The sequence below is a fragment of the Larus michahellis genome, chromosome 9 (genome assembly GCF_964199755.1).
Source record: "Larus michahellis chromosome 9, bLarMic1.1, whole genome shotgun sequence".
In the NCBI taxonomy this organism is placed as follows: Eukaryota; Metazoa; Chordata; class Aves; order Charadriiformes; family Laridae; genus Larus; species Larus michahellis.
Window position 1 is genome coordinate 34,885,922 of NC_133904.1, and position 144,179 is coordinate 35,030,100.

Here is a 144,179-nt window from a genome sequence, read left to right on the forward strand (position 1 = left end):
AGCACTGACTACCCAAATAGTGTGGCTGATGATTTTTATCATTGCTTTTCTTCAGTAGAATTTTCCATGCAAAACAGAACTGGTGTGTTATGTTAGAATATTAAATAAGTTCAAATCCTAATGACGAGCAAAGTAGGCTGGAGCAGAAGTATTGGACTACAGGTATGTTATTAGTATACGTATATATCATCCAAATTGCTTTCACCTTAGGATGAGCAAAAAGGAACTTCTGCATTTATTTTTCAAGGTATCACCTCATGGGGAGGCGAGGTGGCTGCACGATGACCTTGGTAGGAACTGCCAGGCATGTATTATTATCTGTTTTCCTTGTGTCTTGCATGTCTATTGACGTATGTTCTCCAGATCTGTGTCTGTATCAGTTCTGTTTCCAGCCTACCAAGCTGTGGGCTTTGAATATGCAAACTATATGCAACCTTAATATCAATTTTAGAGTTATTTTTCTGTTTCTTCTTTCACTTCTAATTAAAACTTGAAACTTTCATTTATAATAAAAAAGTGAAATGCATGCTATTTTAGTAGTAACTAAAATACTGATTAAGGCTGTATTACTGCCAGCAAATCCAACTTGTTTGTTTAGGTTGCATACCTGAAAAAATTAAAACTAAAGTAGATTCTTCATGCTTGTATGAGGTGATACAGGACTCCAGGTGTTTCCAGACCATTTATTTTAAACACAAAGAACAAACTGTTTGGGAGCAGCCACCTGTTATCAGGATGATCAGTACAGGAAGAGTTAACTAAGCACATTCCCTTAAATGGCATGTGCTAATTCAGAAGCTTGATCCATTTGACTTTGGCAAGCCCCATATCTTCCTAGTATTTCCTTTGTCTCCATGAATACTTAATCCTTACAGCATTTTCTCTACTGGTGATGTTTTCATGGTAATATTTGGCACTACACAGGTGTCTAAAAATATGAAATATTACATTATTATTTTTTTCGGTAAGGCTGGCGGTAGTGTGTTGGCTTCTTCCCACATAGCACGCTTGATTATGAGGAAAAAGTATTGTCTTTGAATGTTTAAACATGGCTATTTAATATTAAGTGGCAGCTGTCATAGCTAATGCTGCAGATCCTGCATGTAGCAATTAATAGTGTGCTCTTTGGTCTTTATATTGTTTTAGTCTCTGTATTCTTTGTTAGTGGAGGGTATCCTCAACCTCTTATGCGCTTTTTTAAAGTGGATAAAGATTCAAAAAAACTACACTAAAATTCTAGATCGATTCTTTCCTATTTTTCTTAATTTAGTTTTATTCCATTTTCTGATTAGTAACATACGTGGCTTTCACATAACTCAGTAATAAAATCTTAAAATCTCATGAGGTCATGACTAAACAGATTATCTAATTAGAAACAATATCCAAAAAAATTTAAACAATATTATCTAATATCTATGTGACTGAAGCAGTGACTGGACAGCCTGGCTTACAAAAGGAGACAGGGAATGCTTTCATAAACAGACAGAGCATCCAATTCAAATACACTCTACAATAGTGTCCACAGGCAAACATGTTTGTGACAGCCTGATGCAGCTAAGAGCTTTTCCACGCACTTTTGCAGCACGGTATCGCCAAGGGCCAGGTGGGAGGAACGGCAAAAGGACTTTTACAAGTTTCCCAGTGACAACACAAAACAATGACCGAAGAGCATGGTATAGGTAAATGTAAAAGGATGAAAATACTTATGAACTTCTTAGTGTAGAGAGCAATCCTAGGGTTATGATAATAAGAACATAAGCTCAAACCTGAACAGCAGTCAGAAAAGCAAACTACGAAAAGACATCCAACAGAAACTGAGAGTGTAACCAAAGATGTTGTATCCCTACAGGAATTCTGGTTTGCTGATATCCTTAAGAGTACCTAAAGTTCTAGTACCACCTGTGTCTCGAGGTGGTAGAACTGGAAGAAAATGCTCGCAGAGCAGGGCAACAGGAATACTCAGAGGTCTGGAGTATTGTCTCTGGAGTGTTGTCTTGAGTAATCTGTTTAGAGAAGCACAAATCTGAAGTTCATCTGGTATTTGGCGTCTCTTGCTTAAAATACTGTATTTTCTCTTTATAAAATCAGCTGTGGAGATGTGTACTCAAAAGGGTGGTAGAGTAGAATCTTTGTCCCAATATTTTATTTTACTGTTGTTCATTTTAAGCTAATCCCAGAAGCTTTTATTTGAAAGAAAGAAATTAATGTAAAAATGGCACTTAAAAAAACACCCCACAAAACCAACAAAAAAACCAGCCCCACAACCCTGTGTTCCAGTGTTTACTTAATTATTATGATTAGTGAGCTACTTGGTGGTTCTCCCCTTTATAACTGTAACTGCAACTTCTGGTAAGTATAATAAATGATTTCCAATTAAGGATTAGCAGAACTCATGACAAGAGAAATCTCTATCAATTTATTAAAACAAAGTCTCTCTACACTGGAATAAACAATGTAGAACATTAAAATATTGTGTCAGGAGTATATGCTTAATTAAACTTACATTAGCTAGATAATTCTTTATAATTTAATAGGTATGATTTTTCTCTTGTTAATAGTTTGTGATTCTGTATTTGTAGAAAGGACAGACTTTCAGCAAATTCCAGTATTCCAAATCTGGTTCATTTTAAGAGTTAAATGAGTTGGAATTTTTATTATTTCATTCATTATTATTAGTGTGTAAGGAGGAAATTGATCTAAACCAAATCTTGGTTGTTTGTTTTAATATGTAATAGGCAACAAAACGATTACATAGAACTGGAATGACTGGGATTTTACATGTACTATAGTCTTTGTGGTTTATTAGTAACGCTAAACATCTGGATTCAAAAATCCAGTTCGTTCGTTTTATTTGTAGGAAAGCAGTAATAAATCTTGTACGGATCATCATCATCATCTGGAGTACTTTGCAGAATAACGCATTGTTACAAGACTGTCCTCTGAGAAGTAATAAGTTCAGTCTAAACCAAAAAGAAATAGAAAAATTGCTGTGTTGAGTCATGATGCTTTAAAAGACAGCATTTTCATTAGATTAAAAGTAACTGAATTTAAATTCAGGTCTCTGGCTTACTGCTCATGTTGGGAAGGTTATTGTTAATAAAAATAGACTACAGTGATAACAAGCACTGATTATGATTTACCTCTTCACCTAATCAAATTCTGAAAGAAGGCTGGTGTAATTTCTGTGGTATAATCTAGGAAGCTTATTCTTAGAGGTCCGTCTTTTCCTGATAAAATGATGTTAAATATTGTATCTGATAGTATGAATTGTTTTATGTACAGTCTTTCCTTCAGAAGAAGATTTAATCAAAAAAAACCTGATAATGATATAATTTGCTTAATGTATACATATCCATTTTTAAAGGATTGTTTTCTGAAATGATATTTCTTTTGGAAAAGGCATCACATTGATTTTTCTTGTCTATAATGACTGTTTTAGTGATTGTGAATGTTATAGTACATCTGACAGGTTGAAGACATGGGTATTTTTTTTCTTTCTTTACTTGAACTACAAATTCAAGTAGAGCTGCAGATACCTTCTGTGTCTTTCTATACACCCAGGGAAAAGTAAGAAGAGCACCATTTATACTGCTTGAGCTTTTCTTTAGGCATCTAATGGAAGTTCAGTGATGAGACCAAAAACCTGATAGTTCATATGTGGCAAAGAAACAAAGTATTTGATGTGAATGAAATATAGGTAAATATGAAAGTTATTACGTGTAAAACAGCTTCGGTAACACTTGGTAATCCACACTGAAGCAATTGTGGGGAAACATATGAGCTGAAACCTCAATGTAAATTTATGCAAATTTAGAAATGTCACATATGGAGCCCTTACGATAGGGATGCAGGCTGTGATAATCACTGCTGTAATATCAAAGAAAAACTTTGAAATTTGTCATGCGCTGAAGTACTTCTATAAAACAGGGGCCATACTCCTTTCTTTAGTACCATGTGCAATCTTGCCATCATTTTTGGAAGTGGAATTCCTCTCAGTCTCCGTTTTCTCCTCCATTGTGATAGTTCCTGATCTTTAAATTATTCTTCCAAACTATTAAAAGTGGTTGTTATGACACAGCTCTTTCCTTTTCCTTTTGCATACGGTTTCTACTTTTTCTTTTGAAAAATGTGAGAAGAGAGTCATAGTGCTATACAGCATACATTTGTGATATCCTGAAGGTACAAGCTGTTGTTTTGTGTTCTTCATCATTGGTAATAGTCCTAGAGTCAGTAGCATGGCACATTTGAAGCGTTAGGAAAATCAGTCATTGAAGTTTAATATTTTTCCCAGTATGTTAATTTTGTTATTTTTGCAGAAGCAGCCTAAAGTTTGCGTTTCCAGTTTCAGGAGTAACAGCCTCTATTGGTTGTGTAAGTTCCTCTTGACTCTCTAGTCTTAAATTCCAGCTAGCTGAAAACAAGTTCAAATACACAGTTGCTGACAAAATATTAGCAATCTGAATTAATACAAGTACCTATGATCAACTTTTTCAGTGTAGCATGCCTGCTCTTTTGTTTTTAATATTGTGGATATATGTTTGAGAAGCAATGACTGGATTAATATCTAGTGAAATGCTCTGTAGAGAATAATTCTGAACATAGGAAAAAACAAGCATTGAATGATAAGGGAAGGAGAGAGATCAAACACAATGGAGAGTAAAGGAACCAAATGAAATGAAGGAAAAATACCCAGTCATCAATCATGTTAGCTCTAAATTGCTAGACAAGAACATGGGCAATCACAGAAATTATAGCAACAGGACCTTTCTGACTCAAAATTCAAGTGGAAATAGTCTGCCTCTAGCTTTTAGTGCACTATTAGAATGGCTTCATCCTCAACTTTCTGATTTTGCTTCTTCATGGTCTTCTGTGTCAGACTCCCCACTTAAAAGCAATGTGACTTCTAAATTTCAGCTTCTTTATTACATGTTTTAAAGCCTGCAGGCCTGAACTTATTGTTACAGCAAAATACAAATGAAATAGCAAGGAACTGTACCTGTGTGCTTGGACAGCAGTTTTACCAGCTCTACATTTTTCTGGGAAGTAAATTATCACTCCTAGTTCTTGTAACTATCACTGACCTGAACTGAGGCAACAAGCTTCTGGTTGTTTGGTGTTCCTTTTTCCTCTGAGCCATGTGTGCCTAATTGCATATGGGGTATATTTATTCTCCCATCACTATGAAAGGATGTTTCTTACTAATGTTAGTGAGGCACATGCACTTATCTAGAGAAAAGACCTCTAATTATTTTCATAATCGTTCCTTTAATGTACAGAACAGTACTTCCCCTTAGAAATAGGTGAGGACATTTGGATTTTTGCAAGCTATCTAGTAGTTTCTAAATTAATCAGTAATGACTAAATTCTTACTAATAAACAAGTAATTGATTTAAATTTACTGAATTTCTTTTGGGTACTTGTATTAAGATGTGTCTATGCATAAAAGAGGAAAGAGCTTTTCTCAATGGCAAGAGAACTCAAAGTCATAAAATCTCTTCCTTGCTCTCATGTTTGAGTCTTCCAAACTCCAGGTTCCTCCTCCCTTTTCCCCAGCACTTTATAGAAATACTGCCCGAATTTGCACTACTCCTGGGATTTATCTCCACTACAGTTTTTTACAGTTCAGGCAGGAACGAGGACAAATTACTTCCCTTTCTGAAATTTTCATAAAGTATACTATTTCATTAAGCATTACGTGCACATTTGTTGCTTTCCTGTTTTGAGCACTTTAAATCCAATGTTTTTAAATGTTTTGCCTTTCCCATGAGTGAGATTTTCCATGAGTGGATACAGAAGAGAGCCCCTTAGGAGACCTGTACCAGTCTCATCTCGTTGTTCAGCAGGAACTGGCTTCCTATGAAAGTGCAAATAGGATTAAAGCAGAATGCTCCAAGAAAAATGTCAGCCTCTTCGCTGAATTTGAATTATTTTGTCCCAATTCTAAGATGAATATGTACAGCTGTAGGAACAAGTGCTCCACCATGTCTAGAAATACATTTGGTGAAAAATCATGGTTCCTAAAGCACAATACAAACTGCTAGACATATGGAACAAAAAGCAAAAAGTGAAAAAGCTGTTCTGACAAAAACCCAAAATAATTCCCTCCAAATATCTATCATAATACAATGAAGATAATTAGTAGAAATGGAAGAAAGAGATTTATGAAGCATGATGTTAGCCTAAGAACAACTGTCCGTAAACTGGCTATTAATAAATTTAGTTTGGCTGACTGACAGAATGGTCTTTTAGTAGAAATGGGGGGGGGGTGGTGGGGAGGGAAGCTACCTTGAGTTATAGCTGACTTTTCTGAAAGGGATTCTACAGCATCTTTGCCTCAGATATTACCAGAATGAACTTTTATGTCTACATTAGCAAGTAGCACTTTCTAAGAGGAGCAGATCTATAGAGAAAAGCAGGTAGTGCAATTGTCCTTATATACGTTTCAGGGGACTTTACTTTGGTCTGTCTCTAGTCCAGTCTGAATAATGTAGTCACTGGTAGAAGTGCATCTTTTAGTTAGTGCATCTTCCAGAAGAGTCTATGGCATGGGAAGCATGTAAACACACCCATTTTTTTTGACCAGGGATGTACTTTTAAGGATGAACTTGGTGAAGGGTAATTTTCTTACCTGTAGAATTTCATAGAGATTTCCAGTATCACAGATGTAGGAAGAACATCCTTAGCATAGAAAGGGTAAAAATATTTTAATATTTTAGTCCATTAGATGACTTTTATTGTAGAGAAGATAAAGAAGAAATGAAAAATTATGAAGGTTACAAATCCAATCACATAATGACTCTCTTATATTGATGTTTCTGCCTGTGATTAATTGTTGATCGAGATACTGTCTTGTTTTAATTAGAAGATAAGTTGGTAATATGTCAGTGTAAGGATTGATTAAATACAAGAACTACTATCTTAAACTCCGTCTTTAAAAATATTTCACTTTTTCTAATTTGAAGATTACAATTGTAGTGTGATAGCTTCAAAATAACTCAGGGAAAAAAAAGTTATTCAAGATAATATAGTACAATCTTTCTCTCCCTTTCATTTGTATACAACTAAACAAAGATCACAGAAACCTTAGACAGTTACATGCTGTATTGTCAGCTTTTATTTTTTTTGACGCGTTAAGGGGTTTCTCTGGTGCCTTCATTAAGCGGCTATCTGATCATCGGTGTCTTCCATTGATTTCAGTTTTAATTATGTCTTTTGATATAAATATATATTATAAATAGATAAGATTCAGAGAGTGGCCATGAAAATGGAAAGAAGGTTCTTCTATGGGGAGAAATCAAGGAAGTTCTATAAAGAGACAAGCAAAAGAAAATGAAAACATTTTGTGTTCTGTTGTACTTTCTAAATATGAGGATAAGGACTATTAAAGTAACCTAAGAATAAAAATTTTAAACCTATATGAGTGGAACAAAAGTCATGGGAAGGTAGCTTTAGAACTCTTGAAAGGGGGCTAAATAAGGATAGCTAAATTGGATAATCCTTATGCTGGTAATAGTTTACTATTACAGAGAATCTCCCTGGAGTGAAGTACTGGTTCTCTGCATGTATCTTCTAATACATTCTAAGGTTGGGTTTTTTCCTAAAGACGTGTTTCTTTATCAGCAATAGTTACACTGTCCTAATTTAGAAAGCGGCTTCCTTCTCCAAAACTGACTCAGTGCAGTATCTCATGTAAGATGGAATTGGGAGCAGAATAAAGGTCTCTGCTGTGGGGATCCAAATCTTGTTTTTAAAGCTGCAATCGCTGCCACTTGGAAAGGAATGTGAAAACTAAATAAATAGAATCTCCGAGTCTGCTCTGTACCGTTATTCTGCTACTAGTCTGTAATTTCAACGAAGCTTTTTTGCTAGCCAGAAAACTGTAAACAAAAGTGCTTGCACTCATGTTCATAGCATTATTCCTACTCTTCTTTCAAACTGTAGTAGTGCACGAGGGAGGACTGATGTCTGGGAATGCTTGGTACCTGTATATTTTAGTAGATTTTCCTTAATTTTCTTTCTTTTCCCCTTTCCTGTTGAGAAAGCTCTTGCATGGGAGTAAGGACTGTGCTTTGCCTGCAAGTTTTATGTTATACTTTTGAAATGTAACATATGAAAGACTGCTGTAATTCCATACTGTAAAACCAAAAAATGCCATTGCTGCTTTAGGTGTATCAGATCATATTTTCACATCCCTTTTCACATACAGTACCATACTATATTTTTTATAGTAACATTATTAACACAACCGTCATCTGTTCAGTTAGTGAATTCATTGGGTTAGAGCACACGTGTGTGTGGTGAACCTCCATTTCCTAGTTCATTTTTCTTGTTAGAGGGTAATTCTCCCTATTCAAACAGAGTTAATGGAAAAATAAGAGAGAATGACTGCTTAGTATGTGCCAATTTACACATAATCTTTTCTTGATGTTTATTCTGTCTACAGAGTAAACATCTGTCATGTTATGGGCTATGTAAAATATATTCTGATTTTTCTCTATCTTTTATTGATATTTTATCTCTGAAATTTCAGAAATTATGCACTGTAATATTCTGTAAAGGTATTTATGGAAGAATGTGACAGTCTGTGATCAACTGTAACAAAATAATGTCAAGGGGGGGCAAACTTCCATGGCTGTACTGTAACAAACTTGTAATTAATACCAACATTTAGTAGTCATTCTTAGGACATATTTCTGACTGGGCTATTCTTCACAAAAGCCTTATTTTTCAAGGCAGTAGCATCTCATAGTTGTATACTGACATCTTTCACAGAAACAGTGTATTTAGCTATTCTTGGGTTGTTTTGTTTTGTTTTGTTTTCCTAGGTGATACCATAGCTTTAAGAATTTAGAGGCTCTGCACAGTTTTTGGAATTCAGAAGAAATGGCACATGTACTTAACAGCAGCAGAGCACCTGCAAAGTTACATTCCTTCAATATCTAATGACTTTATCTCTACATGGCTTTGAAGTAGAAAACTCTATTTGAAGTGATTTCATTACTTTTAAGTAATCTTTCATGCCTGAAAATATTCCAGCATTGAACATAGGACTTTTGAGAGTTAAAATCAACAGCCGTGGATAGTTATTATCTCCTAGGTACCACAGGATTTTCAACTTATATATTTGTTCTAAGGCGGTTTGGTTTTCTCCCATGCATCTGGCTACTGTAATTTTCACAGAGGAGAAAACCTTTATTTCAGTCAGGAAAAAAATAAACTTCATTTCTAGTCATGTTTCTTGGACTGCTAGAAGATGCTGTGAAGAAAATAAATCAGGGTACAGAGCTAAAGGTGGGTGGTCAGAAGGAATAGTCTTGCAGCTCATCACATGTCTTTTATAACACGGATATCTTTACTTAGGTATGGGAAAAAAAAAGTGATTGTAAACTATTATGGATGATACTGTCACATATAGCATTGCCTGAAGGTCATATTCTGAACATGATTGTTACATGTCATTCCAACTGTTAAGGAAGAACACTACATAGGACAGTAGTGTTTAGTATAATTGCACAGAGAAAATGCTACAAAGTTCTCTCTGTAACATCATGCCAAGCTGTAGGACCGGTGAGGTAATACAGGTACTATACCAAGTGACAATATTGCAATTACTGGTACTTAACAGAAAAATTTAAGATCTGACCCTTGCTATGATGTCATCTGAACCAGCAAACATTTACTGTGGTTTGGACAGGCAGCAAGCAGAAACACATTGCAAATTTTAATATGCTAAGGATCATTAAGTTGATTGTGTCAATTTGTTAAAGTGCCAAGTAATGATTTTACAGGTAATTAGACTTTAACGGGCAGAAACAAATTTATGTCCTTCTTGTTTTTATGATGCATGTAATGATAGATGTACTATCATACAAGCTGTTGTTTTTAGGTACACAACATTTCTTAATGTCCTAAAGCAAATGAAATATTACACGTCAGGAACTGATCAGTGACTGTATAAAACACATTAGTAGCTTTTCTTCTTTTAGCTACTTTTAATCGAAGCTCATTCGTCATGTCATAGAAAGATGGAATGTCTCAGGTTATTCTTGCTGCATGGAGAAATGGCAGTGAACCTTTAAGGTCAAGAGGAGAAGACAATAGTTACAGGTTATTACAATTGTTTTTCTATAGCTGATCCTCACACTGCCATAGTAGACTTTGTTTGGTTAACTTCCCAGTGTGCGAATACATAGTGAATAGGGAAAACCACAGCCCAGAACTCAGTTTGAAAAGGAGTTTGTGTTTTAATTTAACTGTGATTCCATAACAATTTGTGTATTTGCTTGTGTACTAGAACCACAACAACAGGTGTTTTTTTAAAGAATAGCATTTATGGTGGTAGTAACAATTAATGTCTGTTTCTGCTACTGTTCTCACAGTTGCACATCCTAGGTGATCATTAAAGCTAGCTTCTCAACTCTAGAAATCAAACAAATAGTAATTATTAGCCAGTATGAACCAAGTAAGAAATTCTGTATGCGGAGATTCCTTTGCAGTTTCTCCTGGATCCAGGAATAATAGCTCACAAAAAATGGAGTATAGCAATTGGCCAATGCTTACTGTCTTGTGCAACAGTTCAGACTTGGAGGTTAATTAAAGAAGGTGCAATAAGCCTGCTTCAGCTCTCAGCTGTGTTACTATATTTTCCTGCAGGAGGACAACACGAAGAGAGGGTGTAGATGGTCCATACATTTTTCATTGCTTAGACAAAATCTGGTTTTTGTTGTGTTTGGCTTTTAATAGCGTAGAGCTTCCCGTCAATCAGCTCTATTGTTAGTTGAATTGATTACTACTAAAATGTTGAGCTGTAGTCTGTATGACACTGCCTGTTGTCTGACACTTCAGAAATTAGATATTTACTTCAGTGAATTCTTATATGTAATTACAGTGTTGCTATTTGTGACGATGTAGTTAAAAATGTGTCACACCATTGGATGAGCTATTTTAAGTTGTGAATAACTGAATGATGGCCAAAACTAAGTAAAAATATCATCTTGCTGCCCTCCCTGGGACAGCTACCAGAAAACAAATACTCCTTTTCCTTTGTGAAATTTAGAAGACACAGCGTCTGTTTACATGACCCTGTAAACAATACAGTCCAACATTGTACCTACAAAAGGGAAAAAAACACAACCATAGTATTTGTGTGTCAGCCCTGAATGTGTCTTATTCTTTGCTGGAATACTTTAGCTGTCACCTTTTTACAGAGGCCCAATTTATTTGTGCTCTACCATTAAACTGGAATAAATTGGTAAGCAGTCCTTGCACTTTTTTGGTATAGTCAGTTTTTGAAAAATCTCTATTAATGACCAATATAAACATAGCCCATCTCATTTTAGAGTAAAATTGTTTTTAACACTTTTTAATTAAAAACAAGTGAAAAATAAAATGCCAGTTAGGTTAATTTCAGCTTCAGCTTGTGTGTATCCAGCTACAAACCAATGTGACCTGAGCTGTGGCTATGGGGGGACTATTTGTTTGTTTTTTAATGAAAAATCTGGGAATAGCACCTATTCTATATTAGATACTAAGTAAACATGTACAAAATATGGGTTTCATTACCTGCTTTGCAAAATTGGAGATTTCAGCAACTTCTACTTTTAGATAAACAAATTTCTCTTTGAAGCTACCCTATCTTATGGCTTTTTCAGCAAATAAGAACTGAATTCAGAACTTCAATTCACTTTAACAAGGAGATCTGTTGAAAATTATAGAAATAACTGAGGTTTTGTTTAAACTTTTATTACAACAAATGATGGCATCATTATTATTATTCATAATTCTGAAATAGAATCAAATGTATGATAAGTTGGTTGAGAATAGTAGTTGAGAAACTGTTTGTCTTTATTACCCTAAATCTGGACACTACTTTTGGTCCACAAGAAAGGACTTACATTCCAAATGAGGAGACAAATGTACAACTTTTGCCACGTCTGCTTAAATGTAGAGTCACTTGCAGTGCATTTTAAATTTGAAAATTAACAAAAAGAACAGAACCACACAGAATTTTTATAAGGGTTCCATTATGAGTAATTATCTCTGAAAGCATAGCCTACAGCTAAATTCTGCAACCAAATATTAGTCAAGTCTTCTTAAACATGTTATTTTTACTGTTCTGAGGCTACTCAGGTGAGTCTGTCTCCCAGTTAAACTAATGTGACCTTGCTTTTGATCATGCCTTATCTGGATGTCACCCGATTATATTATGAAACCAAAATGAATGACATTATTAGCTGTGATCACAGCAGAAGATTAGAAGTTTGTATGTAGTTTGTTGAAGACTTTGTAAATATGGTAGTTTGATCCCCGTATAGGTTCACAAATAACCTGTGGGATTGCCTATAACCATGCTCTTCATTTAGCTGTCAAGCAATATTACTTGAAGTTTACAAATATCAATTGTTTGCCGCTAGATAAAATACTTTCACTATGTGAATTACATCCTGTTGTAAGTAGTGCTGTGTCGTTCACAAAGTAAAATGTAGTATCTGGAGCAATTACTGAAATACCCAGCCTTGAAGGTTTGGAATCTACATCCTTGGAGATATTCAAACTCAGCTGAATGTGACCCTGAAAAACATAGTCTAGTTTTGGATCTAACTGCTTTGGGTAGAGGACCCCTTCTAACCTAAAGTATTCTCCATTTTTAAGTAAATAAAACCAAAAGAATTCCCATTAGGTTGGTGGACAGGTGTTAATATCCACCAAAAAAGTTGTTTATGTAAATGCCAAGTTATTTTTAACTAGTATTCTACACTGCCCAGCCACTAAATATCACTTGTGACCTAGATTATTTCTGGAGTTATTTGAAAGGTCTTTTAGGTCTCTAGATTTTAAAAATGGTTGACACTTGCTGTTGTCTTAAACATTTACTTTATTTAGTGTAAAATTAAAAAAAATTCTTCCATATGAATCCATCTCAATATACTTGATTTGACTCCAACATCATTTACAACCTTAAAAGGATCCCTAAAAAGATCTGCTGTCACCAAATGAAACTGAAATACACTATTATAGTTATATTTTCTTTGGTCTATACTGTTAGTCTGTAGCAACTTGACAATTTCAAATGGCAGTTCCGAAAAGCTGCTGGTTTTTAATCACTCATGATTTGAGTGAGGAGGCTGCATCAAGATGATTTAGTTTAAAACAAAACAAAATTTAAAAAAACAAAACCAAAACAAAACCCAAACCGTCTGCAGCTACTTCCTGATTATTGCTGTGCCTATAATTATTCCTGTCTGGTTTATCATGTACAAATTACATTTTCTTATGATGATTAATTTAATTTTGAAAATAAGTAGTTTCAATATACTAGCCTATTTATATTATTAATGCCCTTAACAACATTAAAATGCTTAATGTTTGGATTACTATGTAGGAAAGATCTTAACTACCTCATGTAAGTCATGATTTATTTTGCCTCACAAACATTGAAAAGCAAGCTTTGTTAGGTTGTCATCTGATTTCATTTTCTTTTTCTATCTTTTTTGCCAGTCACAATAGAATAATTCATTTCACCCTATTCAACTATGTGAACTGTACGTCTACTTAAGATTACAAAAGAGAAATTTCTTTGCGTAGTTACATTGAGTTAATTTATCCTTTTCTAGTAATAAATTGTTGTTATATTTAAGTGAGTAGATGCTTGGCCAATTACTTTTATAGCTTAGAATCTCCTATGTCCAGAGCCAATAGATTGTTGTGTGTCTCAATTCATTTATAAACATTACAAGATCTGTAAGGTAGGATACGTGTATGTATTCAACAGAGGGCCAACTGCTGTTTTCTGCTTATAGTAGTCATAAGGCTCTCATCAACCAGCTGGGTCTACATCAGAATGACAAAATATAATGTTTCAATAACGTTGCCAAGTCAAGTGCCAGGATCTTGCTTACCGTTTTATTTAATGGCATGACTACAAGAACCTCAGTATAAACTAGTATTGACTATTAGGTTCTTATCAAGCTGATTGCTTCTGCAAATTGTAATTTGAGGATAAAGCCCTTAACCTTTCATAATTCAGAAATAATTTTAAAATCTTGAGGAAAAAATGATAAAGTAATTTTATATTCTTGGTGCTGGGAAGCAGGGAGGATCTTCAAATTACTATCATTTCATAGAAAAGTCAAGATGCAGCAGGAATTGGTATTTGGATACCAGATGCCTCCATGAGCTACAGGCTGGTTTTCATACTCAATTTAGCTTAAAAAAAAAAAAAAAAAAAAAAAAAAAAAGGAAAGAAAGAACTGCTGCTGCTTTTGGTCACAGTGCAGTCAGGCAACAAAATGTAAGGAGATTGTGATATCTTGCTTTAATTTATGGCTTTTAAGTTTAATGGTTTTGTGAAAGCGTATTTAACATTTTGCTAGAATACAGTGTTCCAATATCTTTTCTTGTATATTTGACCTTTGCGCTAACAATGAACCATTGCTGAATCATGAACTCGCTGACTTTATCTGACAGGTCTGACTTATTTTCTCCTTCAATATTCTTTTCTTCTAGTTGTTACAAATTGTTGCATGTCATGGGAATGTCTGGATTCCTGGCGTTTAGATTTTAATCAGTCCCCTCTCCCTTTTTATGACAGCACCATTAAGGGAAGACATTCTTCTACCTCTGTGTTAATGCTGCCCTTTTTAAGTGTTCTTTGTTTACTGAATGGAGGGAAAAAAAAAAAAAATCTGTATTTTTATTTGAGCTGACATTTTAGTACGTGTTACTGCTCATATACCATTAGATCTGCATTGTCACCAATAGGCTGTGGCATGAAGTTTAATTTGTAAATTGGTACACACAAGGATTTGCAATTTCCTCCTGTTTTGGGAAGGTCATAGAACACACAGATACATTTTTGTGATTTATAATAGAATTTTTGATGTTTTATTTCTTGAAGTATTTTAAGAGATTTTGCTCACTAACAATCTTATTCTTTATCATATCCATGGAACAACGCCCTTCTTTAAGCACAATGCAATCAAAACACTCTGTACTGAAGAGTTTATGATGCGAGTCATACAAAACTTTATGATTTATTAAGGATATTAGCTATTTATTTGAACTTTTAAGAAATCTAAAGTTCATAGAAATCCAAATTTGTAAAAGAATAATTTTTAGAAAAATCCTCTGATTTACCCATATTCGTATTTTATTCTGCTCAAGTTCAGCCTTTGCTTGCTATTTTTGATAGTAAAAATATTTGGTGAAATAGATAGTATGCAAGTATATTTCCTCCAATTCTGATTCTATAATAATTAAGACAGTTGAGGAAGGAGAAGGAAACAGACTTCATTACAGAAGCCTTTCTTCACAGCACATTTCTTGATAGGGAATGTTTTAATGCACTGAGGGGTATACAATTGTAACAACTGCTATTATTTGAGTTGCTTTTATACATGCATAACGTACTCATGTTCTATTTTATGTGATATAAAACTCAAATGTTAACTGGAGACTGTAGAGTGTGGGGAAGGCTCGTGTCAATTATACCATAATCAGCAAGCATTGTAGTACACTCCAGCACGCACAGAGCACAGCCTAATGTATTCTGCTGCGTGAATAGACTCCAAGTAGCTGTGATTATTTGCGGAGTGCTATAGCTGCATCAACTTTCACTCCACAATTAGGGTTTTATTTTTCTAATTGCATCACATAATTGACAGTAAAAGGTACTAGGAATTAGTAATGTATTATAGGAAATGAAGAGAAAGAAGCACAAGCCAGTATTTCTATAGTAATTTTAAAAGGTCAGAAGAACCTTTAATAGTGGATTCTACTCATAGGCAGAAGCCCTGTGCATATAAATGCAAATGTTATAAAATGTGGAGGAAAAGCATGTTTTAGTCAGGAAGTAAATTACTTGATAATTGGAAGATTTACTGACTAAACATCAGGGAAAATACATTCTGGGAAAAAAAAATACCACAAAAACGTGCCTATTTATAGTCATTTTTCGAACACATCACACAAAAGTTAGCTATAAGTACAAGAAACTTCCATATACACCAGAAACGGCTGTTACTACCTCTAGCAAAACTGTGGTTCAGAATGAGCTTTTATGTCTACTTTAGAAAGATTTTATTTTTTTTTTTCCCTAAGCTTATGGTTTCTGAGAGGCATTGATGCTGTGGGGTTACACAGACAACATTGAAAACATGATCAGAGAATTGTCTATGATCCAGTGCTTTGCTGTCTGAGATTCCTGACTTTCCCCATTCACTTCACTTAGGGCTTCCAGAGTCCTGGACTTCAGCTTAAACTTACAGTTGAGGCTGAGTTGTTTTTTTTTCCCTCCAACCTCCCTGGGACAATCTGCAGCTGTCTCTCTTTGCTAAACCTCCCAGAAAGGGTTCTTGAAAGGATTATGGTGCATAGTCCCTGTGCTGTTCTTCAAGGATTTATCACTGGTTCCCAATAAAGAGAAAAGAAGGATAGGCAAGGGAATCATCTGAAAAGGGATTGCTGTTGTGTAGTTTAGTGCTGGGAGGGTGGGAAGAAGAGGTACTGCTAGAACCAAAGAATAATGTCCAGAATTCCCAAAGATTATTTTTATGTTTTGATTTTAATTTGTGAATCATTTCTGATTTTGTAGTTGTTACGCAATTACCAGAAGCACTTTAAAAGTTCAGCAATCTTAAATTGTCTTCAGTTTTCACTGTCTATAGAGAGAATCACTATGTATTCACAGAGAAACCATAATAGCTCAGAAAGCAGTATAATTTCTTCATACTAATTCCTGAAGATAACTAGTTTCAGAATTAAGCAAATTAGAAATTATCTTCTGGGTTGCCTACTGAATGTGAAATAGGCTGATCTTAATCATTCTGTGTCACTAAAATCACCATGATTACAGGTCATGTTTGGTTAAGTTAGTTATTTGTTAAATTTGACTGGAATTAACATCAAACTCTGACACATTCAGTGTAAGAGGAAAGCTGACTGCAAGGAAGATGCCCACATGCCAGCTGTGTCTCATATGCAATTTCTGCATATAAAGTTTAAGGTTTAGCCATTGTTCAATGCAGCTCCAGCAATTTATGATCACCGTGGAGCTGATCCGAATCTACTAGAGGTAAATGTGAATGATGAGGTTGTCTACTTACTGAGCACATGATCATCTCAATTCACTGAACTATCATTCTTGTAGGCAGATCCCAAAGAGCTTCTACTGCTTGTCATGGTGCCAACAGCATTGATCCTACAGCAATTTTTATACAATTGTGGAAAACGGGTCTTAAGATATTTTAAAGAACTTTTACCTGGGCTTTTTGTCTCAGAGTGCTGAAAGAGAAAGGAGGGAAATCCTGTCCTCTATGCAATATTGCAAGATAATTAGATATGATAAAGGAAAATGGGAAACATTCATGTACAAGAAGATATTCGGGGGAAGCAACTCCTTAAGTGAAGAGCCATGAGGAACGGAACAGGAGCAGTGCGTGTAGGCATTTGAGATTGTGACTATTCAAGTTTGTTGAAAATTATAGTATCGATTTCCTGCTATTAAAGGTAGCTGGGATTGTTGCCATACAGCATTCTAGGAGAAATTGTCTGGAATAAGCCATTCTCTGCTTATCACTTGCTAATAAAATGTACATTTAAAAAATTAGAGAACACCCTGTCTCAAGGAAAAATCTAAACAGACATCAGATATCAGTTAAATTTGTTGAGGGAATGGCAAGCACTTATACATTCAGAGAACATAGTAAATATTTCATTTTGTAGCTATTCCTATTGCTAGAGAAAACTTACAGCCTTGTTGTCAGAAAAAGATGTAATGAACTGAAGAGTCTGTATACATGGTAAATGTGTACATCAGAGAACTTACTACACTGAAATAGAGCTTGGTTCCAGTGTTTGATTGTCACTTGAAACCATGTGGAAATCTGCATATGGGAGCAAGATATGTACTGACCAGGAAACAAAAAGTATCCTTTTTTAAATATGGTTGTTATCTCCAAGTGAGAGTGAGTTATGCTATAACCAGGGGATTTCAACTGAAGGCATGAAGTCACTGTATAAGCTAAAGCACATTAAAGTTCTTCACGGAGTAAGGGCAGGCACTAATCCCCATAAGAGCACTTCCAAAGAGCTGCAACATCCATTACTTTATAGCAGTCTCGCTTCCATAAAAACATATTCACAAAGTGAAATGTCATTTCCTTATGTAATTCTTTTTTAATGTATTTTAATACAGTCATCTCCTAACAAGTCACACTTTCGGCATAATTAACAAGTAACCTTATTTAGCATGTAACTATTGTGGACCTGCTGCATTAAATCCAGTTTATGATATATGCTGTTCTGAAAACGGAAGGGGAAATGTACGATTTGTATAACCATAGAAATGTAGGGCTTAGAGAAATCTCAGGAAGCGTTTATGCCTAAACTCTTAGAATATCATATAGACCTCAATATTTGCCCAGCCTCTTTTTAAGGGCTCTTGCAGATTATGCTGCAGCTGACCTGTATGTTGATCCTTTAGAAAAGAGAGAGCTGTATCTAAAAAGCATCTCCAAATGGGTGGGTACATTTCTGGAGGGAGTCTTTGTTATAATGTTTAAAAACAATTGCTCTTTTTCATCTGAGTCATATATTAACCAAAGCATGTTAAAACTATTAAATCAGGCATTTACTAAAAAGCCCCCAGAATTAGTTTAAAAATTGAGTAATTAGACCCATGCTGCGATGACATTACTTTTTCTGATATTACTTCCAAGTGAAGCCCAGTCTCGCTGCGGTACTTTCATTAGTTGCTCTATGTAAATTAACTGGGAAAGAATGCCGTATGTTTTCAATTATATTTTAATGGAAAAGAACAAGTTATTTTCTTTTAGACTGTAAGAGTTAGTGGCAGAATACATAGTATGCATAAAATTCGCTTTGCAATCATTTTCATTTGCAGAAGATTGGTTTGCAATAATTTATCTTTGTGAAGGGCTTATAATCAACTAGAACTTAGATTTACATAAGATTAGAGTTATTTTTAAAAATACCTATAATACAAAGTGCAGCGTAGTACCTTTTGATGAGCGCTATTAGCTAGATTCTGTGACTTGAATAGGAGTTGGAAAAAGGTTCTAATGAGAAAGGTACTATAAAAACAAATTAACTAATGCCAATGACTGAGAGCAGCTGAAAGAGCTTCCATCTTAAACATGTCTACTTTGATACCACATGAAGTACTGAAAGATGTAACAGTTAAGTTGTGTTGATTGTCAAATTAAAAAAATCTCAACTCCTGAAGTATGCTAATGAAAAACAACTAAATACCGGAAATACTTATGACTATTTAGCTGTACAAGAAGGTTTAAATAAGAAAAGGAAATTATAATGCAGATCAGAAATAGTGATCAGTTTCTCTGAATTTTGTTTTATTTATTTATAAGCATTAAACATCTGCTTTTTTGTATTTTCTTGATTAGGTTGTGGAGTTTTTCATTTTTGATGTGATTTACTCTGTGTGAATATCTAAAATTCCAAATAATTCATTCTGGAGTTTTTCGTGCAATACATAGAAATTTATATATATTCTCTGTGAAAACTGCAACTGTGACTAGCTCGTGCAGACCTCCATGATACATCCTGTATTTCTCAGATGCAAGAAATTATCACTAAGACATCTCATTATGAAATAAAATATTTTCATTTAGTTGAGATTTCAGCTACCCTCAGGTTCAAACTTAAGGGTAGGTCAATATACATCGCCATTTAACTCATTCTCTCTTTGTATGCTAATTGTGTCACATGAAAGAAACAAATGTAAGAACAAGGAAAAACAAGACTGAATTTAGAATAATGTACTTCAATTATAAAAATGAGAAAATATTGGAAATCCTAAACAACTCTGTCCTCTGGCTCCTTGCAGGCTTGTACTGGGCTCAAGTACAGTGGCTGCTGACTTGATGTGGTGTAATCATTTCTCTGTTCCTTTTCTCTATCCATAGTATGTCTGCGATGCAGGAGCTAGATGGGATGTGGAGTTAGACAACCACTGACAAACAATTCATACACAGCCTATATCTACGTTAATTTTGATAGGTCTCTAACATTTCATAACGATTTAATGAAATTTACTGCCAGCACTGGAATGTACAAGATTCTTACAAGTAGGAGGCTGGCTGGAGGGTCTGTAAAATTTGACAGCATTGCATGCAGATGCTTGTTTCCATCCTGCAGCTGCACGTTGTGTTAGCACAGACATGTCCTTACCTGCTGACACAATAAACACACAGATCAGTGAAGCAGACCGAGTCGTACCATGTAGGGATGACGTGCTGTCTGCTTGCCCTAGCTCCCTCCTGCTCAAGAAAAGGATACTCTGCTCTTAGCTTGTTTTCCTGTTCATGTTCTATCACGGAGTCCCATGTGACCATGTGCATTGTGGTAGTCATGCCGGACCTGCATTTTTATTCTGGTTACTACTCCAGATTAGCATCCTGCAGCTGCACAAATGGTACCCTGAGCAAGGGCTCCAAAGTTCAAGGCCAGCACCTGAACTCATGCTGGTTGTTTAAGCTTGTAAAAAGCATGCTACTGTGGGATAAAATGTGTCTCAGAAACAAAGTACCTCCTTTCAAAAAAAGAAACACACACTATTTAGTAAGCAGGTTTAAATTATTTTGTAGCTTTCATACTATCCTGAATTGCATTTTCATTCTGATCAAGACTATTGTAATACAAGCAGAAACAGATGGGAGTCTTGGTGGTGATCCAGACTGCAGATGTAGTCAAAGGCCATCTCTGACTCGCATCGTAGAGGTATTTAGCCTAACCAGATTGTGTGGTGAGTTATTTTACCCAAAATGCAGCGGCTTGATTCTCAGATGGTAATGATCCCCCTTCTGTCCCAAGAATTGTCTGTCTAGTCCCAAGGATTATTCATCTCTGCACCCTCACAGTCTCTTCTGATGAGTCAAAAATCCACAAAGGTTTGTGCCGCTGCCTCCTCCTCCTTTCTGATAGCATATACCAATTACCTCCTGAGTCTTAATTGAAAAAAATTCTTGCTTCCTTTGCAGGCTTTGGTGTTGAGGATTCGGTAAAATGTATAATTATGCCCTAAATAAACATTTAACAAACATAAAGCATATTCAACATTGAAATGGAAACTCAAGTGAAAACTCAAATAGCATTTTAATAATCAATTTTATTCTGATTAAGAGAAGGGATGGCAGACTATTCCATTTTGAATAACCAGTTCTCCTAGTTGCCTTTTTTCTCATCTGCAGTTCTTTTTTGCTTTAGTAGTTTCGAATTCATATGTTGCTTCTAACACAGCACTCTCTATATATTCACTATATCTTATGTATTTTATATACGGTATAAAATTCAGTTGTGTATTAAAGAGTTCGCTGGATGATTGAGGGGCGCTAGCTTCATGCTACTTCATTTCCAATAGTCATCACCTCTTGTTTCTCTATTCCTCTACATTAGCAATTTTTGTCATCCTTTCTGGTAGGTAGCTTTAAAAGATTAGAAATGTTTTTTTCACTCTAAAGTAGTCAAATGGAAATATTGCCATTTAAAATGAATTGTGTGTTCTCTGTTCAGAAACTGTGTTGTACCACTTGAATTAATGGTGAAAAGTGGTTGCTGTGATCATCCTATGCCTAACAAAAGAAAAAAAGAGGGAAAGAAAATTGCAGCAGTTCCTCACTCAGGAGGAAAGGTTCATTGGAATATACAGGGAAATGTAGCCACCTTTTACTTTACTGTAGCCCTTGTGTCAAAACATTAGGGCATAATAAACTAGCAGTATTTAAGGAAATTTGACAGATTATGCACTTCTGTTGGCACTCATACAGATGCTGCAGAGCACGCAGATTGACTGGGATAAAGAGCGTCATCGTGTGTGTGTGGAAAGAGTATCCTGGACAAAATTAAATGGGAATGGCAGGGTTTAATAGCTGCAGCATCAGAAAAGACAAAGATGATATTTTTTGAACTTGAAGAAATATTAGATGTCAAAATAGAAGTATGAGATCGGTCATTTACTGAACATAGGAATCTAGTTGTTTTAAGAGTAAAATAGCAAGGCTTACTTGCTCAAAATATAACTAGGCAAAAGCTTCTGATTTCAGGACAAGAAGAAATAAATCCACATACTATAGAGCTTTAAAACTGATAAATAACTGACTGACAAATAAAGAGACTGACAAATAACATTGCATTTTTGAAATCTTTTTGATAACTTCAGTGGTTTGGGACTTACCTGGGAAGGTCTTCTAGCTAACAAATATTCACACTGTTTCATTTTGGGAGACAGGTTTCAGTAATGCAGAACTATCCCAGATGAATTTAAAAAAAAATAAAATAAGGCAAGCTGTTTTTTCCAATGGCAACATAACAAAATGAAATGTAGACGTTCGTTTGTGTGTGTGTGCATGCATTAACACAGAAACACACATATCCTAATTAAAAATAATTTTTTAACATTTCTGTTATGCAGCAGATGTTGCTACTGAAGAAATTATTCCATTACTCTGTTTGTTACAAGGACTTGTATTTTGAAAAAATGCATGCCGTTAGTAGTAATGTGCTGGTTTTAGATTACCCTCTCTAGCATTGCTTTATCAGAGAAACAAAAGCAGCTTTGGGCTTCTCCTCATCACTCTACTAGCTTCTGTATTTTTGGGCTTCTGTGTGTCCACCACCACCTGATGTAGGCTGTGGTTTGTGCAGCTGGATGTGCTGAGCATCCAGGGTGTTCTTCTCAGCACCCCGTTCTCTTGCCCACCTTTCCTCCTGCCGACCTGCCCACCCGAATGGCCATCCCTGCTGCAGGTGATATTGTTGGATGGTACCTTTTCAATTTTAACATGGAAGATGCTTTAAGCCAATCTGGCACAGATAAAGATGGGTTTCTTTTTTGGTCTTGGCAAGATAGCTTCTGCCCTATGGGAGATGCAGTATTTCTTGTATTAAGTAATAAAATGTTGCCAGAGTCAAAACTCCAGTATAGAAACACGTAAGTGCAGAAGTGCATTAATGGTCGAAATATCCAAATAAGAGCTGATGATGAGAGTTGAAGGTAAACCTTTCTTTGCAGAACTATTATAGCAAAAAAACTTGCAGTTTTGAACTCTTGTAAGAATACCTAAACTCACCTTTTCTATCTCCATTTTTTTAAATAATTTAAAATTAAACAGAGATTAAATCCTTTAATTATGCCATTATTCAGTAACTTGCTTTGAGGAAATCTCATTCCCTAACATTACACAGAGTCAATATCTGTGATTTTTATTAGAGTCAAAAAAGTAGTCAAACTTCAGGAATGGAAAAAGATGATTACTGATAATAACCGTGTCTAGTTCCCTGTCAACACTCTAGTATTTCATCTGAAACTTGCTAGAGTTTTGTTAGGTCTAACTTTAGATTACTCAATGGATCATTTTCCTTCATGGACTTGTGAGGAAGAACTCCACACTGTAAAAAGTCTAACATACCCTTTTTGTCTAATGTAATTGAATACATGACCTATGGGCTATAAACATTTCCCAGCTTAAAAAGACTTCAAAACACTTTCACTGTTGTTATTCCACTCTTTATTCATTGTTGGCTGAGTGTTTTAAATGAGTTCAGTATTTTTTTTCATTATGATCTTTCCTGATCCCTCACAATGTCTGTTGCAGTTCATCCCAGGTGTTTTTTTCCCTCTTATTATTCCCCTCAGTTATTTAAATATATAATACAAGTTTCTCTTAAAACTACTGAAAAAAATCCACTATCAGGCTTCTCTACAATATCAACATTATAATTACTTCTGTCAAGGCAGTTAATCGGAGTAGTAGTGCAGACTTACATTCTTTTACACGTATACTGGTAAATGAGGGTGTTTGGAAGAAATTTAAAAAATTAATTAAATATCACTGATTTGGCCCCTTCTAAATGGACGTAACTTACCTTTCATATTTTTATTACGTATTATATAGTAGCAATGCTTACAGCTCAGCCCTGAAAATAGAGGCAATTTGGGGAAAAGGCTTCTATGTTAGTTTTCCAAATAAAAATTAATAGTCATGGTTCTCCTTAGTTGCCAGTTGTCTATCAGATTACCTCAGTGGTAACTGTGGTTTGGTACCAGTACGGATGATGTTCTACATGGTACCATTGAGACCAATCTGATTTCATTTCAGTGGCCTCTGATTCTTCACCTAGCTCATTTCTTGCTGATTTGCCTATATCTTCTTTACCTGTATTATTCCTTAGAGAAGAACAGCTTCTGTTTAAATGTTTTTGTTTAGGTGAATTGTTACCCATACAAGATCTTCGTTTCCTCGTTTCCGTTTACCCTTCTTCCTGACTTAAACACGTTGTAGATAAGTGTTTGGTGGCTGTTAGATCCCAATGACAGGGACTGTGAAACTTAATTTCTTAATGAAGACCACAACATTCAAAGTCAGATTCTCTAGCTGTGCAAGTATGTATCTGTTTAGAGACAATGAAATGGGACAATCAGATGGGCAAACTTGAAACATGTGTGTGTGCATCAACTTCATAGCATGAACCATCTCAGAACTATCCCAGTGATGGTTCGTGTTCAGATTTTATATCCTGAAAATCATTATGAATGCTCCTGTGAGATTATTTTGTAGAACTGTAAAGCAGCCTTGCCTTTAGGGATACTTATTTTTGTTTGTGAGCGTGTGTGTCATGTATCTTAATTTGTGTATATACACATAATTTAGCAAAGACTGTTGGATCAGAATTTGAATAATTCTGCAGTCACTACCTTCCTTGTGGAAGTGAATTCTGTACTGGAAGTCTGAATCTGTGAAACTTCTTTCTTTCATGGTTGTAACTAATTTTTGTAGTTTCTGTGGAAAGAGGAACTGCAACTGCTTGAAACTTTGGAGATATTGGGTATTAAGAAATCTTGAACTAAATACTGTTAGAGTAAGCACTTCCTGAGTAGTTGCACAGTGCCTTGCCTGCTGAAAGGGCCAAGTTTTTTCGTACTTGTTCATATTACCTTTTTGCTGTAATGCTCTATATAGTTAAGTTTTAGTACAATCTTCACTGAGTGGCAGAGAAAATGGATGGGTTTTGTTACTGTTCCTATTTGGTCACCAAGTAATAGGAGAGAGCGCAAAGGGGCCCTTCCAGTTATTAGATCATTCTGTTGCTTTCTGATAGATACTCTTGAGTAACAGTGGTGAGTTCTAAAAGCTCTTTTATCTTTACTTTCATCTCGCCTTGATCCACCTAGGCAGCAGTTATTTAATTCAAGTGATACTTTTGGCTTAATATTGGGGGAAAACTTAAAGGATCATACGTGATCTTTTACCTAATAGAGAGCTGCTGGGCTGGGTGTTGACTGAGCATTGCTGTTGCCCCAGTCTCTCCAAATCTATCAGTTGCTTCCCAGTTGCTAATAGTGTGAAACAAAGAACAGTAAATTGCTTTTGTTTCTCTCTCCATTTCTTGGTATTGAAACAGGAATGATATATGAACTGCAGTGTATAACACTATGGAGACAATACTTGCAGAAAAGTCTTTTTGTTGTTGCTTCTTTGGCCTGTGCTAAGGCAATGGCGATGCTGCTACAGTCTCAGGGTCTATCATGCCCCATCCTGCTAATGCGTAACTCTGGGTGAATCAAGCGAATAGCAGTATTGGTCTTTTTTTGTTATTATTTCTGCATTAAATAATTCAAACAAGTAACAAACAGAATTATCAGGAGTTGTCAAAGCGAAAGCCTTTTGATTTGGTAGAATTGCAACACAAAATATGATATCAAAGAATATGAAAATTGTTTTGAATGAAGACAATAAAATACACCTTTCTCTCCAACTTTAAAAGAATTAAACAAAGGCAGCAGTTGGAATAAGAACAAAGTAGAAAGAATCACAGTATCAGATAAAAAATCCGAAGTCTTAGTAAAAACAAAAGCTGTCATTTTATCACTGTCATCTTTTTACCAAATATTTTAGTATTTTAGCTTATGCCACCATCTAGTGGACACCAGATGAAAGCGTTTAGCTCACTCTCCTGCAGATTCACTACTAAAACTTAACAATCTTTCAAGAAATACTGCAATGTCCGTAAGATTTTCACATAGATATCTGCTCTTGGCCTGTGCTTTAGGAATAGATTTTAAAAATGTCATTTTGCATAGGCATAAAAGTTAAAATTGGATATTGTGGTAAAAGTTGTTCCTTGATCAGGCAAATGCTTTTGAAAACTTCAGCCACTAATATTTCCGTATGCACTTTGGAAGCTGCCAGTCGTTGCCAGATACTTTGATGGAAATGTTGAAAATATTAATTAAAGTCCTGAGTGTGTATTGCAGTTTCCCTGTGGCACTTGCTTGGTTGATAATTCATAGAATTATTATTCCTTGGCATGAATTCACATACTGCACATGCCACATCTAAAGAACCATGTTCTAGTTCTGTTTTACCCTTACTTTCTAGTTTTTCAATAAATTGAAATAGAGAAATGCCAAAATGTATATTTTAAAATACTAAGCCTTTAGGCGAATTTTTGCAGAATTTACAATCGCTTACTATGAATTTGTGGTTTTGGCAAGCATTTTTACTCACTGCCTATGAGAAATTGGATGATACAGTACTGAGTTCTGCATGACTGGGGAGGGAATTAGGTAATTCTGCTGATGTATGGATGCATTTCTTGTGAGCTCTGAAGCTTACATACACGCACACACGCTTCCTGCCCTCCAAAGCAAATCTAAGTGCCTGTGATGTGATGTCACTTCATCCTTTTAGACCGGTTATGCAGTCCCCAGCTCTGGCTGTTACTGCTTTTCCTTTTCCTCCCCCTTCCAGAGACAGATCTTCCTTTCCAGAAGGAGAAGCAGAATGAAACCAGTTATTAGCCTTCTGGAAAATCTCCACCAGCAAAGCAGTTTGTCACTTTACAATGCCGGCCAGAATAAGATAGGAATTGTGGCAGGAATTTCTCTGTAGAAATTGCTATCCTGCTGTACCTTTTCATGGATTCAGCATGATCAGAGGATGTTATTTCGCCAGGCACCAGTCCTGGGTACTGTTTCTCTTTGTGCACAGCCTGGGACATTTCTCCTGTAGGCTCTGATATTCCTGAAGGCTCAGAGTTTAAGCACTGGGCTTGAGTTTGAAACAAATCCTTCCTTTCGCATGGGAGGATGCAAGCTACTTTACAGCACTCATTTGAGTTCAAGAGCAGGTTAAATTGTCACCATAGCCAGAACCACTCTGACTTCAGAAGACCCCCTTGAACTTAAGTCAGTAATTCATTAAAGGAAATGGAAGCCTTTATTACAGACTTTAATTTCCATATTGCTAAAACCACAAATGAGTATGTGAGAGTTCATTCACTACTATGCATGAGTAGCTCATTCGCCTCTCTCAGCTCCATCCCTTGGCCTGTGCCCTGGCAATTTATAAAGCGACGGCAATGCACAAGCCTGTTATCACTGTGGCAGACTCCCCATAATAGTTTCTATAGTGATAACTTCAGGGCTCCATGGTAATGCACACGACCAATTAATTTCCTGTCTGTCTTTTCTCCTTGCATAGCTTTACTAATGCCAAAACTAAATGTCAAGTAGGAGAATCTTCTGGTTTGTCCCTCTAGCCTAGAAACAGTAGATAAGCATAACATCTAAGCCAAACATTACATCTCCGGAGATTTCACATATGACTAATTACAATTTGGAAGCACATATGCTTTTAATTAAGCACTATTTTTTAACAGACAGAAAATAATGACTGCAGTGGTGAGTACCCTTAGGATGTCAGGCTGTGAGTTGACTCTAGAAGTTGATCTGATAAGAAGAGGGGGAGTATTTCTTCTGTGCTGTCTTTTGCAGGCTTTACTGAGGGAGAAAGTAATCTGGTGTCAGGTGTTTAAAGGACTAGAGGATATTCCTGCAGTCACACGCCTCGCTAGCAATTTGTCCTGTGGTGAATCACGAAGATTTGGCATGATAATGTCCTATCCAGTAGCAATTTTGAAATTTTGCAGTGGGAAATCAAACCAGTCTGATGCTAAGCCAGATTTGTAGCTAAATTGTTATTCCTTGTGGTAACTGCTATTGCTTCCTATTTGTCATTGCACCAGGCTTGCACATGTATCACTCTGACAGGTGCTCTTTACGGCAGCGTTTCTGGAACTAGGTCAAGGAGGTTGATGGGTAATTTGTGCTTGGAAGACCAGAAAGCATGATAATGGGAAGGGAGGTGATTTTGAGTGGTTCTGTCCAACAGTTCATTGATCTACTGGTGTGGATTATGATACGGCATTTTCACAGGCACAAAGCTGCTAGCCCCATGTACAGCAGGTTTTATTAAAAAAAAAAATTAAAAAAATAAAAGGGACTATTCACTGATTCATGACTTGAAAATAATTAATGTCTTTTTTTTTAACTTTCTAAGAAAATGAAACATAGAATGTAGAGGGTTTGGGGTTTTTTTAATCACTAGGTTAAGTCCAAGGATATTTTCTGAAAAAGTCATCAAGAGATACTGAAAGAACATCTTGCTTCATTACTACAAATTGAAGTATTCATTACGGACAGAATAAAAAGACATATCACAGAGTACATGGAAATAGCATTAATGACCCCCAACAGGAAACTGCACTGTAAAGTTGATCAGGATGGGTGAGTGATTTGCATATAAGTGACAGTCAATAATATGATAATTGTTCACTAGTAATTTTAGAATAAAATTAGTAGTATTCACACAATTAAAGTTTCAACTATGCAGTTGAGTAAGTAGGATCCATCTGCAAAGCCCTTCTGTTTAAAAGGATCAAATTTGAAGAGTCAAGTCTTTCATCAAATTATTAGTTGGACCATTTGGAATGGCAGCAGAGTTGACCCAAATTTGCAGTTATAAGAAGCAATGAAAGGTACGAGAGATTTAAAAGCTGAAAGATACTCTTCAAACATTGCCTTGCCTGTAAAACTGCCCAGTGACCAGTTATGCTGGCTTTGTTTACCCAATACCTTCGGTGTCTGTCATCTTGGCCTTCATCTCAACGAAACTTTGTGTAAATACGTATACGGCTCTCCTAAAACTTCAATAATTCATCTTCAGCTCTCAGGGAAGATAGTCAGGGAATCCTGCAGTTAAATGATATGGATCTAAAAGAAGACGTTATTTACACCCTGTGTAGAAGCATCATCTGATCCTGCTTATTCATGGGAAAGTCAATGAAGCAGAAATTGACTGGCCTGCCACTCCTTGCGGGGCCGGGCATCAACACAGGCAGCGAGTTTAACTGCTTGCAAAAAACTCCTGTCCTTTTCTATTTCCTTTTCCCTTCTCAGATCACAGTGTAGGCTGTGAAAAATGTCACAGGTCAGAATATGGTTTTACATGTGGACCAATATCTGGTTCTGAGTGATTAAAATTCAGAATGATTCTTGAAGATAAAAGTAGCAAATGCTAAATTTTTTGTGTCCACAGCTGGCTGCTTTATTTTGTTTTCTTTCATGGGCTGTTACTAACATGAAGTGATTTACCAAGCAAGTTAACCAAGCAACCTTGAAAAGCTGCTAATGAATTTCTAAATACATAAACGATGTGATCAAAATTGTGTTATAAATATAAAGAAACATTCCATGAAGATTTTGTTTTGTCTTTTATACTGCATTTTTGCTCCTGGGGAAACTCTGGGCAGAAGAAAAGCACAAAATCCTCAGAATCCTCAGAGAGGCTCACAGCATGTAGAAATAGATTGCTTAGCGGAGCAGAAACAGTATTTGTTCAGTTGTTGTCATATGTCATCCCCCTGTTGGGAGCCTCAGAGTTCAGACCTGCTCCCCAGCTCCATTGGAACGTGCCAAAAGGTGACAGGGTGTTTGCTGAAGCCCTTTTGATACATGTTGCCCAAATGGCCTTTGCAAATCTTCTGGAAGCATGTCTTTACCTGTATGTGGTTTTTAAAAACGTAAGTCTAGAAACCTGTTAGGCAGGCAGTCCTATAGCCAAGTTTTAAGGATGCTCCTCTCCGTAAGAAGAGAGTGCCCTCTTGCATACTGGAATAGTTCATGCTCACGACTGTCACCTGACAAGTTTTTAGATTGAAGGTACAGATTTATTTTACATGGGGGTTTGCAATAATGAAACAGCATTAGAGAAGATAAATTGCTTTAACAGGCTACACTTAAAGACTCTCTGCTTTCACCTCTCAGTTTATTTGCACTGACTGCAACCCTTAACTGCGGCTTAAACTTAAATCTCCTCTCACATTTCTAGTGTTCAAAGTGGCTGCTGCTTCCTTCTTCCACAAAAAAGCAGAGAGTGTTGTAAGGAGCAGAAGTAATGACCCTTCTTTTAAGCTGCCCTGATCTGGAATGCACCAGTTTCTCTTACTTGCCAACTACAAAAGCTTCCTCCCTCTTTCCTCCAATCTCCATCTCAGGAAGGAGTCAGGCCCTTCCCCTGTCTTCTAGGAGGTCTTTGATTACCGTTTCCAGTGCATGGTTTGCTTAACATATCCAGGTTCTAGGAAGGTGGGTTTGGTTTGGGTGGGGTTTTTTTCCCTTCTCTTTTACAAGTTTTCAGAAATACTTTGGTAGAACTTCAGAGTAACACTATCATACTGTATTTTTCTTAGTATCATACAAATATCAAAGATGAGATCATAAACATTGACATTTTTATTTTGAGAGATGTCCTTTCTCTCCTCTATGTGCTTTAAAATACATTGGATACCTTGTGGGATCCTTACATACAATGCTAGGGAGGCTGTCATAAATATGGAAGTGCAAATGTGCACGGTGCCATGGAAATGCTCACAACAAAGAAATCTCATTACGTTTTGGTTAAAAAACTTGTTTTCTTTCAAGATATATTAAGGGTAGCTTGCTAATTATCTCATACTGTGTTTTTGGAAAAGGGAAACAAGTTCATAAGTTGTTTTTTTTTCTGTTTGCTCAGTGAAGCCTTAAACATTTTTATGAAAGAGAAATCGAAAACTTCTAGATGCTAAGAATATCCTTGTCTGCCAATTTAGATTGCTTAAAGACTTGGAATTAAACTTCTAATAATAATTTTTAAAAAGTACCGCAATAAGCTATCTGTGACTGAAGTAGCCAGTCATTTTAAATGTAAAGGAAAACCAAAACAAATTACCCAGTATATGTATGTATGTGACCTGATGAGACCTTGGTTTTTTTAAGTGTATCTGGAAGTATAGGGAGTATTGAGAAACATGTAAATGAATCACAGGTACTGAGGATACACTATACACTTAACTGCCTTGAACAGATAATATAAAAAGAGTTCACGTTCTTGTATGTAGGTAATGTGCTACTTTAATCATCTATTAATTTCCAGAAGAACTTGTACTTGCATCAAAATGTATCTGAAAGAAGCCCTATGTCATCTTAATGACATAACATTTTGCTGTCAAAAGAAATATGCAGCCACCTCCTTCCCCAGCTGCCCAAAGGGAACTTTTGAAGTGGTTTATAAAATGAGCTAGTTCTATTACTTTTTAAATATTTTTTTTTTAATTGGAATGAAAAATATGTTGAAATTCAACATACTTAAATTTTCATCATTCCTAGTGGTAGCGTGGCCTTGAACGTGTTTTATACTTTAATTGGCTTATGAACTGCATCAGTAAATAGATTGTTAAATAAAGTTTTATAAAATAAGTATGGTCTAGCAGAAGATAATACAGAGCAGGTGCAAAACTGATTGATGCTATTACCTAGTCTGTTGCTCACTGTCAAAATAGAAGGAGATACAATAACAGCATCTGGCTTGTGCCCACTTCTGTTCATTATTTTTCATTAGCGATGTGCACAATAGAATAAACCAATATGAAGTGTAGCATCTTATACACATGTCCTGTTTTCCCCTAGAAATCGGTTTTGCCAGCACTGGAGAGGGCATACCAGCCCAGATACCCTGACATGGACTTAAGTTGAACAGTTGTTCAGCTGTTCCTATATACTAAATATGTTAAATACACTACAGTTCAGCATAATAAATCAGTGACAAACAGAGAGCTGGGGAACAATTGGCTGAATAGTTCTGCCTCCCCTCGCCTGGCCCTCCCCCTGCCCCCCGCCGGCCCCACAAAAAAAATCATGTAGAGATTATTTTGTTTCACAAACTGACCACGAGTCTGTAATTTTTCTGTTCTGGAGAAAGTCATATTTTGTAAGTGGATTTGTAACAGACCTGCAAGATCTAACATTTCTGAGACAGATTATAAGTCCTGACCTATCTTTCACTTTCAAGAAAGGCGTCTTAAATTTGGAGAGAATCCAGGGGAGAGCAGGAGTGATTAAATGCCTAGAAAATATGATCTACGTTACAAAATTGAAGTAATTTGGCAATTAAAAGGGAGAAGCCTGAAAAGGAGACACAACAGCTTCCAGACACCTAAATAATAGCTAATGTAAAAACAAGGTGATGATCTGTTTATTGTACCTAGATAAACCAAATTTTACCTTGAGTTTTAACACTAAGCATTCAGACATTAGAGAAAACTTCTCCTGGGGAGACTGATTTCAATGCTGCAGACTTTTGAAAACATGTTAATAATGAGCCCAGGTAACTTGCTTTAGACAAATGAAGTAATTAGATAATCTCTGCAGATCTAACCCACTCCTCCCCCCCCCCCCCCCCCCCCCCCCCCCCCCCGCTTAATTTCGTATTTGGCACAAGCAGTATTGTGGTGTAGTTCAAAATGTAGCACTGCTGTTTAATCAGAATTATTTACCTAAATGTTTTTTTAAAACTTCGTTTCAGAGCAACTAATTACTTTATAGCCATGACCTGTCTTTTTCAATTTCCTGTGAATCAGTGTCCCCATCTATTATGGCCATTGCCTATCAGCTCACCTTAATCTCCGAGACTGCTTGTTGGTTTTGTCCATAGTGGATGTCTTTTCTCTGGGACAGATACATTTGTCCTTCCCAAATTCTGAAAAAATGCATATCCTGAATTATTTCTTATGTGTTTAGAATAACTCTTGAAAAATTACAAAGGCAAATTGTGTTACACAACGTTTATTTTTTTTACAACTCTCTTCTAACTACATGTATATACATATGTGCCTTTATATATGTCTATGAAGCAAAACCATGATTTATTTGTATGTATTTTCACTTGCAATATAATCTACTAAAACCTTCAGGACTGTTGTAATTAGAAGTAACCAAATGGTTCATTTCAAAATTAATATAAACTCTTCCATTTATTCACCAGGAGTTCAAGACTGATGGTTGTCCTACTAGCAGAATCACCTTTCCTCAAAAGAAAAGCTTCAGAAATTATAATGAAAGAAACGAAGGGCATATTCTGAATAAGGTAAGTGGAATGAATGAATCTCTCTCAAACTTTGGTGATCAGAAACCATTTTATTATACCTAAGACATATAGTATAATGCATGTCAGAACAGAACATAAATTCCTTTGACATAAAATTATACTGTTTAATGAAAACAAGCTACAGATGGATGGAAATTTCTACTGAATGCTCTGTCAATCTCTTGCCTTTCTGAGAATAGTTGGCAACAATAAATATGGAGAAAAAATGAAGATCTTTCTACTCAATTTTACACATCATTTACTGTACCTGTACTGATTTCCTTTTAAAAGTGGACATTTTCCAATGTCACATGCAGTATTTTGGAGGAAAAGTTAGTCTGTAAGTTGTTTGAGCTGTTCAAAGTGAGCAGCGTGGTCAGTACTGGGCCCACTAAATCAATAGGCTATCTCCTCCAATACAGTTATATCCTTTTTTCATGAGAATTGATATCATTTAGTTTCAACCATTACAGGACACATATGGAAACTTTCTGTTTCATAAAGCAACTCGATAAATAGACTTAATTTTATTTGTTACACAGAGCAAGATTTACCAGCAAGAGAGAGCTTGTGCCCAACTTGGCTTACGTTGTGTTATAACAGTGAACTAGCAAGGCAAAATAAGTACTGAAATATCAGGTAGTTTTTGAGTACATAAAGTACATTTTGTGTGTGTCTGTTAAATCTTGCTTTAATAGGCAAAATCTTAACACTCTCTCTCCCTGTTATAGCTACGAATACGGTAGCCACCTACTAGTTCTAAGATTGGTTGGGGAATATTCCTAAATATAATTCCCTCTTTATCGTATAGCTGATTGAATGTGGATTGAAACACCACATTAAAATCCAAATTGAAAATGTGGAAAGAAAGACAAAAGTTTGACTTTTGTACGTCTGCATTTTTTCAGAGCCATAAAATTGCACATGCAATGAGTATATTCTATTTTTCACGTAGAATGGGTAGGCTAAGGACTCAAAGACAACATTTTACAAAGCAGCTAAATACATTTCATTACTTCTTAAATCAGACATCTTGAATATTTTAATATTGGAGTCATCTCCATTTTAAACTGTTTTTTATTTATTAAGGCCAAAATGTCAGAAAAAAAAATGAAAGTGTTTGGGGAAAGTCTGTTTTAATCTGGATATATACTAATCACATTTATTATATCCTTGCACATGTTAGTTTTCATAGAACTGCATCAAGCTTTTATGAAATGTTGATGTTTTTACTTCAACTTACTTAATACAATTTTTTTTTGAAGTTACAGTAGTGCCAACTTTATATGCATGTCAGTGCATACTTCATGAAATTGTTGAGCAGTCTTGTCATTCTGAACTTGAGATAAATCCTCTGCCATGTCTGTCTTTGTGTAGAGGCACGTGGGCCAATAATTAATGAAAACAAAATAAAACTACTACTGACAGGCGGGCTTTGAAAAGCAATCTTTGCAATAAATATAAACTTCAGTAGATATCTCACCATTGATTCACAGAGTCTTTGTTAGCATCAAAAAACATTTGCTTGAAGGCCTAGGGAATTTCTTACACCTTGGTTTTGTCAGGTTGGAAAATATATTTACATGTAACACTTATTTGAAGTTTTAGAAAGCTGAGAAAGATAAAAAATTCTGTTGAATTTAGTTTACTTTCTGTTTGTTGATTAGATTGTCATTTCTGTAATACACATTTGGGGACCAGGGGGAGGAAAATTACAGTTTTTTTACAGTTATTCATTTCTTCACAATGTCCTCTTTTTTAAAATGATAGCGCAACTACAATTTAGGCTTCTCAAAAATATTTTAGGAAAAAATAAGTGATTACTGAATTACTTTACCATTTAATGACCAGAGTATGTTAATATATCTCAATCTAGAATTTAAATCCCTACAAAGCACTTTGTGTATTTTGAGAGCAGAACTGATTTTTAGGTCTTATCTCTGTCTAGATCGTCCCTCTAGTAACCTGCTACAGACACAGATCTACTATGGAGGCTTCTTACATCTTATCCACTGTAACATTCAGTTATTTTACCACTCAGCATTTTCTTAGATTTTTACCATCCCCTGTGTTTTTCTCATCTTTCTTCTGTATGATTTTGCAAATTAATAACTTGGAAAGCTGAAAAACCTATTATTCTTTCTTCAATAAGTTTAATTTAAGGTTGTTGGGGTATTTTTTTAAAAATAATTTTTAAAAAGCCATATGAAAATTTGTTCTCATGAAGGTTTGCAAAATACTGAAGTACTGACAGATTTTAATGCATACCATACATTTACGCATCATATTTACAGTGTAACGCTCTTGTATAGAATATATTGCATGACACCTATCTGACTTTGTTCATAAATCTGTGTTCATAATGCCTGTCAATATCAAGAATTTTGGTTGATTCATATTCCTAAGAAAGGAACAGGGCAACTGAATCATAGTCTTGCCTTTCATAGCAATTTCTACACTGAAGTTTAAAGCAGCTTATTCAGTTTCATTAAAGTAGAATTCTTAATGTGTAGTTCAACAGAGGACTGAAACAGAAATTTCAAAGCATGTTCATTTCTGTGACTTTACAAAAATCTACCAAGAACTAGGAAAGCATTAGCCAAGCACTCAGATTTTGACTGCATTGTAATTTATGCCAATAGAAGGTCTGCATTAGCATCAGTGAGCTACTGCTAAGTGCTAAGGTCAGTTGTGCATTTCATACTTCAGCTGCAGAGGAAGAATTTTATTGCTTTTCATAGTCATGGTGCAGTGAAAAAGGTGCTTTATGATGCCACAGACAATTAATTGAGGTACATTACCTAGAAACTAAAAAGGTCACACGTGGAACATAATTGACACCTCATAACCCCTATTAATGATTACAGAAATGCAAATTAGTACTTTTCATTTTCCAACAAGTAGCATAACTCTTCTCCAGCTTTGAGTTACATGTCCATTTGCTTACAATCTTTACTCTTTAAAATGTTTAATTTACCTTTTTTTTAAAAAGCAACCTCAGTCTGCATTAAAAACGATACATTATATAAATTATACTACTCGTAAAAAGTATATTAAACTGCAATTATATTTCTGTGTAATTGGCATAGAGTAAGAGAAAGAACTGATACAAATATACCAATAGCATGCATAATGCTTGGGTAACCTCCTTTTAAGGCTATGTGTGCTAATACCTTTTCTGTTCCATGGGACTTCAGAAGAAATGTTAGCCCTTCCTTGTGAAGACAAACTTGAAAAACTAACAGAATTTCATGTACTGAAGAATAAATTATAGTTTATTTAAAGCTGTTGCGATTTTATTATTATGTACAAAAGGAGCAATCCTAACACAGAAGGATGGGGAGACCCTAATTAACAGTTAACTACTAAACTTGCTCCAATCTTTCTGTCCAGTTATGTATGGCCACTTGCAAGGTTAGTACATCAAAGGTCACATCCTACTGATTTTACTAAAACTAGTGTTACAGCTTATTGGTACTTTATGGCATTTGTATTAAAACCTGTGGCATCACATCATGACATCGTGATATGACATCACTGAACTGTGCGAGTTCCTTTCCTTGTAGGCTGTAATGTTTTTAATGCTGACCAAGATCAAAGAAACATTCAGTGGAGTGTGGAAATTCTATAAAATAGAATTTATTTATTTTTTTAATGTCTTGATGTAGTTCCATCTGAAACTTAGATCCTCTGCTGCTTTTCAGAAGTAAAGACTCTGAAAGAGTAAGATTAGAGCGCACTTTGCTTTTACCTTTGAGCCAGGAGCTATAGCTCCTTGACAGCTCTATGAAATTTCCAGGTAAGTATGTTGGTCTTTGAAATCCAGAACTTCTCCTATGCTTTTCAAATATGCATAGAGAAAGCAAGTTTTGTACTAAAAAAAACACCAAACCAAAGCGGAAAAAAAAGAACCCCAAAAAAAAAAAAAAACCAACAAAAAAACCCCCAAAAAACTGCTTTTCCTGTCCAATGCAAGAGTTGTTCTGAAAAAACAGTAATGCAATAATGAGGTCATAGACTCTCAAAGTAGACCTAACTTTGAAATTAGATCAGGTTGCTCAGGGACATGGCCACACAACACAGAAGTTTTTTCATATCTATTTCAGAGAGAATGATCAAGCACTGGAACAGTGTGCTCAGGGTGGCTGTGTCATCTCCATCCTTGCAGATACTCAAAACCCACCTGGGCACAGCAACCTGCTCTAGTTGACCCTTCTTTGAGTAGGGCAGCAAACTCCAAAGGTCTCTTCCAACCTCAGCGGTTCTCCGATCCCCTCCCTCTCTCTCTTCCTAGACAGCCTGCATAAGACACAAATATCACCTATCTTAATGTTTGTTTCTTTGACTATACGAACCTGTATCTGCTACTAATTGGTGCTAGCTAACAAGTTATGGTTTCAGTATGCCTTGGGACAGATTTGTCCGATATGTCTTTGTGTCTTTCATAGAGAACACAGGTTTGGCTCTTTTTCCCCCACATTCCCACTGATGTCGTTAGATTGCAGTCTTAATGTCGTCCCAAGCACCTTCATTATGGGCCTGTTGGCACTGCAGACATAGTAAAACAAATGTAAAGACCAATGTGGCCTTTCTTGAACTTCCTAAATTTTTCCCAAGAGCCTCTAAGAACTGATCATCCACATCCAGCTCTCCATCCTGATCTGCGCTATCAGTAATTAAAGGCTATGGATTATAGACTCTCCAAATTATTCGGAGAATTTAAAAAGACAAGCAGTTTTGAAGTACTACTTATGTCTGTATATTGAAGCACAGTTAACTCTCTCAGAGCAGCGGTCTCACACATGGTATGTAGTCTTTGTTTTGTAAAGAGGCTAATTGCACCAAGACTTCAGCAGTTGTGAACTGATACAGCTACACTCAGCCTGAATAAACAGCAGTGCTGAGAAACTCCTTAATTGTGACTGTAAAGATAATCTTTAGCAGCATCTGACCTTTTCAAATTTTTACCTTGCAGAAGCATTTTAGAATGAAACCATTGATTTATTTGCTTTTCCCACATGTTTGGTATGTTGATTTATAAAGTCATTTAACGGAAGAATTTTTTCTAGGAATGTCTAAAACCCAGGGTTGTGCTAGAGACAGTTTATTGTTTTGAGCTTTAAAAGTTGGTAGCCATCTTATAATAGAGTTTCTAGCTTCCCTTAGTACATCTCTATCTTATGATGCAGTCTGAATGTAGAAGATGAACGATGCTGAACCCTCACCGCGATTGTTGGTAAATAGTGCAGAACACCACCATGGCTCATTTCCCGTTTGATTCATTGTGTTGGTTTTTCTCCCTTATTTAGAAGTCATGAAAATATCTCCTTTTGTCCCTTTCTTCTGTTTAGGACCATAAAGTCTGTATGCGTGTACTGTACAATGTAAGAGCATAGTGGTGGTGAAGACAACTAAAGAATTTCCTCTGAAAAAATTTGAGGTTTTTGCAGTCCTGAAGTTCCTACTCTCTTGTGGCACTAATCATTATTCTTTTCTCTTTTCAAAACAAAAGGCTACTGAAGCCCGGTGGCCATTCCAGCTCTTAACAGGAATAAAAATAAATAAATAAATAGCATGCTTAGAATCCTAGCCTGGTGTCATAGTAACACTTTTCCTATTAACAGGTAACTGAAAAGTAATTTCATTTAGTGAATATGAAAAAGATTTCCTGACAGTTTTAATTTAGTCAGCTATATCATCGTTACCAAGTTTTTGGAAGCCAGTCCCAAAAAATAAATATGCAGTAGAAAAAAAAACCAACACTTTTTCTTAAAATTTTTAGGTATTTCAGTATCCTAATTAGCATATCAAGGTTTGATATGAGTTCTCTTTCCAACCAAATCCCGTTCCTCAGTAGCATTTTGAGTCAATGGTCACCCTTCCCCCAAAGAATTAGGAGTCTGCTGTAAAATTGCCATGCACAGACAGTAGTTCCCTTTTGTAAGATCTGTATGCATCTATTTTTTTCCCAGTAATATCATTTCCTAATGTTAAACCTGTTACTATTGAGACACATAACCAGCTTTTAAACTTTACAGAAACACAGAAGTAACGCATATGCAGTCAGGGATAATGGTGTATCTTTGTTTCCTTCTTTTAAAATGCTGCTTCAAACTTATTTTGAATTTTCTGTATAATCCAAACCTCAGTTTCTCTTGTGTTCAAATGCAGGTTTTTCCTCTCTCCTCCTTTATGCTATCAGACAAAGTCTGCTGTTTGTGGTATTTTTTTTTCAAGTTGAAATTCAGTTACTGATATTGTAATCCAATACCTTATTTAAAAATTGGTTTGCTTTGTAAAAATAGCTTGGAGCGCCATTACAGATATACTGGCTAGACTGTGTGACTTTCTGAGATATCACCTGCGGGAGACTAAAAATAAAATTGTCTGTACTGAATTACAAGACTATTGTGCATGCCACTAGGCAGAGATGAAATGTCAGGAGTTTCAAGTTGTAGGTAGTTTTAAAGATATAATGTTTAATGCAATTCAAACTTTTCCGAAGATTGAAATGTAAGCAAATCCCAAGGTGTGGTGGAGAGAAAAAGAGTTCACTGAGAGGTTCAAATTAACAATTTATTTGGACTTCACTAACAGGTTCGATACACCACTATTGCAAGTTTTTATGGACACAATGGAAGAATGCACTGTTGCAATTTAAGGGGAAAAAAACAAAACCAAAAACAAAACAAAACAAACGAACAAAAAAAACACAAAACGAAAACCAATTCACAGAATACACTATTACCAACTAACAAGTGATCCCAAAAAGTAACAACACAAACCACCAGCGCGCTAGATATCAATACCTTAAACGAGTGCACAAACCACGATCTTAGAGCATACTCTAGACATCATACATACGTTATTAAATCACTTACCCTCTCTCTCAGGTAAGGCCACTCAGTCCCGGGAAGTCACCTTGCACAGCGTCCTGGACAAGGGGGGGAAGAATCTCCTACAGGCCAGCTGTATCTTTGTAAGATTCCCCCTTTTTCTCCCCAGAACTTTGGACTTAAATATCCTTTTTCGGGACTGTGCTTGAATGGATTGCTCTATCTGGGATGGTTATCTCTGGTGGTTTGATGGCCCCTTAGGTAGCAATGTTTATTTTGTGATGTCTGGTCTCACACTCACTGAATAGTGGTGGGATGCGACTCAGGGCATTTTGTTTGTTAAAGGCACCGTTCGGGTTTCAGTTCTTATTGTAATGCAGTGTTGAGACCACCCACAGCTCCCCCCAAGTTATCTCTGCATAGATAGGGATCAATAAACATCTGCCAAGGCGAGATGGAGCTGAGTCGAACGACAACTCCCTGCATCTCACCTTTTGTGCTCTGAAACAGGTTTGGCCAGGTGATCCCATTCACATTCATTCATCAGGGTTAGAGAATATATTGAGTGGTTTTTTTCTTTTTTGGAATGGTTTCAGTCATAGAGTTCATCATCTCAGGTTGAATGATCGATTATTCTAGTATTCTTTAATGAAAGAACAAAAGTCAAAAAGGCATACAATATTTTTTGTGTTTGTTGATCCTTCCCGAATAATTTGTTTAGTGTTTGTTCTTATTTGATCTTTGGTACTTCTCCACAGTGAACGACTGAGTTTTGCTTTGCTTTTCCTTTGGCAGTCAAAGTTTCAGAGGCCTATAATCTTAATTTAGGAGTTTACACAGTTTTTTAAAACAGGTTTTATTCTCCCACTGGTTTTTGGCTCTTCATATTGGTTACGAAAGCTGATGACTGACTGTGAGAAGAAATATACTTCTTTTAAAGTCTATTAATGTCCACTCCCTTCCTATGAAAACTGCAGAAGGGGAGAAATTCCTGGAATTAAAAAAAAAAATCAGAATACAAAGAAACTGACTTAAAAAAACCCCAGGGAACTGAGCTATAGCATCTAATTATCAGTTTTGCAAGATTGAAAAATATGTTTATATTTCTCTTCCATATCGATATGTAATATATGACACTATATGTTTAGCTCAAAAGAGTGTTTAAAATTCAATAGAGGATTCAACCTCAATCGCCATGACCTTTGTTCACAACCATAGAAACCGAGCAACCCTCTGCTGTTCTTATCGGTTAATCTATACAGAAATAAGTAGATAACATTTTATAGAAATAAAGATGACACATTTTAGCACTGGTTATAATTAACACCTGCAGTCTACCCATATCTCAAACCTGGAAACATGAGCCACCTATCTACTTAAACTCGGGAGCAGAGTTTTGGTCTGTAATCAATTCCAGGCACAGTAATAACAAGTTTACCTTCTCAGTGGGTTTGGTTTTGAAAAACTAAGAAATTAAATAAATAAGCAAATTCCTTATTTTACTACTGCAATGTCTAGTGATGGGGCTGGCAGTAGGCTGCAAAAAAATAAAAATGTCACCACTTTAGAATACATGTCTGCCAGGTACTTTATTTTAAAAGTAAGTTACTGTTTTATGAAGTGCATCTGTACTTTTCATAGGCCGTGAAACTTAGAAAATAAAATCTGCTTACCAGAAGGGTAAGGCACAGTATGATGCCTATAATAGAGATTTATTTCTCCATGAACTGTAGAGCTTGAATTTATTTTACTTAAGAGCCGTTTATAATAGAAGAGCAAAGAAAGTTTTAACAGTGGGAAAAAGAAACTTCTAATACAGTGCACAGAAAGTAGGTTTTAATTTGCAAATCGCTTTTAGATTGTTGCAATGACCCTTTAAGTCCTGATTCTAGTGATATGTTAAGGTATAAAAAAGTGCTTTTAACAGGTGCTTTTAAGAAGTTGTTTTCTTTTTCCCTTTGGAGGCATTACATCTATAACATCGCACTATTGCTCATTCGTTGTGCTCAAGTGCAGTATTTTGTGTAGCTGATGTTGCACCTCCAAAATGTGCACGTGGGAAATAATAGAGAAAGATTTTGGATGCAGTATTTTATTACAGACTGGGGGTGGTGGTGGTGGTGGCGTGTGTGTGTTGGTTTTTTTTTTTGTTGGTAGGTTTGTGGTTTTTTTTAAATGTTGATGTGGTCAACAGCTTCCTCTGGAAGCCTAGAACTCTAACATCTGAAAAACAAGAAGTTAGTTGCATGTTCAAATCAACAGATTATTACTTGTTATTGTCAATTAATATCCAAGCACAATTCAACAAACTCCTGTGTTTATACCCTTACAAATGTCAGTTCTCAAATGAGAATTTGAGAATAAAACGTGTAACTCCGCAGTACATTTAGAAACAGATAGACAATAGTTTGATTCCTAGTCAACTTTTTATCTTTCTTTAAAACATGTTCCATTGGTCAAGACTGGATGTGAGATACTGTGGGGCTCATAACAAATTCTTCTCTTGTATGTCTGTTTACTTTAATGCCATTTTGCCAACCATTTTGACATTATTTGAACATGTACTATGTGAAAAAAATAAAGTGGAATGCTTCAGGAAAAATAAGTGATCAGACTACATAAAGACATTTCAAGATTTTCCCCAGGAAGATTTTGTTTTAAATAATAATATAAAACAAAGTTACATAAATAAATTATGCGACTATAAACCTTTCAAGATAGTGCCAATTATTGACTCTGTTTCCAAACAATATTCCTGAAATAACTGCAGCAAAAGTTTACTTTCATCTCTAGCTACAGTATGTTTATGACAAGATGCCAAAAAATGTAGTAGAACTTTCATTGTATCTGTCTCTTGAGGGCTGAACAAACTTGACAGTCCTGAGAGAATTACAAGGGCTTTATGATGACGAGCTAGTGAAGGAAAAAAAAAAAAAAAAAGGGCTTGACTGTGAACAAAAGAGAACAAATACAAGGAGCTAACAGACAAATAAAGTATACGTAGAATGAAATTCAGAGACTGAGGCTGAGATTTAAAATTTAAGAAAATTCTCTCACATTTTGGATTTTGTTGGTTTTTAACCAAGAATCAGTTAAGGCCCTTAAATCCTCTGTTGCTGAATGAAATAAAAACCTGTTGTCATTTATTTAATCCCTATGAATTTTAACTCCGTTGCTATGTCTACGTGCCAGATAATTGAAATATTAATATATACACAATTTTCATCTCTAAGATACTAAGTATAGCGTGAAACAGATTTCAAACACCACATTGCTTTCTAATCTGACAAAATTATTTGGTTGGCAGGAAGAAAACAGAAGTCTGTAACAAATAGTCTTATAGCTTCATTGCCTCTGCTTGCCTTGCTTCATGGTCCTTTTACTTCAGTGTAGTAAATTATCAAATGAAATTTTATGTTGTATTTTATTGTAATGGATTTTGAGAGGTTCCTCAGAGTTCTTGTAATCTATTCCCTCTAATTTTCTTTTTTTTGTTGTTGTTTTTTTTTCCTACTCTTTAGTGTCTATTTTGGCTCCTGACCTATTCTCTCCAATCTTTCTCATTTTTATAGAATATTCTTAATGAAGTGTGTACAATGTTGCTTGGGAAAAACATGCCACAGTGATTTTTCTTTATTTTTAAAGTCTATTTGATTCCATCTAGCAGCTGCATGCCCCTTTTTTCACAAAAGAATCTGATTACTAAGTGTGATTAAAATGATTCTTTTCTTTATATGGCAAACTGTTTTTCCCAACTGTGAATCTGACAAGCACGTGTTTTTCTGAGTATCAGTGTAATACTTAAAAGTTGTAAAGACATAATCATCACAAGACTTTTATTTACTATTGTTCAATGCAAACAGTGTAGAGTGAAAGAAACTAATGAGGTCTTTGATAATCAATTCTTATCAAAAATGTCTTGAGCAGAACACGGTTTTTCAATTATCATCAGTTGTTCAGTAGCTGTACATATAGCCTGTTTTTTTCATCTAGAAGTGATGATTTTATCTTTATTTTCAGAAAGATTAACTTACATTTGAATGCTTGAAATTAAAACTGGTCCTACTTGGACTGCTTACTTGACAACTGGCATTATTTCATTTACATGATTTTACATGTAGCGCTGTCACATAACTATTGAGCTAAATCTTTAGAAGGAAAAACTCGAAGGTAGAAAAGCCAGGCAATTGGCCTGTAGAAGTTTGGGAAATTTGAGGGCAGGATTTTTGTTTTTAAGGAGTCTGTGAGAATAGAAGAGCAGGTAATGAGTAGAATAGCTTAGCCATTCTCTCAGGAAATGATGCTTCCAAATTTTGGAAGAAATTGGAAGAAAGCTTCTGGTTGGTGATGAGAGGGAGAAGGAGAGAGGGAGGGAGGGAGGGAAAGACAGCGACAGAGACTGTTGTAAACAGTTACATACAAATATTAGCTCTAGCTTTTAAAAGGGACCAGTTGGAGACTGAGCAGTTTGAGAAGCTGACACATTGAATCCATTTGGATTTTTGGATCTTTTTGCATCTCTACTGCTTGTAGCCCAGCAATAAAGACCTTTTAGGGTTTCTTTTGTCCCACAGTTGCAATTATCGAGGCATTGTTTTGGTGTGTGGTGGTGGTGTCCTAAAAAGGCAAAGGCAAACTTTGTCATGTAATACTGGTGGTTCATGATGGAGTATTAACACATTTATGGTGTTTTAACTTAGAGCATAGTCAAAAATCTCTGAGTTCAGACTTATCTTGGGTTGACAGGGCAAGTCAGTCTGTAATGAATAGTTATCCCTTTGATTAAAGTATGCCAGCATAAAGGGTAGTTTTCAAGTGATGTTATACTTCACTTTCCCCAACAGATTTTTTTTTAATATTTTTGTTTATAACTGTCTTATAAACTGTGTAAAGCTGATTGTAAACTGATCTCTATTTTTGGAAAGAAATAATTCATAAGATATATAATATTTTTTTTAATGTTGTACTTTAGAACCTCTTTCTGAATTCCAGAAGTAATTTCTTTGAATTGTGTATTACTTCTGGGTGATAGGAAGAAATAATTTGTATATATAAAAGCAAGTTGCAGCTCAGTAGTTTTCCAGAGAGGTGAGATGAGACAAGACTGTTGGAGAATCCCAGGAAAGTTGCATCCAATAACTGGGAGCAGTCTCTCTGCTCACTGCTACAGAGAAGGGATGATGCCCTGCTTTGTACCCTATAGAAAGAAATTTTAGGATCATGCAAAATATGGAAATATGTCTAATATGGAAAATGGGGAAACAGAAGAAAAAATATTTTATATTACATTACAATTATGCTCTTAACATCTACGGACTTGGTTAGAAAAAGGCAGAGATGTATAGATTATACTGCATGTCAGGGACTGCATCTTAAATGTGTCTGGGTTAAGTCAGGGAAAGGTGGTGTGGGCTATCTGGCTAGTTGATGTGGGCTAATGGGCCATTTGGAAAATACAGGCTTCTCTTCCTCAATCTGTCCATATGTCATTGGCTTTTCATGTTGAGCTTTTGCAACTAAAGAAACGGTTTTCATTATTTGTGCTCAGCAAAGGAAAAAACAAGCAACTTCTTCAGCGTGCCAAAACCACAGGACAGGCGCAGGGCCAGCGATACCAACTGTTGCATTGGAAATATTTCCAAAAGGTGCTTTACTGTAACTTTGTAGCTTTGATTCCAAAATAGCTCTTAAGAGGTCAGCAGCATGGTGGTTGTGCACGTGATGGAAGTGTAGAAATGGAAGACAGTTTCACTAAAAAATGTATTTGACTCGTGAGATTATGAAATAGGGAAGAGTTTGTTTATATTTAAGGGATAAATATTACTACAAGATAGCCTCATATGATCTTAGTAAGAACGACAATTCTCTAAAAATTGTCACATAGCACCATCTTCTGAACAGACCCCGCATCGCAAACTGCTAAGCCTAAACTGAATGCATGAGCTGCGATGGTCTCGCTGTACACTCGAGCAATATGAGAAAACCTCAGTATTCAATACCTGACTTTTCAATCACTAAATTATGAGCAAAATTGTATCCAATTTGCTAAGGAATAGGACTCGGATTATTGAGAAGTGGGTCTGTGTTTAACAGGTTCATGTCTTCCCAGACTGAAAAAATCACTGACAAACATCAAGTAACTAAGGAAATTCACAATGAGGAGATCCTACATAGAAAATGAGGTATGTGTGACCCTACTGATGAAAAGACCTCATGTTACTGCACAGATTGAAGAAATGCTGACAAAGTTCCTATAAGCTTTGAATGTAGGCTAATCAATCCTTGGTTTCTGCAATTCTAGGACACTGATCAGTTGAGATTGTGGTTTAGAGAAATTGTTCTATGCGAGAGATGAAAAATTATACTCTGTTTTTCCCTGTGTTATTTTTCTTCATATTTTCTGCATTGCTCTTCATATTACAAAATGTTTTCTGGGCGATGTGTTTGGCTATATGTTACAGGGTTATTGCAATATTTTTGTAATAATCTAGTTCGCAATAGAATGCGTAGAAGCTTATGATGCTTTAAAGGTTGAAAATTACGTGGCCAAAGGGTAGCAGTTTAATGAGTGCACACGAATTTAAGAGGTTATAGAAAACAAAGAGAGAAAAAAAAAAAAAACCAACAGAAAACACATACAAGGAAATTACCTCAGGTGGCCTCATGTACATAAAAACTGAAAACAATATGCATATGAAATTGTAAAGTTCAGAAGAAAGGTATATTTGCAGAAGAAAAGAGAAAACCTAGTTAGAGATGAAAGCCTTACAAGTGTGTTATTTTGATAATATATGTATATATCAATTGTATAATTGTTCTTGAAGGATGCTTCACTCTCGAAGGAGAACAGAGGAAATTTCGGTTTCAGATGACTGAAAGTTACGGTTAGGTGGCGTTCTGTTGATTGTTGTGACTTTTACTAGTTGATTTAATTTACTGGAATTTACTCAATTTCTGTTGTGAAATTTATTCAGGGAAAGGGACAATCTCCTTTTACCAAGTTATCTAAACAATAACCTGCTAACAGACCATCCATCTGACATTCTGTGTACAAAGGTTATTTGTTTGGGGTTGTTTTTTTTTTTTTCTTTTCTATGTATTTTTCTGTCTACATCTAATGAAGAAAACAACGTGAGAGGCTGCCTCTCCAATGGATCGGGGAATGCCACCTAAATTACAGACACAAGAAGGGATAAGAAAGAGTAAATATAAGATGCAGAAATCCTGCCTTGAAAAGCCAAAATTCTTACAGTCACCAAGATGGTATTTTTGTTTTGTATCCAATCTCACACAGTCTTGCCCAAAATTATCCTAGTCTTCATATCCATTCACTATTCCTCAACACTTTTTTAACTTTCAAAATGCAGAAATAATTTGGGCTAAATCTTAGAGTATTTTCCTAATAGTTCCTGTAAATTGAGACTCTTTTGGACATTGAATTTATTTAAAAGAGATTCATTCTCTCACCAAAAAGGACAAGTAGAACTGAAAGTGTCTTGTATTAAACTTCCTGCTGGAGTAACAGGCAACCATGCTTTCAGATATAATTTTTCTATTATTAAGTATAAAATATTAATCTATACTTAAAATACCTTATTTAAAAAACCATTCCTGGGCAGTCTTTCCCAAATGAGTTGTCCAAGCAATAAGCGGTGGATATATTTTCTTCTTAGTCATATATGGTTGGATTGTGAAAAACTTGATAATGTGAAGTCAGCGCCATCCTCTTCTGTACACTCCATAAACATGATTATGTACAAGAGAACAGAGTTTTTAATTCTTTTTACATATGTAGAAATGTGATGGAGAAAAAAAAGTCCTCAGGGATGTGGGCATGAAGAAGAAAAGGTGTGTAACCTTTAATGACTCTATGTGAGAATGATGTATTGGAGCTTTATTGAAAAGCAGGAATGGTTGAATGTACCATTTTGTTGTCAGGGTTCTTTGGCAACAGATGAGGTCATCAGAGATCTTAAATGTAAAAAGAATATGGTTTTACTGTGAAAAAAGCAGACCTACATATTTCTGAGGGGAAGTTGCAGTGAAAGGATTTCTGTTCAGATAAAATTCCCCTCTTAGGGGGCATACAACCTCTTAGAAATACTATGTCAGTGGTGACTGTTCAGAAGTTCAGTTTAATCTCTCCAGGAATTAATTCTAATCAATAAAATTAAATTTCTCTGTGGGAGGACTCACGCTGAAACGTACAAATAAATTCACTGGAGTTTGTTCAGCATGCAATTTTGTGATGTCCGGGATCAGAGAAAATGAGCTGATTTCAGTGCAGGAGTTTGCTTTTGAGGAGTCAGATACTGAAGCCTAGGTATTCAGCATGTATTTAGCATCATGCAACCCATCTCTGAATGAGTCTAGGGTCAGGTGGGAAGCAAAAATTTACATCATGTGATAACCACATACTGAAATATACATGTAGAAAGAGATAGGATTAGCCTCACATGAGATTTCATTGATTCCCTTTGAGGAAATTACCCTGGACGTTCCTTCCAGGCATGCACAACCCGTTGCCTCCTTTCATGTTAAAAGATTTATTTTCACTCTTCAACCAATTCAGCATGTAGTGTAGAAAAGCTGTTTTTTGTAAGTTCCTCAACCAGGAAGGCAGAAAAAAGAGAACGCAGCATGAGCTAGTTGATTAGGTAGCTCAAATAAGCTTCAGATTTCTATGAATCTTGTTGGCTTAGTGGAGATACTACCTACTCGAGGTGACCCTGCTCTGGCACGGGGGTTGGACTAGATGATCTCCAGAGGTCCCTTCCAACCCCTGTCATTCTGTGGTTCTGTCCAAAACAGACTATCCTATTAAGTAGTCAGGGTGTTGGAATAATCAGGCCTAAATCCTTCCCTGAATGTTTTTTTCCTACTATGGCATCAGGGAAATAGTTTATTTTTTGTGACAACTGTAAATAGCTGCAGTACTGCTTTCCTACCTTGTAGATGTGAATACGAATGCTCCAGTAATGCAGTTCAGTTACATTACTGAAAGTAACATTGCGAAAGTAATGGAGGGGATAATTCTGGGCTGGTTGGTTCTTTTGCTCTTTGCCTAAATATCTCCTGCTGGTAGATAGAGACATGAGTGTGGATAAGCTGAACTTCCAGTCTTTCCCAGAACTGATTTCATGGGGTAAGTGATAGCCCTGCTTCCCATACATTGCATTATATAAAATATCTTTGCTGGTCCTGTTCATATAGAGATTATCACCCGGTCCAAAGAGGAAAAAGGTGGTTTATAGGCCAGGGCTTAAAAAGAAAGAAAACACAATGATTTGGGCGAAAAAAGAAATAGCACAAGTAATAACCGTTCTGCAAGTGAGAGTGATGCTAAGAAGCGCAGAGCAGTACAAGGTCAGAGATAAGAGAGGATGGCTCCCTCCCACACTTTCCAAGTGAGCCAGCCGTGTGCGCAGCTCCAGGGCACCTAATAAGCAAAGATGCTATATAACTATTGCACCTACTCATGTTTGGAGAAACGGAGGAAATGTGAGGGGATGACACCTCATCAGAGAACATCTCTAGCATTTCCTCTCACCTAATAATGTCTAAACATCTCCAAATTCTCTCCAGTTTGCTTTTCTTCTGTCTTCCTGTTATGTATCCAATTTCCTTTTGCAAATTGCTAGTTTCCTTTCACATGATTTTTCACTGCTGTACAAATAATATGGAAGGAAAAAACCTAAAACAAACTTTAGCACTAAAAACACGGAGGCACTGCTTTCTCTAGAAAATTCAGTTGTGCCATTTTATTGCTTAAGTTCAAGTATCTGCTCAAATTTTATTTTGAGGTTTTGTAGCACTTAAGATTTTAATCTCATGATAATTCTTTCATCATTTTGTTCTAAAATAGATTATTTTGAAATTCATTCAGAATGTGAGTGTGTAATATTCCTCTTATTCTTTACAAGTTGAAATGAACTGTCATACCAACTCCAAACAGGGTCACCAGCCTGTGCACAGCCTGCTCCCCAGCTGTACAGTTGCGCATTAAAGTACTCGGTATAAAGAAACAGATACTTCAGTACTTCTGCTTTCTGTGGCACCTGAATAGCAGATATTTCAGTACTTCCTCTTCAGACAGAGCTTGAAGATTTTTTTTTTTTCACTCAAGAGGGACATGAAGAATTAGTTCTTCAAATGTGGTTTTTAAGTCCATTCTTCCCCAGGCTGACCACCTTAATTCATAAGGTTGCATTCAGATTGTTCTGTAACTGTTCTCCGCTTCATACCCTTCCCATCCTTTCCAAATTCCCCTTACCTGTATTTATCTTTGTGTTGTTTCTATAACAAAATACAGCCTTAAACTTCAAATTTAGAAAGTGTACTAGTTATCACAGCCTTGCCATAGAAATTAGTAGACCATCTCATCACATAATGCACGCATTTACGTACTCTGCCTCAGTGGTTGTGGTTCATGGTAGGAAGAGCTACTGAATTTATCAAACTGATAAACGTAGCCGCATGCTGCAAGCTAAAATAATGCTACAATTTTTCTTTCTTATGCTATTTTTTAAATAAGCAAACCTCAGAGAACAGTAAAGAAATACAGAAACTGTAATTTTCTTCTAATAGTCTTTTTGAAAATTTATTAAACTATGGAAATGGTAGTATATTTAAAGATATGTTTAAGGGGTTGTTTATATCTAGGTGTTTTTCCCAAGTATCTCATGCCTTGTTTACTGATAAAGCATTTAATAAAATTTGCAAGCTGAAGGAGGGGACAAAGGCAGGGGAATTCTGTCGTCTTTGCAGTTGTAACATTTGCAAGCCATGCGGCTCTCAAAGGGTGGTCCTGTGCATTTGCGCTAAGGTACTCACCCAGTTTCCATTCCTCAAAACTGATCTCTTCTATGCTCAAGTCTTCATTTTCTTTCCCTACTGTAGACTTGATTAGGTTTTTAAATATGGATTTATATTTTGTAAACCACTCTAGCTAAGGACCCATGAACGCTTTCTCTCACTTGAGGCTGTGTGCCTTCTTTTACCCCAAGCAAACTTCAAATTGCGTGCAAAGGCTCTATGAACAAGACCCGTTGGTATCAGCAGTTTATCAGTGTCTATTCTGATGAGCCTCTTGCACATATCTTGACATTAGTTACGCCATTGTTTGTGTAATTTGTATTTTAGAGTTTTAAAAATGGGCATTCAATATCAATGCTTTGCAAGCAAGAGTAGAATAAATGAGGTTATACTGGATACTGGAAACAGTGATGTACTGTTATAGGAGAACATGAGAAAAGCAGGATTTAGAGCCTGAATGATAAGCAATATTGACCCTCTCCCTGTGATCCACACAAGTCTTTATTTATATAAAAGCATGCGCATGGCTGTTGCGTGATCTTTTGTTCTTTTAGAGTACAAAAATGAGATTGATACTTCTGTATTTTCTGTTCTTGAAAGGATGTGAAATAAACCCCACATAGTTGTTAAAATATAGTCTAAATTTTCTTAGCAGAGCGAGTACATTTTATTTGATTCTAGCATGCTATATATAAACAGAATTGATTTTTAAAGTTAAAAATTTTGTTCCTTTTATAAATACGCTTATGAGATTTCATGTTTAGAAGCATTCAACAGTATTCATACTCTAAATTTTTTAAAATAACATAAATTGCTGAATTCTGCAAACACAGTATTCTATCAGGAAAGTTAGTCTCTGTGTTCCGAGAATTTTCACCTCTGTCTTGAATTTTCTGATACTGACAAAACAATAACATAACAAACACTAAAGTAGACACTGTCCAAATATTGTGCTTTACAGCATAGAATATCTTACATACATTCTTTTTCTAAAGTACACTTCCAGCATTTGAAATTATTAAAAAAGAAAAGAGAAATTAATGCAAAACAAATCAAAACCTTCATTAGAAATTGGCACACAAAAAAACAATCATGCATGTGGAATATCATGTGCTGTTTTGAGGTTACTCTTTTCCTGTTTATTCTTGATTCTTAGCATTCCCTTGATTTCAAATAAAACACAAACATGCCTATATAAGTGGTATATAATGTTACACAGTGGATGTGGTTTTTTTCTTACCATATTTCTACTGTACATGAGAGAAAGCTGGTAATCTTCAGCTGAGGTCAAAGATTGTCATATCAATATGATATAAGAATTTCATTTTGTAAGTTATATTCCAGGAATGTAATTATATGATTGTTTTAAAATTTAATGCATGGTGATTATCCCAAGAATTGTCAAATTAGTTTAACACATACTGACAGATGGTTAGTGAGCAAAGACAAATCCATGAATAACCTGACACACTGATCAGCATTAAAATATCACATATCTATGCACTGTGAAAATGATTGCAAATTATATTAGCATTGTGTTTTGACAAAAGAGATTTCTTTCTGTTGGCACATACTTAATAACACAAAGATACCCTATCCTTACTATTCCTTCACTTGCACTATTCAGCTGAATATACTGCTAAAAATGGGTGTTCTGTCACAGTACTAGCGATGCTGGAGGTTGAATAGCAACCAAATTCTATGCTTCTCTGATTTGACTTGAAAGTTAATTTAGTAATTTAATTTCTGAATATAGAAATGAAGTTACTTCTGCTTGCCAGTGATATTTATGGGCAAATATTTCCTTCTGTGCAGTTGTCTGTTGAAGGTGTTTCTCTCTCATTCATTTTCATTTACTTAAAATATAAAAGCTCTTTTTATAAACATTAGCATTACTGCCAACATAGAAAAGAAACAAGTTTATGAAATCTTATACACCCATTTATCACTTTACTACTGCATTTTATAAATAATAGATACACTTTTGTAACAAACCTGAATCATTTAAACATATAATTGAACTTTTATGTATTAGGCTTAATAAAATAATTCACTTACGCAAAATTCTCTGATTTTTATAATGCAGGAAGACACTTCTGTGCTCTAATAGCATAATGGCTCAGAGATAAGTATTCTCTTTAATGGAGGGCTGCTAAGATGTGTATAGTCTGTACTGCTTTCAGGAAATGTTTATCTTCCTGATTCAGTCTTCATGAAACTCCACTCAGTTTAATTTCACAATATGTGTAGTCCTCAGGGCAACTTCACAACCACAACACATGCTCCAGCCCTTCCGATATTGACAGGAACTTCCTAAAAAGTGTTGGGGGGGGGGGAGGACAAGAAGAAGGAGGAAACATTTTTTAGTAGACTCCTATGGATACAGCTAGAAGAAATTACTTGCAGATTAAAAGGAAAGCAATTTGTTTATTCAAACTAATGTACTGCTAAAAAAAAATATTAATTAGATTTAACTAGGGCTCTGAAAACACAGTTTTGGCTTTTTGGGTAAAAGGTTAGCAGCTGTTGAGAGTTACAGGAGCGTAGGCTGATGTCATTGCTCTTAACTTTTGTAAAAGACCTTCCTATCCTGTGTTCCAGAAGCGCGGACTGTGTAGCTACAAAAGGACATTAACAGTTTTAAATATTTCACGTTGCTCTCCGTGATGAGGGTCATAAATATGAAAACTTGAAAGTGCCTCCGGTAGAGGGCATTGCTGACAAAGGCATGCCGGTGCTAGCAACGGCAAATTCAAGCACTTCAAGCACAAAATGATTTGTGCAACCTGCTTCACTTGCCCAGGTACTGCCTTAGCCCTTTAGTCTGAAAAATTTTAGAGAGTTATTTCACAGGAGAGGCAACCAATATTTTATACAAGCGCAACTACGGTATTAATGCATCCTAATATATAATTTTTTCACAAAACCCATGATAATTTTGCAACATAATAATTTTTGTTTTGTCCATTATTCAGACAGAATTCTTCCTATCTCCAGGAAGAATTCCTATTATTTATTAGGTAATTTTTCTTATTACCTCTGTCCACTCGTTATTTTGAGCATCGTAGGACTCCACAGTATCCAGGTACGTATGGCCATCATAGCCCCCAACAGCATATAATCTGTCCCCCAGAGGACAAATTCCAACAGCATCCCGAGGTACGCTCAAGGGGGCCACTGTTGTCCAAGCATCTGTTTTAGGATCATACCTAGGATGTTTCATGATCAAAATTAGAAAAATACATTATAGAAACACATTTTAAATTATTTTCTCCTGTATTGTGGTCAGTTTACACCATGAACTAGTATAGAGAATTATGAGTAACATGGTGAAATATTTAATTTAGCCACTAGAGGGGTCTTCAGGAACATGAAAAATGCCCATATTTTTGCTTTTTGATTACAGATTCTCCATTTCTATCACATTAAACAATCAATACATTTTGAACGTAAATGAGGCCTGAGGGAATGGCAGCATGGCCATTACTGGACTCAGCAAAGTTAATTTCAATATAGTCTTTTTTCTTTCTCCATAAGGATTTTTGTTTTCTCTTTCTTGTCAGAACTAATGTATTCAGAAAATTTCACTGTAAAAGAAGTTAAATATCTCGTATGGTCAATAAAAGTTTGTAACACAAGTTGTGTGGCAATATCTTACATCAGTGTTGATTTTATTTCTGATACGTACTCAGTCAATTTCCAATACAAATTCAAGTGAGTTTGAGGGTAGTTCCAGCTTTACACCATCTAACGGAGAACAAAACTTAGCCATTGTTATTCACAACAGGGAGTTGAATACTTGCTTAGTTTTCCTTTCTTGTCCCCAAATGACACAAGACTGTCAAGGGATACCCACGGCCCATTAAACAGCCAGAGGAGTTGTCCCCACTCATTATGTTCCCTTCTCACCCAGGGCTCAAGTGTTCTCTTGTCCTCCCACATTGTGCCACTTGCCACCACAGTGGCAAAGCAACATTTGACACACAGTGCTTCTGTTTCTGAAAAGAAGTGTCCAGTATTTGCATTTCCTTTACACTCATCAGTGGAGGATATAAAAATGGGATTAAATAAGGACCAGACAAATATTATTTTCATTTTTAAAAGTAATTACTTTGAGAAACGTATATAAAGCCAAGATTTCACTTCTTACAGTTGAGTGCTACAACAATCATTAAGCCAATGTATTAATACGCTGTTTAGTTTTTAAAGTGTGAATTCAAACTAAAGTGGTTTGCTTTGGTGCATGTTTACTTCTTTCCTTTTTTTTTCTTGTCAAATCAGACCCTTACCATATGTTTTAGCCTGATTTCCTATAGCAACATAGTTTCTTACAGAAACAAGGCTCTTTCTATCAGTCTTCTCCATCAGAAAATACCTGCAGTGTTACTACTGCCTGTTTGAGTAGGTGATATTTGTTATATTTTTAACCTTTCGGTCAGTACCAGCCAAGTTATTAGAGGAAGGTACAATTGAAAAGTATTTAGTTCTTACAATATGTGACGCAAGTAGACTAAACCTGGGGTTTGGCACTTGAGAAATAGAAGGGTCACGTGTTGAATTTGTCTTGTTAAGTTGTCTTTACCTGGTTCTTGGGAAGCTCAAACAGAAGGGAGAGCTGGGAGGAATTTGCTTCTGACAGTTAATTATTGTTATCACAAGAGTCCTGGAAATCTGCTCAAAAAATTATTTTTAAAAGCATAATATGTTTTACAAACATAACATTCCAATTGTGAAGAGGTTTCCCTTGCTTCTGTAAATTATTTTATATTTCCTTCCTGGAATATAAAATAAATAATAATAATAAAAAAAAATCCCTTACCTTTCTACACAGTCGGAAAGTCGAGAACAGTGGTTGGAAGCAGGTGCATCGTGACCTCCCACAGCATATAAAAACCCATTGTACGTTGCAACACCAACACCGCCTCTTCTCTTTGACATCGAAGCACATATACTCCACTTGTTTGTGTGTGGGTCAAAACATTCCATTGATTTTAAGCAGGAGCTCCCATCTCGTCCACCAACAGCATACAGTCTGGGATAATTACCCACAAGAAGGCAAGCAATTTCAGTCTTTAGTCTCTCATTTTAATAGGAATTTTATTTGGTTAACTTCATTCAGAGCACTTTGAAATTATCGTTATGCCCATTGTTTGCTATCTGACTGCTATGCTCTGGAACTTTGTTTGCACAAAGAGTTTTGCATGCTCTATGAAGGAAATTATATTCTTCATTTGCAGTGTAAATTTTCAAGCAGTCACGTATGAAAATTAAGTTTAAAAATGGATATCAGCTTCTTTAAATGTGAGCTATAGATGGAATTTAATTGGAAGATGCTACATATGTTTGAAACGTGCCCTGTGACAGGCTTATGGAGCAGTTAACATCTTAGTATTGTATTAAGTATTTTTCCTATACTGTTAATTTGTAAAAGAATTTTAAGAATATAATTTAATATAGAAAACCTATGTCCAAAGTATATTAAATATTTGTTCCCTAATGTTTGTATTTAAGAAAATCTGCTGGACAGAAGTTACCCTACAGGTATGTCATCTTGCCTGTTCAGCCTAAAGGCACTTAGCAAACAACTGGAGATTTCAACCAGTTGATGCTGGGACAACAAGTAAGAATAAATGGTGGAAATACACATTAAGAAGCATGATGGGTTTGTGGGTTTTTGTCAATGAATTTTGCTGAGCCTGAATTTCTTTTGTATTTCAAGCTAACTTGGATGCTGCTAGACTATATGGTAGTGTGCATACTGGATGTAATAGCAGATGTGTTTAGGTGTTGAGTGTGCCAATTGTTCAGGTCCCTTTCAAATCCTGGCTATTACCTACTGCCATGAAACTGAATTTATTTAGTGCAACTAATTAGACACCTAGGGAACATGTTGACTTGTCCAGAGTGTAAACCACCTCAAGCAGATCAGTTGAATTTTCTTGAGAAGTGCTTGCTTTTATCCAGTGATTGGAAAAATTTGTAGACCCCCCAATGTACGATTTAACTAGAAAATTCTTGACTACTGTTAGAAGAATACAAAATTTCTAGCTCACTCTTCTAATGTTTGTTTTGTTTTCCATAACATGCCTAGAAACATGGTAGTGTTTCCCATTCTCTAAGGAAAAGAACAAATACACCACTATTGACTGATGTTTTCAATAGACCATTTTTTGGTCAAAAAGTGTTGCTCCACAAAAGCTTAAAGTCTTTTTTGATGGAGTTGAATAGAAAGAAATACAGTGCAACTTAGGGAAACAGGAAAAGGAGCAGCATTCTGCTTGGTTAGACACAGCAGTAGCGGTCCAGCAAATGATGGACATTTAGTCTCAGCTTCCCCTGGTATGCCAGAAATTACATCACTAGACTAACAGACGTGATTTAAGCCAGGCTGGAGACAGCTTGTATTGGGAGGGATTGAGAACAGAGTCCGAATCAGCCTGGATTTCCTCTTTGACAAAGTGGTTTCCGGCATGTTGCTGTGGAAGGTACCAACAGGAGTTTCTGGTGAAGTTTATGCTGAGAACATTTCCTCTGAGATACAACAGGGACTTGAAGAAACAGTTCTGCCTCTCTTGGACTTTTGAGTTAATGATTAACGTCATGTCATATTTGAACGCAAAACCCTTACTTGTATGTGAAGAAGGTTTGCATTTGCAATTATCTGTTTGCTGACATCTTTGTTTCTGCCTTTTATCCTTCTCTTTCTCTGGAATTTAAGTGAACAGGGAAGCCAGTGATAGAGTTTCAGGATAAATGCAGTTGTCTGCCTGCAACTGTAATATTCCCAGCCCCTCCAAACTGTCATTGCTAAGAGCTTTCCACAAATTTAAATAAGAAGGAAGGTTGGCTCAAGCCATGGTCTCCAACATAACCTGGGGCCTTTTACAAGGCTTTTGTATTTCCAGCACCAGACTATGTTGCTGAAGAAGGAAAACAGAATTCTGGTAGGCATTAATTTATGAATTGTTCTTCCTCTTGCTAAAATACAACTGCTTTCAAATAGGAATTTACAAGAAGGTGTAATACACTGTTCAGTACAGGTTGCACACTAGATTCATGTGTCTGTTCCCATGCAACAGTGGCTTTAGTGTCTTAAGAGGATGTTTAAATAAGCTTTGAAAATCTTGTTGGGAAAACCAATGTATAGTGAACACATGACCTCAGTGTATGTAAGCAATAGACGAAGGAGAGAATCAATCTGGATAGGATAAGACTTCTAGATAAGACTTATAGAAGGCTGTTTATTACACTTGTCTTCCTTTCATTGAACGCACCATATACCTTTAACCTTTTAAAAATTATTCTTGACTGTGAACTTGTGTTTTAAAGTTGTAGATGCAAGCAGGAGGTGTAAAATGTCAGAGGAATGACTTTGTTTCTGCAGAGGCTCTTTCAAATTGTGCTTCCTTAGACATACTGATTTTAAAATGTAAACATAAACTCGGAATATTTTTTTAAAGTAGCTGATCTTATATCCCCATAAGTTATATTCTAGGTAAAATTGTGATATGCATGTAATACCATTTTCCAATTGCTATAAGCTAAAAGGGCTGAAATATGTTTTAAAACATGACTGCAAGTTTGAAAATGATTTACCACACAACAGAGGAAAACCTTTCCTTTCTTATTTTCGTGCATTCCAATTTCTCTTTGTTTTCTTGAGGTGATTAATTACTATGAGATTGAAAAGAAAATTTAAGAAACTGTATTTCCAAGGAAGGATGCAAATGAAAAACCAAAGAGAGATTTTCCTGGTGACATACTTGCTATTTAATGCTGCAACCCCTACGGTGCTTCTAGGGGTTGACATACTGGCAACGTAATTCCACTGCCGTGCTTGTGGGTCCCATCTTTCTACGGTATTAAGGTAACTCCATCCATCATGGCCACCAACAGCATACATTGGTCCTTCAAGCATTGCCACTCCTTAACAGATAGAATTAGGGACAAATTACAGTATCTAATAATTTCTGTGACCAATAGTGTATTAACTTCATACTTTAATTCCCTGTATGCAGATAAGCAATTTCAGCTGGTATTAAGCTATCTGAAAGCTGCCTTGTCATTTGGCAGAATAAACAAATATAAACAAAATACTTCATATACAGTGTTTTTCTGAATAAGCATTATCTTTTGCCAGAAGATTAGAGGAAAGCTGCTTTAGTTCTGATGTTCTCTTCTTGGACTTTTATCTCTTCCGCTTCTGCTGACCTTGTTCTGAATCAAATTTGAGCCCCTAAATGAGAAACAAATGCTGTTCTTTTAAAGAAAGGCGAAGATCAAGCCAGGCAATGAAAAATATTCCCAAACCAACCACCTATCCCTTATTCTGAGTGAGCTGAAGCTCTGTAGTCCTGCCAGCATGAAGCCTGAGTGGGTGGGTAGCTGGCTGTCCTTACTAGCTAAAGTACCGTAACATTTTAATGCCTGTAAGGGGAACACACTTTTGGATAAGAGCTGGCTTGTATCTGTTGTCCTTGAGGCAGAGGAGAGTGCACTTGGCTGTCTCTGCAAGGCTCTGTGTGGACATATCCTGTGTCATTGTCCTTCTCCGGAGAGAAGGGCTTTGGTGCCTCCCCTCTGGGGAGCTGCTGCTGCCACTGCTGTTAGCTTCTTTTGTTAAGTAAGGCAAATTGTTTGAATCTGGCTGCTTAAAAGTTTTCTAATTCTGTCTTTTCAGTCCTAAATATACATGGCCTGATTTTTTCAAAAGTGCTAACTCTCCACAAAATCACAGAGAAGCTAATAGGAGCTGTAAGTGTAAGGCAGCTTTCCAAACCGCTGATGCACAGATAGAAGCCTAACTTTGGGCACTCAAATTTACTGCTGTGACCTACTTGTTGGGTAGAATTATGCCCCTGAAATTGCTAGTTATAAAGACTTCAATGAGAATGATTTAATCTGTTTTGTCTCCTTTCTCTTTGCTACTTACTAGTATTTCCTTTTCTAAATTTGACAGACTAGCTGGTAAGAACCCTACTCTATACTTTCTCCACCAAGAGCTGGAGAAAGTGATATAGGCCACAAAGGTTTACCAAATAATTCTGGATCAATTTTTTCCTATTATTTATTAAAATAAAAGTAGTCTATGTCATTTGAACTTACGAATGATTTCAAGCAATACCTGTTCCTGTAAACTAAAGAGAAGCCAGCTTTTTCATAAGAACTGTGATAAATAATTCAGAAATCATCATATTCCCTCCCTTACAGTCTCTTCAACTGTAAACTTATCCATATTTTTTATAGCTCCAGAAATAAATTCTAGATTTCATGTCCATATTATTCATCCATTGTGAATAATATTGAGGAGTATTGTGCAGTAAAGACCCATAAATACTAAGCCATGGCAGAGCTCTGTAAAACTCCCTGTAATTAAAACATTAAAATGTGTGAAGTTATACTTATTTCCTTACCACAATGTTTTCTTCAATGTGGGTAATTCTCTGATCTGATTTTCAGAGGTGTTTGGTATCTGCGGGCTTAAGTAATAATTTTTTAAAAAATCTGAAAATCAGATTGTTATTGTATTGCAAACTTATCTCTTGACCACTACATTGGAAGGAGAGTTGATTATTTTCACTGTTACTTAGATTTTGGAATCTTCTAAAAGCAAAATTAACTCTGCAAGGCCAGTGCAAGTTAGGTGAATACTAATAAACATCACTGGCATAAAATTATGGCAATAGGCAACTCTGTCTTTGAGAAATATCTTCTACAAATATTGCTGCATGTTATTTAATGCTTTAAAAAGTTATGTCAACAGTGTTTGTGTCAATAAAAATTAATTTGTACGTGATGCAAGGTATTTACAAAGAAAGAGCATGTCTTACCTAGGCCATGTCTGTGTGTTGACATAGGAGGCATTATAGTCCAAACTTTGGTGATAGGGTTGAAACATTCAACAATGTTAGAGGTTTTGAGACCATCTCTTCCTCCCACAATATAGAGTTTGTTGTCAATTACTGCAACTCCAAATTGTAATCGCCTACCATTCATGGTACCAATTTGTATCCAACTGTTAGTCCTAAGGTCATACTTCTCAATTGTAGTGGTACCTGTTAAAAATGTAAGTATTGTGAGATAGCCGTGGATGGATCAGTACACAGCAGTCAGTAGTCGGTACAACCCAAAACATTATGAAATTGTAAAACATTGAAATTCTGTCTGTGGACCTTTACTGTGGCTCCCTGAAAACTTCAGTTACAAAAACCCTAATGAGAAAGCTGCATTAATTGCATGCATATATGATTGTCAAATTTATGAGAATAAACTGGGAGCAAGAGGATGCAGAATTAAATGCCAGCAAATTTTTTAATACTGACAATTTTGGAGATAAGGTAAATCTCTTAGTCATTTAACTACCATGAGAGTAGGTTTTTATGTGGTTTGTTTGTTTGTTGGGGTTTTTTTTAATTCCTTATGAATATGGTACCTCACAACTATGTACATGTTAACCATGTTTGTGCTTAAACCATTAATGATATGAAAACCTGAAAATGTAGCCATGTGTCTGCCTGCCTTGGCAGGACTTGGGTGTGCAGCTTCATCAATAGCTTGAATATTTTCCTCTTTATGATGGAGACAGGCAGAAGGCTGCATTAGTGTAAGTACACACTCTCTTCCCACAGGTAGCTTCCTTGAGGTTCACCTTTGCAGCTGCCTTGCAATAACTGCTTGACTGATGTAATATATAAGCTGTATTTTCAGTTTTTTCAGGTCATTGAACTTCTAGTAATGTTTTAACTGCAACTATTCATAAGGCCCTAGCTCTCTGCCATTCAAAACTGACACTTTTCCATGCACTGGCTCCTATCAGTCACTCAGCAGCCGTAATTGCTTCTTTGAGAGCTGGTTTAGCATAGTGGGGAGATGGCTGAGTAACAACTAAGGTAGAAGAGGCAACTGGCAATTGCACATGCAGTGCACCCTGGAGCTCAGCTTCAGCTCAGCTGAAGGCAACCAGATGAGAAAAACAGGGCTGATTTCCTGCCTGTTCCTTGACTGGGATTTGAGATTAGAGAAGTAATATTCTGAGAATTACAATAGGCAGTTAGTGGCTAAGGAATAATTTACAACAGCAAAACAACCACGCAGTAAAGCAGAAAAGAAGGGTAGCATTTGCTTTAGAGACGTTTTCACAAATAGGATCTGCTATGCTATAGCAGATGATCTCCATCTGCTATATTCAGTAAATTGAGTGAAATAAGAGCTTATCTCATGATATATTTTTTCTCCACTACCTGCTTTTCCAGTTGCATAGACTAGGAAAGAAACTACCAGATCATCCATCTGCAATAAAAGAAAGAATTTCTACTTTTTCCTCTTTCCTGTCGTCTTTTATTCTGAGCAACTGGATTTCATTGACTGCTCTTTCCGTTTTGTTAGTATGTTTGCTCTTCTTTGCTTTGATTCCTTCTCATTTATTCTATGCTAATATGCGAGTGCCCCAAAGTTCTTGGCCTCAAAAGAAGTATCTTGCACGCTGACTAAAAACCAGGAAAAATACATTAAGGTATACAGCATGTTCATACACACCCTGTAGGCTGTAATTTTTACAGAGGCTGGAAGGTGGGTTTTGAAAGTTAATGTGGTTTAGGCACATTCATATTTTTCAAAACACCAGCCCAAAAGTGGTTCTTTGATCTTCTTTTGATCATTTGAAGTTGAGATTTGACTTCATATACCACCTGTGATAAGCACAAAGCCAAATCTGGCATTCCCTGAGAGTTTTCTTTATCACAGAAAGAGTATTATTGCCAGAGGTGGTAGTTACTCCCTCCTCAGAGCTGTTCTTCCAGTGCATCATAGTTTCTTCAGTGCTGTTTCCTTTATCTTACAATCCAGCACAGGTTCAAAGTATGAGTCAGAGCTGTACAGGACAGCAGGGAGGAGAGGAAGTGCTGTTCTTCTTAACCATCAAAAGGCAAAAGTTGAAACAATTGGCTTTATTCCAAAGTAATAAGTAAAAGAGGCACCAACAGGAAGTGCAGATGTTGACTGAAATAGCCCTTTCTGTGCACAACCTTTATTGAGAAAAAACTATTAGAAAATGTTATTCCTATTTTGGTAGAAGTTAGTTTAAACATAACCTTGAATTCTTGATTGTTTTATATAATTCATAAATAATCAGTATCACTAATGATACTATACTAATTGCTACAGTTTAACTTCATTTTGCTAAATTGTCCTAGGAATGAGTGTTTTCATGTTGTGATGCCGATGAATGTGTATTTTGTGCTTGATTTGATTGCCTAGAGATAGTAAGGTGGCACTGCAAGATCTCTCACATAGGAAAAATCAGTCATCAGCAACTTTTTGCGAACCATGAAATGGATTAGCTTCTTTGTGATTCTATTAAAAGTGAACTCACACAGCTAAAAGTAATACTGTTCAGCAAGTTGCTAGACTTTAAACTAATTATAATTCTTTGGCTCCAAGCTGTGGGTTTGAAGTTCAGGTTCCTGTAGAAAATGATTTAATATACTGCCTACTAAATAGAACAGTGTAATGTGTAAAACTGTAAGCTGATTGCAGAAGTGAAAATCAAATAATAAAAACTGGAATACATTTATAACATTTAACTTTCAGCTACAAACCTGAAAAAAAACTGTGTATGAAGTCCTGAAAAAAAGTTGCACATACTGTCGCACTCATGAAAAAGTGCAAATCTTTCCATCTGAAATTTTATAATAAGGATTGATAAGTGTTAGCTAACAGTTCTCAATAGTTCAGTAATGCTTTTTGGTTTTATTTTCCTCTTTAAAAATTTTTCCAGCCTTCTAACTTCTGTCAAAAAATGGAGCACAGGGTTCTAAAACAACAGTAAACGAATCTTGAAATATTTTTTAATATTTTTTTTTCTTCTGATTTGTAAAGTCAAACTATACGCACAAGTTCTTACAAAACTTAATTTTAAAATCACCATCTGAATCAAACTTCTTTAGTCTGCACTTCAAGGTGCATGTATTTTTACATTTTGTAAAAATTATACATTTTGTATCATTTACAAACGTATGATCCTTGCAAGAAGATTTCTGTTTTCCTAACAGGAATCTTTAAAAATAATTGTCATATATTCTCTGGCTATCTGTAATACACGTAACTAATACAATTAAATTAATTTCTGAACTTACCTTTAGTGGCATCCATACCTCCTACAGCATAAAGTGCACCCACTGTCGATTTTCTAGGCTTAGTTCGAGGACTCTGCATCATGGACCGTCTTTCTGGTAGAAGATGGTACTTCATAGCCTCCATAAGAAGTTTCTGACACTCTAGGTCGTCTGCAAACATTGGACTATTTTCTAGATCAGCTAGTAACTAAGAAATGAAAAGTGAGGATATTATGTATATCTAAATCATTAGAATTGTATGTACTTCAGTAATTAAAGTATTTGTAGCTACAAACGCTCATTTTTACTTCACCTCTGACTTGAGCTTTGCTGAAAACTGCTTTAATGCAAGAAAAACAATACGAAGGTAGCAAAAAATGTATTTAAATATGATGTCTTTGCTTTATTTTTTTCTGAATGCAGAACTCCTTTTGATGTGAGTGTAAGCAAATCTAACATAGTGTTGGGCATCTCTGTGAATATTAGAATGTATTAAATGAGGCATATATTTGAAATTAAGTAGATAAAGTTTTTTGATACTTAATCCAAAGTTGAATATTTGCAGCTTCAGTCATGGAGATTCATTAAGTAGCTGTAGTGTCCTGTCAGTCTTGCTATTCCTATCAGCTTTTCTGATGAGATATATAGATTCTTCTATGACACAGATACAACGGTGTTAGCTTGCTAGAAAACAGTATGTCCATCTCCGGAACTTAGGCGACGAAGTGTCTCTTTCAGTCTTAAAGGACAAATAATGTCAATGCTCAGAATAGTCATCAATAATCTGAGACCCTTTTGGGTTTATCTACTTGTTATGGCAATAAAGAAATAAGGATTGTGCTTTATCTGTCCTGCAGTTTGCTAAATCTAAATAAATATCTTTGCATGGTATCTAAGTTGCTGTGTTATTAGAGGGAAACTACTACCATCGCTATCCAAAAAAGAAACACTGTACTTTTGCAATACCCTTAGACTGACTTTTTTATAGAGGTAATTCTGAGCCCAGTAATTATATTGGCACTGTGAGATTTTTTCTTCATCTGTCTTTACAAATAATAAACACACCTACTATAAACCAAAAACAAAAAAGAAAAAAAATGGGAAAACCACCAAAAAAACCCAACCAAACCCAGAACATTTCCACAGAATTCTTCTCTCTGTTTAAATGATGGTTGAGGCAAGCATTTCATTTGGTAGCTCAGTTCCCTGCTAGCCCTTAACTTTCATACCTGGGGTGGAAGTAGAGGCAGTCTAATATAAGAAAGAAGCATTCCTAGGTCTCGTTGTCGGTTTTGCAAATCATGCCTCACCCACATCATTAACGCCTGGAATATGGCTTCTTCATCTGGAACATTGATGTCATCACTAGACAAGAGCTTTGCAATTTCATTAGCAGGGAGTAAAAGAAATTCCTGGTTTTTTATTACTTCTGTGAAGTGGTCCTGAAAAGAAAAAAAAAAAGATTTCAATGCACTGACAATTTTCACACCTTGAAATAACATTTTCTTAGATAATGTAGGCTTTGCATATATTTCACTCCTGTTCTATTCTCGAGTAGAGGGAAATGCAATATATATTCTAAAGATCACTGAATCTCCTTCTGCCATTTAAGGGAGATTTTGGTTGCTCTTTGCTGCCTTACTCTTGGAGGACTGAAGAATAATGATCATGTTGGCGCTACCGTGCTTACGGATGTGTTTCTCAGGCTTCTTGTCAGTATGTCCTGTCTTAGGGATTTGCCCCCGGCGGTTTTGTCCATCAATGTGATCTTAACACTGCAGCTTAATAGAAAAACAATTTGAAGATATAATGTGTATCTTAAGAATGCCAAGAGGGCATTTAAATAAGCTGTCTAACTTCTGTTACAAACAGATTCAAAAGTTTTAAGCAAATTGCATTGAAACCTTCTAATCCTTTTGCAATGAGCTGTGCCAGATGCTGACTGTATGTCTCCACTCTTAGTAGCAGAAAATACAGCAAGGGAAATTAAACTGACTATTCTAACAGTACTTTTTGGGCAATAGAAAATTGGACAAGGTCCAACAAAGGCATATCGGTATTTCAGCTATTGCTATGATAAAACTCACCAGCTCCAGAAATGACCATGGATATTAAATCCCTAGAATCTTTCAAAGAATTATTTTTCATTAAAATAATATATTGTACAGTCAAGTTACAACAATATCAGAACTGATATTAAAATATATTAAGTATGCTTGCTTGTGCTATTTCCAAATGAAAAAAAAAGGAATTTTATTAACAGAGATAGGGTTTTTAATGCTGCTTGCAAAGAAATACATGTAGGAATTCCTGTCTGTATTTGAAATATTAATTTACATTTACATGTAACATATCTTATTTGGGAACCAGATTGGAATAGGGCAGACGAAGACATTTTAGTAACTGATACTTGTATTATTTCTTTTCAATAGTTTCTTAGTTTTCCGAAACTCTTTTCAAGAGTACCAAGGATGTAAATATAGAAGTGTCAGTGGCTAAAGGAGATGTTAACTTTGCTCTGTTATGCATATCCTGCTTTGATATTTTGTGACATTCAGAGAATGGGAACAGGAAGGCCAGACCACGTTTAGTTACAAACATAGCACAAGATGTTTATCAGAACAAGCTTTATCTGCACGAAAAGATACCAGGCAGGAAACTGTTAATGCTTGCATCAATGGCTAAAGTAATTGAAGGGGAAGGTCTCCATTGTGTCTGTTTTTATTGAATGGATGTGGTGTTTATAGCTGATTGTCTTCTGAAAATGTTTAAATACTACTAGTTCATTTGAATGGGCTCTGTATTTACAGTATGACTTGATAGTTCCCCTAAGGTACGCATTTCCAGGTGCTTGAGGTTGGCATGAAACAAACCAGAATGGTTTATTTGTCCTCTTCCACATTTTTCTGTGTGTATGCGTGTTATGTTCTCTTATTTTCCAAAGTTGTTTTTTTTTTTTAATCAGTTCAAGGGTTTAAAAGAAAATTTTCTTTAAGGTTATGGCAAAGAGTTGCAGATTTCCTCTTCTGTCTCTAAACTGTCAGTAGCTGCAAACTCGGTAGGTGGTTTTATGACATGCAAGGTCCTCTTTGAGGGCAGTATTCTCAACCTCTGTTGCACACAGGTTACAGGAGGTGGTTCTCACAGTGGAAATGCTTCTGGTTGTTTTCAGGAAGACATAGTGTAAAACCTATATGCACAGGACTGCTGAGTCTCATAGGTTCACCATGATCCTTCACAGTAGACAGTGGTCTTAAAGACCCAACTGTCATTTCGGTGACGCACAGTTTTAAAAAATAGTAAAAGTTTAACTCCTAGGGAAGACTGGAGGATTCAAATTGTTAAAAAAATCTAACCAAAAAAGGCCCTCTTATTGTCTGACATCATAAAATCATATGTCTAACCATATGATTTTATTTCAATTTTGCAGAAATCTAGACCATGAATTTTAAATGCTTAAAGTTGATGCCGAGTGCTAGGGCTGATGGGAGGAAAGAGGCAACAGCAGAGGGGGGGAAGTTCTTGTGTTTTGGCTGAGTATAAAATGGTGTGGAGCAGCAAGGACAACACTATTATACAGAGACTGAGTGAACCTCTATCTTAAATGCCCTTTTTCAAACTTTAAAATATAAAAGGAATCTAGATTGCTGCTAAACAAACCATTCATTAGTGTGACAGGAAAGAGCACAACTAGTGCCCTCAATCTGCACATGCCACTCTCATTTATTTCAGCGTGTGGAAGTGTACAATCTCTTGCTGGAATGCTCTCAGCATTATGAAGCCTCTAAACTGGTTTTGACATACTACGCTAATATTTCAAGCATAAAGCTGCCATGTGTCTCCTAACAAGTAGTTCTTTTTATATCTATTTAGCTGTAGCAGTTGCTATTCTTTTTGTGTTTAAAGTTGCTATAGCACATCTTGTTGCCCTGAATATTTATCTCTTGGTTTGGTTTCACAGCAAGCTATCTTGCTTCTCTGTTTCCCATGCTCTGAATATTCATTTCTTGCTTTGAGCCAGAGGAGGATTATGTTTTAGTCAGGGATGTGCTTCTTTTTAGCATTTCAAATCTTTCCCATACATTCTGTATTCTGGCTCCTTTTATGTGTGTCTCACCTTAAAATCAGCTTTAGAATTTTCTTTGTGTTGAATCAAAGCCCAAGAATGGGCCGTTGCTGTTTGCCACTTGACAGTAGCCACGTTAAGGCCTTATTACATTTTTTGGAAGAAATGCGTACTAATCATACTGCAAATTTGAGTTCAATAAATACATCCTTCTACAAGGCAGAACTCTGAAATGGTAAACATCAGAACTGCATATTTGTTTTTCTAAACATGCTTTTCTCTGCTTCCAATACTTCTGTAACAGTCACGGTTCTTAAATTTCCCTTTGGAGACTGAGCTGGGCAGAGATTTCCCTCTGTCAGGGACTTTACAGAACCGAGCTTGGCAACGTAGGAAGGGCAGAGCCACTGCATCAGTCTTGGAGAGAGCAGCACCCCTCCACCCCACTCAGCTGGCTCTGTTTTGCCGAAGCACATATGTTTTCCAGGAGGGTAGTCACACTTGCCGTTAACATTATAATTGCAAAGCAGTTAGATTGTTTGTCTTACCATAGTGTATGTGTGTGCCACCTTCAGGAGCTCTGTGCAGCCCTGAGCATCTCCGAAAGAGCGAATCCCCAGGCAGTTGGAAGGATGGAGCTGCTTCATGAGGAAGTTGCAGCATACCTCAATAACCTGGGATAGCTGGAGAAGACAAGCTGCAGCTAGCAAACTTTCTATAGTGTCTTCCTTTAACTCTAGAATACCTGTGCAGTTTGCGTATAGGGGGGGAAAAAAAGTTTTCAGTCATTTTCTGTGTATTTTGATTACTTGAAAGCTTCCTACTCCCCAATCTTTCTCCTCCTCTGAAAAATTTTGAAAAGAATTCACAAATTCATTTTCCTTTCTTGCTGAGGGATTCTTTAAATATATGTTTTAACAGACTTAAAGGATTTAGTGGATTTTGAATACAATGCTTGGAATATTTTTATTGGAGCTTTAACAGTGTTAGATCTGATTTTGCCTGAAAAAAAAAGTAAATAAAAAGAAAGGTGTGATTAGAGAAAAACCTTTCTTAAAATTCATATATTTATTCATAAAAATATATATCATAAGTTTATATTACACACAAGGACTTCAGTATCAAAAGCTAGGAAATACCAGAAGTGTGCGCAGGAAACATGATTTCTTCCATCATCTACTTGTGCATTTAAAATTGTAATAAAATTGTTACACGATGTGAGAGCTTTGGTAAGTTCATAAATAGACTGTAAGGTGTTTTTTTAGTAAGATCTTCCATTCTTACTGCTCAGTGGATGGATCAATTCTATAGTTGATTCATAGCACTAAAATTCTATTCTGTAAGAAGAACAGGGTTGGTTGGTTTTTTTTTTATGACTGCATTTTCCATTTATCATTACAACATCCAGTTGCCTCAGAAACATTAATTTATTTTCCTGCTTCTTCAGTGAAAGGATGATACACACCATCTCCATTTAACACATGGCGAATGGTGGTATTGAGAGGTTACAGTCAAAATTATCATCAGAGTAGAACTGCAAGAGGTTTCTCGTCTAAAGTTAACTTCTGGTTTATTTCAGTAGAATATGTAATTAATTCTGAATGTTATAACGCTCATCTCTGAAAGTCACATTTATATTTCATTATCTAGGAAAAAAGTAGCACTCAGTTTAGAGGCTTGGTTATTATCACATGCAAACCTATGACAGAGGCAGTGGGAAATTTTGGTTTTCCATAGCAGTCTTCAGCAGTCTTAATTTAGCACAATCCCATCTCTTCTTCATGTCCTTTGCTTTGTTACTTAAATAATACCTTCCAACTTCTGCAAGAAATGAGGAAGGGCTTGCAGGGTGCAGAATAGGGCAATGTTTGGGTTTTATTTTTACTATACAGCTCAGAACAGTTACTGAACTTACATAGCAAAATTGGTACATGTTCGCGTAAATAAAGAATGCAATATAATGCCTCAAAGCAAAGAGGGAATCCTGATTTCACAAGCAAACTTACACTATTTCGTAGACTGGCATTTGCTTTTGTAGTCTTATATATGTTCTTTCATATGGTTTTGCATTAAGTAAACTGAAAGAGGTTAAATTTAATTGTGGGATGATTTTGAGATTCATGTGGATAATAAGGAGCCCACCACCCAGCTTCTTTGCGCTTGTGCTAATCTATTTCCTCGGGTAATACAGTGCCCCAGTATCACTGCATTATACATGTTATGCAGCACTCCCTCTGGCTTTCTATATTTATCCCCTTGTTTGTACCCACAAACAAGGTCTATTTTGTGTATAGAAACTTGTTTCCAAACTGGGTTGCAGATTGGTTAACCTTCTTGGGATTTCTCTCTATGCAACAGTCCAGATTTATGAAGTGCCTGACATAGCAAGTGAAGAAGTCTCCTACTTTTAACATTTATGCTAATGCCAATATGTTGACTATAACGAGGTCTTTGTTTTACTGTGTTTTTTTATTATTCTAAGCCCTTTTAAAGTACAATAAAAATATCGATAGATACTTCTGATACATCTTCCAACCTCCGCGTCGCAGTATCAAAATTGTGTTACTTCATTCAAAAGCAAAGCAATGTCCTGTGTGGGATGGCAGATGACAAGGATTTAGGGAAAGTTATTGATAACAGCAGTTAGCTGAAGGGATGGATCAGTTTATGCACAATTCGGTAGGGGAAATAGGGTTTCCCTTTTACCTTTCTGGCTGGAGTAGCTGCCATCTGCACCGAGAGGCTTGCCAAATACCAGAATGTGCAGACTTCCAGAATCTGCTTAGGTTTGAATGATCTGAATGTTTCTGATTGTAATATATACTGACATAACGGTCATGTTCTACAGCATTTACCCCTGTTCGATATAGAGCAGATGAAAAGGATTTCACAGTTCTCTGACTTGGTCTTTATAGCTATTTGGTTCAACCATTTCAAATTCAGAAATACAGGGGTAAATGTTGAAAATGGGAGAAAATAAATTAGGGAAAAAATATATATGCAGCATTCTGGTATTAAAATATTTAATTTCATTTGATAAAATTGCTATATTTTTTCAAGAGAACATAAACCTTTTTCAGAATGTGGTGGCACTTTCTTGTGGTAAAATTTGCTCTACTCCTGGGTGTAATCATATTCCTGTTTTCCTCAGATTATTCCTACACAAGAGCCTTGAGTGAGCCAAACGACTGCCACCCAGGCAGACCGTTTGTATAGCTGCCCATGACAGGAAGGTTCATAGTACACTACTCTGGGTCACTACACGAGGTGGCAACAGGCAAAATATGTTCTTCTCTCATTAAAATTCCTAAAATAATTTCTATCTAGTTAGAGACGTTCAATACGAATTTATATGTTAACTTTTCTGAATATCTTTTAGAATAAGTTATTATATAAAAAAGTAAAATTTATTCATCCTCTCTGGAGAAAGGTTTATATCACATATGCATGTATTTATATACCAGTATGAAATGGAAGATGTGACAATTACATATGCATTGAATGGATTTTATCTTTCTTTACAAAAATGATGTGGATAATGGAGGAAGAATTACCTGTGTAGGCATAGCGCACCAAAGCTTTCAGCGCATCAGGGTCTACTCCCTCCATCTTGATCTCCTCTTGTTTTGCTTCACGCACATCATTAGTAAACATTGCAGCAAAATAATCAGACACTGCACTGAGAACCAACCTTGAAATAAAAGCATTTTAGGAGGACTGCAAATTACTTCATAATCTCAATAGCAAGCATGAAATTCAGTATTATTATATAATAAATTGCGTGTGCAATAGAAATGTTATCTTTAGCAAAGGTTTCAAATCTTATAGCAGTGAGCAATGAAGTTAAAAGGGTAATTAGTAATCTAATTTTCTCCCATAGTGCTTGTTCGGGCAGATTTTCTTTGCTGATCTTGCTATAGTTTGACAGCAGCAAGAAGGGAAGATGGACAATATCAATGATTCATATTAGAATGTCATTCTTTCTGAAATAATGAATATGAAACATTGATCACATCATTTTATTTCATTGTTGTTGATGTCCTAGTTATAGTAACCATTCATTCATAACTAAACAGGGTAGGCATAAATTGACCCAGCATTTAGAAACTGCAGGCTTTGAAGGCACGTAAACAACACTAGGAAGTGTACCTGTGAGCTGGAATCTTTTGGTCGCCAACTATGAGAAGAACATCGCACAGCTGCTTCTGCTGCAGATAATTTTCCATTTTGCGGAAAGTTTGCTCTGCGTGGTTTGTAGACTGGAAATACTCATCTGAGCCATTGGTGTTCATTCCAAGCAGTGAGCTGCTGGTTGTTGAGAGCCTGCAAGGCAAAGAGGCAGCGCGATGAGTGCAACATTATAAACCCTGATAACATTCAAATGGCATTACAGAACTGTTTGAAATTATAAAGCTCATATGATCCTGGTCTTACTATGCTTTCTTCCATTTTTTTTCCATTTGTGATATCTGCAGATTTCCCACAATTAACTGTATTAGGTCGTGCTGCTGAGTTTTCTAATTCCTCACAGTTTTGTGTCAGTCATGCAGGGTTTGCACAGCATTGACATGTGATAAATGCAGCCTCCTGATCATTCACAAACAGAATACATAAAAACCAAACCTATTTTTCTGTGGTACCAATAGCTAAAATATCTTTTGGGATGAATTTTTTGGATGTTGAATGTCTTTAGGTCTTATTTCTGTTTCTCTTTGTACTTTTTACATTAGATTACATTACTAAATGCGAATGAATCAGAAGAAAATTTGACAAGGACCGTATAATTCTAGGCAAATTACCAAATTAAAAGCTAATGAAATCAATACATTATATAGCCTTTAGAATCTGAATGCAAATAATAAAGATGAACTAATTTCTCTGCCTTTTCATGGAATTTACACTATAAATGTGTTCCTTCCACTCCAGAATTCTGTTAGCTGTTCCACTTATAATACCCATAAAAACTATATTCACAATTTCTCTTATCTCACTGTATTTTTAAGACATCATTCCTTACTGCCTTTTATTATGGGTTATGTTGCAGATTGAAACACTTTTTTCATATTTTCTTAGAAAAATATTTATTTTTACATTCATCTGTTTTTAGTAAAATAGTAATGTATTTGTTGATATACATGTATGTCACATATCTTTCAAATGCTGCAATCTTAAACACTATTTTAGTTAAAAATTTTTTTAGAAAAATGTTTTCTCAGTTTAATATCAAGTACTATTAAAATGTAAAGCACTTGTTATTTAAATTTCCAAGCCCAACTAGGAAATAATGGCAGCTTGTTGACTAAATTTACTGGTTGTCTTTGATACCGTTAATGCATATTCATAAATGATTAGGAGAGATAAAATCTCTACATGAAATTAATGTATTAAATTTAGCAGAATATTGGATTACATTCACAATTAAACATCTAGTTCAGAAAATACAGAAATAAAAATTAGTAAATCATGTTGAATCAGTAACATTATCAGAAAACAGAGATAAGTTAGATCATGCATTTTCAGAGATCATACTTCATTAAATAGCTAATCAGAATTCAAGGAGGATAATTAGAAATCAAATTATAATGTAGTATTGAACTGAGACATAATAGAGTTTTCCATCCCCTCTGCAGTACAAGAATGTTACTGTACGTCAGTGCTTTTCAGAATGGTACAGAACAAAATCATAGTTGGTATGGCTATTCTGTATCTGGGTTTTTCCAGACCTATCTCTTTTTTCCATCTGAAAATCTATCAGTATGAAGTTTTCTGGATTTATATATTGCATTTATAGACATTCCACCGCCCATGTTGAATACGGCATCTTTTGGGCACTGGTATGTGAAAAGCCTTCAGATCCCCAGTATGCTTGCTGTCTTTCAGATGCACCAGAGTTCAACGTATTCATTCAGGCCTGGCCCAGCCAAACTCACTGGATGTGTAATATCATTACAGTCTGCAGAGACGCATTATTTCTGGTATAACTGAGATATGTCAGGCCCGAGGTGTACGTATACATCACCTGAGAAACAGCAGACCTGATGCATCTGAAATTCTCAGACGCACTGCACGTGTGCACGGTATGTTCACATGTCTTTCTGTCTAGCCAACCTCAGATTGTACTACTAATTGCAAACACATTAAGATATGCCAAAATAGTGCAATAAACTCTAGCTTTCTTCTGAAGCTCTTTATTACAATTTAAAATGCATTTTCTTTTCTTTTTTTTTTAATGAAGAAAAAGGGGCAAATCAAGTTCACCTATAATGTGTATCCTTTGTAGTTTACAGCTTACAAAAATTAATTTGTCTCAGTGAGTTTAATGACTATACTTTTTTATTTGTTTTCTTTCAATGCTTCATTGAAAATGAAGAAGCTGCAAAATTGGATTATATGCTCATTAGTTTTGCATCAGCTACTTGACGCCAAATTCATATTCTATAACATTCATGTTTTGCTACTTACCTCTAAAGCGTTCTTTAACACTTTTCAGAAAATTATTTTTTCAAAAGTCTTTTTTTCATATTCATTATATCCACTTGAAGTATTGCATTTAAGTATGTAGTACATTGGGCTTATCCTTGGTCTTTGCAGAAATCAACTAAAATAATACTCAACCATCCCTATTGCAAATGCACAGTGCTAGTTTCTTGAAATTAATTACCCATAGCGTTTATATATTTGTGGGTAGAACAATAATTTTTACATTTTAAACTGCAAATACTTACAAAGGCACTTAAAGTCTAATAATTTCCTTCAGTCCTGGGTACTTTTCTCACATGTTTTGTAGAGTGACCTTTAACTACAGCAGGAATACTGCTAACATAATTAATTATTTCAAAGACAAATGTCTTCAGAGACTGAAAAAAACTGGAAGCAAAAAAAAGCACTCCATTAACTTTGTTAATGTTAATATTAATATTATAATTGCTGGTTTATCTTCAGCAGCTGATTCAAAATGGTAGCTATAGTACATTATGGAAGGGATAATTAAATTCAATGATAAATATTTATATATTTTATTTAGCGTATGAACTATCACTGCAGACAACTCAAATATTGACCTTCAGAATACAGTACTGGGGATCAGTGAACTAAAGAGGACAGAGGGACCTTGAAGAAAAAGTCAGCAAAAATATCCTTCAGTCTGGTGCCTTTATGTTGAATTATAATAGGGGGGATGCTGTGGACTGTAGTACCAAGATGGGCAAGCTAGCTGGGAATGTATGAATATGTCTACCTGTCACATCATCTCCTGTGCGGTGTGGGTTAGTGTGGTGAGGATAATACATTTAGAGAACTCAAGGTTGATGTGAACCTACTCAGAAAAGAAGCATGTAGAAGATGAAGAAATATTTGTTTTCTATAAAACGTGTACAACTTTGGACAAACAAAATCTGAATATTGAGTAATAAAAGTTTCCAGAAGTGCATTAGGCCTGTGATGACCAAGGAATTAGTTTTCCACGCAGTCAGGAGGGGAAATTATCAATGAACTATTCTGAAGAATCAGGAACCCAAATTGCTTAATGTCATCATTGCGTTAGCGTTCACTAGGATACTGAGTTGTGTTAACACCATTGGCATTAGTGATAATGGCTTAAGAACGTGGATTAGCCTAGAGAGAGCAGAGATAAATTGATATTTAAATGATTCCAAAGTAGATGAACTCTATGAATTTTGTCTTAGCTAGAGAGCCAAGTGAAATAATTTCAGTTTTCCTGTAAGGATTTCTGGAGGACAGTGAAAATACAGCACCATTTTTAAACAGAAGCAAAATGAAATTTTGAAACATACAATATAAAATGAAAACTTGAAGAAATAATCAAAAAGCATTAAGTGTCTAGATGATAACAAGGAGATAAATACCAGCCAGCATGGCTGTTCAGAACGAATCATGTCATAACAACTTTTTTTTTTTTTTTTTTTTTTTACGAGATAACAAAGCTTACTCCGAGAAAAACATTAGTTGTCAGAAGTCATCTTGACTTCTGGATGACTTCTGACACTATTTCACATGATGCTTTCAAAATCAAGCTAGGATGGCATGTTTTAAGTGTGATAAATATAAGAGATATGAACAACTTGTATAGCTACTACTGCAAATTTATCAGGGATTGACTTCCAAAGACAGACAATGTTCGGAATGCCTTCCAGGCTAATCCTGCTTCTATGCTGCGCCATGTTTTTATTACAGACAAGCATAAGATAGAAATAAAGTTTAAGTGTTACATCAATATATGATAGCAAGTCACAAACTTTTTCAGAACAGAATTTGAACTCAGAGAGCCATCTTTGCCTTTGTCCTTTTTAAAATTTAGCCACATTTTTACTTAACAAAGACATGCTGAGACTTGCATGTGAGTAATTACCTGAATGAAACACAAGCTAAGAAATGACAGTTGAGGTAACAGCTAGATTATACTGGACCCCAAACAAGCTGTGACTCAAAAATGATGTTGTGGCAGTAAAACTTCATCTTTTCTTTGGTCAGGAGAACTGATGTGATGAGTTTTGTGGTTCATTCCAGGCCTACAATTATTTAAATTTCTGAATTATGTTAAAATTATTTTCTGTCTTCATAAAGTACTCTTCATTAATCAGACCAGCACTTTTCATTAATCAGTATATAAAGGATAAATTCAATTTTCCTCATTATTTAATTAGAAGATGATAAAACATAAGTGCCATTTATTTGCCACGTCCTTTTTAAAATTCAGTATGTTCTTAAAGTGCCTCGTTAAGTGTGCCTATGGCCAAAATCCAGAAAACAAACCCTGATGATAAGGAAGCTTAGAAGCATAGTATTGCATGAAAACCAGGTGATGAAATGCAGTATTTTAATTTTGTTGTTCTTGATAAGGCTATTATTTATGTTTTTATGGTGACCACTTCTCTCTTGGATGTTTGTTGAATGTACCTAATTAACCTGCTATAATATTTGTGAAATTTAATCAAGTTTAATCAATTTGTGAAGTTTAATCAGGTAACAGTTCAGTTACCAGTGTTACTTACGGATTTTGATTTTGGATCAGCTTACCTCTGCACTGTAAATCATACCACCTGTCAGCAGCAAACTGGATACCAGTTAGAGACATTAGACATTCTTAGGACTTTAACACAGCTGAAAACACCAATGTGACTTCAGCTTTGTGGCGCACTGTATTTGCTTTAGTGGTGACAAGACATGAGACAAAACTGCAACTTCATCAATTCAGTTTGTTTGTGCAGCAATATTTACAGTGCAACTCGTCATATTTTTTTCCCTCTCTTTTGTTTCTGTTTATTCAAGAAAACTGGAGTCAGCCCCCACATAGGCAGACTCTCTCCTGTGCAGCTGTTTGAGCTCTGACCCTCTCTCTCTCGGGCAGTGTCCTGGGGTTGGAGATTGAGAGATGCCATTTTCCTAGGTCAAATTATAGGACTGTAGGATCTGTTAGAGATAAACCACATCAGTTGGCTGAGAAATAAGAAAAATATTTTAGTTAGGAAGCCATTTCTGAACACAGACAAAATGATGGTAACTTGATGCACCTGTACTAATTGCTTGCTGATATAATTATGCCGCATCAGTTACTGTCCCAACCTCTGCCTTAAAATTTCTACTGCAATTGTCTCCTTTATTATTTGTTCTTTTTAGATATAACAGATATAACAACAAACAACAGATTGTGTTGAAACTTTTAGAGCATAGATAAAAAACTTTGATCCAAAGGAGCATAGAAAATTGTATTATATCTTGATGACTGCTGAGCTAGTAACGTGAGGTAGTAACAATGACAGAAAATGATGTAGCAACCTAAGAAATAAGGAATTGAAATGTATAATTATTTAAGCTAATGGAGAGACTGCTTATTTCTAACCTATCTAAATTGAAAGTTCATACTGACGATTCCTTTAGAATGTGGAGCTCTTGAAACTGCCTGTTTTTAAATTTTTTTTCTTGCGAGTATTATCATAAACCTGCCACTTTTCTCAGTTGGCATTAGCTAAAATAACTTTTCCCATTTGGGATTACAAGTACAACTGTGCATATAATTAAACACAGGAGCTTCAGCATACCACTGAAAGTACTATAGCTGTTTTGAGTTTTGTTCTAATATACAGATGAAAGCCAATATGATTCATATCAGGATGGTTTTGGGTTACGATATTTTGAATTCTCCTATGAATAGAAAGCACATATTTGGTGGGGTAATTCCACTGGAAAACAGAGGCTCCAAACAGACTGCTGAGCCTCTCCAGCCTTTTATGCTGGTATCAGCTGTGGCCACGTCATGATTTCATGTAACTGTAACAAAGAGGGGTAGATTCAAACACTCTCCCTAGTAAGCGGTTCTCCTTTGGAAACTGTATATTTATTTTTTTAACAGAGGAGGTTAACTATAAAATTATTTTCCAGGCTCACTGCAGAGCAGATTGTTCTTACTAGCATGTGTACTCCCTCAGTTGTTGATCTTTTGCTACTAGGAAGACAGTTTGTTGAAACCTTCATGCATTTCTTTATTGGCATCTTGTGTCTACAGTAGAGTTTTATGAGCACAATTTGCTGTATATAGATAAATAAGAAATGGGATATTCCTATGTACATGGTAAATAGTTTATGTACTTTATTCCTGTGGAAAAGCACAGTAATATCTGGTCCAGATCTTCTTTAGTTGCACTCTAGTACTATGTGAATGTACTTTTTTCAACTGCTCGAGAAAAACATTTAAAAATTCCACTATTATATAAATGCCTATTCAAGAGTCACTGCCTATAGGATTTTGTTCCTGAGTTTTGGGGCTCGGTTTTGAAAGTTGCTCAGCAGTTTATTGCAGACCCATTCCCAAATTTCAAGAGACATTAGAATAAGGAGTCAACTGGCCTCCACTTCTCTTGAGTCAGAATGATAGGTTGGGAAAGGCCATGGAGTGAGTCCTGTTGGCCTCTGTAGCTTTGCATGCAGTGCCCCACATTGCCTTCCCAAAAGGACTCAGGGTGGTAGAGCAGCTCCACTGGGAGTGAAATCCACAGATCTGCGATAGATGTCCAAAGTGCAAAGTTTCTAGCGAGCCAGTGTAAATTGTTGAATTTACTAAAAGGACTGTAGGAGCAAAAATTAGCAAATCTTTCTTCTGATATTTGATGGCCATTGGATTACACAATATAAGTAGGGACCTGTCACAGCGACCTGTCAGTGTTAAAATTTGTAATATAGTAGGAGTTTTCATTTTAAATAATGATTCCCTTCCTGATTCAGACTAATCTGAATATGAAACTTTACTATAAACATTATGATGGCATTACTTAAGAACACTTATTTCCATAGCGTGAGATAGCTTCTTGAAAATTGGAGCTCCAGCAATATCTAATCAGTCTGGAGAGCACCCTGCCTGTACATCCATGAGTGTTTTATTATAATAGATATATGTCTGTATTAAATGATGAAGTGAGTATCTCAGACAAGTAATTTAAATTAATACCATCTTAAATCACCATTCAAGAACATTATTCTATAGGAGAATTAACACTGTATTCATTTACATTATGTAATAGAGAATAAATAATAACTAAGTGAAACATTTCCGGTAAAAAGACAGGAGTATGTATATTACCATCTTAAAATTAACTTTTGTTCTGATACTGCCCAAGGTAGTGGAAGCTACTTATTTCAAATACCAATGCACCTTTTTTCTCAAATCATAAACAATGCTTGAGTTCACTTTTTGCTCTTTGTTTGCATGGATATAAGAACTATCATCTTACTATACACAGATAGAAAGTTTTAAAGTAGATATTTTGAGATAACAAGTAACTGCTGAAAATTATTTTAGCATTAACCAGATGAAAAGTCTGCATGCCATTCCATTATAACTACCTTCATAACTACACAAAGTTGAGCAGATGCCGTATACAGATAAGGAAATTACAAGAATTGAATTACAAAAACTGAATCTTGCTCTGTAACTATGGTTCATCCGTAATAAAATCGATTTCCATACACTGATATCAATAGATGGTTTTGAATTAACTTTTAAGTTTGATTAGAAAATACTAGGTTAAATACTGATGTAGGAAGCAGCAACTTCATAGAAACTGAAGATATTAGACATGATGTTTTTTATAACATGATGATTAGGGTCTGTAGTAGTGATTTATTATAGCAAGCAAAATCCTATTCTTTTCTCTGAACCAGCATGCTTAACCACTAATGTGCTGATTCAACTATTTGCTGCAAAAGAAGGAAGTGTTTCCCTCAATGGAAATGTTGTATGTCTGGTATGGTGAATATTGTTGTATAACTCATTTTTAAACCAAATTATATTTTAATTAACATTAATTTTTCCTAAGACAAACAAGAAAATCAATACAAAGTCATTGTACATGGAAATTTACCACACAAGATGTATATATATTGTAAATTACGAGGAATGCTTCATTATCTTGGTTAAGGCAGACTCCAACAGAAGGAGAATCATTGTCACTGCAACGCGTGATTTCTAATCCAACGTTTATATTACATGATTATGTTGGAGGGAAATTAAAAGTCATGAAGGAGAAGTTCAGTGAGGCTGACTACTTCTTGCTCAACTTCCTTGTACCTAGTGATAATATGGTTAGATAATGGAACAGCATCTTTCTAAAGAACAAAAATTGATGTGACCAGAAGGCATGATTATAGCACTATCTCAAGCTGTCAAAATGTACAGAATGAAAAGTAATGACTAAATGCTGGACATGAGCTTGTGGCATTTTTATTTAGAGGACAAAAAAAAAAAATACAAGCCAATGGCAAAAAATCCTGGTTTAAATCCAAGCATGGCTATGGACAGGTGAAACTAATTAAGTCCATATTTCTTACTTCATTAAGCACCTTTCAGAAAGATTCCTGATGGGAGAGATTGTAGGGAAGAAAACCTGCTTTATGCTGTCCCCTTTCACTGTTGTTGGGAGAAGTGGAACAAAGAGTCGCTTGGGAGACACAGGTATAAGAAAACAATGAATGTGAAGTGGTTCCATCTCCAGTGAACAGAATTTTGAAAAGCCAGAGAGTAACCATCTTGATAACAACAATCCTTGCCCCTATCGTTTTGAGCCCCGTGGCTAATCAGGTATGGTTGCTGCTGTGAGATTTTTTTGGGACCTCTTGATTTATGAAAACTCAAACCACTACCATAGTACCTTAACACATGCTTCTCACTTCTTTTTTTACTTCGTCAAAGGCAAAGGGACTCTATTCCTGTACTTGTTATGACCATTTCAATTTTTGCATCTTTTTCTTTTCTACTTTTATCTGTTTAGATTCTAACTAAGCGATAAAAAGACTTAAATGGGAAAATGTGGTAATCCCCACTTTAGCTGAAGGCACCACTTGAAATTTTACTTCACTTTACATAACATTTCCCCAGTAATGTAAAATTCTATGGGCTTGTTCCAAAATATCTCCTCACCTGATTCAGCTGATCTGCTGGATACCTCATTCGAGGCTAAACTCTACTGCAATGGAAAAAAAAAGTGTGATTCTTAACCAATTTAGCCAGTGTGCCCTGTTCAACAGGTGTGCTGTAAGAGTATTTAACAGATCAGTCTCAGAGCTACTGTTCCTTCTCTCCAAATTAAGGGGAAAGGGAATGTTTGTAACTCTATTTTTGTAAATCTGTTTTGTAGATCTATTTTGTAACTCTATTTTCGTAGATCTATTGTTTGTAAATCTATAGCTCAGGATTAACAGAGGATATAAGGAAGTGATTAAAATCAAAATCACCTACTTCTTTGGTAGGACTCTTCTTACTACTGACCTGAGGTTGTTTGATGTTGGGATCTTCAGACTTTTTGGTTTTGTACTTCTCCTTTTAGCTTATCATAATTACATATTTTTTTAGAAAAGAGTGAGACAATGTGTGTAAAGATATGGTCAGCCTTAAGTTTTCTATACTATAAGGTTTTATCAGCTACGTAATTTTGTCTCTTGTCAATTCCTTCTTAATTGTGTAATTATACCCTGAGTGTGTTTCCCTCTGTTATAGCCAAATATTTCTATGTGTTCATAGGTACAGACATTCTGATACCAAAGTATTCTCCAGCTAGTTGTTATCTTTTAGTTTTCTGCGTCAGAAAACATAACTCAAACCTAGGTCTAGAAAGGTATTAAAACAACTTAACTTACTATATTCACACCTGACTCAATTAAGTGGATTTGCTTTGAAGTCAGTACAAAAAATACAGCATACACTGAATACACTCCTATATATACCAGAAGGAATTGTTAATGTTATAGATAATGTAGACTATTGTGCCTTATCTCCTGCTCTTATCATTGGTCACTGACTTTTATAATGTCTGAAAAATATCTTAGTATTCATCATTATATGCATTTTTGCTAATGTCAGAAATTCGTGTCCACTGAACATCGAGTATGCTTCCTCATAAAGGTAGGGTTTTGAGACAGCAACTTAAAATAATTTCTTATTGAGGAAACCTCTATTCATGAGTCCACAGCATCTTTGTAAGATAAAGAGAGTTGTCTTCACAACCCTTACAGATAGGCTATTAGGTCTACTTTTATTTGGCAGTATCAAACACTATTTAACACTATTTAACACTATTTCTGATGATATATCTTAAGAAAACCTGTACTCTTGATGCCGTTGGTGACTTGGCATTTATCTTGGCAGATAATAGTGATAACTGCTCCAGCAAGCCACGGTCTGTGTCAATGTCAGCTCGCTGTAATTGGAATAAAAATATGTGATCTAAATACATGTAGTATATTAAGTCAGAAGAAAAATAAAGAAAGGCTGAAAAGCACAAGTGAAACTGATATGAACTGTGGAAAAAATTGCTTATAATATTATTAGGACAGATTTTTTCCTGGAGTGCCTGTACTATTCACTATTCTAGGCTGGAGGGAGGCAAAATGGCATTATAATGTGATCTTACCAAAAATAACAGAGCAATTTTATCATGTTTATTCAATAAAATATGTATTACAACTTTTCCTAGGGTTGTAATATAACAATAACTAAATGAAGCATGTGATAATCACAGAATCATAGGGTTGGAAGGGACCTCTGGAGATCATGTAGTCCAACCGCCCTGCCAGAGCAGGGTCACCTAGAGCAGGTTGCACAGGAACGCGTCCAGGCAGGTTTTGAATGTCTCCAGAGACGGAGACTCCACCACCTCTCTGGGCAGCCTGTGCCAGGGCTCTGCCACCCTCAAACTAAAGAAGTTCCTCCTCATGTTTAGGTGGAACTTCCTATGCTCAGGTTTGTGCCCATTACCTCTTGTCCTGTCACTGGGCACCACTGAAAAGAGCCTGGCCCCATCCTCCTGACACCCACCCTTTAAGTATTTATAAGTGTTGATAAGATCACCCCTCAGACGTCTTTTTTCCAGACTGAAGAGACCCAAATCCCTCTGCCCTTCTTCATAAGAGAGGTGTTCCAGTCCCCTAATCATCTTGGTAGCCCTTTGCTGTCCCCTCTCCAGCAGTTCCCTGTCCTTCTTGAACCGTGGAGCCCAGAACTGGACACAGCACTCCAGGTGCGGCCTCACCAAGGCAGAGTAGAGGGGGAGGATGACCTCCCTCGACCTGCTGGCTACACTCTTCTTGATGCCCCCCAGGATGCCATTGGCCTTCTTGGCCACAAGGGCACATTGCTGGCTCATGGTCATCCTGTTGTCCACCAGGACTCCCAGGTCTCTTTCCACAGAGCTGCTCTCCAGCAGGTCAGCCCCCGACCTGTCCTGGTGCATGGGGTTATTCCTCCCCAGGTGCAGCACCCTACACTTGCCCTTGTTGAACTTCATAAGGTTCCTCTCTGCCCAAATCTCCAGCCTGTCTAGGTCTCTCTGTATGGTGGCACAGCCTTCCGGTGTGTCAGCCACCCCCCCAGCTTTGTGTCATTGGCAAACATGCTGAGGGTGCACTCTGTCCCCTCATCCAGGTCAGTGATGAATATATTAAAGAGGACTGGACCCAGTACTGACCCCTGGGGAACACCACTCGTCACTGACCTCCAACTAGACTCTGTACCCCTAATCAGGACCCTCTGAGCTCTGTCTTTCAACAAGTTATCTATCCACCTTACTGTCCATTCATCTAACCCATTCTTCCCAAGCTTCCCTATGAGGATGCTGTGGGAGACCGTGTCGAACGCCTTGCTTAAGTCAAGGTAGACCATATCTACCGCCCTCCCCTCAACTATCCATCCAGTCATGCCATCATAGAAGGCTATCAGATTAGTCAGACATGATTTCCCCTTGGTGAATCCATGTTGACTACTTCTGATAGCTTTCTTTTCCTCCACATGCCGTGAGATGACACCCAGAACGAGCTGTTCCATCATCTTTCCAGGGATGGAGGTGAGGCTGACCAGCCTGTAGTTCCCCGGCTCCTCCCTCTTGCCTTTTTTGAAGACTGGAGTGACATTGGCTTTCCTCCAGTCCTCAGACACCTCGCCTGTTCTCCAGGACCTTTCAAAGATGATGGAGAGCCGCCCAGCAATGACATCCTCCAGCTCCCTCAGCACTCTCGGGTGCATCCCATCGGGGTCCATGGACTTGTGAATATCTAATTGAGCTACTTGATTCCTCACTCAATCCTCCTCAAACCAGGGGAAGTCATCTTCTTTCCCTGTTACTTTCCCTAAAGCCTGGGACTCCTGAGGGCTGGGCCGAGCAGTAAAGACTGAAGCAAAGAAGGTATTCAGTAACTCCACCTTCTCCGCATCCTCTGTCACCATGGCTCCTATCTCATTCAACAGTGGGCCCACAATTTCTTCTAATAATATATTATCATAGCTAATCTCAATAGAAAAAAACCACAAATCTTCCCTTAGATTTGTTTTCTGTGTCCTGAAGAAAGAATTGATTATTTATGTTGCCTGCAATCTGTATTGTTTCAGTGAAAATATGCTCGAAGATATGCCTTAAAACTATTCATCAGGTTGTCTGGTCTCCATCCATAGAGGTTTTCAAGACCCAGCTGGAAAAAACCCAGAGCAATCTGGGCTCATCTCCCAGCTGACCCTCCTTTGAGCAGGGATAGGACTAGAGACCTCCTGAAATCCCTTCCAACGCAAATTATCCTGTGATTGAATGATCCTATGACTCCTGGTAATTCGAAAAACTGGAAAGATGTAACAATATACTTAATGAGGATTTCAAATGGAGAGTAAAAATGCTTTAAGTAGATTGATGTAAGCACTTATCTGTTACCTTCTAAATGTTTTAAGGTTTTCCTGAAAGCATTGAGGCTCCCCTCTGGAAATTATTATGATCTAGCTTCTCTTTTGGGAAGTTGCTCAGTTTCTCACCCAGTTTTCTCTTATCACTGGAGAAAATGGCTATTATTTGTTTAATCTTTGTGCAATATCATAATATATATTCTACTATGTTCCTACTGACCATGTTTTCACCAGTGAGAAGATCAAATGAGAGCTAATCAAATGGTTTAAGCATAGGGCAGCCTTTTCTGCTCATCTTTTGCTAGACACTGTCTGCTGAACACCTTTTTATTGAATAAAATTTATATTCCCTCAAATTGAATGTGATATTTTATATATTAAATTGAACAGGCAAAGCTGAAACTATATTTATGTTGCTTCTGGGTCAGGCCCCTTTTTTGCTGGGGTCTTACCTTTCTATCTTGCCATGAATGCACAGATAACCTTAATATATTGCAAGTTTTTCTTCCAAATAACCTACATTAGAAATTGGTCTGGCATTTGAGAGAGAGTGTTTGGGGTATAAGAAAACTGAAAAGATCTCAGCAACAGTTTACAGAATAAACAAGTAACAGATGAGAAAGGAGTCTAGAAATTAGAAGTTTCACATCGTAGCTGTTATTCTACGAAAATATTTAAAAGAATATATAAAAAGTTATGGTTGAAACCTACTTATTAGAAAAGGTAAAAAATTGTGAGTTTTACTATTAATTTACAAAATGTCACAGCAGTAGCCAGTAAAAGTGAAATAACAGCCTTTTCACTAATGGCTTGACATATGGGGAACAACAAAGGATGTTTTAGGAACTGTAGAGACTTAAAAGAAAACAATTTGTGAAAACTCAAAGATGAGATATAAACATGATCTATTGTTTAAGATATATAAGGAAATAATTCCAGATTCCAGATTTAGAATGAAAGCTCAAATAGCTTGGTCGTAAGCATATGAGAGCTTTATTGCTCTATTGAACAGGCCAAACTGTCCTTCCAGTCTGAACAACTGACTTTGTTCTTTTACTAATTGTGTTAATTAACGTTCGAATTCACGGTAACACTAAGTGAAAAAGTCTAAGGAAACTTTAAACAGCTAACTAATAATTGAGCTACATATTGAATGAGGAGGTAAGAGGCACATACGAGCTCTATTGCTTTGCGTCATGCCATGGGAGCTTCATGCTGAGCAACTTTATTGGCATATTGTAACACCAAGCGACTCTAAATTTCTTTTATAGATGAATTTGGGATCCTTTAAGTGAATGAAAAAAACAAATTAAGACAAAAAATTAGTCCTGACTTACAGCCTTGTTCCCTTCTGTGCTTTTCTCACTGCTTCATTGTGTTCTGATTGAAGAGTCTGGCTCCTGCATGATCACAGTGCTTCCCAGGAAGCTGTCTTACACTGCTTGGAAATCCACTATGACAAGATGTATCAAGAGACTGAGTTGGCCGTACTGCTGGATGGTTTTATGAGGTCAAGCATCTTAGACAGAAAGATCAAAAGTCCGTCCTAAGCCACTGTACTAGCACACAGAAGGGGTGGGGGTAGGTGGGGGGGATGTAAGTAATGGCATAGGAGAGAACTGGCTTTGCATGTAGTTTTCTGTAAACAGAATGACCAGCTGGATAGACTGGAGGCAATCTTCTGTCAATGTCCTCTGTGAGACAGTCAGGAAAATCATGACTGGAAACAAGCATTTCAATCTAAATGCTTTTTACAAAGTATTTTGCTAAAAGATATTTATGTATGTTTGGTTTAAAACTCTTGCTACAGTCATATTTCAGTGTTTACATATGTTCTGAATTACACTGCATGACCCAGAAAAGCACAAAATTCTCCAGTGTATTGGACAACAGAGCGAATTTTCTCCAGAAAGCTATAGTTGTGATGTCAAATAGACAAATAGATCAAAATAACTGATCTTTTTCATTACTCCATTTAAATTACTCTGTAGAAAGAAACAATTTCTGCCTCTTTCCTACCTAGCATAAAACTGTTTTGATGGTGCTAAGACCCTACTAATCTCTAACCTGCTATCTCTTTTTCTTACTTTACCCTCTGAACTGTAAATAACAGTATTGTTCACAAATAGGTGATGCTGGCAAGTTTGGGTTCTACAGTTATTAATGTTTGGTTAGATCAATATTTCTCCATTATAAACATAATTTCAAACTGTAGAACACCATATTTTTTGTTTGAACAAATATCCTCAGTCTGGAAACAGAGGTTTTAAATTACTAAGCTTTTGATTTATCACTGTGGTCATGGCAGAAATGGAAAGAACTAACTTCCACCAAAGACACAGAACATGACTAAGATAAAATTACAGGGATATTTTTGTATGCATGTGTGTATATGTGCATCTCTATTTCTTCACGTTCTGAAGCATTCTGAAACAGTATGACATGGAGACGCAGAGCTTTCCTGAGCATCTGTGCTAAATGAACACTGTAGAAGAGGTTTCCCTAGCAACGCAAACCATATGTAATAGCTTAAAATAGCTTTTCTCCAGCTCCCAGGATTTCTTAGTGGTTTGCTCACAATTTCCATTTAAATCAAGGTATATTTGCCCAGTTCAAAAAGGTTCTTCATTTTCTCAACTTCTATTAAAATGAACAAGCTTTGAAAATGCCCATTTCTTGCAAGAATGCCTCCCTGCCTCTTGACTTCTAATTTATCAGGTAAACTGAAGCATAGCAAATGGTGACAGTGGCTGTCCACTTTATCAAATGTACTTACTATGTGTTTGCTGTTCAAAACATTTTATTGCAAGTATATTGGTGGTCTCTACTGCTTATTGTAACAGAAAACTAGTTATAGTAGTAGACATTCTTTTTTGTGATATTATCATAAGATAAGCTGTGCAACAATATAGTATAACGCATCGATCATAATCTGCATGCATTCCACTTCCCACTTGAGTAGCAGTTTATAGGCAAATTACTGAGAATGAAAACACTGATCAGTTCTTTTTGTGTCCCTAGGAAAACAGGGATCAAATGCTATCTTTAACATGAGCAACCTGTGATAGCAAGAGGCTAAGTGATTTCTTTGAGTTTATATAAGAACCAAGCAACAAATCTGAGACAGAACCCGTAGTACTGATTTTCAGATCCTAATGCATTAAAAAAGTTAGAAGCTGGCTGAGAGAGCTTGAATTTGATTAAATCAAATGTTAATGTACAGGTAAGATATCTTGATTCTTCTCCAAAGATTTTCAAAATATAAATAGCAAAACCAAAGAAAGAACCAGGTATCAGACATCGCTTTCTTTTCCAATGAATATGTTTAAATGAGTGATAGCTGGAAAAACACTGAAGAAAACATCTAATCATGCGCCTTTCATGTGCTATTTCGTTTCTAAATAAGGCAACCTCGTGCAACGGTAGAACACAGCATGAGAATGCAGAACCTATTTCCTGACAAAACATTTTTAAACTGTAGTATTTAGATACTGTATCATATATTTCAAGCTCAAATGAAGTAATGGCTACTAGGTAGGGTGTTACTTTAAGTACTTTTAGTTATCGTTCAGACATCCTTTTAGTGAAATACCCTGACTTATCATATAGAATGGAAACAGTTACTAGAATGAAGTGAAAGATGGTTTATGCCAATAATCATTGGATGGGCAGAATTGTTGGGAAGAGCCAGGCTCTAAGATCTTGTTCTACCTATTTTAATTAGCTTTGATTTGAGTTTTGACTATTAAGCATTTGCTTGGAAAAAGGAGGGAATGGGGTTGACTGGGAGAATATTTGTTGTCAGCAGGAAGTTCTCTTGCCAGTGTGTCTGATGATAGAGTCACTGAGGTGGAGTCTGATTTCACAGAGGAGGAAATTTTGTTATAGTTTTTCTTTTGAGATTATTTTTTAAGTTTATTTCCTATACTTACATTAAGCTCTTTCTGTGAATCCTGACAGTACTTCAGCTTCATTTTTGTATTCATTTACCCTGCACACTGACAGGTATGCTGTACGCAAGCCATATTGTTTATTTTGTTACCTGATATAGTCATTCTCTAAATATAGTGTCATTACTTTATTCCAGCAGAATGAAAGGAGCTAAACCCAATTGGTATATATTGGGCTAAGTTAGCTGTTTGACTATAATAAATACCTTTATTTCTTTACATGTGAAAGATTTTAGTAAAGTCCTTCATTACAGTATTTCAAATAGTTCAAAGTAAAAAATTCAGCCACAAAACAATGGTGAAAATAAATCATTCATTTCTTTCAGAATGCTGTCTAGCTGTAACTTTCAAATCAAGCCAACTCTCTCCCCCTTTTCCAAGAATGCTTCAACAAAAATATAATTTCCTGTTGATTTTACAAATGCGTATGCTCAGTATGTCTGTAAAAACTGCTCTGCATTGGTCACGTGTTTATTCATGTCCTTAACTTTTTCTAGAGACATTAAGAAGTGATTTTAAGAACAGTAATAACTCTTTAAGAAGTAATTTAACAGCTGTCTTTGCTGGGAGCAAGCTGTATAGAGTGGAAATGAGAAAATAGTTGAATCATAAAGAAATTGTTTTGAAATGAGTAGAATTGTCCTGGTTTCTTAAATTACTATTAAATGGTATTTTTTCCCTTGCCTGTAATAATTCATCTTTGAAAGTATGCATGTGCCTTTGTTCTTAAGTAAAAGTAAAGTAATCTCTGGCACCAACAGATGCAGCATCTCAGTGATGCCAATGAGATGTTCATCAACCATCGTTGCTTATAATGTCCCCTGCTGCAAACTGCTCTTCCACTGTGCTAAGGCACTGAAAGGCCACATGAGCTTTTCAAGCATCACTTCTGAGAGGAGATAAGCTACAGCATCTTAAATAACCCATTTCAAATGTCTCCAGTTTCAAATTCATATTTTGACCTTTAGTTAAAGGTCATTTTTAGAAGACAATTAGTTTTTGCTTGTCCCTGAAGTGGTAATGAAGCAATTTGGCCATCTATAGCAGACTGGCATAAAATAATCTTTTTAAAGAACACTGCTGAATATATATCAAGTTATTATAAGTATTAAAGAAACCTCAAAATTCTTCACAAAACAGAAGCATAATTTCTTTTCCTAGCTCTTATTTCTTGCCAAATTCTGCAGTGTAGAAGTAATATAATTATTATTTCTAAGCACTTAAAATAAAAGAGAAGAGTAACAGTCAGCAAGAATTTGGCAAGCATAACATGTCCAAATAAACTGAAATCCTTCATTAAAAGGTTGTAGTAGGCATTATGGAAAACAGAAAAGAAGTAGTTGTTATTTATATCTTGGACATGAGAATATTCTTTGACACTGTCTCATATGAGATGGTACTAAGTTCAACCTGAAGTACTCTTCGGAGTAAACCATTATGGTATGGGTGCGAAACTGCTTTGAAATCATACTTTTAAAGTAATTATAAATGGTTTACTGATAAATAGGAAGCCAAATCAAACTGGGTGCCTAAGGAACTTTCCACTGAAGTTCCACTATGACTTTTCATAAATTTTCGAAATTATTTGGAGATAAGAGGAAATAAAGAGAAGTCGTCCGGTAGGAACTTCATTACAATTGAAGATTAGGCCAAGCTGAGAAGAGCTGCAAGTATGTTGGACATAGGATAAGAATTGAATATTAAATCAGTAAATCAGAGACATTAAATAGGATCAGAACTGAATATTAACTCAGCAAATTGGAGACATCTGATAAATATAAGATGGAATTTATTTGTGCAAAGTACTGTATTTAGGAACAAATGACTGCAAAAATGACATATGGTTAGGGAACAGGTCTTTGGTACAGGGTCAGGAAGCTCACATGAATCACAAGCCAGGCGTGAGCAACAGCACCATACTGTTGATAACAAAAACCACTGAGCAGGATATTCAAACAGCTTTTTTAGTCAGAATGACATGTAAATACTCATGCCCTCTGTGCTAAAATTGTCAGGCTTTAATCAGAATGTATCCAGATCTGACCAGAGGACTGCAAGTACAGACAGAGTTGCTGGAGAAAGTCAGGAGAGCAATGAAAATCATCATAGTTGTCTAGCATAGGACGTCTGAAAGAAGATTGCAAAAATTGCATCTCTTTAGACTTAAAGCAGTTTTCAAATATATAAATGAATGATGTAAAGAAGAATAGTGTGGGAATAAGAATAACAAGGGGAACAATATGCTAACTACATACAGGGGGGAAAGATCAAGGAAATAATGATCTTAAATTGTACTACAGATAATCAAGGAAGCGCCTAAATATAGTTGATCCAACTTTGTCATAGAAGGATTGATATGCTGTCTGATGTCCAGTGTTCTTTATTATGTTTGCAAACCTTTTATTTGTTAAAGTTAAGATTTTTGAAAGGCTTTTTTCATAATGTTGGAAGTTCAGTGAAAATAGAATTGGAGCAGTTATGCTTTCATTTACAAATAAAGGCTGTTGCTGTGTGAGATTAGGAATAATCATTTCTAAACTTTTGCCTTAGGCATCAGAGATGGTTCACAAAACTGAATTCTTACTCGTGAGGGGAAAATACTGTCACGATGTACTACTCTGACTGCAGTGCTTTATCATCTTCTCTGCAAAGGATACATCGTAGTCCTTCCATTTACTAGATGCATTGTCATTCATTATCAGTCATTCTCGTGAATTAGTGCTTATTTGCTGTGCTTATTTGGATCATCAGTTTTTGGATACACAGAACTGTACTGTGCAATGCAAAAAAACCCTCTCAACCTGGTCTGGCCAGTGGGTTCATAGAATAATTCATATTTTCCGTTTTCACCAGTAAAATTATCACGTGTTTAAACATGATAAAATTACCATGTTTTCTTTTTTGGAAATGATCTTTTGTATTGAAAAATTAAGCAGGCATCATTTCAGTGAGTATCTGTTAAAAACTTTAGAGGACATGATGAATGTGTAGTGTAATGGCTCTCCCCAAAAAAGTGCTCAGCAGAAGGAAACATGACAGCATGTGTCCTTGATCTGTGCCACATTAGCTAACCAAAAAAATGGCATCATATCTGCAAGAAATTGGGCCTTGGCACTGAACAATGATTTAATCATTTCCACCTGTTCAATATATTCTGGGATACTGCAACAATTAAAGGAGTATGTTTTCTTGGTGGTGCCTTTGTTTCACGCTGGAATATGAGCCAAGGCTATTATCTGCTACTGGAAATAAAAATGGAACTGCAGGGAAACCCCTCATATAAGGGATAATATCCAGAATAGTCATGTATCTGTATGTGTCTATATATGTATATGTCAGAGACAGTAAGGGAAATGGTCTGTCAGTGATTTCCATATGGCTGACAAAAACAACAAAAAAAGACAATTAGATGGATGAGTTTACCTGTCTTAATAGGAACTAGCAAAATAACTGAACATCATAAATAGTCGCTACAGAAAATGCATTGCTTCAATTAATAAGATACTCCTCCTGACTATCTGTTTCCATGTACATCAGTACCAACAGCTTGAGAGTATGATATCAAAAGATTCTATTAAAATTAATTAGAAGTATATTTTGCCTCATATGGGAAATTAGAAAGCATGTATTTCTAGCAAAACTAGGGTTTGTCAACCAAACTAGGGTTTGTCAGCAATTTTTCAGCCACATAATTAGAAAAAACGCATAAGAGAAAAATGATGAATGGATGCTACATTCATTACTGAAATCTAACTGCCTTTGGGCAACTCGGAATAGATGTACACGCATCCTTACCAGCACACTTGGTCTTCAACAGTATGCATATAGAATCATAATATATCTCCCAGCAAGCATGTATAAATTGATGTGGCTATGTAACATAATGTTAATAAATAGCAGGCATAGCGCTCATATTGAAAGGTCAATACAGTCATGTCTGTGAGTCCAAACGTTATCAAGGGAAGCAATCAAGGTAATTCAGTATTACGGATTCTTCTTATTAGGAGGTACCAGCGCTTTTTCAGTTTGTGAGTACGTCAGAGATGATCATCAACAAGCTAAATTGCACAAAAATCCACAACCATGCCTTCTGAATCAAAGCAATTCACAGTATGTTTACAATGCGTTGTTTCAGAGCTCACTTAAGCTCATACTTACTTTAAGCCAAACCTGAAATCTTTGAAGGCTTTTACTCTTCATTTGCATGGCCATATTCTGCTGGTTTAGCCTTATGACCAGCCCAGTAATACGACAATATTTTATAATGGGAAATACAGTGTACAAATAAACAAAATAACTCAGTATCTCTTCAGGTTTTAGCTAATTTCTCTGTTCTTCACCTGTGAAAAGGCCCTAGTCCTCATTCAAGGAGTAGATTGGTGAGAATCAGACTGGGTCAATGAAATGTGTATCTTCCACTCTTAGGCTTTATTCAAAACTGTAGATAAGACTTCCATAACATCTTATAACAGGTCAGAGCCCGTCATTTTAGGTGCTTCTAGAAGACTGTCTGATACCTTTTGAGTATGTTGCCTTAGCAATGCTGGATTAGACGGTCCCAAGGCATGCTGGGAGGCTTTACTTAACCTTGTGCCAATAAGCAATTTATTTATCTGTTATGCAGCTAGCATTTATTGCTTGGCCACACCTTAACTGGCTACTGTTACTACAAAACTAATGAGTTTTGGTGACTTAAGCTCTCATTTACTTTGCCTGTCTTTTGTCATGGGATATCATTCAGGAGCAAGCCCGTAGGTCAGAAGGGGTTCTTTAGGCGCTATTCAATTTGGGTACAGGAGTACCAAAAAAGATTGAAGAAAGCAGAAACAAGTGTATTGATTATAGTATATTCAAAATGGAACTACTGATTGGAACTTTTTTGTTTACCTTTCCTCCTCAAAAAACAAGCTTTATTTCATCAAACCCCAGGGTGCTACGTTTGTATCACTGAAAGCATAAAGTCCTGACGGTTCTAGAGAAAGGCATCTCAAGTTTTTTCTGAAGAAACTGAGTATACTGCTTTCATGTCTTTGGTAGGAAGTGTTAAGCTGATATCAGAAATTGCTTTCATAGTCTGCTCAAAATTGAGGTTTGGGCCTAATTTTCTATCCTTTTCTACTATTTTCCATGTCCAAGTGACATGTAGCAGTGTCCTGCTTTAGAGTCCAGCTAAAAATGGGGAGAGGTAAAGTCTTTGGATTAGAGACAACCACTCTGAAGATACAATTCCTTTAATGGAATAAAAGGCAAATTTGTATGAGATTGTCTTTGGTGTCCTCAGGTGGAAATGTGAAAGAGCATATGGTGGCAATAATTGTACAGTTCATTATGCAGTGGCTTTAACAGCGTAAGGAGATGGAGTCAGGCTATCCTGCAAATGTCTGATTTTTCAGATGTGTTAATTACTAGCAGATCCCATTGATTACACTTGATTATAACTATTTGGAACTTCTAAAGAAAAAGGAGGCCCAAAATTATTTAAAAGGATGATTTCAAAGGTATAAACTGAGGCGTTATTCTGTAGAGATGAAAATACATCCAGCAACTAGATATAGATAGATATCAGGCTGCTTCTCTTTATTTCTTCTCCTCAGTATTTCATTTCTACCCAATCAATTAGCATGTTAATTCATGTGTGGCCTGTGCTGGATGCTATAGGGGAAGAGAACAATGATTTACTTAATGATTTCTGTTGGTACATATTTAAGAATTTGGAGATATTTTAAGGCATTTTTAATGATCTATTTTATTTCCTTGGAATAAAACTTCAATTGTACAGAAACTCATAGTCATGAATCACTTTCTAAACAATTTCTTACAAATTCAGCCTTTTAAGGTGTATGTTAAGGTAGGTTTTAACCTACAAGATGCATAAGAAGCTTTTACTGATAACTTTACAGAAAATACACTTATTTGAATATAACAATACTTTATGAGATATATACATTCCCAAAACTTTTCTAAAAGCTGCAAATTTAAATAGCTCAAGAGAAGAACTTAAACTTCAATGAATATGAGGGCACCAAACTTCGTGAGGTCTTCGCAGAAAGTTTATATATAGTTGGAGAAAATGTCACATGTTATTTTAGAAGATAGTGACTTATTACCTTCCAGACTGAATTCATTATGCTTTTTTTACCTTCTTCTTCACCTGATATAGACTCTTATTTTGATTATTCAGTGTTCCTTATTTTTCTTCAAATTAAATGGACTTTCTCTCTATGGTGTGCCTAAGTTTTGGGGGTTTTTTTTCAGTAAATTTATACTGTTATCTGAAACAAGTTATACTAAGAATATGCTTCTTAGGCATTACAAACTAGTACACTCCTACCTCACTGATTTTATTTGGTAATGATTTTATGTAGTACATATGGACTACTAGTACTGTTTTCAAAATGACATTTTGGAATGCCTTTCTTTTTCTGTCCAGTCTGCAGGTGTTCTCTATACTAGATGTACAACTTGAAAAATAATAACTGCTAAAAATACACAAACTGTCAGCTTTGTTTTTACCAAGAGAAACTATAACTTCAAGTAAGATAGATTTATATTTAAATGCAATGCAGGTAACCTAAATTATTCCCAAAGACTGATGGCAATCTTATCAAATGGTGCAAATAATCACATTATAAATGCATAATTAGAGTCCAAGGTGGGGTAAACGTGGGCTAAAATTGTTGCTGTATAAGCAACTGACATCAATCTTGAAAAAAAATAATCATAAATTAAAGGGCATGATTAATCATGTAACTTGTATTAATATTTTCTTCTCTTTATTAACATCTTAAAAATAGCTCTCCCTTTGTGCTTACACGTTTAAGGTCCCATAGCTGTAATGTTTTTTCACCTGACCTTGCAGAAATTGTCTCTTAGTATACTAAACAAGCTGTGAAAGCAATGTGGTTTCAAATAAACCTTTAAAAAAAGCAAGTAATGATGCTTCCTTTCCACTTAGTTCAAGGTTATTTATGTACTTGCCAAGGAAGCAGTAAAAAAAAAGCAGTGAGATATTTGATGGCAACCTCACAGACTGTGCACCTCCATCAGTTCCCATTTGTGAAAGTTGCACCCACTGATAAAGTCAGAATGAGGACAACATTTCGGAAGGCTTATTTTTTCATTGAACTTAAGCATAATAAATCAAGACAAAAAATTAATATGCTGTAAACATGTAAAAAAAAGGAAAATTTGACAAACTGGCAGATTTTGTTTTTATGGAAGTTATGTATCTTTAGCAAAGATCAGAATTTCATTACAATGTTCCTTTTCATTTTTTTAATGTGAATATGTTCCTCTTCATTTGAGTGTGGGTGTGCACATATATAAAGTGAGACTAATGCAGTAAGGAACTCTGCTTAAAAACAAAAACAGTTTCAGGGAATAACTTGTATAGAAGTATGGCTTTCTAAGTGCAGACTTTAAAACTCCTACCTCTCTGCAGATTCATCTGAATTCTCTTCTGTGATCATCTGCAACTCCTGCGTGGTTTTACCTGAATCTTCTTTGACACAGTTTTCCTCTGTGCTTGTTTTGGGAATATCCTCATTTGATCGAAGCCGTTCTATGAGATTTTGTTGATGCCAGGTTTGAATAGATCGATGGTGCACGGGGGTTGGACCTGGCACAGGTGCCAGTATATTGTGGTGGACAGGACTGCTGTTTTTCTTCAGCCCATTTCTGTCCCGAGAGTGGTTCTTCAACCTGTTCTGAACCGGTGTCCCTCTGTGCTCATATCCTTCCTGCTGATGGCAGCCCCCCGTGCCTGTGGAGCCTTGCGAGGGGTGACTGAACCACCTCCAGCGGAGCCTCAGGATCTGCTTCACATCAAACTCTTTCTTTCCAGAGACTGACATTTTTTTTCAGGAAAAAAAAAAAGACAAAAGCCTATTCTTTTAGAAAGGAAATGGATTCTTTGTTATCTCTTGTGTTTCAACTCCTCTTCTTAAGAAAAGACAACAAAAGAACAAATACCGGTAGCTCTCTCTCTCTCTCTTCTGATTAATATACTGCAAGCTCTCCCAGCCGATGCTAAGCTGCTGCTAACTGTATAGGTGGGAATCCATACTGACAGGATGATGAGGTCAGACCTTAAACAAGTAAATCAGCTTAGCACAGGAAAGCAGCAACCATAACACTACCCAGCTGCTAGGCTTACACACTCGCAGCACTATAGCACTGCTCTCTAATATATAACCGAGCCTCACATGATCCTCAGGGATCTGAAGCTGCAACTTAAGATGCAGAAAAGCACATACAAATAAAGTGACAAGACTTTCTATCTCATGAGGTTTTCTATCAAGCCTGCTAATAAGGAATGTTGCATTTCACAGAAGATTTACAGAGAATTCATTTATAGGCTCCGTATGCAGATTTTTGGTAACGATTCACTGTGAAACTATCCTGCAGTTCATGTGTTTCCTTAAGGGGTTTGCATTTGTTTATCTTGCTGTGTAAAATTCCTACAAATGGCCTCAGTGTGGTAGCACTTACCTAAAGGAAAGAGGCAGCATTTGAATATATTGTGCAGAACTGTTTGTATTTTCTCACCTACAGATAGATTTCTCGATATAATTACAGGGGTATGAGAACAGAGAGAGGGAGCTCATGAAAATCAGAGATGTGCTCCCTGAATGACTGTATCTGTGGAAAACACACTGTTTCCTGGCTAAGTGCCTGTGTAAACACCCTTTGCCATCCTGCTCTTAATTTCTCACGGATGGTGAAACGAGTGTGATTTTTTTAAGAAAACACCTTTCTTTTGATAGTGTGCACTGCAACATGTTTTCAGCAAATTTAATAGATGATATATAGTCATTCCCATCCATTCTTTAATAGGCGGGGCTGTGAGAACTGTTCCCTGTGAAAATTAGTACACAGAATGTTTCCACATGCAAATTGAAAATAATTAAATGGACTGGATTTTTTTTTCTTATGTTATATTCTCCCTAGTCTGCTCCTGGTGATCTATACAATGGTAAGCAGTGTGCAGAAATTTAAAAAAAGCTGTAACACAGACTCAGTAAAAGAGGATTCAGAACTAAAGAGGGGTATCCCTCTCCAACACATCTTCTTATAACTCCTTTTCAGATGTTCTCAGGTTAGATTCCTTTTTCTCTGTCTGTGTTGTGATTTTTTTTTCTTCTTTTTCTTCTTTTTTTCTTCTTTTTTTTTTAAACTCTACTGATGAGATCCCTCAAACACTAAAATCTGCTTTTTTTTCTTTTTTGGCTCCACATAATGCAAATAGAGAAATGCGAAGCAGAGGTTTGAAAAGAAAAAGCAAAATGAGAGGATAGGACTAAGGAATTATCAGCCTTTATGCTGGGCTGTCAAGCTCCTATCCTATACATGGTATTCAAGCAAATGATATTCAGTATCATGGACTGGATGCAGGTGAGATCAATTACAGGACAAGTGTAGAATAGTAAAATAATTGAAGAATATTATATTATTCAGATACATAGAGGGAAAGAAAAAAACTGTACAAAAGAAAACCTATGAGAAACAGTTGGCCATCAAAGGCAGGAAGGAAGAAGTTGAGGAAAGAGGATATTTGACAGACCTAGCCAATGCATCTCTGTTGCTATATAGAATATTGAGGCTGGCCAATTGCAATAAAATGTACATTAACATGTGATTTTGTAGTAGGGTAATTGCCCATTACAGACAGAACAAGAAAGATTTTGTTGCAGATAAGAATCCTTTCTCATATGAAAAAATAAACTATTCGTGGGAGCTAAAATACAAGCCCCGGCAAACCTTACTGCAGTGCTTTGGCATAATTGCTCCCACTGCTGACCCCAGTCCTTTGCTGTGGGTTACTGTTCTCGCAGCAGTTGTCAGAATTCATATGTGCCTTGGCTGCTTCAGTTAAAAGTCACGAGTGAGCATCCAACAAAGGCTGGCTTACACTCAGACACCAAGCTCTGGGTCTCAGCAGCTCTGAGGCAAGAACCATTCTGCTCACTGCTGTTCTTCCCAGCGCTGTGATTTACACAACAGCAAAGACTGCCACATTGTCACATACGGGCATCCCAAATCGGTGCAGCTCCCTTATAAAAGCAATACTCTGTTCAACAATACTTCATTAAGACAAACTGCGTGCTGTAATATTTACTTGAGAATGAAATGAAAGGAGGATTTCTGTGTTAGAATATCAGGCTGCAAGTGTTCCTAAAGCAACATGTTTTTAAAAGACTTAATTTTATGTGTTATAGGAATGGATAGAAACTAGAAAACTCGTTCAACTTCGAAGAAGGTATATAAAGGCCTGTTTGTGAGTTTAATAGTGGGTTTCAATTTAAGCTTGTTAAGAATATAAACTAATAAAGAAGCTGCTCCCAAACTTCAGGGAGTTTAAAGAATTTATAGGGAGTGAATGGATAAATGAAAATGCTGGCCACTGAGTAAGAGACCCTATTAAACGTCCAGAATTCAGTGTAAGATGTTTTCTCACTTTAAATATGACCTTTTATAACAATCTGAAATTTTCTGGAGACGCAAATGTTTAAGGTGTTTTTTCTTGCATTACAACTATATAGTATTTAATTTAATGTCTCTTAACTTTTCAGTTTCAGCCTACACACCTATGAATGTTATTTCATAAAATTTTTCATAATTTCATATTTCATAAAAGTAATGAGGCTTAGTGCTATCCATATATATTCCTCATCATTGCCAACATGGCATTGTGAGATCTATTGTAGGGAGGGAGTCTCTATATCCCAAGTTAATGAAATAATTTATGATAAAATCTTTTAGAGGTGGACAGAGAACATGGTTTCTCACTAATGTCTTAATCAGGTCATTGAGCTATCTCAGCAGCTCTGTCAATTCCATTTAGCAACAGGTCTGATACATTTAATCCACAGCTTTTCACCATCTCACAAAGCTTCTGTTGGTTTCCTTTCCTTAACAGACTTTTCCAGAAGTCATCCTTTACTCCTAGGTATCATCAAAAGCATATTCCTGCAATTGTGAATGTACAAGCAGTACTTCTGTTTGTGAATTACTCTGTTTCCTACTAACTCAGCACATGTTTTGGCAGATGTAAAGTGTATCTAGCTAAAATTAAAGAATAAAACTGGACTTTTGCTGAAGAGACTATCTTGCTCAAAAAGTCAGCTTGTGTCAGCACAGAATATGTTTCAGGTAGGGCAGAAGTAGGTTATTTTTCACACAGCTTGTTACCATTCTGGCTAAAATTTCAATGTGCTGTGCTAGGACAGTATAAGTGATTTGATAATTCAACACTTCAGGCCTGAAATGATTACAAGCAGGTATGTGGCATAAAGCTGCACCATGTTTATACATATGTATGCTACATACCTGCTTAAAAGCATTAAAATCATTTAGATCTATCTTCTGGTGAGAAAACTAAGTTCCCTTAAAACTGAATACAATGTGAGTGTTTACTTCTCGATGATTTCTTTGTGAATCTCTAGCATAATTTTGGGTGTATCTGTGACTGGGTTCCAACTTCTAAATGTGAAAAGGTATAAGATTTTCTGTTATTATTGTTACTAATTTAATATGTTTGGTCTCAATTAGATAAATATTCACCATAATAACATTATTTTTTTCCCTCACGATTGGAATTCCCCAAAGAACAGGGTTTTCTATGGCTGCAGCAAGAAGGTCAGGGAGCTGGAGGGGCCACCAAGAGGGTCAGGGAGCTGGAGCATATGATGGATGAGGGGAGGCTGCTAGAATATGATCTGTCCAACCTTATGAAGAAAAGGCTCGGGGCATCTTATTGCTGCCTTCAGGTACCTAATGGGAGAGTACAGAGAAGACAGCGCAAGGCTATTTTAGAGGTGCCCCGTGATAAGATTAGAGGCAAATGTTGAAAGATGGGAAAATCTGGTTAGACATAAGGAAAACTTTCGCCCCGTGAGGGTGATCAAGCAGATGGGAAGACGTTCCCAAGAGAAGCTGTGACATCTCCTTCCCCAGAGGAAGTCAGATCCCAAATGGACTTGGTCCTTTGTATCTGCTCAGACTGTACTTGCTTTGAGCAGGTGGTAAGACTAGATGAGCTGCAGAGGTCCCTTCTAATCTGTTATTCTGTGACTGTGTGACATGCCAGCGAGTGTTTGAGATATTTATCTAATGGCTACAGTAGAGCCAAGGAAAACTAATGGGATACTCAGTTATGAAAAATAGTTACATTTCTAGAAATCTCAACTCCAGTTGGGTAGCTAAGTATCACGGTCTGAAGTTGTGGGGGATTTCTAATTGTTCATCCCGTAGGAGGCTTGCTTGTAGTTTGGGGAAAAAGAAGTCTTTATTCTCTGAAAAGCCTCCATTTGATTCAATAGGTATAAGCTTTTGAGGAAGATCTTTGATCAGGTTAGGAAATCGCACTAAATATGATGGTAAACTGGCATCTAGCAGGAAACTGGCATAATTTTAAAAGGTTTGTATAAGCATGCTGAACTTCCAGATCATTTGGAAGATCTGTGTTAATAGTAAGAGTCTAAATAGGTGTTTACAATAATTTTAAGATTACAAGTCTAAATAAGTAATACAACATTCAAAGTAGCAAATTATAAAATTATTTTTGTCATAAACTACCTAGAAGAAGAAATTGAGAATTTTCTTTCTGTCACAAACCACATTTTAAATAGACTTCAAAAATGACTTAGCTACAGCTGCCTCCCATGTTCATCTGCCACCAAAACACTTTATAGAAAAGATTTTTCTACGACATTTCAAAATGTCTGGATTTTCTAGTTAATAACTTAGTAATTTCTTTTTTTGAGAATTTAAGCAAGCAGAATATATTCATGCAGTTATGTAAAGTTTATTCTCCCCTCGAAAGAGACATAGCAAATGATCTCTCATTCTTTTGCTGTTTGCCCTGAGCTGGTAATACACTGCATGTATGAAAAGCCTATTAGAAAAATCTCTCTCTGTTCCCACAAGCCTAGCAAAGAATAATAAAAAGGAATCATCTAACTTTCATGTAGAATAATTCAACAAAGATACCATCTATGGACTCTAAAACTGGGAGTATTGCAAGGACTAGGTTACTAGCAAGACCTAATGAAGTAGATCTTTGCTGGATGTGAGGCAGACCAGAAAAAATGAATTTTTTTATTAGATAAAAGTCAAGGATAGCTTTGGACCAGGGGTCTTCAATGCCAAGCTCACTGACCCAGATAGGAAAAATCTGCAGATGCTGAATGAGACAATCAAAAAAGCAAGGTAAACACAGAAAATTAAGAATGTTTTTTCATATTTTTCAAGATATTTGATGTCTATTCTGACATTACGTTTTTTAGAAAGCCAAGTTAATTACAAGCTCGTTATCCACACTGTATAATCTACAGTGCTTGCATTTGGGGAAATCATTATAATAACATCTACATATGTACAGATTCTTGCTAACTAAATAAAATCCTATGTAAAAAAGCTGTTGCTCTCTACACAAACACTGTGTTCTACATGATCTTCACAGTTGTGTACTCAGCCTGTGTACTTATACTGCATATGAGGCCAGACAAAGAGAACAACCTCAATATTTTTATTACACTGTTTTGAAAATAGTGCTTCAAGAGAACTCCCATTAGTCCATCCTTTGTAAAAGAGAGATTCCAGGAAACATCTGCATAGCACAGCACCAGCATTAACAGAAGTCAAAGTTAAATGGAAAAGAACATAACAAAACCAAAACCAAATAGCTATATTTAAAATCTGCAGGAAAGTTCAATTTTGTTTTAAAAGAAAACTTTGAACCCCAGCAATTGCAAATCAGTTTAAGACAATCAGTTACTTTTGATACTTCCTACTAAAGGAGGTAGTAGAGATGATCTACTTAAGAGAAAGTGTTGACACGTTTAAATGCAATTGCTTCCTCAAATAACTGGAAGCTGTACTACAGATTGCAACCCACCTACAAAGCTGTATGCCAAAATTGGAAAAAAATCACAGCATTTCTACAAGATCCAAGGAAAAAGAATGTGAGAAGTAAGCCTGGTATAAGTAAGTGTGATTAAGATCTTGCTAAACAGGAAGAACATTGTCACCCTCAAAATGAAGCCAGAATATTAAAATAGAATAAGAAATAGCAAATTGACTTACAATCAAGCAGAAAGAGTCTCCCATGAGCAAGGACTTGAAAGTGATGACACTAGTGCAGCAAAAGTAAGCTCAAACACATGACTTGAAAAGAAACTCCTGTCACAGGTCAGGAACTAGATATTAAAGAATGGAAAAAATGTGGATAGATGCAAAGAAGTACAAAAATCTTTCACAGTGATTTTTATAATATTTTGTAAAATTTAAGATATTTTTCTTGAATTTTCACACTGTTGTGCTCAAGAAAAGACAATTTTTACATTAATTATTTCGTTACCTACTGGTAAAATCAAGGACCATAATACAACATTGTAAAATGGAAGAGGTAGAAAAACTTAACAATAATTATGAATTTATTAAGAGTGTGGAATTTAGCCTTTTCTCATTCTTGGTCGTCTTTGTATACAAAAAGATTAAGTCAGTTGCCTAAGCTAACAAGTCTTTTTAACCCACCAAAATATATCTATTATTTGCTGTCAGGGACTGAGGCAGATGAGAGAGAAAAGACAATTGCCAACAGATTTGAATAATGAAGAAAGGTGGCAAAGGGTTAGGGCCAGGATTTTCCTAAATTATTACTTATTCTGGGTGATTTATTTGAGACATCTGAGAAACAGAAACATAGTGCTTTCCAAAGCACGGTTGTTTAAGTGGTATTTTATTGAACAGTTAAATATACTGTTCAGTTTAGAAAATCTTGTTTAACTCTCATCTTTTCCCTTAAGGTTTACTATGGACCAGATGACCTCTGGAGGCCCCTTCCAACCTCACCTGTGATTCTGTAATTCCTACTCTGTCCAGTACTAACAAGGAAAATGGTACTCTAAGCATGCTGCCAGGTTGCAGCATCCATCTTCTCAGTCTCCAGGTATGTGGTACAGCTGTTACACAGCCCTTCTGCAAACTCTCTTCCCTTCTGCTGAAGCAGCGGCTCTTCTAAATCTCTGCCAGCTGGTATGAGAGTTTGGAACGAGGTATGCTGGGGGCGGTTTTCCTTAGCTCCTTTCCTGGCTGCTTATGGAGACTGCAGACTTTCTTGATATAGCACATGTATAAACTCATGGAATTTTTATGAAGAGAAATTATATACAACTACTACTCTTATAGAAAATCTGCCCTTCATGAAGTGACACTCCCAACTATCAGGAAGGATTAGCAGAGACAGAAAAAGGCAGTCTGTAATTTTGCATGTACAAATGGTGCTTTGCATACCATTATATGTAGAGTAGAAAACTAATAGGTGCATTTTGACTTTCTAAGAGCCCATTTCTAAGAAAGCATTTTTCCATTTGGGTTAAACAAGCAAATTTCGTTTTACAATGACTTTAAAATAATCTTAAATATACTCAAGATGAAAAAATCCTTATGAAATTTTGAAGGCAAAATTTCAAACTTAATATTGATTTTCTTTTGAGGAATAAAATTACATTTCTAGGAAATTTTTTATTCTGTATATCTCAGAAACAAATGTTTTACTGTATGACTTACTAAAAATTCCTACTGCTATGTTTTCAATTTTTATTAATTAAGTATGAGAAAAACTTTATGCAGAGATACTAGCCTGAATTTAAGTATTTAAGGGTATTGTTTTTCTGGTTGGTTAGGTCTTTGCTTTTAAGTTCTGCCAGGTATTTAAATAAATTATATTATTATATTGATCTTTGTTGAAGGGAAATATGACTTAGAACTATCTATGACCTAAAATTGAAAATATTCAAAATATAAAAATTCTCTTCCATGCAAAACCAAATCAATTGAATACAGAACTACAAATTGTATTTGTAATAGAAAAATCTTAAACTGGATGTCAATAAAGAAAGAGAAGACATGAGGGGGAAATAATTTTTTACGATCGGTTTCCTACTGTAAATAAGTATGGTGGATTTGTCAACTGAGAACACAGTATAAAAAGACATTATGACGTATGCGCTGTTACTAATTGGAGGGAAACTTGGATATAAACCATTTATGGCTTTAAGATCAACAACATACTAATCAATCTGTCACTTCATAGACAGTCAATATAAACTATATAGATTAAAACTAATCATAGAATCATAGAATCATTTAGGTTGGAAAAGACCCTCGGCATCATCAAGTCCAACCATCAACCCCACTCTACAAAGTTCTCCCCTACACCACATCCCCCAACACCACATCTAAACAACTCTTAAACACATTCAGGAATGTTCCCAATGTTACTGTATCCCAATCAAGCTCCTAAATTAAAAAATAATGGGATCTTGACAATCAAGCTTTGTTATTATTAACATAAAGCTGTTAGAAGTCACTGTGTCATACACTGGGATGTAATATAGCTACTGCAAATAATGTAAGGATAGTCTCGCAAATAATGTAAGGATAGTTTCTCAAGTAACTGAGGAGGTAGTAAAAGTAATCCAAGTTTGGTTCAGTTCAGGAGTCATACAGTCTGTCTTCTTTTTGTTGAGAGGGTTCAATAAAATTATTCTATATTATTCTAATATAATCAATTTTATATGTGTAGAACTTCATAAATATATTGCATGCAGTATTCTAAATCCTTCCTCCCAAAAAAAGGCTTTATTCATTTGAATCTCTCACTAGTTACTACCTGTTTCAGCATAAATTCTAGCATTAGACTGCTGGTAATAGGCTGCCTTCTGTAAGAACTCACTGTCTTGAAAGTTCATCTCTTAAAGCTACAACAGACTTCATATCTGTCACAAACATTACCACAAGTTTGACCTGCTTAATGTAGCGTGTATAAGATGTCTTGTTGCCTATATTGACCTATAAAATAAACCGAATTAAAAAAAACCCTTACTGCTACTTAGCAGTTAATAAGAACCCATCAAAGAAATGTGTTAACATTACTAAAATCTCCATATAACGTGCCACAACTTTGTAGTGCAAGAGGACAGCAAGCTTTTGGTTTCAGTATAACTGATTTAATATTTTATACGCTGTTTTCTGGAAACTGCACAAAGTACTTGGAAAAATGTCTTGTGTTTCAGAAATGCAAGAAACATCCCTTTTCCCCTATTAACTCCAAGTAGCACACAAATGTCACACCTCCTAGAAGTAAGTGCAAAGTTGAATCTTAATGTATCTACTGTCGAGTCGGAATGTGTCTGTCGGCTTTTGAGTTTTTTTTTTTATTTGGAGGTTGGTTTGTTTGCTTATTCTTGAAGTATCCTACTAATTCAAGTACTCCAGAACAAATTATTTTCATTCTTCTCTCACTGGCCCTTAGTTACCTTCTGCAAGAGTTTGTTTCTATAGAGTCTGAAGTAAGGTAAGCGTGTCTGTCGTAAGAAAACAGATCTGAACTATTGCAATAACCTTGAACACTAGGTAGGCAACTATGACCTAAATAGAGGTTGTCTTCATTACTGCTCATGCAAAATGTTGTTTCTCAGGAAAAAAAAAAGGATACTAACCAAGCAATTGGAAATTTATCTATGTACTGTGAAAAACACTGTTGTATGTTTTAATTCCATTTTACTGAGATTACATTCTCCTTTTTGATAGTAGTGTTTCCTATTTACAAAAGCAGTTACTGCAAATAGAAATTTAAGAAAATGCAAGTATGTCTGCATTGTTTCTTTATTAGATGCCATCAACTTAACTCTACACTGCTTCCTATGTGAATTGACATATAACTTTTTTCTTTTACTAATCACCTGAATCAAAAGGGAAAACAATTGCCTACACAACATGATTGTGACAATGTGATGTTAAGAGCTATGGAGATATTCAAAACAATGCTATTTATAGTTTTTATGTAAATCTATAATAGGCTGTATCACAGAAAAGCATATCCTTACCTTTTTCCATTGTAGTGTCATAGAATGATTCTGGTTGGAAGGGACTTCAGGAGCTTTCTAGCCCAACCTCCTGATCAACACAGGGCCAGGTATGAGGTCAGAGCAGGTCACTGAAGGTTTTATCTACTTTCATCTTGAAAACCTCCAGGACATCAGAACACTTCTGGGAAACCTGTTCCAATGTTTGACTGTCTTAATAGTGAAAAAGTATTTCTTATAACTGATCTGAACCTCCCCTGTTTTAATTTATCCCCACTGCTTGATGTCTTTCCTCCTCCTCCCACGCTCTGTGAAAAGCCTAGCTCAGTCTACTTGATGACCTTCCTGTAGGCACTGGGAGGCTGCTGAAACTGTCTCTTTTCCAGGCTGAACAAGCCCTGTTCCCTCAGCCCTCTTCCTCTTTGGGCAAATGCTTCAGCCCACAACCATCTCGGTCACCCCCTGCTGAACTCACTTCATTTTATCAATATCTTTCTTGTGCTGTTGGTGCAGGAAGTGTGCAAACTTGGCAGTATCCCATATGTGGTCTAATGAGTGCTGAGTAAAAGATGACTACTACTTACCCCTAAGTAGTAGAATGGTAGATGCAAGTTTTAATTGCATTTATTACATGTAACAACTGTATCAAAATAAGCATTGATTCTTAGCATATGGTGACATATATTCCATAACTGTAAAAGGATCATGATAGTTATGTTCAGGTAGAAAATGCTTGAATTTTTTGCTTATTCACTGATAATAACAACCCTTATTTATCCACCAACTATTATCATTGGATATTAAAGAGTATGGAAACGATCTGGCATACCCTCAACAAAACCTAGTATTTAGATTTGACACTTGTCAGTATAGGTCTGTATCATATGCCATCTCAAAGCCTTGACAGAATAAGGACTTATGCCCAAGGTCAGTCTTCTCTGGTAAGTTTTTGAATGTGACTCTTGTTCATTGTCTCTTAAAACGTAATATATGCTGCCTTTAATGTCAAGAGAGGGAGGCCCTTGAGGCCATTGTATTTCTGTGCATTGTAGAATGCAATGATTCTTAGATGTATTTAGTTTTTAATCCCACAAATGTCTTCTGAGGCTCATGAAAGGCACTGCATATGTCAATAAAAAATCCACAGAACGTGCGGCCAGGCATTTCCTCCAAATCATTGACATCAGAGGTTACAGAGCTTTTCGATTATTCATGGAAAAATGACCTGCCTTGGGGCAGGTGTTGGAGAGGTTTGAGGCAGTCACTTCAAGTCTTTCTCCTTAATGAGTTATCTAACTTCCAATACACATACTGATTCCAACACAGACGCAAACTCGAGTTCACACAAGCTCGCTTCTTCTATCTGCAAGTGTGGAAACAGGCTTTCCGCTATACCATCTGCTTTACTTTTAGATTAAGACAGGGAAGCATGCAATTTTGTTACAAGTAAGGCAAGTAAGTTTGAGGCTATTACTACTGGATTTTTGTAACATAATAGTCCATCAACCTTTTTTCTACCTTCAGTTTCCCTCCCACTTATCATTAGTTTTCCTACCAATTTTCTTACATATTTGATCTCTCCTTTGTGACGCCATAAGAATGCAAGGTACAGAATACTTTTTAAAATCGTATGATTATAAGCATCACAGTCAAAGCGCATCAGAAAAAGTGCTGTAAACCAATATCCTTGTCAGCACACTGTCTCCCAGCGTCCTACCACCATCCTTTTGGTCATGTCACCTGTAAAAGCACACAGTAACTCAATTTTTACTTGACAAAAAGCCATACAGATCCACATCACAATACTATTGTTGTTCAGCCTGGCTCTAGCTGTTAGCTGCCAAGATGCCTTGAGGCTACACTTTTACTCTGTGATGCTAGCCTATAATATAAACACACAGACACATTTAAACCATTCAAGTCCTATCCTTTGCATGCAAAAAACTTTAGTGCTGTCATGTTTGCAGTTTTTAAAATAGACAGGCTCAGCATCTATATTTTGATGCATAAGAAATTTTTAGTAAATGTTTTAATATTTTCTGGGGTGAAAATGTAGACGTACATATGGGTACAGCATCATAAGATGAAACTGGAGAACTGATAGTAAAATATAGCATGGTTTATCTTCATGTATATTTATCAATAATAATAAAGGTAATAAACTACGTAGTGATCAAATTTGCAAGTGGTAGCAAATTTCAGGGAGAGAGGAATAACATGAAGCGTCCAGAAAGAAAAGATTACTGAATATAACATACAATATTCTGAGGCAAAGCCTATTAATGACAGATTCCCAAAGGAAGAGAGAAATACGGTTTGTTGAAATGGAGGAACAGAACCCAACACATCAAATCTGATTATTTAGCATAAAATGGTTGAAAAATCCAGTTACAAACCAGGACAGGGATATGGTGGAGAATAGCATCTCTGGTTTTAGTGTGGATTATGCTGTCTTAAATTTTTTCAAAACTTCATCAAGTGTCTTATTTGATTCAGTCCCATATCTCTCAATCTTGAACATGAATTCCACTGTGACTTGTGCCACCCCAAACATCAATGATGTGAGAGGATTTTCTGTAGGTGTAATAATCGGAGTTTCTGTGTTAAAAGCTGTAGACAAGCGGTTCTTAAGACAAAAGCTTTAATTCCATTTTAAGTTTCCAGCTCAGTTTTGGGTGTTTGAGTGAGATGCAGATAGCCTATCCTGCATGTGTGTAAGACAGCAACTCTACGGTACTGTATTGATCAGCAGGAATTTCTGGTACTTCTGCGATAATGCCAGGGAGCACCATCATTGATGGATATATGTGTACGGACGAGACTTGGCAATGGAAGGTAGCTCTTTTCTTTTTCATTAAGCAAAATACTTGCAGCTGCATACATTAACTATAGACATTCTTGAGATAGCAAGGAGAGCGCTGTTGTAATAAATTAAATCATATTGCAAATACACTACCGGAGAGCTGTTCTAGAAGAACAGCAAAGGAGGCCTAGCAAGCCTCCTGAAAGTAAACTTCAGCTGAAATAAATTGGTAATATCTAATTAATGTTAGTTAGTATATGTCACAAATAAGTGAGTTGCTCTTGGTTGATTATGTCAATTTAAAAGGCTGTTTACATCAAATAGTTTTGAGGTCTCAATTTTAATATAAGGTACTTTTACTTTGCTTTAGAACGCATTTTAAGGTGTTTGATACAGTTGGAGTGACAGTATTTGGCATTTTGGCTTACCCAGTTTCCTAAATTAAGTTACTGATAATACCTCTTGTTAGTGAGTAGCTGATGGCTTTACACTTTCTTGATACAATGAACATTTAGGAATACTAGATGTTATCACCATTTTAATGTAAAATACAATTGACTTTAAAGAATAAAGTCTGTCATTGGGGTGGCGTTCATGTGGAATTAATGATCATAGGAAAAAATATACCTACCAAATTCCACTGCTTTAAAATACAAGATTCTGCTAACCATTGAAACATACAGAAAAGGCTTTGACATGCAATTGCATCTTAATCATTGTTAGTGGTTGATTATTCTTTTTAATGCTTTATTTCATAATTTTATGCTTCGTGTTAGTGAAAATGTTATGGGAGAAACCAGTGGGAAAAGCAAAGCTATTTGCCTCTCCTTACTTAATAACTCCTTCTTGCTGATCCATTTAGCTATTTTTTCCCCTCTGAAATTGCCTTCTGTATGCTGGAACACAGATCATTGTTTTTCTGCCTGACACAGTCTAATCATTCTGGCTTGCAGACCTCTCACATGATAACAAGTACATGCCACAGAAAGGCATTACTGTATTACTAGGACATATAGTCCTCTTGCAAAATAACACATATTTTATACTCTAATTGAAACAATACAGAAATTCTAAAAATCTGTTGAGTGATTCACATAATTTATATATTAGGAATTTTAATTTTGTTCTTTCCACAAACTTGTTAAAATCCAAGAAGCTTTACTAAAAAGGTGAAGATTACTCTGCCTGGTTTTTTATACCAGTATAAGAATTATTTTCTTTCTACAACAACTTGTAAAATTACAGTTGCCTTTTCAGTGGAGAATTCTTTAACTTAAGTGTCTTATTTTTGTCAATATTTTGATTAATGCTGCACAAAACTTTTTATACAACTGTTGATATTATTTTTTCAGTTTTCTTTTACTTTTTAGGGTTTAGATATAATTATATGCTTATAATACATTCATATGAAGCATTAAATGTTGAAGAAACCTGTTAATTCTACCTTGGGTTTTGTTGTTGTTGTTGTTTCTTTTTTTAAGGAGTATCAATTAAGGCCTAGTGAAGGAAACTTTGTTTAAAAAAGCAAAATAAAAAATACAGCTAATAAACAAATTGATGACCAGAGTGCATTTTAAATTCTTTGGCAGTATTCTTACAATCAATACTGAACTGGGGTGCATACAAAATTTTTAGACTTTCTGGAAATAAAGTTCAACTCATGTAAGTTTCATTCTTACAATAGTTTACATCTGAAAATAGAGACAAATAAATTCACTTGCAAGAGACTTCTAATTTACATTTAAGATTGTAAATTTATACAGTCTATATTGGTTAACTTACATTAATGTATCTATTGCACTAACCCAAAAATTTTGTACAAAAAGCCAAAAAATAAGAGATCCTTTTCATAACAAAGACTGTATCTTTTTTATAACACAAGCTACTTATGCAGTCTGTTGAGTACTTCTTAATGATTTGATGTAATATGTTGCGTATCATCTCTCCATTCTAAACGTGCCTCCCTCCTTTAGAAACAAACCAGTTTTTTCCCCCCAATATCTTGCTAAGTAGTTTATTTCGGATAGTAAGCTATTTTAAGTACATAATGCGTCTTGCCTTGTACGGTGTTCTATGATGGTAGAGTCTCTGATGTTGTATTTAACATGAAGATTGCAGACCTTATTAAAGTACTTAAAGGTGTATAGCTGAGCTTTGTATAGATGGCAATGACACATTTTCTTATCCAGGCCAGTTTTAAGTATCTAAAATTCTAATCTATTCTTTTTGGCATAGATCTTTAGATGACAGTTGGACTTGATGATCTTAAGGGTCTTTTCCAACCAGAATGGTTCTATGATTAATTGAATTCATGTAATTAATGGAGCGTACAGAATAATTGTAATTCTCTGATAATCTGTAATTTGCAAGTATGGTTTTGTATTTTGTGTACATTGCACACATTCTGCAATTAATAACATATTGTAAACATCTGGACAATATTTTTCCTCTTCCTTCACTAAAGAAAGTATTAAGGCAAAACACTGCCTCTCTGAGGCTCACATCCTTCAGGAAAGACTGCAGCTTCCTGAAACTTTCTGGTTCCCCTTGGTAAGATTCTTTGGTCTGTACCCAACTTGCTCTCGCCATATATCACTAGCTAGGCTGACTTTAGCATGACTCCAGATTTGCCCTTTTAGGTCACTCATTTCCGAGTTCGACATTAGCCAGTTCTCCTGTCCCCTCAGCACTTGGAGGCCTTGATGCTGGCGTCTGCCAGGCCCCTGCAGCTCGAAGCAGCTGGCTGGACAAAGGTAGGTCTGGGAACCACGGGCTCCAGGGGCCTCTACTTCATTTGTCCACATGTTTTCAGCCTGGTTGAGACAGTCTGAGCAGCCGAGGAACCCCTGCCTGCCTGGCTGGGCCTGGGGCGGCCCTGTGGGGACAGGGCCCCAGCTTGGCACACTGGGGCAGGTTAGGCCCTGCAGAACCTTGATGGCGCCGGGGAAGGGGGGAGCTCCATGGGGAGCCTGGGAGAGGCGGCAGAAAGAGCAACCTGGAAGGGAGGGTGAATGGGGTAATACAGATTTTTTTTTTTCAGTCCCTGAAATAACTACAATAGCTGAAGCACAAAGCGGGGCAGGAGGAAAGGCCCTGCTGTGCAGTAACCCTGCAGAGAAGGAGAAGTAGCTCTTCAGCGTTCAGGTCAGTGTGGGCTCCTGTGATGGGATTTGTTGGGAGGCACACAGTCAGAAGGGATTCTAGGCTCTTCACCATTAAGGGCATTCCCTGTTAGGAGCCCAAATGTGGTAGAAATGTAGCAGCCCTGTTAGTGTTTTGCCCTCCATTGCAGTAGGTGCGTAATGGCCTCACTCCCCCACCACAGGGAGCGAGGAAAAGAGGCTTCTCTAATCCTGGAAGAACATTTATCTATACCAAACATCATGCGTTGCCAGTATGTAGTTAACTCATTAAGCTAGATGCACAAATCAGCTTTTGCAAGACTGAGAGCTAAATCGCAAAAAAAGCTACATCCTTAGCTATACATGTTAGTAGAAGCTCTGTGAAGGCTTTATTGTAGGAGATTGCCTCCTGAAAACCAAACTGCAAGCTCGTTGCCTAGCTGTATTTGAGTAGGACAAAGAAGTATATATTTAGTACAAATACAGTGTTTGAATTCTCAGCATGTAGGAACTAATAGTTTTACTTGGTGCTACTATGATATTTAAGGATAGGCTTTACTTTGTGTCACTTTTGATAGCAGTTCGCAGAACTGTTAGGAGACATTATTCACATGCGATGATATGCATCAGTAAAATACAAACATAAAGAGAAATAAAGCAAAACTAATAGGTATGTCCTAGTCTTTACAAAATTCAGTATCATCAACTGCTGATGATACTCAGCCCAGTCCAGGTTTTGTGAATTAGCACATAACACCCATGGAGAGCTTTGCAGTGCAAAATACATCCCAGCTGAGTCTCTCAGAAGGAGGGAGGTGGGTATGAATGACAGAATACTGAGACTTTTCAAACCATTGGCACCTGAAGCCATCACCATACAAATGGGCTCTGCCTAGTGGGAATGAGACACATTAAAAATGCTGCATGGGCCCTCCCAGGGTGGCTGCGAGTTGCAGATTTGAAACCTTTTCAGCCCAAGGTTTAAAACATATGCTTGGAAAAAAATAAATAAAAAAGAAATATCAGATTCTTTGTTGAAGCCTGTTTAAAATACTCTGGCAGCAGTGTGAAAGGATGTAAAATGGATCAAAGCTGCAATATCAATCTTTAATGAGATAATCTGAAATGAGAAGATCTCAGTTCAGGTCAGTGCAAAATTGTCCTTATGTTATATTCTCTTTAGCAAGATTTAAACTAATTGAAATAGATTGTAGGTTTCCCTATAAAAAAGACAGCATTGAAGTTACATTTTCTGTCAGCAGGCTAGGTTTCTTTAACTGCAAACTAAACTTTTTTTTGTGTGTGTGCACAGTTGTCCTGTCATTCCTATAAAGAATTCAGTGCTGAATTGCATAGCACGATTAAAGCCTTTCCTTACTTTATTTTAGCTCGAGGCAGCTTTATTTTATTCTTTATTTACTCTATCTTCCTGATTTTCCTCAAAGCCATTTTTGATATTTTTTCCTATATTATTTACCTCTAGGCTGAACTCACATTTCCCACCTCTTCAATTTAAGAGAGGAATATGAACCTAATTATGTGGAAATTCCTGTGTTGTGTTATGTAATTCACACAGTTCCATTAATAGCCTAATTAATATAAATAGTTCCATTTTGAGTTTGAGATAGTCTCCTGAATTGCTTGTTTTTAAAGCAAATAAATGTAATATAAAAACTTTTTAAAAATTCCTTAGTCAGTAAACGTTATGGTCCACCAGTATAGTCATTAAGTTTGGTCCATCCTTTTTCAATCCTGTCAAAAACCTATTAGATTTCAGTGGGTTCTCCCCAAGCCATAAATCTTCCCAGACATCTCTTATTTCTTAATTACCTAGCATGGACTGTTGGTTTGCAGATCTTGTACAGTAATTTAAAATGTCAGGGATACACAGTTTCACGTGATTATTTGTGCTGCTGAAGCTGTGCTACAAAACCATAAGTCTCAGACTTGCTTTCTTGGCTAGTTTACAGTACAGCTTTCATTACTTACGTACAGTTCTAAAAATATTTTTGGGTGGAAAGAAATAAGCTTACTGTGTATTCAACACCTATAGTCTATATTTTGCTCTGTTTTATCAGCTATAAAAGTAAAGTTATCAAGACACTTTCTGTATTTCCTGTTATTTTTAAGTATTTGGGTTAGATTTCAATTTCTCACTTGTTTCCTTGTACAGGTACAAAATCAGGTCTGTGAGTTTGTGCAGCTACTGATTAGAAATAAGCCAATTCCTAATAAGCAAAAGCAGTCTGTCTAAAAAATTGGGCTTTTTCTGACAAAAATGTCACAATATTGGTCTAAAAGTTACAATGATAATGTCTAGTGGCTATTTTTTCAGTGTCTTCAATCTAAGGCTCTAAGAACCTCTTTTCTTGATTTCTTAGAAAAGTAACATGCTATTGTCTTTACTTTACAATATATAACTTAGCTTTACGCTCTCTGTGACTCTCCTCTCATTAAACAGGGACCAGAGAGCAGGTAGCCTCAGTAATTAATTTGGCCCGACCATTGTCCATGTCCGTATATGTGTATCATCCAGGAAAGAAGTATGTTGGGACAGATAACATATTGACTATACCAAAAAGGATCCATGTTCCCAATCCACATTTACATGCCAAAGCCAATCCTTCTATCCTTCTCTGTGCTTTTTCACTGGCTAACAAATACCTAGCAAGAATACACACCTGAGTAGAATAAAATCTCAAAAGTAATGCAGTGTTTCTGTCTCATCAGTACACTTTGATCATGGCATTGGGTCGGGTGACTTTAGTCAAAGGTTTTTTTGGGCAGAGGATATTTGATTTACTAGAAAACAATGCAATGGACCAGAACAGATTAGTGCAAGTATTAAGCTACCTAAACTTTACTCTTAAAATAAGGTACTCAATTTTACATAGCTTTTCTTTGATTAGCGTATATATGCCTAATACAATTTTGTATTTCAGAAAAACTTGTTGCTAATAAATTCATCTGGATAAGTATCTCCCCTTATAAAAAGCACATGTTCAGTAATTTTTTTTAGTCAAATGTAAGAATGTCATACAAGCTTGTCAGGCTGCGTATGTGCTTTTGTAGATGGCTGATGCCAATAGGAAACACAGTTCTGTAAACAACCTGATTTAAAGTCAGTCTGAGCTGTGAGACAGCAGAAGCTGAAAAGTTTTGTGTGTTTTCATCAACTATTCAAATGATTCAGGTAGATAACTAACTACATTAAGGATAGATCTAGTGGTTTGGAGATGTATTTTCACTGGTTTATGATCCAAAAAGGACCATGAAAGTACACTAGGTATTATTTCATGCTTGTATTAAAAAAAAAATAAAATATATATATGTATCTAAAAACAAATCTACTTTTTTCTTAAACTTGTAACATAACATCTCCAAAGTTAGAAGATATTTGTTTTCTTTGGCAATGTGCAGTACTAATATACTGTATGTCATTTATGTGTATTTGTAAACAAAAAAATAAATTGTTGATATACAGTGCCAGTGAGACGGTGGCTGCTGATCACATCAGTAATGAGAGAATTTTCTAAAATGCCATAATTTTAGTTCTGTTATGGGATAGGATAGAGTGTACTTTGCTCTGAAAAATGTGAATGAAACAGCTAAAATTTCTACTGATCTCTTTTCTGGAATTAATTTTTAAAATGGCACTACGGTGACTTTTTTTTGCTTGAACTGCAGAATATATTCTGGGAGGTTTTAAGTAATTTCTTCTCTGATCTGAATCTATAAAGCTCTTACATGCTGAAAAACTTGCAGGAACCAGTGAAACTTGCGGACACCACTATGAGTCCCTAAGATTTTTACTAAGGTATTAAAGACAGGATAATTTCTTAAAATTACTGCAGAGGAAATAATATGAGTCTTAAAAAGTCTTCTTTTGTAATTTCTTGAGTGTGTGGAACATTATCGTTAAACTTTCCTCTAAAGATTCAAGTGTGTTTCCATAATCTGTTAACAATAAACACATTTGCAGATGTGCAGACATGTAATTATAGGAAGTACAAATAAGACCCCTGTGTAAAGCATAGCACAACCGAGAATCAGGGAGGTTTACGATTTAAGTAGTTTAAAAGATTGTTTGTAGCTTATGAAAGAGATTCAGTTTGCTTTAGGAAAGCACATACAATAATAATGCATGCACTTAGTGTAGGAAGAGATGAAACATAGCAATTATTCTGCTTTTAGTCAATGCTATTTGTATAATAAATCACATAGAATAAGCTATTTCACCAAGATACTTCTTTAAAAATACTTTGTGAGGCAATCTGATTTATATTTTATGCGTGAATCAGCCAGACCTGTTGTGCTTTATGATTTTTGTCCCCGTTGTTTTTGCAGCAAACAGATCTCAGTGATCTAAAACTTTTGGAGAAAGCTTTATATACCACAACATGAAATTGTTAAAAGAAACTTCCTCGTGCTTTGTAAGATTTCATCATCCATGTTGTGACTAAATTGAATTTATTGTAGTCCATTATATGACTTTGGTATAGTGGTGTTATCTGCAGAGAAACACTCTAGTGATACAGAACCATCATGTTCTGAAAGAGAAAAAATAGGCAAGAGCAAACGCTGGCTCCAGAATCTGTATATTTTTGCTTTTGAGAAGCCTTCTGAATGAAATAGAGTGCACTTTTTGCAGACTTGTCGGCACATTCATTTTGATTTGTGCTCTTCAGAGAACACAAACTGCCCCCTTTACTTAGCACAACTAAGACATGCTACTGCTCTGTGCTGCAGGATCTCTAACTGCTGAAGAGTGCAAAGGTGCTACGCAGGCATTTCATTTCTAGCATGAAAAAACAAGATGTGCAAGGCAGACTGTGTATTGAAATTCTGGTCTGCTGATGCCTTGCCAGTTGATGTAGGGATTATTGCATTTGCTTGACAGTGAACAGTTTGAGAAAATCCGTAGGCATATCCATCACAGAAAGGGATTTTGAAGATGATGAAGATCTTTCATATCTGAAGTGCCAGTGATTGTTAAACTGCATCTCTTATTTTTAGCTGATTCCAAGTGTGGGTCCTTTTTGAAGACCAAGTAGAAAGAGATTGACATGCTTAAGAAAAAAAGAAAAACCTTATGTGCTGTATCGCCTATCATTCTTTCTCTGTATAGGGTTTTTGAGTTGTTGCAGATTTTTGTTTGGTTTAGGTTTTTTTCCATTACAATGCAGTTTAAGTATATATTATCTGTTCAAGAATTTAGAGCTGGGAGATGGAAACCCAAATTCAAATGTTTTAACAGTTGGAATATAATTCTAGAATTGTGCCATCGCTGCAGTTTGTGACTGACATTCAAGCCCTGTTATAAATTTAACTCATTACTGCCTTACCTTCTGTATGAATAAAAACAATTTGGTAGGTCTAGAGTTTTTTCATGCTCCCCTAAATTCCATAAAATTAAGGCAACCATTTCTATTGCTTCTTCAGAGCTTCCAGGAAACTGAAAAATTAGTTATATGGAAACTGTTTTGAGTTGTGCTAAGGTTTGCAGGTGACCGTGCAGAGCAATAAATAAAGGTGCTTTCACAAGCCACGGTAAAAGAACTGCCTTCTACTTTGCTACTTGACTAAGAAATGGCATTCGTATCTTCTACATGCTTGAACGTAAGTATATAAATATTGCATGCTTGATTTTAAGTCAGGCAAATTCATAGTGGAAATATAGCATTTTAATATAAGAGAAGGCAATACTGCGGTGAGAAGAGCTAGAGTAATAGCATTGAAAGTAAATGACCAAGAAAGGACTGCTGCCTTTTACGTGGGATGGATGTTTTTGAGAGGAATATGGTTGTGTGTTCAGTTCTTTTAATAAGAGCTTAGAGATTTTTTGGAAAAGACCTTGGTTTGAAATCAGCTTTTAAACAAGCTCCAAAATTTGGCAGAGGCAGAAATGTTGCCATGGCAACCCATTATCTAACACCGTATTACTGAACTTCCTGCCAGTTCATCCACCATTGAATGCTGAAGGCAACCTTAGCGGGTATTATATGTTCTGTCCTGAAACAGTTCAGCAGGCCCTTCCAAAAATAGACCGTGACTTGAGAATATGAACATCTATCTGAGGGGAGGGGGGGCGGGGGGGGGAAGGTTAAAAAAAGTTTTTCGTTTGTAAAGGTGAACGAATGCACTCTATCTTGATAGTGAGTTTTCATCATCTTGATTAAACTATTGGGTGTTTTATAGTGACTTGAGGCAGTTCACAGACATTTTAAGTTAGAAGGATGATTACGCATTTTGTTCTAGAATAGCCTCCAAATTTAGGATGCTGTCATCTTCATTTCTGCTGCATTGCGAGTAGTGATCTGCTTGAGTCTAGGGAAGTGCTGTCCTTAAAAAAGTGCAGTCAAGTCTGGAATCCAATTACAATACAGTTTTCCTCAGACCAGGTACTGCAGGTCTTCAGTTCAGAGTAAAAGGAGGTCTTTAGGTTGGCTTCAGAGAAAACAGGGTAATCTATGGCCTGCCTTCCCAAATCTTCCTATGGCTAGGACAAACACTATCTTATTACTCAAATGGAAGGGATAATTTGTTCAGCATTGAGAAATAACAGCAGAAGTGGTCCCACTGTAGTCTAAAACTAGCACAGACTCCAGGATAGTGCAGCGATACTGGCCTCGAATCTCTTCTCACAGCAGGAGACACAGATTGCCCAGCAGACCAGCCTCAGGGCTGTGCCCATCTCTCATGGTGCCACACTGGGATGGAAGATGCACTGTGAGATGCACATGCGCCTTAAGGGTTGCATGTTGGCCACCCCTTTACGACTGCTTCTCAGTTACGTTTATAAAATCTGGCCAGCTGGTTTCGGTGAAGTATTGTCAGTCCAGACAATTTTTAACATCTACAGTCCTCAGTATCATCTCTGCTGTCTTGTACTTTTTCACAAATAAGCACAGTGCTGATCACCAAAAAAATCTGTAAGATATAGAATGAACTACATGACTTGTGCTTATACCCTCAGATTTCCAAATCTCAAGGACTGTTTTCTGTATTTGTGTTTGTTATTGCTCTGGAAATATTTATATTTATTTTGGCATTCCACTTTACAGAATTCTGTGCGAAGCAGTTGTTAGCCCAAATACCTTACTGCTCTGCATCTCTCTATGATTGCTTCCTAAACTGTTTCTTTGTTTTGAAATACTTGTACTGTGATACACTTGTCAAAATGTGCACGGAAAATAAGCCTCAACTAGAAACGCATGTCAAATAATGCAAAACTGACAGTTTCATTCAAATTAATGATGACTGATACAATTTGCCACAAGCATCAAAGCTTCCAATAACATTTTCTTGCTGTCAGCAAGAAAAAACAATTTTTTTTTTTAGCTTGGATGGGCAGTTTTTTTCCCACTCAGTGGTATGAAATGAACAAGGTTCTATTCTTATTTACACAAACTCTTTTGTTATTTATCTCATGATCTAGCTAATATTGGCACCATTTAATAAAATACCACACCTCTCATGACATTAAGCATCTGTGACATGGTTCATCTGTAATTAAAGATTCTACCTTTTTTTTAATTGTTTGACTTCATTGCTCTACATCTTACCAGCTGAAAGATTTAAATATGTATAATGTATATTATATAACTTGTGTATACTTTAACATATTTTAAATATTACATAACATATATACTTTTATATATCTATATTTCAGTATTTTAAAGTAACTTTGTGGGTGATCTGTGTGTGGAGGAGTAATTTTGAGAATTTCTCTTTCAAACCTAGTAGAAGATTACTGCTTAAGGCTGAGAGAGTGCTATGTTACATATTTGAGATTGAGGCAGAAGAGATACCAAACCTGTGGATTAGTGGCAGAATTTCTGTTTGATTACGGGTGCTGTTTATGAGAAATTGAAGCTAAACATTGACTTTTGATGTGAAGGTACTGCAGTAGTAGGAAGGATAGGAAATTTTATTGGATTTCAAACTTTTAAAGACTTTTAAACAAATTTCACACCTTTAAACAAATGAAATGTAATTACACCTGAAGTTCATTCTTAATTTACTTCTGCTACTTGGAAGCTAAGAACCTTAGTGATGAGCACTCATCAAAAGTGGAATATTTTCTCTGAGTTATTGAAGAGCAGATGTGTTTAATGTAGTCTTAGTTTCATACCTTTCATTCTGCAGGAAACACAAAATCTGAAAAAGAGTTTTTTGTTGTTTTCTTTTTTTTTTTTTCCTGAAATTGTGCTCTGGAACATATTATGAAAATAAAATTTTATATACCTCTACAGTATAGTGCTATACCTTAGCTCTACTGAAACAGTGCTAAGCAGAGGAGTTAAGTCACCTTTGTCACTGCAGGATTTTGAGCCTGCTAAAAGCTAAAGTAGCCTGAAAGCTGCTCTGGATTTGGCAAGCCACTGTGGGGTCCCAGCGGTCCGAGGAGCACTGTTACTATGCTGCAAATTTTATGCTGGAAATGAGGGGCTCAATAGCAGCCGATTCAGAGCTGTTTACCTAATATCAAGGGAATCGCCGTCTGACCCAGTAAGGCTTCTTACACTAAATAAAGTAGCCAAAATAGAAGCCAAGGGCTGGCATGTTATAAATCATGTTGCTTAGATCAGCCTTTCTTTCATTTTTTCCCCTTTTTTAAAAAATTTTAGAAATTGGCTGTTTACTACATAGCTGAAGTGGCTCACCCACCAACTACAAGCTACCCTATTGTAAATGTTTTTTGTGCTTGTTAGGAAACTGGATGTGTGGATCTTCATTGCTCCATTGGGCAGCTGGGGATCTAAGGGAGAGTGACAGTCGTTAGTAAGCTTGTCTTCTCTTAGCCTCTCTTAACAGAGAGGTTTTTGTATTAGTAAGGATTATCATATAGAATAATACATGGAAAAATAAATGGACTTACTGTCCCATGGGAGCCAATGCAAGCCTGCCAAATTCATCAGCTTTCATAATAAATTGAATGCATGTATGGTAAAGTATAATATAAAACACATCAAGTATTTTATCCTTTAAAATTCACTACTTAAGATTTTATAGCAGTCTCAATAGCTCTCCACCTATACCCAGTGCTCACTATGTGCTGTTTTGTCTGTGAGATTCATAGCTGTGCAGCTTGAAAATAAAGGACATCTCAATAATGAACAAAGAGCAAAGACCTTTCTCTCTGCATTGGGGATGAGCAAAACAACTTTCAAATGTCATCCCTGTGTTAGATGGTGTCCTCCATGCAGTCACTCCCCATTTCCATGTTACCATGAAAGCAGTGCTGAGTTCTGGTGTTCTGTGGACACAGACAGTTTTAGGCACAGGAAAAGTCATCAGCTGCACAGAGGCTGCGGTTGCTTGGGACAGCAAAATAACCATGCGAGAGATGGCCTGTGAGAGCTTTACGCCAGGATTGCTGCAGCCGCTATCTCTGCATGCAGTTATGTTGGTGACTCCAAGAGCTGGGGAAGCTTACTGAAAGGCAGTAATTGCTTCTTATTTTGCGCTGAGACTATCTGAGTCCCAAGTTTTGCTTCAAACTTAGCCCTGTTCCCATCCCTCACTATACAGGCCCTTGCTCCTCATCTTTGGAGCAACAAAACTGAATTTTGCTGTTTCACTGCTGAGGTGCTGAGCCAGCTCTGACACAGTGAAGATTTTCAGGTGCAATAGAAGCTTTTGGAGGAGAGCAAGGCTGAGAAAAACTTTCCTCTTGCACACTAAGGCAGATGGAACGTGTCTTGGGGTAATAGTTGCATTTCGTTGTGTGAATAAATTAATGTTTTAAACTAAATGCCCTAGATATTTCAGGCATTTTTGCAATTCTCACATTTATTCAGTACCTATAAGGAAAGCTCCTACTGAAGACAGGAGGTAATCTGGGTTTAATGTAGAATACTGCTGGGCTATGTTAGGTCTATATTTGTTGTATTTGTAATAAATGTTAATATTTATCATTTGATAACTTAGTTTGCCAGATTTTTAGTGATGCTGCTACTAGTTAAGATGTTTTCCTGTCTTCAAAAATTAAAAACATTTCAATATTTAAAATAACTATACTGTTCATTTTAAGGCATATGTTACTGCATATGTTTGTAGTTCTGTTTTTCTGAATGTGTTAAATTTTTTTGCATATATTGGTATTTCATTCTGAACCTGGGGGAAATTAATGTTTATAATCACTTTGAATTCATTTGAGCTCTGATTGTTAAGCCTTCTCCTCTGGAAGTAAGTGAAGGAATCCCAAGGAGACATAAATGGAAACAAAAGCATTAGAAGAAAGAAAGGGAAGTGGTGGCAACAATAGCACGCCTTTTTTCAGATCATTGATTTAGTGCAGAGGAGGCTGTGTGTTATAAATACTTTATATACTCTGTACTCATTTTAAGTGATAGAAATACCGTATTTTCCCATTCACAAAATGAATTTTGAGCCATGAAATTTAGCCAATACAAAGCTGAATTAACTACTCCAGCTAAGACACTCTCTCATGTTGCTATAATGTTAAAGGTTTGAGCATCTCTCAAACCCCATGACTCTTCAAAAGCAAACTGGAAGTTTTTCCGCAACAACAGAAAACTGGTGGTGCCTTTGAAAGATGTTAGATTTTTTTTATTATTATTTTATTTTTAGAATCTTCCATTTCTGTGACTTGCTATTAAAACTGCTTCGGTTCATGTGTTTGAAAGGTATGGGGGTTTTTCTTCCTAAGTGAACAATACATAATAAGCTCAAAAAGGAAAAAAAAAAAATCCCTAATGGTAAACTGGTAAACACTGAATGAACTGTTTTTTTGTTTTTTTCCCCTGGCTCCAGTATTTTGTCAGCTGTTAAATTCTGGTAAGCGGTAGTAAACCATATGTTAACCATGTCATATTTGACAATGACGATGTCTTACAGCCAAATTATGGGTACACTTAGCAATTTGTGTAATAAATATTTCCACTGTATTTTCCAAGTAACCTGACATGGGATCACTACTCTAAAGTGCTCTGTATTTAATTCGGTAGGGAATTTTCCCTTCTCACAACCCTTCAGAACAGAATTAAAATTTAAAACATGCACATTTAGCAAAAGTATTTTGATGTCAACATGTCACTCAACATTCCTTGCCTGTTAACCATGAAATATTTCTTCCAAGTCACATCACTAGATAAAACAGAAAATCTAATCGATAGCCTTTAGCATTCAAAAAACAGATTTCAGTTTTATTTTTGCAAGCCATGTGAAATGAATAAGTAACATTTTCAGCAACTACATTTATATTCTGACAGGAAGAAAAGCTGTAGGTTTGCAGGGGCGGGGAGGAGTCCAAATGCTGCCTGTTCAATCAAAGGAACTCATTACTGAAGTTGATAAGGAATGGGTATTAATACTAAGTGTGTCCATTTCATATTAAACGTATTATTCTGGCAGAAGAATATTTTCATCTCCAGATCATAGCAGAAGCAATTAAAATTCAAGGCATTACTTATACTTTAATTAAACCAAACCATATTTCATAGGATTGTTTTGGCAGCATGAGGAAGAAGTCTGTCTCCTCAACAGCTAGTGAGGTGGTTATGACAAATTATAAAATCACTGCAGCCAAGTAGAATTGTTCCAGTCAATTAAGTGTGTCTGTGGAGGAATATATACAGTATTTAAGCAGAGGAAGAAAATACAGCAGTATTTTAAAGTTTTTCAGACACATGCAGCCATTGTTTAAAATCACAAATAATGAAATTTGTTCTTTTTTTCTCTCCATGTTGTTTTAAGAAGTCCACTGGTTTTGGTTGGACCAGTGATTCTATGTTAATATGTTAGACATTAATGAAAATCCATTGATCTGTTAATTTAGATTTCTCTAAATAACATGTCTCAAAGCGGTGCTTCTCTGTATGAAAAAATGTGTTTAAAAGCAGAGAATGTGCTAAAACTTATGGCACACAACGCTTTGAAATTTAATGGAAATGTATATTATTCTTCTTTGTGTTTGTTGCTTTCTTTTTAAATATTTTTACACTCAAGTGTGGGCTTGATCTAGAAATTTTTGTGATTTTGTGATTAGAATTGAAATCCTCAAAAATATTTTTTTTTTCTTTTTTAGGGCTTTTTTTCCGGAATGTATGCAAGCGTTGGCAGACACCAATTTTCCTAGGTATACTACCATGACATAGAGGGTTGGAACAGAGTGACTAGTATGTGCTGCAAATAGTTGACAGATACTGCAGCTTAGTGCTTCCTGAGTTGCTTCCCATCTCCACAGTTTAAAGTCTGCACTTTAGTGAGCAAGAGACACAAATATACGAAGTGACTATTTGGATTTATAGTCTCTTTCGTTAGTTTTGGTCTTTGTTTTTTAAAAAAAACCTATAAATAAAAAAGCCTAGGAAATAAAAGCTTTTTTTAGTAGTATCTGAAGTGGTTGGTATACAATTAAGAGTGGGCACAGTGAGCATGTTCGGATATAGGCTGCTGAGAACTTTTAGCCAGTAGTGCAGCATTTAACATCTCTTCCACAGGCATAATTAGTTGTAGACAAGACTTTGGATCTGGTAGATATCTGACTTCTATCTTTACTGAAATTAGTAAAGTGAATAATTGATACTCATGGGACTACTCCAAAGGAGTTTCTTTCCCTTGCATAGCAAAGAAATAAGATGATACCAAGGCAAGTGTTAAAATGGACAGGTTATATGAATATGTGTAAAGTGCCAATGTATTCCCAGTATTGGCAAGACATTGGTCAAGTCATGCTTACGTAGTTTGAAAATCTGAGTTGGAAGAACGTTTGTATTTAACTTTGGTAAATAGGCCTAAGTCCCTATTTGAGTTAGCATGGAGCTATTAGTGGTGTGTCCAGCATATTGTTTAGTTAGCTGTCTTTCTCTATGGTGACAGTGAAGTTACTGAGCTCAGTTTGTTGTAAATGACATTTAGTCATGTGGATCTTGCTTCCTAGAAGTTAACTTTTCATGGTAAACAGAACTCTGGGACTGGCAAAGGTATTTCCCAACAGATTGGCATGGATCTTTTGGAACTCTATATAAAATGATTTTAAGGTGTATTGGCCACATATACAGCCTAATATTTAACAGTTTAAGTTATATCTGAACTTTAGTCTTTAGCAGGGTGGTCCAAATTTGATCCATATCAGGGATCCTCCTGTAGTTGCATTTGAATAAATATTGTCAGTAAGTAATGCTAAGAAAAGGACATGTGGCTTAGCAGAGTGTTTGTCAGAGCACACTAAACACTTCCCGCTCTTAAAATTCCAAGAAATTTCTAATCAACACTTGTGTACATGTTCATTATAACCCTTGCATAGTGTATGACAATGGCTGCGGAGGGATTTGAACACTGATGCTTAGTAATATGAAATATCCTATATTATTTCATTGTAGCTTTTGGTAATAGTTTAAGTTATTTCCCAAGTTTCTCATATCTGAAGGTACCTAATGAGTAAGTCTTACTCTGTTCAATGAGCTTTTTAAGTGGAAATTGCACAAAAGATGCACGTTGAAATTAAGCTTTGGAATCTGGCCAACTTGGTGAGGCAGGCTTTACGCTGAAGGACTCGGCGGCACAGGGTCCAAAGTGGCACTGCTCATGCCATCGCATCCAATAAGCCAGGCCAACCAGAGCAGTGACAAATGTTCCTTAGCTGCCTCCCAAGATGAGAACCAGAAGGCCAGCCACCTCAAGGGTGTGTATGGCTATGGTGGATCCTCTTGCATCACTCCAAGGAAACCTGCATGCTGGATTACCTCTCTGAAATGCCTGTACACCAATGCATGCAGCATGAAGAATAAGCAGGAAGAACTAGAGATCTGTGTGCAGTCACAGGGCCATGATCTCATTGCAATTACAGAGACATGGTAGGATAGCACCACTGGAACGCTGTCATGGGTGGCGATGTACTTTTTAGGAAGGCCAGGCCAGTGGGGAGAGGTGGTGGACTTGCTTTCTATGCGAAAGAACAGCTGGAATGTATCGAGCTCTGCCTACGGGTGGATGAAGAACATGTTGAGAGCTTATGGGTAAGAATTAAGAGGCAGGCTAATATGGGTGACACTGTTGTGGGTGTTTACTACAGGCCACCTGATCAGGAAGAAGTAGTCTATGAGGCCTTCTGCAGACAGCTGAAAGTAGCCTCATGATCACAGGCCCTGGTTCTCACGGGGAACTTCAACCACCCTGATATTTGCTGGAAAGGCAACACAGCCAGGCACACACAGTCCAGGAGGTTTCTGCAGAGCACTGATGATAACTTTTTGACACAGGTGGTGGAGAAGCCAATGACAAGAGGTGTGCTGCTGGACCTTTTCCAGATAAACTCTTTCCTTGAGCTGGTTAACTTATTAGACTGTTTTCTTGGATACACCGTATAAGACTGTAAGTAATTAGTCACAGCTTTGAGTTGGTAATCAGTTGGAATTCTTAATTTCTCCTCTCCCACAAAAGTACTGCATCCCCATGATTATATTTGGTCTCAGACACCTTCCAATTGAAACAGTTCCAATACAGAAAATAATCAATGCTGGGCCTGAGAAACAGTGTGACTGAAAAGTGTAATTTTCTGATTTGGTGGATAGGACACTTGTCTTGGAAGTGCTATGTAGGTTCCTACCCACTTTCCGAGAATGTGTATTTTATTAAATAATCATAAGGCAAATGCAGACAAGGTCCATCTCCTCTCCAGGATAAGTACCATGACTGTTTTAAGCCTTGCTTCTTTCTTTGTCCATTTAATGCACTTGATTGTGCGTTGACCTAGGTAGAGGAAGACTAGTGATGTTTACCCCAGAGCAGTTTGTAATCTGATGATGATAACATCTGATGATATTATACAGCCCTTTCCTAGGAAGATGGCTTTGCATCAGGCTAAGAACAGCATAGAATAGGTCATCACACTTGCGGCATACTTTAACCACTTAGTTTTGTATGAATAGCAGGCACAAATACTGCTTTTTCCTATTCTGGTCTTCTTTTTTAATGAGAATGTTTCTGGGCCCTGTATCTACAAACATAGATTTTATGTTTGGTGTGTTCTGAGTACCAGATTCTTCCTTCATGGAGGACAGATTAAAACATCCTTTACAAAGCAGTATTCAAAATTTGTAAGGAACTTCAGTTGTAAAACAGTAAATGGACTACACATAATTTTTCCTTGTTCTTCCTAAAAAATCACTGCATAAAAAAACCAAAACCAACTCTCTCCAGTAATAAAATTAAACTTTCTTTTTAGTGTATTTTGATAGCTATACTTTTCTCTCCCCCTTTCCCCTCCTCCCCTTCCTTTCTGGTGATATTTTTGAAGTAATCCCTGTAGTGTGTATAGAATAAAAGCATCACAACTTCAAGAACACATGTATAGGAATACCTTTGTTAATACAACATTCAGGGAAAATTCTTGTAAATTATGAAATATTACTAGAGAGAAAATCAAAATACACAGGCTAATTGAATAGATTTTAAGAGTTTTGAGCAAAGCTTTTTAATCGTGAAGAGCAATTACAGGGCTGAACATTTAAGTCTAATATTTTGTGGCTTAGTATACTACTTCTTACTGATATTCTTTCCTATACTGTTTATCTGATGGAGATAGCTGCATGTTTATCCCCTTCTTTTAACAAACATTTTCTTTAATACTCCCTCTTGCACAATGGAAACAGACTTTTTGGATTAATTTAGCTATAGACTAGTTTTTCTGGTCAAGTCCTTTTTTGTTTCCCCCCTTCAAAATCTGAAGTCTCCTGTTTAAGTTGTATATAGAATACAAAACTTTCCATGAAAGAAAGTGTTGAAGGTTGCTCTTCAAGGCTATATGAAATATTGAACTAAGGGTTAAAGGGGAATTCTCAAAAAAGAAAGGCAGAGAGAGATGTGAGAGATTTAGCCACGTGAGAATAGATAAAAGGCTGTTTTAGAGTGAAAGCCTTTCCAACACGTGAGCATGTGAGAGTGTATTAGCAAGACTGCAATACCTCTTTGGGTATGACTCAGAAAGCTGTTTCTATTTAATTAGACAGGAAAATTGTGACACAGTCATGGTATGTGCCTTAGAATAACAAGTGTTCGACAAATTGCATTGACTGTTAGAGCTGTTGGAGAAGGAAAAGCGAAGCATAAACTTGAAATTATTTCTTTTTTTAATAAAATAGCTTTCTTTTCTTTCTTTTTATAGCGTATGCGTTTTTGCTATTTCTTATATAATTTTTTCAGTCATTTTCTTCCTTGTGGAACTGGTTGACTCCAGTTAGATTGCTTTACAACCAAAGATAAAACTGCCTGTGAAGTTAGCAGAGCCTGTTAAATAAGCTGTCAAAACATGAACTGTTTCATTCCTTAGAGCTCAGTAAGAAAGAAAATTTTATATATCTTAAAATTAAAGTCTTTCAGTGTCACCTTGTTGGACAGCCTGCAGATAGATTGGTTGTAGCTACTGTTCATTATGATGCATCTGTAGGCTATTCAATTTCAATTTCAATAATAAATGGTGAAAGAAACATCACAGTCTTAGCAAAACCGGCGTGATAAAAGGAAGGGTTTTTTTTCTTCAGGACCATGTCTTAAATTAAAATGAAAAGACTATAAATGGGGTTTGTAGTGTTATAGTAGGATTTGCGTAGATACACGTGAGACATTTTTCTGTGTGATAGAGAATCCTGAGTTTCAGATAGGTGAGAAAATAGCACTTTGAGCAAGAACCTCGTGTACTTCAGAGCAAGTATTTGACATGCTGTCTTTGCATTTCTACCAAGGGCTCTCTTCTGAAGTCTGACTGAAAGTAATTTTTTATTTGATGAGAATTTCATGTTAATTCAATTACATATGTAAGCTGTATTTCATTTGCATTGATGATAGAGTGAGAACTGGCTAAAATGTACAAAAATTAAATACTGGCTGTAACTAGGAGAAGCACGTCTTATATTTCATTAGGAATGATTTTAACTTAATAAAGCTAGCAGCTCTGACCAGCAGGTTTTTTTCTTTAAAATTCAGCTATTAGAACCTAACCATGTTAACATGAAAGTCAAAGGACAAACGGAGAATACTGTTGTCCTGGGTTCTTACTACATATTTGATTTGAGCGAGTATTCTCAAACGCCTCCAAGCCAGAGATTATTAACATGAGATGATTTATAAATGTGTTTCTAGGTTAGTAGTTCCTGTGACCAAAGGAAACTTTTTTGGTAATCAAATACTAGCAAAAACATTAGCACTTAAACTGTGGTAGTTGTACCGGTCGATATTTGCTGAAGCAGTGATGAGTACTGACACTTTAGAGATGATCTAATTATAGAGCACTGATTCCTTGTAGAAGTTTTGACATTTTAAAATACAATAATATCATTTGGAGTAAAAATGTAAATGGTGTTGATTTCTTCAAAATTAATGTCTAAATAGAAAGTGACATTAATTGGTACTTAGGAAAGATACCTAAGAGAGAAAAAAAATAATCTTTCTGTTGACTGCTTATAGATACGTCAGTAGAGAGTAAGGGACAAAGTCGGAAAAGCAGTAATGAATATTCACCCTGTAGCTAGAGCGTGGAGGGCAACAGAGCTTTCTAAAAGAGCCCAAAACAAAAACACTTCTAGTTGGATTTGGCTATTTGGCTATTCTAAGACACTCTCAAAATCACTTGGTTGTGAATTAATAGATCCTTTTGTCCCATATGTGGCATTATAGCCCTGAAAATAACTCTTTTTTCTTTTTGTAGTCCTGAAAAGTATCTAGTTGCCAGTATTAAGCATCATTAAAACATGTACTTAAAGATGGCGGGTTATTTTCAGAATATTTTTCAAGGACAGGTCTAGGTAGGCTTTAAAAAACAGCCAAACCTGATTCAAGGTTGGATTTACTATGGAAATACATTTATCTGATGTTGCATCAGGGGTAGCAAGAATTATACTGTGACTGATGAACAGCACTGAAAATCTTACTTTTCATCTAGAAGCTAGAAAAGCCAACCTACGGCTCTTAATTTCACATGTTTTCTTATCTGCTACTGTCTTTTATGCATCTCAGTTTCTGATCAATTATTCATTTCATCCTTACATTACGTATGAACACAAGCACCAATAATTATTGAATCCATGTGTTTACGGCTCCTGCTGTCTGTTTCCAAGTGTCACATCTGCATATTTCCTGGTCTGCATATCCTCTTGCATGTAATAACAGAAAAAGTCTTATAGAGAACTATGTCAGTCCATAACTAGACTACAGGCATCCTGCTTACTTACATCCCGCTTACAGTCGCATACTTTGCTACTTTTCTGTCATTCTCTCCACTCCTTATTGCATGGTTAGACTTCTTTATTTTTTTCATGTCTTATTGAGACATTCTAGATTCAGGGACATACAAGCCTATGTATTTCAGGTTTTTGTCAGATGTATTACTTCTAAAAACAGAATTAGTACACACATGGATAATTTACTGTATTTGGGAAGCAAGGAAATTATGACCTAAAATACATATGAGTTTTTTGATGGGTTCAAAAAGCCTGGTCGTGTTTATGTAGTGTGCATAGGTTCCTAAAAAGCTTTTGACAAAGATCAAATGTTTTAAGGAAACTATACAGTAATGGCATAAGAAGGAAGGAACATAAATGGACAAATAATTGGCTAAAGTGGGAAACAAGAGGTAGAGTAAAAGGTCATTTTTAACCTTGGAGGAAATTATTAGTAGAGTTACATGAGGCTTTGTGCTTGGACCTTTGCTGTCCAGCATATTTATAACAATTGGGAAAAGGATTTGAATTATAAATTGTTAACATTTCCTGATGATGCTGAGTAGCAGGATAGCAAAGTCAGGGCCTGACAGTGAAGGCCCCGATTCACTTGTTTCTGGAATACTATGTGCTGCTCTGATTCAGAACTAGGGAAGTGGGGTTTTCATATGAGAAGGAATTAGACTGTAGTATTCCGACCAAAGAGTGCCAGGGATGCTAAAAGTTAACACAGGCTTTAAGAAAGATCGGGAAAGTAATCATTAGGATTACTAAATACAAGAAACCATGTCTAGCTCTGGGGACGTTCAGCTGTATGCTTGCTCTGCTGTTGCATGCCTTCCTGATACCTGCTTTTGGTCACTGGGAGAGGAAGCCTTTGGTTTCACCCTCAGTGACCATCCTCGTGTTCTCACAGTGTCAGATCCTGCTATGGAGTTTCTCACTAGTTTGAAGATAGTCTTGAATAAGACAAGAATTCTAAAGCACGCCAGTATAAGACAAAAATAGTGTAAGAACAGAAGTAAATGGGAAAGTCTTACATTTCTGTCTAATTTCAGACTGAAATGTATGGAGTGAAAAGAGAAACTCAAGGCAGATTTCACTGTGCAGAGCTACTGGTTTAACAACCCAAAAAAACCCCACCACGTTGAATTCTTGTATAAAAAAATTGAATTTGTAGCTCTTCTGAGATCCCTGGCTGTAAGCCATGTACATTTCATAAATGCATACTCTGGTGAAAAAAAAAAAGGGTCAAGCATAAAGATCTATGCACAAAATGTATAATACATACTAAAGCAACAAATGTGTCATATGTACGGTTTAAAAAAAAAAAGTGCAAAGACAGTACAGGGTTTTCTTTATGTTTTAAATCCTTCCTTCCTTGACTTCAGAATTATTCTTTATAATTCGTTTTCTAGTTACATCGACACTATTCAAGCCAACAGAACCAAATGAAGTAGAAGGATGGCAAACAAAATAGCTTGGAGTATTAATGCAAGAATTCCTGTTATTTTGTATTACTTTCAGCTGAGTCCAAAGACTAATGCTGTAAGCACTGTTAAAATGTATCAACTGGTAGAAAATTCATTATTAATGTACTTTTAGTGGAGAATATGAAACTTTAGCAGTTTTTAATACAGAATGAACAGTATTGAAAATTATTATCATTATGGATGCCAACAAAAGAAAGATATTTGAAGGACATGAAACCAGTACATGACTGTGAAATATTCTGTGGGTTTGCCTAAGATGATGAGAGAGGCTTTTGTTGCTTTTCAATAGTAGAAAGCCATTAATCCTCCATAGAGCTTAAAGCAAGACAGAATTTTAGAGGCAGTATTTTTACTGTGAGGGTCTCCTAAGTTAAATTTATTTTTTCACACTAAACTGGTTTTGGTTCAGAGCATCATCTGTAGTTTATCAGCCTTCATTAAGTCCCTTAGGGTTAAAATTTTATTGATCTTCCTGGGGGATTTCCTGCACTATAGGGTAAACTGCTGTTTAAACAATAAATACTTATTAAAATGTATTCCCTACAGTGAGAGAAGAATGATTAAGACTAAAAAACTCAACAGCTATTGTTGGAATTTGCAAGCATTCGTTGCTATGGCTGTAATTAAAATCCTGAATGATAATCAAGCTTTTAGGCCAACTCATGCCATCCACAAAAAAACAAATACTAATTTATTCCAAAAACATTGTCTTCAGCACAATTTGTTGTTTATCAAAACAAATACTAATGTAAATGCTGTGTTGATTTTGTTAATTATACTTCCACCAATATACCAGACAACATTCTTTCAGAATATTAATTGCTTTATGTAAATTAGAGAAGGGGTTTAGAAATAACTTTTGCTGCTGCGAACCAGTAATGTGTTCTGTGGTGTAAAGAAATCCAATTTCAACTGATTTCAGGATGATAATCCTACTCACTATCGTCATTACCAGATCCTTCAGAAGGGAAGTAGGTTTGTAGCTCATAGCTTGCGAGACTCGTATTTTCATATGGACCTAATTCAAGAAATACTTGAAGTTTCCAGTCATAACCAATTCTCATTCTTGCTTTCAGGCTTTTAGCAGTCTTGTACTCACAGGACTCATTCAGTCTTGCTTGTCATGCCCTTTCCTATTCAGCATACACCAATATCTTTTATTTTTCCATACCAAGATGGACAGGTGCCAAAAACACAGACCAGTGAACAGTTCTTCTCTCTGAGAAACAGCTTTGATTCAATGACTGGGGCTTTCTGTAGGCATTCTTCTAGCGGGCTTGTGGTCTGTCATTCATTTAGCCCATCAAATTCCTAATGGTGAGCGGAGCTTTTGATAGGTCCACTGTCATGTCTATTCCCAGGCCAGAGTATTCTTAAATGGCTTTATTTAAGTTAGACATCAGCTGAAAAAGTCAGATTTTCTGTCCTTGAATATGTTATTTTCTGGGATTACTTTTGGGATATTCCTCACTGAATAAAATAATTTTGCCCTTATTACCATTCCTTCAATCCTGAGAGTGCAAAGAAAACGAGGAGGAAGCATTGCTCATTCTGATAACAGCACTAACAGCACAAATAATCCTAAAACTCCTGAAACCATCTTTGTTTGAGTCTTTATCTCTCAATGAAGGCCTTTCTTTTTAAGGATCTCTTAACTAGAGGTTCCCAGCGCTCCTTTTGCAGCACTGTCCACCTCCTGGCATGGGAGCTGGATGTTCTCTGAAGTTGAAGCTGACTGAAATAGAGGACAAAAGCCCCTCTAGGACTTGTAATGACTGAACGGTCCTGGGTTTTCAGTTGGTTCTCATGAAGGTCATTCTGCAGTGTTTGTAGTACTGAAATATTTTATAAAGTCATTAGTGCTTAAGGAGAAAGTGTGTCACTAGCCTAGTATGTTCCAAAGAAAAAGAGCAGAGGTGGACATTCCGTTTTCAGATGGATAAAACAGAGATAAAATGAAAAAAAGTACATCTCTGTACCTATTTTTTAGTATTTGCAACAAGGAGGCAAACCGTACTCTTGGTTTCATTCCAGTGATACTTAAAAAACCCCAGACTTTAGCTGTATTGTGAGTTTCAATAGAATAACCTGCAGATGCTTCATCTTAATAACTGTACCCTTGTTTGTAAATGCAGTCTCTTGATGATTATGTGATTCTCTAAGAAACACTGTGAGATCAACTTGGATTCTTTTTAAAAACACATAAAAATTATAGTCTTGCTGTTAATGTTTGTTTAAATAATCTAAATGCCTTTGGAACAAATACAAAAGCTTTTCTTAGTTTCTAGAAGTAACTTCATATAAGTAAAATGGATACATAGTGCATTTTGAAAGCATTCTTTTCTCCAAACTATTACACTTACATTAAAAAAAAATTATGTATCTCTGACAAGAAAGAAATAGCAGTCTATTCGCAAATGTTTTAGATTAATCATTTTAGGTTCAAAGGTGTATAATGCTAGATGGATAGCAAGTTGTAGATAAGTTGTTGCCAGGTTTGTACTTTCCTTCGGCACAGTAATTAATGTTTGTTGTATAAGATTTGGTGGAAAGTAAGTCTTTCTAATGAGACTTTTTGTTTGAAGTGTCTACATTACATAGTAATGTAATCAGTTAAGAAATAAATCGAACAAGGTGCTGAAAAAAAGTTGCAGGAAGTAGAAAATTCTTCAAAACAAGCTGTCAGGAAGCTGTTGTACAGCCTTCCAGAGATAGTAACCTTGTGCAACAATGACTTTAAAAACCACAAAGGTCTACTGAAGCATGAGACAGAAACTTCTGTTTGGCTTTTAAAAATAGGCCAGGTTGGAGGAGGTACAGAAACTCTGACTGCTTACAGAAAAGCAGGAGCATGTTTTAGGGAAAAATATCTCCAAGGAGCAGGATAAGGTTTAGAAGTTGTTGTTGTATTGATGCTTAACAAACTTTGTCAAAGCAAGGACAAGGGGACAGTTGGGTTTTGTTTATATCATAAACACTGGAACAGCTGAAAGGCTGGATTTATTATCTCAGCCATGAGCTGTTCATGGAGCTTTGTGTTCAGCATATTGTGTTGTGAGTTCAGCAGAACAGAGCACATTAATTCTGTGTGATGATAATGAACTCTCAGAGCAGGGCACGAACGAGATGAGCGGAACCATGGGACACACGGTAATGGTTTCGTAAGCATGCTGCCATTTCCTGGGTCTGCATTATGTTTCACAAAGACATTAAAATAGGTTGTTTCCAAACAATGAGTTTTCTAAACTGAACAAATCCATTTAAACATAAGCTAGCTCTTTTGCCATTACAGCATTATAATAATAATAACAACAACGCTGTTGGTCTCTTAAAATACAGTTGTAACATTTATAAATCTACTGTGACTTAACACTTCCCACAGCATGAGGAGTACCGACAGTCAATTAAAATGCTGAAGGAGAAATTAACTATAGCAGCAGATCAATCAAACAGATGAACGACATGTAATTATTATTTCTTATCTAGGAAATACTGCTTCAAATAAAATATATTTAAAAGAAGCATCACTGAGATGTTTACATGGAGGCAAAATTTATAGATTCCTTAAATGACTGACTTTATTTCTTATAATTTCAAATAAGGCCTCCAACAGTTTGATTTCTCTTGGAACCTTATTTTCTGTTAGCAATTCAGTAACAGATACCAGCAAAATAATTTTCAGTATCTATTTAAGCAATACAGGATTTAAATATCTCCCTTCTTCATGAAGATGTTTCCAAACTCTAAATTATAATGAGGAAGTAAATTTCATATTAAATAGATTCCTTCTACTTCTGTCTTTTGTTGAATAAGGAAACACAGATACTTTCTTATCTTTTCTCATTTACTATCATTTTAATTTGACTTTGGGTGCATAGAGCCAAATACTTAAGGCTGTTAAAGGATTGTGCACTTTACTTTCCAGAGTATAAGCACACACTATTTACCAAAATACTGCTTGTAAGAATGGCATTAGTACTAGAGGTCTAGTTAAATACATTTTATACTACAAATAGCCTTAATCCTGCTAAAAAGCTCTTAATGGCTTAAAAAACCCAACAGTTTTAGGATGAGAATAGGTATCCAAGAGCCAAGGATAACTGTTCGTAACTTGCTGTTAAAGCATTTGGTATCTTTAGTGGGTTACATCATGGCACATCTTTTGTATTTGATCTCACTTCTTGCAGGAGATTTCATGCTACTAGGAACAGAAATGGAGACAGATAGTTTTATTTCCTCTGTTTTCCACTTCTACTATAATGTCTTTATGTGTAAGTCTTGAAAGCGTTTGTGGCTGAATAAATGAGCTCTTGCACTATGCATAGTTAGAGATCTCAATTTGTGTACAGCTTTCCTAGTGCAGTAAAGTCACAGTTCAAAAAATTAATTATTTAAAGTCAGTATATTAAAAAATATCTGTTACCAAACTGTCAGCAGTACTGCATTCATTTTCATGGCGCTTTTTTCTGACTGTCTCAAATAGTACTCCATAATGCATTAGGATCTATAGGAACTCATTTTTATGCTTTTTATGGTCACGTGCTTAGTATTTTTAGACAAATACTCAAGTTAAACTTCATAACTTAATTGCTGAAATAAGTTATTTGAAGCATGACCTGAGTTTACTTCCATATATGAATTTTATATGAAAGGATTAAGACTGGCCTTTGGAAAGAAATCCCAGTTCTCTTATTAAGACACCATTCCTTTTCACAGGCAGCTTTGATCTGCTGTTCTCTAAAACTATGCAGCTTTTTCTTTCTCTAATAGAGGTTTTGTACTGGGTATGTACTTAGGAAACTAAGTGATACATTCAAATTCTTACTTAATATTTACTGAAAGACTGTAATCCTTACAAGGTGAATAAACAACTAAATATTAATAAATTAGAATAACTCATAATAATAATAATAACCACTCAGAATAACTGAGTAAAAAATGAATAATAAATGCTGTGCTCCAAACAGTGAAAATATTGCTGTCAGCAAAAAACATTTCTGGAAAAGTACTGAAAACGGTGTTTCAAAAAAAGCCTCAAGACATTCTTTAGGGTTATGTAGAATTACTTCTTACGTGTTTACTATCTCTTCTCAACTTTACACTATTTCTTCTTTCTAACACTGTCATGTAGTTAGATACTCGTTGCCACTCACTCTCATTTCCATTCACTTCAGTCATACCAAATGGTTTACCATTGTCAGGAGTTTGTAAAACCATGAAGTGTTCAGAAAATGTGTAGGTTTCTGTCACAGCTCTCTGCTCCTTCTCTACTTCTCTGGAGTAGAGAAGTAGAGCTGGAAGCTGCTTGTTCCCATTGAGGGGCAGCTTGAAAGGAGGAAAGATTCTGCAAGACTGATACAGAGAATCAGACAGGTAAGCAGAGAAAGACCGCAAATTGAAAGATGTGCCAGTACTACAGCCAGGCATGTTGAGGGAAGTCATCCCCTGAGTGATTTGTAATGACAACGTTTTGAAACAGTGGGTTGGAAAGGATCTTTGTAAAGTCTGAATGAAAAACGGTTAGTGGAATACTTAGAAAAAGGAACTGGTTTAACTAAATAGTTAGAGAAAAGGAAATAAATAGATGTATCATCATGATTTTCACCTCACAAAACATTCAAATATGACTATATGAGCTCCCACAGAATAGGTACGTAGATAAAATGAAAAAGCACTTTGGTGACTGACAAGTGGATTAATTCAATATTCACAAGTGGAATGTGGGCAAATTTCTTATTTTTTATAGGATACTTTTTCCTACTTTATGCCTTCCAAAACAACAATGGAAATTAAAATAGGATCTAATTATATTTCAAATTACTTGAATAGGATATCCTCACAAGTACAAAAGTTCTTAGCCATTGTAGATTATTTATCAAGTTATCTTGTGACAAGTTATCTTGCATGCTCTAAACCGTTTTCTTTGACTCTGACTAGCTCCCTGTTTCATAAATGATAGCGTATGATTTGCTGCTTGTATTCAGTATGCTCCTGGCATCTCTAGAGACTTAGTGTGTGTTATATCAGCTATTGCAAGTTGATAACGGTGTCACATGTTCTTTTCCATTTTCACGTAGTGTAATACAAGCTGTTATACGAGTTTCTATGTCTCAGGCTTTTTGATACAGTACATTTATTTTGTAATTCTGATACTGATGCAACCAAAATGAACCAAAGAAATGTTGACAGCATGAACAGTAAGCACAGGGGAAAGAAAAAATGAAAATATTGGAACCGAAGGAGAGTATCGGATTATAATATACAAGTTTTTAGTATGTGATTTTTTTAAAAAACACTTTTGTAAAATTAAGATAGCTACATCCCTTAAGCTAACAGCTGAAATATTATTTGCACTGCAGTTTCTTTTCTCTTTGGACTTTGCTGGGGAGTGAGAAGGGTTGACGTTGCCTTGTGTCTAACCGGATCAGACAGTGAAGCCACACCAAATCCTGTTGCACCAGGTTGCCTCTGAGATTCATGAACTGTTCTGCTCTCCCAAATACATGACCTAAGAGAGTTCAAAGAACACGGAGAACGTTTTATTCTAGCAGAAATTTCAATCAATCTTTTCAGCCCGCATCCAAAATGTGATATTGTCTAGCTATTTTCTACAATGTTGATAAACCAGACAGCTGATGTGTGTCCGAGATAAGTCATAAGGAGATTTAAGTCTCCATGCTCCCGCTCAACCACGTGATAGCACATTGCTTTCCTCTGCAAGACTGCAAACCAATAGACTCCTAGTTCTCTTTTACAATTTTTATGCTCATAAAAGTATAAATAAATAGAAAAAAAATTGACTTCAGTCTCTTTAGAAAAAACATTCTTGTCCCTAATTTTGGTAAACGTGTGCAAACGATTACTAAAGGTTGCTAATTGAAAACCTGATATGCAAGTATCTACTGCAAAGTCACCTTTTTGCTGTTATTTTCATATGTCTCTTATTTTATTAAAATTCCATTTTGGCTATTATTTTATAGCTGACCCTGCTTTGACAGGATGGTTGGGATAGGTGGACTAGGACCTCCAGAGGACCCTTCTAGCCTGAAATATTCTGTGATTCTAAATTGTTACACATGTAATCGTAAAGACTCCTGAAATACACTGTGACAATCCAGGGCTGCCCTGAGAAACAGGACCTGCAGAATTGCTGGAGGTAATGGGTTTCTCCGTTTCTCAGTGACTTTTGAATCCACTTATTTACAAAGAGCCTTAAAAATGTTATAAACTTTAATCATCCTTTATCTGCTTATTTTATTTGTATGATCCAGCACCATCCGTTTCTTAACTGAGTTACAGAGTTACAAAGTAAAATTAGTCCACTGGTCAGTTCAGAGAATAAGTCATATATTCAAGAATTCCTAGAGTTTCGTCAAAACTAAGCAGACTGCTGCCTTAAGATACTGATTTTTTTTTTTCTGCATATTTTTGCAGGTTATTTATAGTACAGAGTTATTTCTAGTATAGACTACAGAGTGTTTGAGAGATTTGCATACAGGAAAAAACGAGAGTGTTGGCCAGACTATCTGGTGTTGTAACAGATGCACGTATATATTCTTTGGTAAGAGAAAGTGAGAGGGATGCCAATTCTTCCATCCCATTGACCTTGTTCAGTGAGCCTGATCTAGATTATGTTAGACCAATCATCATACGCTTGGATCTGGTTGTAAATGTAATATGACATGCAGACTTTGATGGAGCTGATTTGCCCTTGTGGGTATTTATACTTCAGTCTGTGGGCTAAATTTGGGGGCTTTTCTGTCTAAAAATTCTCTACACTGAATATGCAGTGGAGAGAGAGGGAAAACAATAATAATAAAAAAAAAACCTTCTCCAAGGGATGGTGTTACTAGATATTATTATTCCTTGGACATTTTCCATGTAATTTGTGGTATCTTCAGCTAATGGAACAAAACTGACATGGTCTTATTATTTGACAAGGTGATTATCCAGCATGTAGTAAACAATGTTTTATGTAAAGACTTCGTATTTTCTCAAGAGAAACAGAAGTAGACAATCCTGTTCCCTTTCTGATCCAAATATTCAAATGTTGCACACTTTAGATTGAGTAATTTTATTTCTGGATATTGAGGCGAGCGGCTGCTTGGTTCTAGCTGCCAGCTGGGGTTAAGCCATGGCAAAGTCAAATAATTAAGTCTCGCCTCATCTGGATTTTTTGAAGACTAGTTGAGTTAATCTTTTGAATATAGCTGCTGAAAACATAGTTACCCTAAGGATTAATTTATCCTTGTATACTCTGTGCAAAGTAGGTACTGCTAAACTCTGCAAAATAGGTGTTGCACAGTTTGCTCCAGAATGAGGTAGGAAGATGCCATGACAATTCAGTAGCACCTAACACTTTTTAAAATATTGTAGATATATCATTGTAGGACAACTATAGGATGGTGTTTTCTAAGTTTGTTTATTTAGTACCAGTACAGGGTAGCACCGTATTGTAAAAGGAGTTTAACTGGGAATTTTATAATAGCTGTATATCACGTATGTGTATTTTATACAGAGATTACTCATGTCTTCTGCGCCCAGGTGTAACTTGTTTCTCGTTCTCTAAAATGGACATCTGTGGATTCAGTTGTTTCACATATCCTGACCTCACTGCCTATTTTGACCTTCTATATTTACAGAGAGTACTTTTGACTCCATACAGGTTTAAATCAATTATGTCTTACCACAACAGAGAGTGTGTTAAGGAACCTTGCTTTGCATGGTGGTAATTGTGTTAGCGCGCAGTTTCCAAACAGAAAATGGTTAATTCCCCAAGAGTTAGAGACATGTAGTTACTCAGTTCTTGTTTTCCTTCCTCAGAGTATGCTACAGAAGACTTGTATATGAATTCTGTCTAATAATACGGTATTTGCAGAAATTGATACTTAAAATGATGCTTTAGGTTGCTCTATGCTGAGTGTTTTCTGAGGGCTATTTTTTGTTTGCTATTTTTTTGACAATAAAGCTCTATGTGAGGGTAAAGGCAATATATTCTTGTTACAGTCTGAAATTGTTCAGATTTTAACAAAAATAGATAAATCTCTTTCTTAATTGCAGGGCTAAAAAGCAATAAATATATTGTCTGTTTTCAGTAGGTGGCACAATATATCTACCAACAAATAACAGTAGAAATAATAAATAGAACCTAAGCCTTATGGTTATCCATGCAGTATTTATAGGAAGAGTAAGAGGATTACAAACTTCCTCATCCCCTTGATATTCCCAAACTTATTCCCCAATGGGGGTCAGCTCTACGGCATAAGAGAATCAGGCAAGATTAGTGCTTTTGAGTGACACTACCAGCAAGGTGGTGAGGTGTTTTTTTTAATGAACTCTCTTAGAGAAATTTGTCTGAATCTGGTCTCTCACTGTACATAGGCATATGAATAGTTAGCTGTCATCACTACCTACATAGCTGTAAGATACCCAGTGTTTAAAAAAAACATATAACTGTCTAATTATATATAAATGTCATGAAACTTGGAGGCAACAGGATTATTTTCTTCATGTATATAGCTTCTCCCTTTTTTAACTCCTTCCTCCCTGCCAAGCCATTTGACTTATCTATTAATAAAAATAAAAGTGCAGTATACAGATTACTTCAGCATCCTTTTCATTTATTGGTGTGGCAGTGCTATAATAATGTTGGCGATACAGGCCGAGTCTGTGCTTTAGAGCAGTTTTTGAGGCATTCACTCCGCATGCTGCTCTCCAGGCATGCTTTGCTGCATCCTGCTTCTGCATTTGTCTTCTGCCTCTATTGTGCACTTGGATTTCCTTTCAAAGGAACTGTTGGAAAATAAGCCAGTACTATAATATTCCAGTCAGTCCCCCAGTGTGCGGAATGGGCAGGTTCAGGGCTGCAGGGTTCTCGTTCTGCTTTTGAGATGCCGCCAGGATGTGCATCTTGGAGCCAGGGCTGCGAAGCTCACTACAGAGCATCCACACCCTGCAAAATCGACACATACCCAGAGATCTGGCCATACAACTCAGAGAACCCCCCACAGGCCTCCCAGTATTGCCAAGTGAAGCATAATGAATTACAGAAGTAAGAACAAAGCTACTGAGAAAACCTTTAATGCTTTCTGATGTGATCATGTCTCCCAACTAATTTGTGTAATTTTTTTGTCCTTTTATTTTTCAACAAAACCAAGCTTAAATTGCTACTGTACTTGTGCCCTGCTCTTCAATTATGTTGCGTTCTCACTATTTTACCATCACATTTATCTGCAACAGCCATCATCATTTTAGCATTCTTGATGCTATCAGGCTTTATGAATGAGATACTTTTAAACTGTTTTTTCCTCACCGAGGAGACGCTTTATAAAGATCTGCTTCCTCTGTTCGTGTACAATAAATTAAAGCCTACTTCAGAAATGTTGTAAGCATTTAGGCATGTGAGTGCACTATCTAGTTGAATCCTTCTCCATGAGGTCATTTATTTATCTATGTTATAAATTAAGGAAATGGTGAGGAACACATGGTACTATAGTTTAAACCAGAAAGTAGTGTGAGGGAAAAGATACGAACAGTGAACAATGGAGACAGGAGAGTAGGTATACAAAGACCAGCACCCAGTTGAGTACGAGATTGCAATCATGTTAATTATTTTCCTAGTGTATTGCTTCTTCCTGACTTGCAATTTTTTTATGTACTCTTGATATCAAACGTTGTAGGACATATTTACTTTGCCTAGCTTTACAAGCCTTTAGAGTGCAATTCAGAATAACGGGCCTAATTTAATTGCCCTAAATCACCCTCTGGAGAAGTATCTCTTCTGCTGAGGCACCTAGAGAGTTTACTTTCATATTATTGGTATGTGGAATTAAACAGTGTGAATATTCCAGATAATGTGCCTCTCTCTGTTTCCCACTGTGTTTTCAGATAAACCTGGAAAGCATCTGTCAAACTGAGAGCATTACAACAATTCCAGTAATATTTTTTGAACAAGAACTCAAGGATACTAGAGTCCAAAGACAATGCAACTCTAATTGCAGCAGCTGTGATTTCTAACATTCATTTTTACCTTCGAGAAAGTATTTTTTTTCATCAGTGGAGAATAAAAGATATGGCTGAAGGAAGGGTTGTTAGTATATTCCCCTGTATAGGGATTTACTGTTCTGTTCATTTGACCAATAATATGATAAAAGTATTAATAGTTAAATATTAATAAGCATATATTTTGTCTTCACTCATACAAGCAGCTTCATTACCTGTAATTAAGGCATTCTTGATACATAGTGCCTGTAGAGTCAAGTATTTTGAGGTTAAAAATGCAGAGTTCAAAGCATAATCTTTCTCTCTACCCGCATACAAGTTTAGTGTTGCATATGAGGAGTATGTTTCCTCTTCTCCGCATCGGCTACCAAAAGGGCTGCTCCACCCCTTGTCTGAACACTGGCAGGCACAGAGGTGACACCCTTCGCAGAGGTGTGCTCTGTCTGCCCTTTTATCTATAGAGACTCCTCAAAGATTTTGA

General features: G+C 36.1%; 1 protein-coding gene across 1 annotated transcript; it reads right to left on the reverse strand.

The window, feature by feature from the left end:
• Positions 1–51,864: 51,864 nt before the first annotated feature.
• Positions 51,865–97,448, reverse strand: KLHL4 (kelch like family member 4). Its single transcript, XM_074601037.1, has 11 exons — positions 96,659–97,448; positions 72,257–72,430; positions 71,662–71,798; positions 68,656–68,852; positions 65,271–65,483; positions 64,063–64,249; positions 60,760–60,984; positions 58,693–58,855; positions 55,749–55,961; positions 53,967–54,138; positions 51,865–53,242 (listed from the first exon to the last, which is right to left on the reverse strand). Exons 1-11 carry the CDS (start codon positions 97,078–97,080, stop codon positions 53,183–53,185), a joined length of 2,163 nt encoding a protein of 720 aa, XP_074457138.1. The 5' UTR covers positions 97,081–97,448; the 3' UTR covers positions 51,865–53,182.
• Positions 97,449–144,179: the final 46,731 nt, after the last annotated feature.

Bases quoted from the DNA above. Each gene is read 5' to 3' on its own strand.
- KLHL4 (XM_074601037.1), bottom strand. From the start codon at position 97,080: ATGTCAGTCTCTGGAAAGAAAGAGTTTGATGTGAAGCAGATCCTGAGG. The intron at 60,985-64,062 runs GTAAGTTCAGAA...CATTTTTAACAG, and splicing joins AGGTATGGATGCCACTAAAG to GTACCACTACAATTGAGAAG. The intron at 55,962-58,692 runs GTATGTCACCAG...TAATTATCCCAG, and splicing joins GTTGCAGCATTAAATAGCAA to ACTGTATGCTGTTGGTGGAC.